Below are 144,179 nucleotides of genomic sequence, written 5' to 3' on the forward strand. Positions count from 1 at the left end.
AACAGCAAAAACACACTATAACACTTGTGTCACTTATATGAGGAATAAGTAGTGCCTCCTATAACTTGGGAACTGCTTCAAGGAAGAGGGCCACCAGTGAGGTGAATGAAACACCAAATTGATAGCCTTTGAGTCTGTAAAAGATTCTGACAGTACAGCAACTGTGAAATATCTCAGGAGAATATTCACAATATTTTCATGGGTTGATCAAGAGGTAAGCACAAATGACCAGTCTTTTATCCAAGTCATAATGAATATTTCTGGGAGAAGAATTAGGACAAAACAAAGCTGATTATAGTTAAAATCACCAAAGTAAAATGTGCTCTAATCTAAACATTGTTGGAGGAATTAATATTTTGTGACAAAAATATAGGCTTGTAAAATTAGACTTGGTAAAATAATGGCCACAAAAGTAAATTCACAATGGTAGAAGCTATAGTTGGTTTAAAAAAAAAAAAGATATCAACATGAAGCATTTTTTGCAGTAAAATTTCTATGCAAAAATGGAACCCAATAAAAATAATTTCAATAAAATAAAAATGGAACAAACTAGCAACAGCTTAACAGCATAACTCTACCTTCTAGAAAATTTAAGTAAGAAAGTAAATGGGCTTAATAGAGATTTCTCCAGAAATAAAGCATCAGAATTTATGAACGGTGATAAAAATTTTTCCGAAGATTTATATTTGATCACAGATAGTGGGGGATAGGATTTAAGTTCCAATCTGGGACCTAAGACTAAAGGTTTTTCCACCAATGCCTCTACCACCTTTAAAAAAATGAAGGTATAAAGTGAGATCACAGCAGCTGATTTTGGACAAAATGAGATACTGTTTCATTATTTAATCCAATAAGATAATGTTAAATATTTTAAATGAGGTAAGATCCAAGTTAATCTCATTAAACATTTCTTGGAAAAGTTACAACATTCTACGGAAGTAGGAGGAAGGAATGTATTGTTTATATTTTACTCCCAATATCTCAATCAGAACAGGGCATATGTGTATAATCTAAAACATGTTGCATTATTAACAAGTTTTTAAGCAAGGCTGTGTAAAGTCCAGGAGTCCCTTCTTGCCCTGTGTGGGTCCAGGGCTCTCTGTTCTCTTTTTTCAATTATCCAATGCTGCTGGCTTGTTTTATATCTTTTAAAAATTCCTCAATTTCTGGCACACTGATGGCAACTTTCAAATATGTGTAATTCTTCTGTTATTTTAATAGGGTTTTGGGAAGGAGCATGAATTAGATCCATCAACTTGTACTATAAACATTAGGCAGATAATAGCTTGATTAAATGGTGATTACAGGAAAATAAAGATCTACTATAAACATTTAAAAGAAGCAAACTCATATGAAAGAAATTCATCACTGAAGTATGACTAACAGCAGAGGAATGAAATTAACTCCAAGCTATTAGGAAATGTACAACAGAAGACTTTAGCAGATAATAGTACATAATCAGGAAGAAATTTTAATTCCTTAAGAAATTTGGGATTAAAACGAGTGTCACCAAGAAACCATTGCATTCTGTGCCTCTCACAAAGCAGGCACTTAGTGATTATTTATTAACGGAATGGATAACAGTCAGAAATACTCTGGGATCTAGTCCAAGCTCAAACATCAAATTCCGTCATGAAATCTGATTTATAAAACTAGAAGCTGTCTAAAAGCTAGAGCTCATCTAACCCAAACGCCTTTTCAATAGGACCACAACTTGCAGCTCGAGCTATCTCTTATTTTGAGTCCTTCAACATCTCTTTTTAAATTTTCAGTATCTCACTCGTTTTACATGAAATCTGATAACAATGTTCTATTACGGGTGAATCTGCGGTTAACCTTGATGCTGGAAAGTAACAGTTTATGTTGGATGAGTAGTGAATGCTGATTAATTTTTCTGGAACCATCAAAGGAAAGACTAAACCTTGCTTCCTCCCACCCCCCACCCCCAGGGCCATTTATTTTTTTTCCCAGAAAATAAATGATTACGGGGACTTCCCAGGTGGCACAGTGGTTAAGAATTCACCTGCCAACACAAGGGACACGGGTTTGATCCCTGGGCAGGAAAGATCCCGCATGCCGTGGAGCAACTAGGCCCGTGGGCCACAACTACTGAGCCCAAGTGCCACAACTATCGAACCTCACACACCTAGAGCCTGCGCTCCCCAACAGAAGCCACCACACTGAGAACTGGCAGACCACAAGGAAGAGTAGCTCCTGCTCCTCGCAGCTAGAGCCGCAGCGACGAAGACCCAATAAATAAATAAATAAATAAATTTATAAAAAAAGAAAATGAATGACTACAACTTTTGCAGAGAGGGTCTTTGTAGCTTCCAGAAGGCTTCCTTCAAACTTTACGTACAAAGAACCTGGGGATCTTGTTAAACTCATTACGAATAGACGGGTCTGAGAGGGTCCCGAGAGAACAATTCTGGTAGCCCTCAGGGACACTGCCGGTCGGAACACCACGCTTTGCGTAGCAAAGGTATAAACTCTGAACCATCTTGGGTCACCTAATCCTCCTCCTTAACCCTAGAAATTTGATCCAAGTGTGCTTGTTATTTTGTAACGAAAGAAACTTTCCACAGAACTTCAGGCGTGTTCACTTCCCTCGCTTTCCAATGGGAAAAAAATCGCGGCTCCACCTTCCACCCTACGACGTCCTAAGACTGCTTAGGGGACCGAAGCAGGCGTCTGTGAATCCAGGCCAGGTCACCGCAGCGCCTCCCGGCCACGGGTAGGAGCCAGCGCCGAAGACCCCTGGGATGCCCGACAGCCCTCGGCCGCGGCCGCGGGCCTTTTCCACAAACGCGCGAGCCCGCCTCCCGCGCGCGGCCGCCCATTGGCCCGGGCGGCGCCGGGCGTGACGTCAGGCCCCGCCCCGCCGCTTCTCCGGCCCCGCCCCGCGGAGTGGCCCGGCGGTTTGGTCTGGAGCAGCTGAAACCGGTTTGAGCGGAGCCTCTTCCTGCTGCCCGCACGGAGGCCAGCCGCCTGGGGGAGCGCTGGCGAGGCGCGGCGACGGGCGCCCGGCACTTCGGCCCGCGGCACCGGCTCCCGGGCGCGGCGTCGGCGGCGGCGCGGACCCGCGTACCCGGCAGGTGAGGCGGGAGGCCGGGGGCGCCGGGCGCTGGGTGCGGGCCCGTGGCGGCCGCTCACGTGGGGGCCGAGCTGTCAGGGCGGCCGGGCCAGGGGCCGCGGCGGGGAGGCAGGGGCAGGGTCCCCAGCCTGGGCGGGCTCTGCCCGTCGGGCATACAGCGGCCTGGACGTTGGCTCCGGGTAGCACACGTTTATTGCATTCATCGTCTGCTGCCCGCGGTTCCGCTGGGCTGCTGGTGCTTAGTTCCTCTCCCCAAATGTAGCGTTTTCGATACGCCAGCATGCAAGAGCACAGGACCACCTTGAGCTTTGGAAGAACCAAGTTAAGGAGCCAGGAAACGTAAATGCAGAAGAATTCGCTAACCACCACTCTCTGGCTTTATCCATACTTAATTCATAGTGTGTTGACAGCTCATTTTCTGAAATTGCCTAACCAGGTAGTCTAGAGCGTGCTTGTATAATTCAGTTATTCCAAGAAACCGAAGTGCTTTCCTCTCTTAGGAAAAGGTTCCAGGAATAGACATCAGGGCCCTTGATACAATTTTAAGACAGCTGCCCCTTCTTCTAAAGCTCTACTTTTTCCGCAGCTCTTCCAATTATCTTGATAACGTATGGAAGAAAGCCTCCATCAGTTAGATGCTTCATTGGCCCCCTCTTATCCCATGAATTCAGTCACGAATCGTAGAGAAGTCTTTCACCGTTGAGGCAGCTGTCTATGGTATGTAACACATAGAGGAACTGGTAGAACCAAGCAGGATGTTTGGACGTGATGTTTTTTTCATAGTCTTGTTTTGCCCTTCCTATTTCTGCCCAGTTCCTATCCACTACCTCCCGCCTTTCATGTGTCTTGTTACATTTCTGACAGTTGAGACTTAGCTAAGAAATAAATAAGCTATCAGTCCCTTTTCCAATTCCTAACATTCTGGATACAATTAACACAAGACAAAACAAACCGGTAAAACTGCACATGATTCACTCGGTTCTCGACTTTACTGGGGAGAACCAATATTCTAGACAAATAAGATTAGGAAAGTTGGACGCAAATAATGACCACAAAGGAAATCTCAGTAGCAGAGGGAGTAAAATTTGATATGTACAAAGAGTAAGTTGATGAATCAAATCTTTGTGTATAACTTGACCAGGAAAAAATAAATGAAATGCATATGAAAGTAATATCAAGATAAAGTGACATGGAAAAAAATTGGCATAGTTTTATGGCATTGTTTAGAAAGGTGATTAAAGAATTAACCGGCTTAAGGAAATCTCCAGGACTGCTTTCTTAATAAAAATCCATTCATGTCTGTGTACATTTGATCAAAATATTGGCTGAAAATATACTGGGGTCAGAATAGCGGGGTCATAATGATCCTCCCCTAGGATGCCCCAGGATGAGCAGAAATCAACAGAGGAAAATACAGGCAATTTGTGCATTTCTTTCCTATAGCCAGTTATGAGGATCAGAGCTGTCGGAGCCTAGGAGAGAGCAAGGAGAATTGGAAACAGCTTTTTTTCTTTGAAGAAGTATTTGAAGGAAAACAGTGAAATGTTTTTTTGGCTAGAAAAAAACACATTTTAGCTGAATATGTTTGTGATTTAAGTTTAGCTCTAAACTAAATGTTCCTGTACCTTTGTTTGCTTAAATCTCCCTTTTGTTCCCCAAGCTAACAAACCAGTAAAGGAATGTATTGGGATAGTTTATATGACAGAAAGAATAGAGTAAAACTTATTTTGCCAGGTAGTGTAAACTCTGAAATATTGTTAAAATGTAAATTACAATGTCATTTTGCAAAATATGTGAGTCCTTAAAAAAGTGTTAAAGTAGTGTTAAATGCTACTCAAAGTCTCAAATGAGAATGCTATTTAATACTTATCTTCAAAAAGCACAAAATGGAGATTATGTTTAAAAACAAAACTAAACCAAAAACCTGTCTCAAGAAGCATAGTTTGTATGTGAGGTTATAGGTGAGTTGGTTAAATCACATGTGCAGTCAGCTTATGAAGGTAAAAATGACTAGCATTTTTCATCTTATTCTTGTTGTGTGTATTTCTAGAAGACCTCCCTCGTCCAAGTTGAGATTTTCTTTGCTTGTTTGGAAGAAGAAGAAGTGTTGGTTGTGTAAATTTTCATTCCACAGCAGCACAGTATTTTGCTTTGGTGGCAGCAGTGTGTCAAAATTGTGTGCTTCAATCCTGCACCAGAATTTTGGCCTCTGTCCACGGTCAAGTAAACTGCTGTAGGAGCAGCTCTGCAGGCTCTTATTTGGTATGATATTAAATTTGGGCAGTGGGGGGAATGGAAATTAAACATATTATATGACTTTTGGCAATCCAAGTTGGAGACAATGCTTTGTGGACACCTGGGGAGGTTGGGGGAGTGGGGTGGGGGTGGTAATTTTGTGCTTGTTTATGTAGCTTTGGTATAGTGTCTACTGTATACTGTAGCTGTTTCCAGTCAAGTTACTGTAGCCACTTTTACAAGCAACCTTAAGAATGAGAGGCTCAGTTTTAATTAATTTCCTTTTCATTAAATGTACATGTTTTTCCTATTTAACTCAGTAGAAATTGAGATAATTTTGTACTAGGTGTTGATTTCAATACATAGGAATAACTACATCTGATTTCTAAAATTGGTTAAAATAGTTACTTAAAATTGGTCAACAAATAATTGAGTACCAACTTTTGATTATGTAGATGAGATTGTTCTCAGTAACTGTGGCAGTGAACGCTGGGTGAAAGTACAGGTTATGTGTTGAAATTGAGGTTAGCAATTTGCTGGATGATGGGGCTTTTTGCTGTGTCTCAAAATTAATTCAGTAACTTAAAAAGCCAAGCTTTTTTAAAAGCTAGCCTTAAGGTTTATTCTTGATATGATTGATATAGGTAAATTAAGTGTAAGGTATAGATAAATTAAATGCAAGATATAGATAAATTAAATGGAAGATTGCAATACTTTAGTGAATCATTTTATTAGGAAAGGAAATAGTCCTACTATTATCTTAGGGTTATACTCAGATTCATATCAAATGTCATGTTGAAAGACAACTATTAAGTTATTTGGGTTATATAGGTTAATGGTGTGGTAACAATCTAGAGCTAATTTTAGATTTAGAACATTCTTTGGCTGTGCTAGAACTGGATGTATATGCTTTAAATAGATCATGTTTACTCTTAGACACAAAATAGATTAAGGTATCAAGGACAGCTTTTTTCCTCCAGTGTGGAATTTTGGGTTTTCTAACAGAAATGGTAGAGTTGCCAAATGTGAAATTCTTTAGCCAAGTGACTTGAAACCACATTGACTGGTGGTCTTACTTAGTATATATAATGTATTTACATTTTACAATTGATGTAGGTCGGATGATGCATAGTTTATAGCTAACATTGGCCTGGACTCTTGATCCTCATTGTACCCCGCTGTGGTTAGATATTAGAGATTCCTCATCCTCAGCCCTCTGGATATTTGGAGCTGGACAGTTATTTGTGGAGAGCTGTTCTGTGCATTGTATGGTGTTGAGCGGCAGTCCTGGCTTCTACCCACTAGATGCCAGGAGCATCACCCATAGTTGTGGCAACCAAAAATGTCTCCTGACATCGCCAGGTATCCCTTAGAGGACACAGCTGCCTCCAGTGGCAACTGCTGCTCCAGGTCTATCTGTCTTGATTTGGAAGTGTGGTTAACTGTGGGTGTAAGTGTTCATTAAATGACCATTGTAGAGCTGTGCACGTGGTCAGAGAGAGGGGAAGGGAGCATAGCAAAATGGAAGAATAAATAGCTAGGAAAGATAGTTTAGGATTTTTTTTTTTTAAATAAAATATTGTGTAGATGCAGGTAAACAATTTAAGCTAGTAAACTAATGGAAATGACATAAAAACATGACTGGAATTATTTTAGGAACATTGACAGATTGGGGGTACAAAAGTTTTTTTGGAGGTGTTGGAGAAGTTGCGAAAAGATGTGGCCTTGTGCGAATTATGTGTTCTTTTTACATTTAAATTCTATAGATTGCGTGAGAATTGATGGACATTAAATTTTTTTTTTTTAACTTTCTATCTTGGGACTTCCCTGGTGGTTCATTGGTTAGGTTAGGACTCTGTGCTTCCACTGCAAGGGACGCGGGTTTCATCCCTGGTTGGGAAGTTCCTGCATGGCGGTTGGTGAGGCCATAAATAAATAAATAAATAAATAAAAATTTTTAAAAATCCTATCTTTTCTTAAGTGCTTAATTAAAGGATGGTAAGGTGAATAGGTAGGTTAGGCTGGGAAAAACAGCAAAGAAATGGAAAGTAAGCTGAGAGAAAATGTGGATCAGGAGTAAAGGGCCTCCAAGACGTAAAGGTTTAGATTTCTGTAGGTAATGGAAGTGATTCCAGGCCAGGGACATGAGGAATATTCTAATTGACATAAAATGTATTGTTGGGAAGTGACTGAGAAGCCAAAATATAATTAGGAGACTTAGGGTTTTTAATGAAGTTTAAACTTAGAAAGAAAAGCATGTATGTGAGAGCAATTAAAATTTATAGGTTAGGGACTTCCCTGGTGGCGCAGTGGTTAAATTAAGAATCTGCCTGTCGATGCAGGGGACATGGGTTCAGTCTCTGGTCCAGGAAGATCCAACATGCCAAGGAGCAACTAAGCCCTTGAGTCACAACTACTGAGCCTCTGCTCTAGAGCCTACAAGCCACAACTATTGAGCCTGCATGCCTTGACCCTGTGCTCCACAACATGAGAAGCCACAATGAGAAGCCCCTGCTCACCGTGACTAGAGAAAACTCATGTACAGCAATGAAGACCCAGTGCAGCCAATAAATAAATAAATAAAGTAAAAAAAAAAATCTACAGTTTGGTACTATTGGTTTGGCCAAAAAGTTCATTCGGTTAATGAATACATTGTTCAATAAAATTCTTGGTGAAAATGAAAAATGTATTATTTTAACTTAAAGCTGAACTGGCTGGCCAACCCAATAGGTTTCAGAGTTGAGACCAAATTCAAGTCTACAGAACTAGAGTCATGATGGTCCTACGATTAATAGAGAGAAACTTGAAAAGAGTGATTTTTCTCGGGGGTGGGGTTTTTGTTACTGTTTTTTTTTAAGCCATCAGTTAGGTCACTCAAAAGCAGATTCTCAGACTTGTTCGAGAACATAACTAGTTTGTTTCAGTGGGTGGTACTTAAGTTCTTTGGTTGTTTTCTTGTTATTAAAATTGGAACCTTCTTAACTAAAGTAGAAATGCTATCTTGAGCCAAGCTTTTTTCTGTCTGTAGTTGTTGTTGGTGTGTATGTTTGTGTGTTTCTCTCCACTACAAACATGAACCTGGTCAGGAAAGATAGGCTGAGTTCAGAACAGCTGCTTATTAGAAGAAAAGGTATGTGACAAGATAATCTTGAATTCTTAAAAAAAGTTTGGATACAACCTGTTTTGCAAATTTTTCTGGTCCATGCATTCTTCCAGAATAGGTTTGTAACACTAGGCCCTAAAATTTGCTAGGTACTTCCTAAATAATTCAGTCTCTATATATAAGGTCTCTGAAATCTTTGGCTTGCAGTTGAGATTCATTTTTGTTTTTGTGCTTTTAACTTATTTCTTCGTGGTAGCTATCTAGAGCTGGTATTCATGTATTATAAATGACATCTTTTTCTTTCTAGCACGACATCCTAAAATAAATTCATCAGAATGACACCTTCTCAGGTTACCTTTGAAATAAGCGGAACTCTTTTACCAGGTATTGTAAAGCTTTACTTTTAACCATTTTAAAAAAACTTAAATGAGCATTTTCTTATCTGGATTATATTAAAAATAGAGTTGTTACTAGAGTGGGCCTAATTATTAGATGAAAGTATCTTTAGGACATGCCTGGATAACAGAAATGTGCTTGGAGCATAGTAAACTCAAGGAAAAAAAGAATTCCCAAATAGTAAGTGTCTTTTTCTCATGTTTTCCGGGAAAGCTGTGAATTTTGCAAAGGGCAAAGATAATTGAGCTATGATTTTTTTTTTTTTTTGGCTACACCAAACAGCTTGTGGGATCTCAGTTCCTGAACCAGGGACTGAACCTGGGTCCTTGATAGTGCAAGCATGGAGTCCTAACCATTGGACCACCAGGGAATTCTCTGAGTTATGATTTTAAAGTCACATGAAAATGAGGGAAATTTTTTTAGTGTGAGAAGTTGGTGAAATATTTGGCTAAGATAAATTTGTTCCTTACTTGTACATCTATTTTTTTAAGCTTCATTGTATTTTTTGCTGTCTACTAAAGCAGTGTGAAATAATTTTAGTGTAAAACAGTATCATACCTTGGGACTTCTCTGGTGGTCCAGTGGTTAAGACTCCGACTCCATGCTTCCACTGCAGGGGACACAGGTTCGATCCCTGGTTGGGGAACTAAGATCCCACATGCTGCACAGTGTAGCCCAATAAAAACAAAAAAACAACAGTATCACACCTAGTTTATATACTTCCTTGTTTAATACACTCTGGCTATACTGGCCAGTTCCTCATATCTGTTGCATTCCTTTCCTCCTCTGGGGCTTCCTCAAATCATTTCCTTTGTTTAGATCTGTGCCCCCTCCCACCACCCCCCTAACTTTCCTTATCCCAGCTTCACACGTTCAGCTAGGTTAAATTAAGGTCCCTGTGAAATTCAAGGGATGTTTTCTGTAGTACCTCTTACCAATTTTGTGGAATTATTTGAGTAATTTTGCTTGTGGACAGATTGTAAGCGCCATGAAAAAAAATGTGACTGTGTCTTATTCATGCTGAATTCCTGTACCTAGCACAGTGCCTGGCTCAGAGCAAGGGTAGATATGTGTTCAAAGAGTGAGTGAATGATTCATTCTGTGTATGAAGCATCTTTGATCCAGCAGCAGCACCTGACAGTGTGTATTTGTCCAAGTTCAGATTCTTAGCCAGGATGGTCTTACACAGCACCACCTCTGGGCAAGATTCTGCAGATTGAAGATTGCTAGTCATTTGAGGGGGTTGAGTCCCTTGAGTCCAGTGCTCACCTCTCGTCCAGTGTGTAACCACCTCTCTCCTGTCTCGAGAAGATTGCAGACCTATATCATACTTTTGCGCATAGGCAGTTTAAGCTAGAAGGAGCTGGCCATGTCAGGCAAATGGGATGACCACAGAATTAGCCACCAAAGGGTCAGTTTGACAAGGTGGAACTTCTTAAGGACTAGAGGGAAGATAGTGGTGGATGTGACTGTAGAAGAGTCTGTAGGTGGGAAGGAAAGGAGGTAGAGGGACAGGGAAGGGATGTTGGGGTGGAATCTCACCTCCCCTCCAAATCTTGTGTCACCTTGATTTCCTCCCCAAAGCAAGGAGGAAGTGTTCTCTGCTGAATGTGGAGAGAGTGCAGAGAGGGGTGAAGTAAGAGGGAACAAGTAAAAACAATATGTGGGGGTGCTGTTTGCAAATTCCTTTCGTTAGCATTCAAGTTTCTATTATCTTTTATAAATGAAAGCCAATTAAAGAAAGAGGTCTGTTCTAGTAAAAAGTTTCCTTTTTTTCTCAGAGAAGTCTTATTCAAAGGCTATCAGCAGAAAGACAGTGACATTGCAGGAGGGAATTGGTAAAATGCAGGAGCACTTATATATAAGAAAGTAACCACAGATTATCCAAGTTTTACTTCTTCCATGTGGGATACATGTTCTTTCCAGAGCAGAGAGTAGCTGCTGTTTTGTGTGGGGGTAAGAAATAACTGACTCCATGAAAAACTTTAATGAGACTGCCCTTTATAAAGGGCATATAACAGGCCTGAGTCAGTGGTTTGATGGTAATCTGTACTTTGAGCTAGGAGCCATTGTATATGCTATACTTATGCAGAGCAACATACATATGTGAGTTTAGGAATAAATGTTTGTGCCTTGTATTTAGCAATAGTGTTTATCTTTTTTTTTTTTTTGTTTTTTTTTTAAATTAGAGAAGGTGCTGGTAACCTACGTTAATTGCCAGAAAAAATCTGGTTACTTTAAAGGATTGGTGAATATTTTCACATGAAATCTTTGTACATAACCATTGTGTGCTTTAATAGACGTGTTTAGAACCCTGAAAACTCCTGAATGACTACCACACTTAGGATTTTAGTTAAGACAGTCCAAGCATACAAAATGCTCGTGCAGGTGGCTAAAACCAACTATAACCCTAGTCTTACGAGAGCAGTGCCCAAAGCTTGGAAGCCAGGCTGCCCTCAGAGTGTGGAGGAGTTTGTCCTGAAATTTGTTCATTTGGTCTCAGTTCGTTGTCTTTTTCTTTATGAGTTTTAGTTATAGTAATTCAGAGTGTGTTGATAAATAAGTTAAAGATTTCTGCATACTTATATTCAAGAAGTTGGAGACTTTTGCTAAGTATATGAAACAGCAAATATAGGTGATAGCTATATGTTGGTTTATGTGTTGGTGAAAAGTGTCCAGATAAGTGTGATAGTCTTCTTTTAGTAGGGAAAATGAGATTTTTGATGAGCTTTTCACGAGCTTTGGTTTTGAGGATTTTTTTTTTTTTTTGGTGGTTGTTGCTGCATTGCTCATGCTCCACTGATAATTTTCTTCATCTTTAGCTTCTTGATAGTTACTGTTTGAGTTCCTGGAAAATACTATTTCTCTAGGTTACTTATATGCTTTCAGTGTTTGCCCCTTTAAATTGGAAGCTGCCTTGAAGGCAGGGACTGCCGTGTGATCTCATCTGGTCTTCTTGGTTCTCATTATTGGCTCAGTAAGTAGTTGAAAATGAAGAAAAGTCTGTCCCTGTACATCCTTCCTTTTCTCTGCCTTTGGTTCTGTAGAGGTGGGTCAGGTTAATTATGCAGGTGCTAGTGTGTGTGGCACCTGGATCCAAACCCGTTTCCAGTGAAGCTCTTCCATCTCTGCATCCCATTAAACTAGTACAGCTTCCTAAAACTAAAATGAGATGTTGCTGCTTAACCCACTATAACTCATTATGTTTCTTTAGGAGAAGTTTTTGCAATATGTGGAAGCTGTGATGCTTTGGGAAACTGGAATCCTCAAAATGCTGTGGCTCTTATTCCAGAGAATGAGACAGGTGAAAGGTAAGCACGGACATGTTGTATTACCAAGTAATTGTGACATTCGGATTATAAACAAGGGGGTTTCTGAGATACTTTGGTATGTTTTTCTTCTTTTAATTTTTATCAAACTTTCACATATGCATAAAGAGTGAAATTATTTTACAGAGTTTGCTGTGAAAAGACAAGTTCCTTTGTTTCTCAATTTCCACCTCTCAAACAGTCATTTTCAACTTTTGGCTTTTGGTACTTAATACATACCATATTTCTAAACAGGCTTATATTGTTATTTCTTACTTTAAAAAACTTTTGTAGAGTTTTTTTTTAAATTTATTTATTTATGTATTTGGTTGTGCTGGGTCTTAGTTGCGGCTTATGGGCTCCTTATTTTTGGCATGCGAACTCTTAGTTGCAGCATGCATGTGGGATCCAGCTCCCTGACCAGGGATCAAACCCAGGCCCCCTGCCTTGGGAGCGCAGTCTTAACCACTGCACCACGTAAGAAGTCCCATCAGTACATATTCTTGATAAAAGAGCTAATCTTTGCTATAGCCTATGAAATAATTTTCTTGAGACATATGTACTATTAAAAGTAGCAGAGAGTGGAACACACCCTTAGAAATTTTAGCTAATGTAATGAAATGAGTCCTCTACTGACATTAAATACAGCACTAAACTTAGCATGGGTGTGTTGGAGTGGGGAAAGGAAGGTCTGGGTGCCACTTTCAGTTCTGCAGTTAACTGTGACCTTGGGCAGATCTCATCTCTCTAAGCCTTGGTTCCCTCATCTTCATGGTGAGGGGTTCGGATAGAATCAGTGATGTCAGCAAAGGTGGTCCTTCTCCATATGCAGGTATTTTGAAGTGTTATGGATTGTCCAGGTGTGTGGGGGGGGTAAAGGAGAGATGAGGGCGTTCTAAATAGTATATAAATACATGCAGTGCCCCAGGGGGAAACATCAGATTAGGTGATTATTAAGCAGTGCTGCTAAAAATGTGACTTGTGGACCCCGTGCTAGACAAAAAGCACTTTTTATCAGTGCATATTGTGAGAAATACGAAAACTGAGAGCGTGCATTTAGAATTGTTTATGGCAGTTGGCCATTGCTGGGACCCCATGCATGTCATGGACACGTCTCATTGGACTGGGGACATCACAGACCAGAAGTACTGGTTGCGGGATGCGTAGGGGCAACACAGACAAGTGAGCAGAAGCTGCTCCTTCACAGCCATGGTGAAGTCCAGAGAGATCTCGATGAGAGTAAAACAGTGCCGCACCAAACAGAACACAGGCACAGAACACCCCTTTCTCTAGCTGTTGTTAGTGTGATGCGCTTTCTCAGCCAGTGCTCTTCTGTTTTTATAAGTTAAGCTCTGTTGACAAATGATACTGGGATCACAGACAGACGAGATGTTTATTCTCTTCAAGTGGCTATCTTTTCCTTGGTTTGTGAATTAGTCACTCCTGTTGGAAGGGAAACCTCATGTCTTTCTGACCTTGTTTACCTCTGCTCTGAACTCTTGAGCCCTGTTGCCTGTCTTAAGTCTGATTCCAGCCAGCTTGGTCAAAGTGATGTGAACAGAATGGGAACAGTTAGCTTTAGGGAAGCAGCCATTTGACATTGCTGTATGATGAGATGTAATTGATTCATACATGGCAAATAAACAGTGCTTCACAGAGAGTAAGGAAGTAGGTGACACAGAGGATACAAAAGGTGAACAAATCTGTTTGCCTATAGACAACAGTCTTGTGGTTTTTTGTTTGTTTGTTTTATGGCTGAGCCATGCAGCATGCAGGATCTTAGTTCCCTGACCAGGGATCAGACCTGTGCCCCGTGAAGGTAGAAGCCCAGAGTCCTAACCACTGGACCTTCAGGGGATTCCCCAGTCTCCTGTTTTAGAATTGCGCTTCTTTGGAATTTCAATTCAGAATCAGGCAGGTGCATTAAACCTTCTCACAGTCCCTCTTTCCTGGTTTTTCTTGAGTTTCATCAGGTTATGTTCATTCTTCTTATTTATTTATTTATTTATTTGGTTGAGTCGGGTCTTAGTTGCAGCCTGTGGGATCTAGTTCCCTGACCAGGGAATGAACCTGGGCCCCCTGCATTGGGAGCATGGCGTCTTAACTACTGTGCCACCAGGGATGTCCCAGGTTATGTTCATCCTTGATGTCACTGAACAGTTCTGGTTCGTTTTTAACTTTGCTATATTTGCTTAGAGAAGTGAAGTAAAAAAGATTTATTGCTCTCACTATCTTATCTTCTCAATTAGTGGTTCTTAACTAGGGAAGCTCATTGGAATCAGTTTAAAAAATGATTTAAAAAGCTCTTTAAATGATTTAAAGCACTTCAAAAAGGGGCTTTAAAAAAAGTGCACATGCCTAGACCCTACTCTTGGAAGATTGATAAATAGTGCACGAGAGAGGGGCCCCAGCACATTTTTAAAGCTTCCCACTAATCCTGCTGTGCACATCTGGGGCTAGTTTCATATACTCTGGCTGGTTTTATGGATGAGATAATACTGGAAATTAGCCATGTTTTTTGGTAGTGGAGATGGGAAAAAAATTCCACCTCCAAGTTAGTAGAATCTGCCTGGAGCCATGTGTTGAAAAGCATCCTGAGGCCTATCAGGGAGAAGTAGTTTCTTTGGAATTTCAATTCAAAATCAGGCAGGTGCACTAAACCTTCTCATGGCCCCTCTTTCCTTCCTTTTCAGTAGGAAAAAGTAGTCAGGGCACAGGGGCGAAACACTTAGGCTGGCCTTGCTGTGCAGCAGTGTTTCTCAGCCAGTCTTATGCATCCAGTTTATCAAACTCCACGTCACCACGCTCCACCCCAGACCTATGAAGCCAGTCTCCCAGGGTGGAGCCAGGGCATGGGCATTTTATTACACCAGGTTAATCTGATTGTTGAAGCCAGGACCAGGAGCGACAGCTGGTTGTGGATGTTCTGTTGGAGACCAGAGCTGAGTGGTTTGAGGATAACACCCTACATCTGTCTTGGCAGAGCCAGGTGGGGAGCGGTGCCAGCCATCTGGTGACCTGGAGGAACACTTGGTGCTGCCCTTTAGTCACTGAACTACTCGTGCTGAATTAATGTTTGGGTAATGGGCTATGACACCGGCTCTCAAAGTGTTCATCCTCAGAATCCCCTGGGGGCTTGTTAAATTACAGAGTGCTTGGGCCCTCTCCCAGAGTTTCTAATGCAGTAGGTCTAGATGTGGCCTGAGATTTTGCATTTGTAACAAGCTCCCAGGTGATACTGATGGTCCTGGGACCACAATTTGAATACCATTTTGACCTATGATGGGAAGCTAAAAATCAGTTATAATCATGAATTGTAGTGAATTCTTCATTGTTGAGTCCAAGCTTTAGAATTAGCATTAGAATACATTAGAATAGTGTAGTTCAGAGGAAGACACTGAGCTGAAACAAGTAAGATACAGACACTGATTGCTTAGCTAGGGGAATAGCCAGAGGCTGAGCAGGACATAACAAGGGACAGTTGGGAACAGGCATGTAAGTCAGTGGCCTCGGCCTCAGGGCCTCTTAGCAGCCCTGCCACATCCCTGGCCAAGTAGAAGGTGAGAGGAGGCTCAGAGGTCTGCACTGTCGCCTTTCCTGTTTGGAACACGTCCTCTCCTGGTCCTTTGTGTGGCTCATCATTTAGGTCTCAGCCCACACAGCTCTTCCTCATTGAGGTCTCCCTCCAAAACTTCCTGTCACCTCAGAAGGGTCAGGTGGCCCTTCCTACGTATGCCGTCTGCTTATTTATTGGTCTGTCCACATACGCAGGCAGTCTCCTTGAAGATGGGCCTCTTTCTGCCTTGTTCATCACTGTTGTTCCCAGTACCTGTTTCAGATTGGGCCTGGAGTAAAATTTTGTGTAGGAATAAATAAATGGTATTGATCACAGACCTTACTTGAGGGGTTTTATGAATGAATGAAGCCGTATGCATTTTAGTTTGATACTTTAATTCTTTTTTTCTCACAGCATGTTATGGAAAGCAGCCATTGTACTTAGTAGAGGAGTGTCAGTACAGTACCGCTACTTCAAGGGATGCTTCTTAGAACCAAAGGTATGTTTTCTTTATCTAGTTTCCAGTTTCTTTAGAGGACTTCTTTCAAAAGCAGCTAACTTAAGTTTGGAAACATTAAAAGTAAAATGAGTTTGTTTTGATCAAATAACGAAAAAAGAACTCTAGTAATAATATTTTAGTACCAAAAGAAAAGAAGTAACCTCTTTAGAGGCAAACAAGTGTGTGCAGTGGAATTTTTAAAAGACTAATAGTAAGTATGCTCTGCAGTATTCTTATCATGAAACTGGTTTTAATGATAAATGTTCTTGACAGGTATGCATTTTCTGTAACTTTTGTAAACTAGTCAGTAACCAGTAGTAAGGGTTTTTCTTTTTGTTTCATTTTTCTTTGATTTGTCTGTGGTATAAATATATTTAGAGGCGTATATAGCCAGTTTTAAATGAATAACTGTTTCAAAAAATTATTTCACCACAGCCATCTCTTAGTGGCTGCATTAATTCCTGTCCAAACTGAAGTCATTCCCTTTAGATGTTTTTCAGTAATGGTGTTGATAGACCAGGATCTTTTCTGAAGGCCTTTGGAGTATCAATTAGATCTAAATCTGCTTGCTCACAATGATTTATTATTTTGGGATCATTTTCATATTTAGAAAAGAAAGAAAGTTGATTGTTATTTTCAAGATACTTATTCACTGAAAGGATTCCTTCCTTCAGATTTTTATCTTTGAGCACACTTTGGGCTGCATGTGAACGAGGGCTTAGGCAGGAGTCCAGGAAGCAAAACATGGATTAGATCTTTTTAAAAATTTATTTCCCTTTGCGGACCTTGAGTATTTGTTACACGTAAAAAAAAAAAAAAAAAAAAAAAAAAAGCAAGCAGCCACTGTTACCTCAGTCTCTTAGCCACCATTATAAAAAAGAAAAAAAAAAAAACAAACTGACAAACCCACTTCAGCTGTCTTTTGCACCTATTACGTTTCTTATTCCAAGAATATATTGTGAATATACTCAGTAATTAAAATTAAATTACATTATAGTTGATCATTATGTCGGCCCATCTTGACAATAGTCTCACTTTAATAACTAAGGAAAAGATCATTTATTTGGCATAGGGGTTGTGCATTGTGGCAAAGTTCCTTAGCATAAAGTGAACATTTGTGCATAGATATGTAGATCATAGCGCTCACAACTCTGAAAGCTTATTTGAGGATCCTGGTATGTGAAATTTGTAACGTGAAATTAACCAAATTTTACTTAAGGGGGCATTTGGACAAGAAAAATCATATAATGAGTCTTTTGGGCGTAGTTTCCTAAAGTAAAACTATTGTCAACACAGGTCAAATTAAGTCAACCTACAATGTTTTCTCTTTTCATTGAAAGTGTAACCAAAAGCAGCAAATTAGTCCAAAATGCCTTTTTCAAAAAATTGGCATGAAGTCTGCTTACAGTAAGAAACAAGTTTTTCCCCTTGTAATACTTGCAAAAGTTTACAGTATGTGTTGGTGAGTGTGTTTCTTTAAGTAGGTGCTCTGTATCGTGTACACATGTACCGTGTGATGCAGGGGCTGCCATGGTAAGTATGTTTTTCATGGAATAGAGTAAATAGCCATATAAAATCCCATGCATATGGCTAGAGGGTTTTTTTTCCCCTATATGCCAGCTTAAAGTGACACTTGTTTTTTTAAAAGTTGGTGGCGCTTTTTAAATGAATCAATTTTTAATAGAAGTAATTAGAAACTTTGTCTCAATTGTGCATTGTCAAATGATAGAACTAATGTACAAGGAGTCTTAAATTATGAAATGATGTAAATTGTTGGAGTATGTATTTTACGAATATAAAGAATGATTGGAAAGCAAAATAATTATGAAAGCATTGAAAAACTGAAATGGGTAATGAGGTTAATTTTACTGGGTCAGAGTTTTAGGTAGGTTATCCAAGCAGTCGTAGAACCTAAGCTAAAAATCTTGTGATCCTGTCACTTGACCTTCAGAATTCAGTCAGCTTCATCTGTAAAATGAGGGGTTTGAACTATGGATTTCTTAGATCCCTTTCATTGCTAAAATTTTTCTGTAAATAAAATTTCACCATTCACAGTTTCTCTTCCATAATTTGCTCTTTCTGGCATAGTCCTTTTAGTTTAGAAGTTAAGAGTCTTGAAGTCCTTTTTCTCTTAATTTTTCACAGCTATGTTCTTTGTAGAATTAGAATAAGGTGTTAATATATTGAATTTTAAAATAATTTTACAGGTGACAAATATCTTATTTAAACATAGCAAACAAAGGTAGTAGATATTCCTGGAATGGAAACATTGCTGTGCTTCTGCAGATAACCCATTCACCAAAGATAGTTTTGAAATTAACACATAATTTAAGCATTTTTAATCCATGTCCATCCCTTTTATTTGTGGCTGGACTTAGGGATTGTTGTCTCATACTGAGATGTTAGCCACTTTTTAATTTTTGTCTTTGAAATTTTTCATTCATTTCAGTGAAATAGCTCTACTTTTCACTAACATTTGCTTTTAATTTTTACAGGTGTTAACGTTCACTCATAATTAGATTCATTACAAACTTTTACCTTGTTCTTAATCACCCTTGGTTTTTGTTTAGATCCTTTAACAAAAGGATCAGTCGTCTGATAGGCAGACAGTTTATTTTCAGAATAGCCTGGGTTGTCATTTTGTACAATGATTTCTTTTTTTTTTTTTGTACAATGATTTCTTAATAAAATTCTTCTGGATGATAAATACCCTCAGTGGTTAACTTTGAATTTGAACCATCTCAGAGATATATGTTGGCCTAGCCTTCTTCACTTTACTTACTCCTAGGTAACTGGTTTTTCTTACTGGTCTTCTTAAAAATAGTGATTTTTAAATAACTATGGGTCTGGCCTCTGTCATAGATAAAAATTCTTCAGAGCCCCTTTCATATGGGCATTTTCCCCCCATTTTTTTCAAAATTGTGGAAAGAAAACAGTGAAAATTTTCAACTTTACATTTAACAGTTTTTATAATATTTGAAAGCAGTGATATTACATGATAGTGATAATTTTGGTTGGTGGTTTGTTAAAAACAAAAACCCCAGTCTACCTGTTGTGTAATCTTGTTTCTTTTTCTCAGTGCTTGATGTAGCTGAGTGATGTTAATAACTGTTTAAGAAAGCAGTCATTATGACTTCCTTGCAGAAAGTTTTTTTTTTTGTATTTTTAACATGCACGTTTGAGAAACATTCCAGTAATCATCTGATTTAAATACATGCTAAAATGTGAAATAACTCTACCAGTACTGTCAATAGAGTACTGTCTTGGACTGATAGTTACATTTTTCTCCAAAGAGCCAACTTCCACTTGACTCCAAAGTGCTTAGAATTGTGGCAGCCTTTTACAGAATGGAATTCTTGTTTTCTTTCTAAGATGTTGAAGAATGACTTATTACATTTAGCATATTAAAAAGGATTGCATGTTTTGGAATTGTGACTGAGATCTTTAATTTCCCAATGCTCAGATGGTGTTTTCATTTGTTTCAGAGAACATCAGTAAGCTAAAATTTAAGATTATCTTCTAAAGTCTAATAAAGTAGTCATAACAATTTTGGAAATTCAGTGTGTTTTAAAACTTACTTCATGTGTCAGTATTAGCACATTTTACGTACCAATCATGAATTTGTAGTATGAACGCTACATCTGTTGAATTGGCCCTTCGGACAGCTCCTCAAGACTCCATTCTGTTCAAGGCTAGTTTGCTTTATGCTGTAATGAGTGGGTTTATTACTAAAATAGATAGGGATGGAATTTTAAAAGTTGCTACTAAAATACATTCCCTCTCAAATGTTTAATCCACAGGGCTATTCTTACATGATTAAGTATAGATACTACAGTCAACACTTTGCGAAATTCCCCTGATACCTTGAATTAAAACAAAAACAAAGTCTCCCTTTTCTTCTACCCACTTTTAATCCCTGCTGATATATACTGTTGTGTTCATGGCACCCTTTCAAGTCACATTGGATTAGTAACTTTTACAAGAATATGGATCTACACCATTTTTGTAGCAAAGAGATTTTTTTCTTTTTTTTCTTTGAGAGGGGTGCAGGGGACATGGGAGGGGTGGAAGAAGGGAATAGGTTAGTTATTTCTGGCTGCCCATTATTGCTAAGAAATATTCCTATTTATAATGTATACATTTGCATCTTTTGAGGATGAGAAATTTTAATGTGTGAAAACAAATTCAGAAAAGTGACAGCAAAACATTGTAGTAAAAAACATCTAGCAGATGCAGGATCAAATGCTTCTCACTTTTTAGAGTAATTCACCGTATTTTAAGATGAACACTTTCACATTTGCATTTTTAAAAATGTCTGCACAGTTTATTGTCAATTCACAAGTGAACCCTTATAACAAAGGTGTATTCAGCGTGAGAAAGTGAGTTCCTGTATTATCCCAGGATTAAGGAATTGAATGTATATCTAATGCAATTTTAGTTTTCAAACTTCAAAAGTTTAAAAGTTTTAAAAAAGATTTTAACCTCTGGTTATTTTCAGTGGCAGAATGATCTCTTGCTTAGTTTGTTACATACTTATTTGTTATCATTTGGCACATTTATTATCAAGTAAAATCAATATTGAAATCCTATAAAATGTTATACAAGAGTATTTAATGCCATCTACAGAAGTAATATAGAGAAGCTTATATGTTCCAGACTTGAGTATATATAATATATGCCTAGAAAAGGGTTTGAAGATATGTGAAAACATTGATAGTGATTATCCCTAAGTGGTGTGATAATGGGTGATTTTTGTTTCTTTTTGCTTCTCTGTATTTTACTAAATAGCTTCAGAAAAAGAAAAAAAACCCTGTAAGGTTATAGTTTGAAATTTTGCTTTTAAAATATGTATTTAAGGGTTCTATTTTGGTGCATAACTTTAATTAGTCAAGTTTTTTGTTTTTTTCTTAAATATGGAAGGGAAATTAGGAAGTACTTCAAGCCTCAGTCCTTTGGGAGCATACAAGGGGATCTTTGTGGTAGCTTATTCTTGCTTTTAAATTGCTGTAGACATTATCAACAATACATAAAGCTTTATTTTCTATTTTAGTAAGAGAACTTGATAACAGAAGACGGTATTAAAAATTTTCGTACTGTATGAATTTATAAATTTTAAGGCATAAAGAGTAAAACTGGATATTCATTCCCCTTTAATCAAACATGTTCTTCACATTTACCCACGCATGTGTCCTTTCCTAAAGGAGAGAGCTTCCTGTGCTCCTTAGAAACACTAGTTACTATAATATGAGAATCTGATAGTCTTCCTCTTACCTACTTACTAGTTAAATATATGTAATGAAGAATTTTATTATGCCCTCTAGCTCCTTGAGTAACTTGTGATAATTGATCTTGAGGTATTTTTTCTTACAGTTTCTACTATCAGAGAGTTTAGGCTTTTTCTAAACACTTGGAAGAATTACTTCAGAGGAGATACTTCTTCCAGTGATACTTCTTTGACTGCTGACATACCAAACGAAGTATATTTGGTGTTAACTTTAACTTAGGACAGAATATCAGTTAAACATTAAATTGAGTATTGTAGGCAGATTTAAGAATGGGTTTAAAATGGGTTTATGTGCCAGTTCATCTCATTTTTCTTTGTTTACTGCCTCACCCTCATTTTCTTCCAGCATTCATCATATCTTGTGACCTGGTACATTCCTTGACTTTTGGCATATAATATTGATATTAAGATGAATCTCTTGGTTTCATACTTAGTATAAGACTTAGGCCACAAACATCTAATGGCATCATGGGTAGAAAATAAGATAAAAGAAATTATTGCAGACGTTTAACTTTTAAATTGCAGACTATCGGTGGTCCATGTCAAGTCATAGTTCACAAGTGGGAGACTCATCTACAACCACGATCAATAACCCCTTTAGGTATGGGCATTAACTGCATCTGTTTGAGGCATATGCATAAAGTTACTAATATGCTGCACAATGGCTTAGTGGGATTTAATAAATATTTATTTTAAAGTTTAAGGTCAATGCATTGTCAGTTCTACAAGTTTCACTTAGCATATCATGGGTCTTTCAAAACTAAACAGTTCTTAATTGCCTTTCTTCATAAACTATTAGAAATGCTTGCCTAGTTATTTTTAATTTCTTAAATTAGAGGAGTTTATTATGGAATATACATATACATTTGGAGTAGTTACAAAAGTTTATAAAATGGCATTTTTTTAACTGAGTGTCCATCTGTGGCTTTGATATTACTTGCTCAGAGAACTTAGAGAACATTTGAGGAAAGAATTAATCCAAAACGATGATTCTTACATTTTTAACTTTGAATAGTAATAGAATAAGTTATTCTACTTATTATGTGTTTTTTTTTTTAAACTAGTAAATACTTGAATAAACTTATATGAATGAATTCAGATTTCCTGGTTGTAGCAGACATTTCCCCCCAATACCCTGCTGGCTATGTTAAGTTGCTATTCAGATAATTTCGTTTGTTTGTTTAAATGTTATTCAGTTTTCTTCTGCCTGAGATGGCATTTCTCTTCATACAAGTATTTTTGAATTTCCTTTTCCATACTGAGATTAAAATTTGAAGTTCTCTTCACATACATTAAATTACCTACTTGGTTTCATCTATAAATTGACAGTGCTGAAAAATCTTTTAGTTTCTAGAGAAAATTAGAATTTAAAGATTAAAAAAATGGCTTGCTAGTTACTAGCTTAGATTAGAAAGTAGTGAGAAATTCTGCTTTACTCTATAGCAAGGGCACATCTCATTTAAACAGGTATCTCATTCCATCCTCTTTATGGGATTTTCTTTTTGTATGTACATTTTTGTAATACATTTTTGATAGTATATTTAGAATTTTTATGATAGTGTACTTTAGAATTATAATAGTGCCATACTGACGTTGCAAATTATTAGGAATTGAATGTTTTAAAAATTGCATTTTGAAGTATTTTGCAGTTAAATATATTTTCTTATTTTGAGAAGTAGGATGATTTTGTTCCTGGTCTTTTTAATAAATTTATTTTATACTTTTGGAAAATATAACTTCTGAACTTAAGAGCTGCGTGAAATATACCAGAGAATCTTTATTGGGAACTATCACACTTATTTTGACAAATATTTCAGGTTTATGTTGAAAGTAAACTGGGAAAAGAGGTTGTAGGGAAGATAATTAGCATTTTACTCTGGGTGGGGCTTAACAGCTTTTCCCATTTAGTTGAAATTTCTGTTAGAAGGCAATGTGTCAACACTTATTTTTTGGTAGTTCCTCACAGCTGTATATGTACAGGTAAGTTTACATTGTTTGAAAAGCTTTTAGCTGGCTATAGAGAATAGTTGGGGTTTAAGGAGCATTATATTTTAGGTAAGTTCAGGTTACGCACTATGTAAGAATAAGCATTTTAATTGTGCCAAGACCTTTGGTTTGAAAAATCAACCAGGAGATATTGTCCAGCAGCTTGTCAGTCTCATATATTGGTTGGTATAAATGTTTGTCCCAGTGCCTCTAGAGCACCTCTCTGAGGAGTTTTCTTTCTCTTCCTTATAAAATTGTGAATAATCACCATGAATGTAAGAACTATTACTGTTTGATAGCCTCCTTAAAAGGGATTTCTTTATTGAGGGCTACAATAAATATGCTTATTCACTTTGGGCTGCTTTTAAATTTTAAATTAGTATTTTAAAAAATCCTTAAGGGTGGTAATTTCTTAATTGTTCATTCTGTATATACATCATGAATGTAAACTAGGTTTTCTATTTTCCTTCAATTTTAGAAAGTGAAATTATTATTGACGATGGACAATTTGGAATCCACAGTAAGTGAGACTGAGTTTTGAAAATCTTTATTCACGTGGTTGAGATGCTGCTTTACATTTCATTAGAAATAGCAATAGGAAATATGACAGCGTATGATATTGAAAATAGAGACTAGGTCCAAAAAACAAATGCATTCTGTTAAATAATAGTTTCCAGTACAATTCTTTCTTTTCTTTCTTTTTTTCTTCTGGCCATGCCATGTAGCTTGCAGGATCTTAGTTCCCAAACCAGGGGGATTGAACCCGTGCCCCCTGCAGTGGAAGCGCAGAGTGCTAACCACTGGACCACCAGGGAATGCCCTCCAATATAATTCTTAGGCTTTAAAATTTTATCTTTTTGGTTTTATTTGGCTGGTGACTTTAGGTATATGAATTAATGTAATTAATTGAAAAGTAAAGTATTACACTTAACTGTTACTATGTCATCAGTTAAAGTGTGAAATGTTACTCATTACTCATAAGCTACATTTGTTACTCATAAGCTACATTTGTGCATTTTCTGTTTGTGTGTGCACTTATAGTAAAATCAAGGTTAAGCAGAATGTTCTAGTAATTCTGGCTGAGTATTTAAACAATTTACAGTGGAATATAAAGTCCTTTTCCTTCTGAAAATGTTATGCATTCATACACTTTCTGTATCAGTAAATACTGTATCGTAAGGATTCAAGCTTTTTCTTCAGTGACTGGAATTCTCACGTGTATCAAAATTATCATGCTAAACTGCATTTTTAGTTTAGATACTATACTGTAGGAGTCAAAAGGTGTAAAGGGGGGGTGGGCTGAATGTGTGCTTGCATTGACTGTGAACTAGAGGTATTGCTTATAACCAGCTTGCATTTCCTGTTGAGTATAGGAAGGAGTAGGGCCTGAATGTTTCGGTTTTGGTTTTACTAGGTACATACGTTTATCCACTTTAGAAATGTACATGCTTTTGCAGTATTTGGACAGGAATTTAACTTATTTTTCTTGATTTTGTTTGGGATTATTTTATATTACCTCATAAGGTAATCTAATATATTTGAATAGGTTTGGTGTTTTAGAGTCTTCTTTATTTACACAAAATTTATGCTACATGTTTTGGAGAGCCTTTTTTTTTTTTTTAAGATTTTTTTCTTGTTTATTTATTTGGCTGTGTTGGGTCTTTGTTGCTGCACATGGGCTTTCTCTAGTTGTGGCGAGCGGGGGCTGCTCTTTGTTTTGGTCCGCAGTCTTCTCATTGCTGTGACTTCTCTTGCTGCAGAGCTCGGGCTCTAGACACGCGGGCTTCAGTAATTGTGGCATGAGGGCTCAGTAGTTGTGGCACATGGGCTTAGTAGCTCCATGGCATGTGGGATCTTCCTGGAGCAGGGATCAAACCCGTGTCCCCTGCATTGGCAGGCGGATTCTTAACCACTGTGCCACCAGGGAAACCCTGGAGAGCTTTTCTTAATGGAGGAGCTGTCTCATTTCTTCAGCTGTAGTGCATGCATGACGTTCTGTCCTATTATGTCAGTTACTACGCATGGTTAGAAGTGCATGGTGTTTCTTTTGTCATTTGTTGTCGTCCTTATCTTTCTAAATTCAGCTTTGGTTGGCTTTCATGATGGAAAGCCATTTCTCCAACTCTGTCCATTTCTGAAAACAGTGTAAAATAAAATTAAGAGATGGTAGTGGTTTCTCTTCATGTGTAAAATTTGATAGTTATGAAATCATACCTAAGGGTAAAACTTTTTTTGATTTTTTTTTTTTTCTCTTTTTTAAAGTCCCGTTGAAGAACTAAGGTCCAAAACAATTTCAGCTCCCTGGTATTTATGAAAATGTTATTACCTTTGTTAGTAAGAAACTTCAAGTTAAACAGTGCTAACAGTGTTATCACAGTTGTGCAGTTTATGTATGGTGGAATATATAAATGGAAAATACCTTTGTTTTGTTCTTACCTCCTCATATCTCTATTGCCAGCACTAGGGAAATAACTAATTTCTGCTGAACATTTCATGTGAAGCTTTGTTTTCTTTTTTTAATATATGGCATTTAAATTTGTTTATATATTTATGGCTGTGTTAGGTCTTAGTTGGGGCACTCAGGATCTTCCTTGAGGCATGTGGGATCTTTCGTTGCTGCAGGAGGGCTCTTCACACTGTGGTGTGTGAGTTTTCTCTTCTCTAGTTGCCGTGGGCGAGCTCCAGAGCATGTGGGCTCTGTAGTTTGCAGCAGGCAGGCTCTCTAGTATAGTAGTGGTGCTTGGGCCTAGTTGCCCCTTGGCATGTGGGATCTTAGTTCCCTGACCAGGGGTGGAACCTGCATCCCCTGCATTGGAAGGCAGATTCTTTACCACTGGACCACCAGGGAAGTCCTTTCATGTGAAGCTTTGGAAGCACAATAGTGATCGCCAGTGGAACAGCTGCTAGGTCAGAAGCCATCTTGGAATATGTATTCTTTCTAAGATAGATTTGTATAACATCGGTAATATATTCAATTAGAGTATTTTAATTTACTTTAGTTGTTAAAGTTTGGTAGTTGTTAATGTTCATTTAACTTTTCTCTCCTACTTCATATAAAAGTTCTTTTTCAATGACAAATTTAAGACTGCTTATATATTTGCTTTGAAGAGAAATACCAGTGATAAATAACCTGAGTTTATTAAACTGTGCATGTGGACTGGAATTGTCAATGTATATTGTACTTATTGGATTGTTTTTTAAAATGTGTCTATTAATTACTGTTCTTCATCTCTACTTTGCCAGATGGTGTTGAGACTCTGGATTCTGGATGGCTGACCTGTCAGACTGAAATCAGATTGCGTTTGCATTATTCTGAGAAGCCTCCTGTTTCAATAACCAAGAAAAAATTAAAAACATCTAGATTTAGGTATGACCATGTGTATTTGTTACTTAGACTGTTTGTTTTCACTAGTGCTGTAGATTTCTGATCCATCTGGTTATAGCCTTTAAGTGTATAAACTAAGAAAATAACATGCTTACAGATAATGTCACATTTTCTGATAAAGACAGGGTCTCATGAGAGTGAACCGCTTCTCTGCCTGAAGATTGCTACAGTTAAATGTATTTATGTTAGTCTTACTCTCCAAATTGGAAACCAGAAAATTTTGTTTTTACTTAGATAAGTGATTTCCAGGCTTATGTATGTTTGTAGTTTCTACCATTTAAAATTTCTTAACGTAGCCATAAATATTTTGTTTTCAAATTGACATAACGAAATGATTTTGTGCTAAATGAGGGGAGAATGGCATAAACAGAGAAAAATGATTGTTGGAAATACACTTCAGTGTCCTAAATTTTCCTGTGGCTTGAAAATGAAAAACTTTTTTGTTAAGGTTAGGTCGCAGTTAATAGCAGTTCCAGGTTATTTTAATCTTAATTTAAGAAGATTTAGATGTCAAGCTTTGTATAAGTAACTAAATAGTAAGTAACTGATTTTTTCTGTGATGTCACCATGTAAATCTTTTTTTTTTTTTTTTTTTTTTTGCATAGTTGTGGCACACGGGCTTAGTTGCTCCATGGCATGTGGAATCTTCCCAGGGCAGGGCTCGAACCCATGTACCCTGCATTGGCAGGCAGATTCTTTACCACTGCACCACCTAGGAAGTCCACCATGTAAATCTTTGAACTGATTTCTCAATGACTGAGGCAGCCCTATCATTTGAAATTTTGTAACTTTGGGACTGAGTCTTCTAAGTCTTCACAGTGTAATGCAACTTTTTCTGACAAAATGTCAGGCAGGGCTGGATTAAAAGGGCCATTTTCAGTAACTGAAGTAAGTAATAATAATACTTATCTTCATAATAAAATTGATAATGATGTTACTGTTTGTAAATCCATAAATATTTTACAGTAACTGCCAAAAATATTGTAGTACTTGCCTATCCCAGTCATAAAATACATAAGGGCAAGGGTGGGTAACACTTGAGTCCTTTCCATTGGCTGTTCTGTGAGTAAAGGGTTTGGGTGTATCTTGTCTCTGTACCTTAGCTGTTCTAGGCCTCTGCTTTGCTTCCGAAAAACCTAGGTAATTGGACCACGTGGCTCTGCAAGATCCATTTGTTTGCAAAGGTCCTCTATCCAGTTAGTCAATAATAATTGAATATTTTATTTACGTGTTAAAAGAAAAAATAAATTGTGTTAACAGCTGTAAAATGTTTTATTAGCATAAGACCTTGAAATAAAGATAGCAGTAGAAGATAAAGCCTTGGTTCGTTGGGCTTATTAGGATTTTTTTTTTTAACTGTAGTTAAGAAATTAATAGCAGAATTCCCTGGTGCTCCAGTGCAGAGAGCACGGGTTCGACCCTTGGCTGGGGAACTAAGATTCTGCATGCTGCTGTGTGGGCAAAAAAAATTAATAGATGCTTATTGGAGCTCTGATAGGATTGCACATGCACACTGAGTCTTGTGCTGTCCTTGTTTATATAGAGATTGAGGGTTTATGTATATTATTGTGTTGCTTAGGTTTAAATTGGAAAATTTTTATAACCATACTTAGTTGGGCTCTACAAATTAAGTAACTGATTCCTACTGAAATAATTGTGCATAGCTAGAAATTGGTGTTTGTTTTGACCATCTTTTTACCCCCAAGTTCATATTATTGGTAGGTTACTCCTTCATTGGCTGGAAAATAAATTTATCTGCAAGTTTATCTGGACTTTTTAAAACTTAGCAACAGCATTTGCATTTTAAATAAAACACTGGACATGATGTTTTTATCTCATTACCACCACATTTTAAACACAAGTTTCTCTTTCACTTGATTCCACCAGAACTTGGAAAGTAATAATTACTTTATTATTTTATGATAGATCATAACATTTATGTAGCTATTTGAGGAAAACCTTTAATATAAATGAACTAAATTCTTTCATAGATCCCTTTAAGCTTCATTTTTTGGCCGGCGGCGGGGGTGGGTGGTTAGGTGCACATTGCTATTTGTAGATTAGCCTTTTTTTTTTTTTTCCTGGGCTGAGGCAGGATCCTAGTTCCCTGACCAGGGATTGAACCCCTGCCCCCTGTGTTGGGAGCGGTGAGTCTTAACTACTGGATCACCAGCAAAGTACCTAGAATAGCCTTTTTTTTTTTTTTTTTGGTGTGGTCGAGTTGGGTCTTCATTGCTATGTGTATGCTTTTCTCTAGTTGCGGCTAGTGGGGGCTACTCTTCAGTGTAGTGCTCGGGCTTCTCAGTGTGGTGGCTTCTCTTGTTGCAGAGCATGGGCTTTAGGCACACAGGCTTCAGTAGTTGCAGTACACAAAGGGCTCAGTAGTTGTGTCTCACCAGCTCTAGAGCACAGGCTCAGTAGTTGTGGCGCACAGGCTTAGTTGCTCCTCAGCATGTGGGATCTTCCTGGACCAGGGATCAAACTCGTGTCCCCTGCATTGGCAGGCAGATTCTTAACCACTGCGGCACCAGGAAAGCCCCTAGAATAGCCATTTTTAATCTTCCATGCCTTCCTTGCCTATTCATTGTCCACGTGTGGTCACTTCATATGTCCTGGTAGAGAAAGTTCATTCCTTCAGGCTCACCAGCAAAATCAGTTGTTCAGAACTATTTCTAAGAGTTTGGAGCAAAGAGATGAGATGATCGTTTTTGTTTGGATTATTAAAATGGTGCTACTTTTGATTTTTTTTTTGGTATGATTACAGATCATTATTACTAATTGAATAGTCTGTGTTCATGCTTCTCTGGGAGACGTCAGACAATGTGCCTATGAGACAAGTCTGCAGTTGTTGGAGGCTGCAGGACATTCAGAGAGAGCAGGCCTCGCCGGTGCAGTTTTATTACTTGAATTGTTAAATGGATCTCATTTAAATCTAAAATGAAAAGTTTTCTGAGCTCAACTATATTCTATACAGTAACATTGCTTCTACATCACTGGTATTGAAGTTGTTTAAACTGTGTACATTTCAGTTGGTGCAAGAAATAATCTAGAATTGAGTTGACTTTTTGGCATTACAAGTGGTCTGTGGAACTAATCACTTCTCATTGGGAGTAAACTAATCTTTGTGACCCAATGGCTTGGGTAACTTGTCTTTTGTTTTCATTGCTTTGGGGTCTATAAGAGTTTTAGACTCTTGGTTTATTTTTTTTATTAATCGGTTTTATTAAAGTTACATACATATAATATACCCACATAAAAACTATGAATACATGCAAATATATATTTAATACAATAGTTTTCTTTAATAATAACGTACAGTTCATAAAGTACCTGGACTCACTGGTGAGGAGAAGAAAGGGGAAATTTAAAAATTTATAACCTCCAACTAACAGTCTTTTAATGCACAATAACAAAATATGGTTCAAATTTGTACTTGTTTTATACATATATATTTGTAAAACTTCTCATAAGAAATTGAGATAGCCAATTATAAATGGATAAGAGTAAGTGCCCCTTTAGATTCATTTTAAAAAACCCAAAGAATTAATGAAAACAGTCTTAGGCATAACGAGCATTTATCTCATTTTAATACTTTGCAGATGTGTGGAGATAAAAACATCACTATTTTATAAAGTATAACTAATATAGTATGTGTAGTCTTTGTGTAATATTTTTATTTGAGGGTTTAGCATATACAGGGAGCATTTTTATTTTTTTATTTTTTATTTATTTTTGGCTGCATTGGGTTTTTGCTGTGCGCAGGCTTTCTCTAGCTGTGGTGAGTGGGGGCTACTCTTCATTGCAGTACACGGGCTTCTCATTCCGGTGGCTTCTCTTGTTGCAGAGCATGGGCTCTAGGGCACGCGTAGTTGTGGCCCACAGGCTCTAGAGTGTAGGCTCAGTAGTTGTGGCTCTCGGGTTTAGTTGCTCCACGGCATGTGGGATCTTCCCAGACCAGGAATTGAACCTGTGTCCTCTGTGTTGGCAGGCGGATTTTAACCACTGTGCCACCCGCGAAGTCTCAGGGAGCATTTTTCAATTTAGCATTTATGTAACATCTGTATGGAGTTTCCTTTTTTTTCACCTTGTGTATTTCATTATTTTTCCCTTTTATATAGGGTAAAGCTGACGCTAGAGGGTCTGGAGGAAGATGACGATGATAGGTTATCTCCCACTGTTCTTCACAAAATGTCCAATAGCCTGGAGATATCCTTAATCAGTGACAACGAATTCAAGTGCAGGCATTCACAGCCGGAGTGTGGGTATGGCTTACAGCCTGATCGTTGGACAGAGTACAGTATACAGACAATGGAACCAGATAACCTGGAACTAATATTTGATTTTTTTGAGGTGAGTATATTTCCCTGAGGGGGTGAGAGACAGTGCAGGCAAGAGCTTATTTTTACATGTGTTTTGATTTTTATTATAGTTTAATTTGTGTAAATGCATGAGTCATACAACTTTTTAGATGTTTACTCCTCTATAAATGTTAGCAGATTTTAAAAACTCTGAGTTGACAGATTCATGTACTATTAAGAATATAATTGAGAACTTCAGAATTGATATTTTAAATCAAGACCAGACGTGTTGATGTCTGTGTTTATTCTAAATATAAACGAAGGGACTTCCCTGGTGGCGCAGTGGTTAAGAATCTGCCCGCCAATGTGATGGGCCACGGAGCAAGTAAGCCTGTGTGCCACAACTACTGAGTCTGCACTGTAGAGCCCACATGCCTAGAGCCCGTGCTCCACAACAAGAGAAGCCACCGCAATGAGAAGCCCGCACACTGTGGCTAGAGAAAGCCCACATACAGCAACGAATACCCAATGCAGCCAAAAATAAATAAATAAATTTATTAAAAAAAATATGTACATATAAATGAATTGTATCCAGAGGAGCTTCCAAGGATAGAGGGAAGGGCAGGCTGTGTAACTCGTGGTGGCAGACTGATGTAACTGGCATGATCGAGTCCTTTTCGTGACTGAAGTCTGTGGTTTATTGAAGCATTTTATAAGAATTCATTGTAACAGTGGACTCATTTTGCAACTTTGCTTGATATTATAAATGTGTAAGAAAAAAATAGTTGCTATGAAAATTGTGCCAGATTATTCAGAATCTGTGCTGCCAACTTTCCAGAGCTGCTTGTGGCACTTTACACTGAAGCTGTCCAGCTTATGGGCTGTGCAGCTGCTTCTCATGAATAACGTTGGGTCCTCCCGTGAGGTCCTGGCTCTTCGGTATTTCCACTCATTTCCACTAGATTAGAGTTTAAATCTTTGAGGGTCAGGTAGGAAATGTTCCTTACCCAACAGTAGCAACTAGCTACTGTTTCTTAAAATAGCAAAATTCAGGCTGGATTAGAACCCACTAAGTAACGCTTATAACCTTATAATATAAATTAGTTATAACTGTAAAATTAGATCTTGCCTAATTAATAAGATCTGTGAGACTTTTATTATAAAAATATGAAGTTTTGGTTGAACGTTTCCTTGTTCTTCTCGTACCTACCCTTTAATAATCTCTTGAACAGCCTAACTTCCCTTTCATTTGGTTAGCAGTTTGGGACATACAAATTTATTCATAGACTAGGTGGATAAAGTACGCTGTATAATCTCAAATTGAGTATTTGGTGTCCTGTCCCTCTGTGTCATTTGAGTAGATTCATTTTTAAAGAATAAAATATACATTAAAAGTCACTGCAGGTGTATCTTAGTCTTGAAATGTAAAAGTACTCAGAAACTTTCAGTCGGAGCTTTATATTCGTGTGATACATGTTAGCAGACCAGAAGTGCGAATCAACGGTTATGATTAATAAAGTAACACATAAATTCTTAAATGTACTCTGTACTAAATATCTTTATGTACTAAAAGAAGGCATGTTACTCATTACAGCAAAGCTGTCTAAGTTACCTGAGTGTAAATTTGGTTGTATTTCTCATTGATCTTCCTCCATAGATTCTGAGTTGATTTTAATGGTGTCTTTTGATCTTTAAATGGGAAATATTGAAGTACAAGACTCTGGGTTGTTCTTAACCTCGCTTTTCAGGAAGACCTCAGTGAACACGTGGTTCAGGGTGATGCTCTTCCTGGGCACGTGGGCACAGCGTGCCTCCTGTCATCCACCATTGCAGAGAGTGGGAAGAGTGCCGGAGTCCTCACTCTCCCCATCATGAGCAGAAATTCCAGGAAAACAATAGGCAAAGTGAGAGGTAAGTCTGCGGATGCAGGGTGACCCTTACAAATAAGCAAAGGTTAGGTTAGGATTTTGGTTAGTTTCACATTGGGCTTTTGAGAATGGTAAAGAATTAAATTAATAAGCTGTTTTAGAATATTAACAAATACAGTAACAATAGGGACATCTAATTTTCTGGAAGCTTTACTTTGAATGCATTTCGACTTGATTTCTTCCTGTTTGATCAATTGATAAGGCTGGTTTGAGTGGTATTTAAGTGTAATTGAGCTTGTCATAGCCCTTTTAATTGTCTTTATTTCTTTCCTTTCCCCCTTTTTTCCTACGAAAGTTGACTATATAATTATTAAGCCGTTACCAGGATATAATTGTGACATGAAATCTTCATTTTCCAAGTATTGGAAGCCAAGAATACCATTGGATGTTGGACATCGGGGTGCAGGGAATTCTACAACAACTGCTCAGTAGGTTGAATATTTGAGTAGTACTAGCAATTGGTAGCTCATGCTTGATAAGGTTAAATAGGTTTGAGCAACTAAAGGTCAAGTGATCCTTTTAATTATTACCCTGGAATTTAAATGTAACTTGGTAATTGGGGTTTCCAGTTCAAATTAATTGCAGTCTAACTCTCTGGTAAGTTTCTGGTCAGTCTTTTTAGTGTTCTACTGAATTGATGAGAGAGAGATTAAAACTAGAAATCCAGGAGAGGCGAGCTTGCTGCAGTCAGCCTGATGACCTCAGCGTGTCTTTGTTGTAGTCCCGACTTTTGGCATGCTGTTCTCTCAGGGTCTTAGTTTCCTCACCTGTTCTCAATACTGTTTCCGTACTTTCACCCTGTTGGTGTGCCCGCCTTTTTCCACCCTCCCCTGGTCAGCCAGTATCAAGTCACCTGAGGCTTCAGTGCAGGAAGCAGGTTTCTCCACTACTTGATGCCCATTGCAAAGGGTTGTTTCCCTGAACTGGTCCCTCACTTGGGGAGGTATGGGGGTGGTATAGGAGATGTCTGTATTCAGCTTGTAAAGACCTGTCATTGTTAGAGCTTGATTTATGGAACGAATACACATACCAACCAAGTGATGCTCACAGTCTTATTTTGGGGATGGCAAAGTTAGCCTCAACATAAAGACTAAGCACTGTGTCCATTGTTGAAAATATAGTTGACTTCTTTACTAAATTTATCTTTTCTATAGTATTAGTAACTATATTTCTATACATTTCTTTCAGGCTTGCTAAAGTTCAAGAAAATACTATTGCTTCTCTAAGAAATGCTGCTAGTCATGTAAGTAAACCTCTCTTTCTTTAAATAACTTTGGACTGGTTGTCCAAAGGTAGGAAAGCAGAGAAATGTAGGTGTGGGGAGCCTCCTCTGGTCTGCATTAATAGGTTAAAAGGGAGACTATTTATGCTTCTTCTAATTATATTTCTAAGTGAAGATAAAGTATTTCTAGGAGTTTTTATTTAGATTCATGGTGAAGACTGGAGTTAAAACAATGGAATCTTAAGCATCCTCTTAAAATTAATTAATTTGAGGTGTAGTTGATGTATATTATAAATTACAGGTATACAATATAATGATTCACAGTTTTTAAAGAATATTCTCCATTTATAGTTATTATAAAACACTTGCTGTATTTCCTGTGTTGTACAGTATATCCTTGTAGCTTATTTTAAACCTAATTGTTTGTACCACTTAATTCCCTACCCCTTTATTGCCCCTCCTCCTCCCGCCTTCCCTTTCCCCACTGGTAACCTCTAATTGGTTCTCTATATCTATGAGTGTTTCTTTTTTGTTATATTCACTAATTGTTGTATTCTTTAGACTCCATATAAGTGATGTCGTGCAGTATTTGTCTTTCTCTGTCTGACTTATTTCACTTAGCATAATACCTTCTAAGTCCAAATGTTACAAATGGCAAAATTCCATTTTTTTTTTATGGTTGAGCAGTATTCCATTGTGTATATATACACACACACATACACCACATCTTCTTTATCCATTCACTTAGGTTGCTTCCATGTCTTGGCAGTTGTAAATAATGCTGCTATGAGCATTGAGATACATATATTTTTTCAAGTTATTGTTTTTCGGCTATATACCTAGGAGTGGAATTGGTGGGTCATATGGTAGTTCTCTTTAGTGTTTTGAAAAACCTCCATACTGTCCTCCACAGTCACTATACCAATTTACATTCCCACCAACAGTCCAGGAGGGCTCCCTTTTCTTCACATCCTCGCCAACATTTGTTATTTGTATTCTTCTCGATGGTAGCTATTTTGACAGGTGTGAGGTGATAACTCATTGTGTTTTTGATTTGCATTTCCCTAATGAATAGTTTCACGTGCCTGTTGGCCATCTGCATTTCCTCTTTGGAAAAATGTGTATGCAGTTCTTAAGCCTGTTCTTTAATTGGGTAGTTTGTTTTTTTGATGTTGAGTTGTGTGAGTTTTTTATATATGTTGGATATTAACTCCTCATCAGTCATATCACTTGCAAATATTTTCTCCTATTCAGTAGGTTGTCTTTTCATTTTGTTGATGGTCTGCTTTGCTGTGCAAAAGCATTTAAGTTTAATTAGATCCCATTTGTTTATTTTTTAAGCATCCTTTTTTTTTTTTGAGATAACATTTTAAGTATTTGAGGCATGAAAAATGTCCCCCGTTAAGCACTGCATTTCATCAATTGAATTACTGTGTTCATTTAGATACTCACTTGGAAATAACGTTTATAGAAGGATTTGATAGTGATTTTATGTACTACTTTTAAAGCCTGTCAGTTTACATCCTGTATACCAACTTGATTACGTTGAATTTCTCAACTCCTTTTATATAATTATTCAGTTAGTCTTTTCTATTTTTAGCTTTTAGTTTTTTCAGCACCTGAAACTTGACATTTTCAGTCAAGAACCTGCGTATTTCCTCCTCCCTTCTCCCTCCCCATTCCACTGTACCTCAAGTTAAGCCTCATGTTCTCAAGTTAAACTAAGGGGAAAATGGAGGAACATCTTATTTTATTTCAGTTTTTTCCATTGTCCTCCACATGCCTTAAACTTAACCTTTTTAAAAATAGTTCAGCAAATAAACTTGATTTGTCAGATGTTTAACTTTATCACTTATATAAGCAAACATCTATTCTAAGATACTTTTTGCATATTTTAATATCTCTAAAATTGGGATAGTTTTACAACTGTTTTAGCTTGTCATGGTTTAATTGGCATGTTTTTTTCTTCCTCTTAGTGGTGTGTAAAATAATGATTCATTTTGTATTTCATGACATCTTAGATTGATATTGTAATTATTTATTTTCATGTTTAAAAATGTTAATAGTTGGAACCAGTTTTAGTCCATTGTAGCTAAATAATCTAAACATGGTTTTATTAGCTGTCAGCACATTTAGATCCCTGATAAAGAACTCTCAGGGTCTGTGCTTTTTGAGAGGATTTCATTAAGCGCTTTTCTTCTGTTGAAACCCTTTGTGCTCTTATGGATATTATGTTAGTTGTGAAAGGTTGGTTTGGTTTAATGTTGAAGACATCTTTGAAGAGGTTTTGGTTATTATTGGCTTATTTCTTAAAGCTTGCTCACACATGAATTTTTTTTTTTTTTAATTTTTGGCTGTACTGCGCTGCATTAGGGATTAGTTCCCCAACCAGGGATTGAATCCATGCCCCCTGCCGTGGAAGCGTGGAGTCTTAACCACTGGACCACCGGGGAAGTCTCTTACACGTGAATTTTTAAGATCAAGTTTTATCTCAGTAAATTTATCTTCCTAAGGGATGGTGATCATGTGAAATCAAACTTTTAGACTTGAAAGCTGTAATTTCTTATGTTTAATCATTATAACTATTTAGGGGACATAGGGTTTGTTCTCTTTGGTAAAAATGATTTGTGTTATTGTCTTGTTGACAACAGAAGGAACTAAGCTTATTTCCTGCTTCAGAAGTCATTGGGGAAGTAGGCATCTTTGGTTCTAGTCTCTGATCTGTGTGTACTAACAAGTTGAGCATCTTCCTTGACCTGTAGCTAGGGTGAGGCGTGGAAACGCGTCCATCCATTCTTACACAGCACTTCTCTGGGCCATACACACATTACTGAATCCTCACACCTTTTATCCTTTGGTCCCAGATGGCTTTCTTTTAATGAATGCACAAATTTGTCTGTTGGTTTATGTTCTCAGCCTTTATTTGGGTAAATTCATATGTCACGATGGATCTGACTTAAGTCTAATTTGTGTCCACCTTTCTTCTGCGTAGGCTTCTATTAGGACATGTGGCACATGTGTCATTCTTGTTGCCCATTTCTGCATTGTCTGTCTTTTCAGCAGAAGTTGTAGTTTTCTCTTTAATCTGATTATTGAGGTTTTATTAAGATAGGTTGTAAAGTGTGCTGCTCAAGTGCAACAAGGAGCAGAAAACCTCAACGTTTTCACCTCGCTGTTGAGGTTTTGCTGTCCAGCTGAGGTTGCAGGTGCAACGAGGTGCAGGGTAGCCATGTTCCAGGCTCCTTTTAGGTGCCACTTCTGCTAATAGCAGTAACAGAGGTGACACTGCTGGAGGCTCTCCTCTACCACAGAAAGGCCCTGGGGTGTTTTCAAGTGGGATCAGTACCCATTTTTTTTGCCAGGAAAGATGCTGTGCTATTATAAAAGAGAAATTATAATTGTTCTAAGAAGAAGTTACCTTTTAGAAAAAGCTTGAAGTATAGCATTAAATAATTCATGAGGAAGTTTTGCATGTACAGGTCTGTAATTTTATACTGAACAATAAATTTCTTATGTTATTTTAGTTTTAGATATATTGTGGGCCAGATAATATTTTTCAAATACTTGTTTATTCTATTTCTGCCAGGGTGCAGCCTTTGTAGAATTTGATGTACATCTTTCAAAAGATTTTGTGCCTGTGGTGTATCATGATCTGACCTGTTGTTTGACTATGAAAAAGGTATGTATAAATTCCTTTATTTTGAACTCTTACACTTAGGTAAAAGATTTAGAAACTAGGAAGTTTTGTATATACACACTTTGCCATTTTATATGAGGGACTTGAGCAGCTGTGGATTTGGGGTCTCTGAGGGGTCCTGGGGCCCATCCCCTGAGATACTGATGGGTAACTGCATATATAATTATTTACTTATTTAATAGTTGGTTAGTTCTCTCTCAAGCTCCTTCCTACAGCATCAAGAGAGGGAGGAGACAGGAATATTAATTTTCTAGAGTATTTTCTCTGTATTGCTGAATTTGCTTTATTAATATTATTTAACAAAAAGGACATTCCTGGTGGTTTCTGTATCCCTTTGCCACTGTCCCTCTGTTGAGGTAGGAAAGGAAGCTATCGGAGTGTTTGTTTCCTAGGCTCCCTTCTATTTCTGCTTCAAGCCTTTTCTCAAGTGAATAGGCTTATATGATTTGACTAACGTGGGAGAGCCACAGTGAAAAATAAAATTGGAAAAGTGCTTTGCAGCCAGATCGTTGAAAGCCTCGGGGGTTTAGACTTAGGAGCTAGGGAGACTGAAAGACTTTTGAACCAAGTAGGGTAATGTTCAGAACTAAACTTCCAGGTGAGTATTTTAGTACCTGGTGTAAGGACAAATTAAGAGGACAGAGACTAGAGGCAAGGGGAGTGGAAATATGGGCCAGAACTTAAGACATGCCTGAGCTGGAGCAGCGACAGTGAGAATGGAAAGAGGGTGTGATAGAGGGAGAGTCCAGGAGGAGACTTGAAAATGCATTTAATTTCTTTAAAATTATAATTACTATTGTGCAGACATAATTGTAATAATTATATAGTATATGGACTTCAGTATACAAATTAACCAAGTGATTTCTCAGGGGCTTGAACTAGGAGAGTTCATTTGACATTTTCTTTAAAACTGTGTTGGGTATCATTTTCCATTGAGTTGATCTAAAGTTAAGGCTGGGAAAACTGAACAGCTACATGTAGAAGAATGAAATTAGAACATTCTCTAACACCATATACAAGAGGAAGCTCAGACAAAGACCTAAATGTAAGACTGGATAAACTTTTTTTTTAATTAAAGCTTTTTTTTAATTAAAAACTTTTTTAGATTAAAACTATTTTAATATAAAACTTTTTAATTTTTAAAAATTTTTGTATTTATTATTAAGTACATTGGGTCTTCGTTGCATGGGCTTTCTGTAGTTGCGGAGAGTGGGGGCTACTCTTTGTTGGGGTGCATGGGCTTCTCATTGCAGTGGCTTCTCTTGTTGGGGAGCATGGGCTCTAGGCATGTGGGCTCAGTAGTTGTGGCTCTCAGGCTATAGAGTGCAGGCTCAGTAGTTGTGGGGCATGGGCTTAGTTGCTCTGCTGCATGTAGGATCTTCCCAGACCAGGGCTCAAACCCATGTCCCCTGCATTGGCAGGCACATTCTTAGCCACTGGACCACCAGGGAAGCCCTATAAAACTTTTAAAGGAAAACATACATAGGCAGAATACTATTTGACATAAATGGCAGCAATATTTTTTTGAATCTGTCTCCAGAGAAGGTAATGGAAATAAAAACAAAAATAAACAAATGAGACCTAATTAAACTTTAAAGCTTTTGCACAACAAAGTAAACCATAAACAAAACAAAAAGACAACCTACTGACTTGGAGAAAATACTTGCAAATGATGCTACCAACAAGGGATTAATTTCCAAAATAGACAAAGAGCTCATATAGCTTAATATCAAAAAAAAAAAAGGCAATCAAGAAGTGAGCAGAAGAACTAAATAGACATTTCTCCAAAGAAGACATAGAGATGGTCAACAGGAACATGAGAAGATGCTTAGTATCTCTAATTGTTAGAGAAAATGCAGATCAGAACTACAATGAGGTATCACCTCACACCAATCAGAATGGCGATCATCAAAAAGTTTACAAATAGTAAATACTGGAAAGGGTGTGGAGAAAAGGGAACCCTCCTACACTGTTGATGGGAATGTAAAGTGGTATAGCCACTATGGAGAACAGTATGGAGGTTCCTCAAAAAACTAAAAAATTGAATTACTATATGATCCTGCAATCCCACTCCTGGGTTTTCCAGAGAAAACTATACTTTGAAAAAATACATGCACCCCAGTATTCATTGCAGCACTATTCACAATAGCCAAGATATGGAAGCAACCTAAATGTCCATCAACAGATGAATGGATACAGGTGAATGTGTAAAGAGATATACACATACAATGGAATACTACTCAGCCATAAAAAAGAAAAACATAGCGCCATTTACAGCAGCATGAATGGACCTAGAGATTATAATACTAAGTGAAGTAAGTCAGAAAAAGACATGCCATGTGATATTACTTATATGTAGAATCTAAACTGTGACACAATTGAACTTATTTACAAAACAGAAACAGACTCAAACTTAGAAAACAAAGTTATGGTTACCAAAGGGGAAAAGGGGTGGTTGAGGTATAAATTAGGAGGTTAGGATTAGCAGATACAAACTACTATATATAAAATAGTCGAACAACAAGGTCCTACTCTACAGCACAGGGAACAATATCCAATATCTTATAATCACCTGTAATGGAAAAGAATCTGAAAAAGATATGTATTTGTTTATACACACACACATATCTGTAAAATATATGCACACCTGAAAATATCAGCACACCTGAAAATATCAGCACACCTGAAACTAACACAACATTGTAAATTAAGTATACTTCAAGATAAATAAAGTTTGGTTTGCTAACATGTACTAGACACTGCATGATGTGCTATGCAAGGCACCCATGACAAGGCACCTGGCTCTGACTGCTGGTGTATTCTAATTAGTCATAGCAGTTTGGATTATTACCATTTATAGAAAAGGACCCTTCCCTTTCTGTGAAATGGTATTAGGGAAAGGAAGGAAGGAGGGAAGGAAGGAGATGTGCCTATTTATTTATATTTATTGTTTAAATTTATTTTTTGGGGGGCCATGCCACGTGGCTTGTGGGATCTTAGTTCCCCGACCACGGATTCAGCCTGGACCCTTGGCAGTGAGACCACTGAGTCCTAACCACTGGACCTCCAGCGAATTCCTGAGATGAACCAATTTGAATGACAGAAGTAGAATTACTTAATAGAATGGGGGCAGGTTGTTTTTGCTGTGGGGAAATTCAAAACAAAGTGAAACGAGAAGCAGTGGAGTGGTGAAGGAACTCACTAACCAAGATTGAGATTAATGACTCTAGCTATAGTTTCTAAACATCCATGAGGGTTAATTGAAGAGTATAACTGATCTCCGGTTTTCACCAGACTTTGTCTTGCTCTTAAATTGAACTTGGTTGAGTTAATGTTGGAATGAAAGCAGTGAATTATCTGTTTTTTTAGTATTAATTTTTTTGTTTTGTTTTGATGGCTTTGTTGGTGCTTCGTTGCTGTGTGTGGCTTTCGCTAGTTGTGGTGAGCAGGGGCTGCTCTTTGTTGTGGTGTGTGGGCTTCTCAGCGTGGTGGCTTCTCTTGTTGTGGAGCATGGGCTAGAGGTGCACGGGCTTCAGTAGTTGCGGCACGCAGGCTCTAGGATGAAGCTCAGTAGCTGTGGCGCATGGGCTTAGTTGTTCCTCGGCATGTAGGATCTTCCTGGACCAGGGCTTGAACACGTGTCCCCTGCATTGGCAGGCGGATTCTTAACCACTGCACCACCAGGGAAGTCCCAGTATTAATTTTTAAGTTGGTATTTTCCTTCTAGAACCAATTTGTGTTCATTTATAAAATTATAAGTAGTTCAGTAGATTATGAAATGAAAAGTAAAGCAAATATACTCCAGAAAAAAAAAAAAGAAGCTTTAACAATAAGTACATTACTGAAATGCACATGGAACGTTCTCCAGGATAGATCACATCCTGGGTCACAAATCAAGCCTTGGTAAATTTAAGCACATTGAAATCATATCAAGCGTCTTTTCTGACCACAATGCTATGAGATTAGAAATCAATTACAGGAAAAAAAATGTAAAAAATGCAAACATATGGAGGCTAAACAGTGCGCTACTAAATAATCAAGAGATCACTGAAGAAATCAAAGAGGAAATAAAAAGAATACATGGAAACAAATGACAACAAAAACTTGACAACCCAAAACCTATAGAATGCAGCAAAAGGCAGTTCTAAGAGGCAAGTTTATAGCAATTCAGTCTCATCTCAAGAAACAAGAAAAATCTCAAACAATCTAACCTTACACCTAACGCAGCTAGAGAAAGAAGACCAAAGAAAACCCAAGCTCAGTAGAAGTTATTTTAAAGATCAGAGCAGAAATAAATGAAATAGAAATGAAGAAAACAGTAGCAAAGACCAGTAAAACTAAAAGTTGGTTCTTTGAGAAGATAAACAATTGATAAACCTTTAGCCAGACTCAAGAAAAAAGGGAGAGGACACAAATCAATAAAATTAGAAATGAACCAGGAGAAATTACAACTGACACTGCATAAATACAGAGGATTATAAGAGACTACTACAAGCAACTATATGCCAATAAAATGGACAGTCTCAAAGAAATGGACAGATTCTTGGAAAGGTACAATTTTCCAAGACTGAACCAGGAATAATTAGAAAATATAAACAGGACCTATCACAAAGTAATGAAATTGAAACTGTCATTGAAAATCTTCCAACAAACGTCCAGGACCAGATGGCTTTACAGGTGAATTATATCAAACATTTAGAGAAGTACTAACACCTATCCTTAAACTCTTCTAAAAAATTGCAGAGGGAGGAACACTCCCAAATTCATTCTACGAGGCCACCATCACCCTGATACCAAAAGCAGACAAAGATATCATAAAAAAAGAAAATTACAGACCGATATCACTGATGAACATAGTTGCAAAAATCCTTACAGAATCTAACAACACATTAAAAATATCATACACTGTGATCAAGTGGGATTTATCCCAGGGATGCAAGGATTCTTCAGTATATGCAAATCAAATCAATCAATGTGATATACCATATTAACAAATTAAGGAATAAAAACGATATGATAATCTCAATAATTGGAGAAAATGCTTTTGAGAAAATTCAACACCGATTGATGATAAAAACTCTCCAGAAAATGGGCATAGAGGGAACCTACCTCAACATCGTAAAGGCCATATACGACAAACCCACAGCAAACATCATTCTCAGTGGTGAAAAACTGAAAGCATTTCCACTAAGGTCAGGAATTAGGATGTCCATTCTCGCCACTCTTATTCAGCATAGTTTTGGAAGTCCTAGCCACGACAATCAGAGAAAAAAAAAGGAATACAAATTAGAAAAGAAGTAAAACTGTCACTTTGCAGATGACATGATACTATACTAGGAAATCCTAAAGATGCCACCAGAAAACTACTAGAACTAATCAGTGAATTTGGTAGGGTTGCAGGATACAAACTGCACAGAAATCTCTTGCATTCCTATACACTAACAACAAAAGAGCAGAAAGAGAAATTAAGGAAACAATCCCATTTACCATCACAATAAAAATAATAAAATAGCTAGGAGTAAACCTACCTAAGGAGGCAAAAGACCTGTACTCAGAAAATTATAAAAAACTGATGAAAGAAGTCAAAGATAACATAAACAGGTGGAGAAATATACCATGTTCTTGGATTGGAGGAATCAATATTGTGAAATGACTCTACTACCCAAAGTAATCTACAGATTGAATGCAATCCCTGTCAATTTACCAAGGGCATTTTTCACAGAAGTAGAACAAAAAATGTTACAATTTGTATGGAAACAAAAGACACTGAATAGCCAAAGCAATCTTGAGAAAGAAAAAAGGAGCTGGAGGAATCAGGCTCCCTGAATTCAGGCTATACTACAAGCTACAGTATTCAAGACAGTGTGGTACTGGGACAAAAACAGAAACATAGATCAGTGAAACAGGATAGAAAGCCCAGAGATAAACCCACACCCATGGTCACCTAATCTATCACAAAGGAGGCAAGAACATACAATGGAAAAAAGACAGTTTATTCAGTAAGTGGTGCTGGGAAAACTAAACAGCAACATATAAAAGAATGAAATTAGAACACTCCCTAACACCATACACAAAAATAAACTCAAAATGAATTAAAGACCTAAATATTAGACCAGACACTATGAAACTCTTAGAGGAAAACAGGCAGAACTCTCTATGATACAAACCGCAGCAAGACCATTTTTGAGCCACCTCCTAGAGTAATGAAAATAAAAAGGAAAATAAACAAGTGGGACCTAATTAAACTTAAAAGCTTTTGCACAGCAAAGGAAATCATAAACAAGACAAAAAGACAACTCTAAGAATGGGAGAGAATGTTGCAAACAAAGCAACAGAGATTTAATCTCCACAATATACAAACTGCTCATGCAGCTTAACATCAAAAAAACAAACTAACCAGTCAAAAAATGGGTGGACGACCTAAATAGACATCTCTCCAAGGAGGACATACAGATGGCCAAAGGGCACATGAAAGGATGTTCAACATCACTAATTATTAGAGAAATGCAAATCAAAACTACAATGAGGTGTAACCTCACACTGGTCAGAATGGCCATTATCAAAAAATCTACAAACAGTAAATGCTGGAGAGGCTGTGGAAAAAAGGGAAAGCTCTTGCACTGTTGGTGGGAATGTAAATTGATACAGCTACTGTGGAGAACAGTATGGAGGTTGCTTTAAAAACTAAAAATAGAGTTACCATATGACCCGGCAATCCCACTCCTGGGCATATACCCTGAGAAAACCATAATTCAAAAGGACACATATACCCCAGTGTTCACTGCAGTACTGTTTACGGTAGCCAGGACAGGGAAACAACCTAAATGTCCAATGATAGATGAATGGATAAAGAAGATGTGGTACATATATACAATGGAATATTAGCCATAAAAAGGAATGAAATCAAGTCATCTCTAGAGATATGGATGGACTAAGAGTCTGTCATACAGAGTGAAGTAAGCCAGAAAGAGAAAAACATTTTATATTAATGCATATATGTGGAATCTAGAAAAATGGTACAGATGAACCTATTTGCAGGGCAGGAATAGAGACGTAGAGAACGGAAATGTGGACATGGGGCGGGAGGGGGACAAATTGGGAGATTAGGATTGGCATCTATATATGTTGTAAAATAGATAGCTAGTGGAACATGCTGTAAAGCACACAAGCTCAGCTCGCTGCTCTGACTACCTACGTGGGTGGGATGGGGGGTGGTGGGAGGGAGGTCCAAGAGGAAGGGGATATAGGTATACGTATAGCTGATTCACTCCATTATACAGCAGAAACTAACACAACATTGTAAAGCAGTTATACTCCAATAAAAAAATAAGATCCCTATTTAATAATTTTAAGGAACCACTTTAAAAATAAATTAATATCACAAAGGTATTTAATACTGCTCCTCCAAACTTCAGTTCTTTAGCAAGTTTAATGCAGTTTTTCTATAAGAGGAGTTTTTCTATGGAGGAAAATTTATGATAATGTGGGTCTGTCTGGTACTAAATCCTAGGAGAGACCTCTTTATAATATGGCTTTTCCTTGCATCATTGTGTTTTGGAAGTGGACCACCAGGCCAGCACTATAGTGACATATCTGTGTATATACACGTTGATTTTCTCAAGCAATAGAGCTGGCTTTTCCTCAAAAATCAAAACAGTTTTTCTGTGGATCAGTTTTCGTGTGAAGAATCCTTTCCAAATCACTTGCCAGTCTCTCTCCATGAAACCACCACTGGTTAGTGGAATCCTAGGGCGCCTGGTGGAGTGGGGCACAGTGGGAAGTCCCTCAGCCTCTGTTCTTTGAATAAGCAGGTCTTTTCTAAGGGGCACTGCTGGTGGATTGATCCTTGGCAGTGACTCTCCTCAAAAACATGTCTTACAAGAGCAGGTGGTTCTTCCAAGCAGAATGGGTGCCTTTCAGAGCCCTGTTTGTTTAGTTTCTTGATTATATGATGTATGTTAAAACCAGTCCAAGGCCCATTAATATAATTTTCATGCATGTTAATTCTGACAAAACACACTAGGCAGGAACTGTGTAATAAATGAGATAAATAATGTTGATGGAGCAGTGAAATAAAATAAACTTTTGCTATTTAAGAAAACAAAACAATTTTTAAGTTGGTATTTTCCTTATAAAACCAATTTATGTTCATTTATAAAATTGTAAGTAGTTCAGAAGATTATGAAATGAAATTACTTTTTCTCCTTGGTTGTACTCCCTTCTCTTAATAGTTTCTTGTGTATCCTTCCAGAAAAACTTTATACATATATGTAGTCTCATACCATATGTACATGAATGAATATAAATGTAATAGATTTTAATATGTTCGTTGGATTCATGATTTATTTGTGGTACATTAACTCAGTTCCTTAAGATAGAAATGCCTAAACAGTGTGATATTTGATATGATATTAAAATTAATAAAACAGATTTGCTCATTGGGAAAACGTTCATAATAGAGTTCCTACTACTTACAGTTAATCAGACAGTTTTTTCATGACCATTGATTTGTGTGGGTATTTTTAACCAAACTTCAATTTAAAAGGTTTAGAAAAGTTTAGAAACTTATTGACAGAAACTAGTCCTTACTTAGATCCTGCATTCCTGCTGATTTCCTAGTCATGCAGCACAGATATATATCAAATAAAATGTTTACAGCATGATAGGAAATAGGGGAAATGACTGACTTGTGGCTTGGTTCTCAGTGCTACAGCTTCTTCCCAGCTGTTTTTTTTTCTTCCAGGCATTCCTACTTACATTAAAAACAAAAGCCAGAATTTAAGAGCTGGGAGGTGGTGTTAGGTAGGAAGGGCTCCCCTACATGGGCTCACTGTGGCCACCAAACTGTTATTCTCCTCAGTAAGTTGAGATATTAGGCCTGTCTAGTGTAAACATTCAGTAATAACTTGGGGCCCCATTTTCTCTTTTTTAGAAATTTGATGCTGATCCAGTTGAATTATTTGAAATTCCAGTAAAAGAATTAACCTTTGACCAACTCCAGTTGTTAAAGGTAGTAATAATAGTGTAAAATGTAAATTATCTTTTAGTTTTAGGACTATTTGTACTTGTCTGTATATGGTAACGTTCTTTGTGCATGGGGATGACTATATATACAGCATGTGTTGAGTCTGTGCTTTGGTTTTCTGTTCTATTAGGAAGAAGGGTTTGTGCTCGTCCATCTGTCTTCTTTAACAGTTTCCATGGGCCCCATCGGTTTTTGCTTTTGTGAAGGAGATGAGCTATAAGTCTTTATAGGCCACAGGGGCCAGCCATAATCTTCGGTTGTCTCTGGTCTGCTTTAGCTTTTCATATGTGGCCTTCTGTGCTATTGTTGATTGTTATAACTATGTGCTAAGATACCTCTCTGTTTTACTATGTAATTTTACATGATCCCTCTTCTTATTCTCCTTAGATGTCTATATAAGTGGTTGATTGAGTATAAAGTTTCCTAACCTAATAATTTTCATATTCTCTCCTACTTGGGTATTTGACCATGATCTTATGTGTATGTGTGTAAATATAAAATATACACAGTGGTAAGTGCCTATTCTTATTTAACTGATTCTACGTTGTAAAATTTTTTCGAACTTGCTGGATAGCTCTATTAACCATATCTTCAGAAACTAAGGCCTTTTTTTGTGATTGTATTTTGTGTGTGTTTGTGTGTTTTCTAGCTCACCCATGTGACTGCACTAAAATCTAAAGACCTGAAAGGTATGTACCAATATGAAAACATTGTTTTCATTTCATAATTAGCATTATGAATTTCCTTATCCATTTTAACATACTCTTTGTGACCTTAATGAATATAATACTGCGTTATATAAATGTAATTTTATAGACATGAAGGCTTTATATATATTAATTGTCAAATGCATACATGTCATGTATAGTAAGCATGATTTTTCACTTTTATGTGCTTAGTCTGATCAAAAATTCTTTATAATTTTGTAGCTGTCAATCTTTCCAGACATTCTTTTTTTAAAAAAAAGTTAATTGATTAATTTGGTTGCACTGGGTCTTAGTTGTGGCAGGTGGGCTCCTTAGTTGTGACATGTGAACTCTTAGCTGTGGCATGTATGTGGGATCTAGTTCCCCGACCAGGGATCAAACCCCAGGCCTTCCCCACCAGGGAAGTCCCTCTTTCCAGACATTCTTAAACATTACTTAAACATCAAGTATAGAATCTGGCTCCAGAGCCAGGAGTTTGAAACCAGCTCTAGCATTTACCAGCTGTGACCTCAGTTACTTTATTTAACCACTTTGTGCCTCAAGTTCCTCAAAGCTTGTCCTGCCTACAAAATCCCTTTGTAATTCAACTTTACTTTCTAGTGTGTCCCTTTTTTAACCCTTTATTTTTATATATGTCCTGTCTCCCACCAGGATGTAAACCTCTCAAGGGTGGGGGAAATGTTTTTATATTCCCTGAGACATTTACAGTACTCTGGTACTCATTAGATATTTATCTGCAGTTAGGATAACAGGATAGTTGGTATGCCTTTATGAAGAAATTGTGATGTGCCAAAGACTGTAGAGATTATCCCCAGAACATAAGTATGACTTTACAAGCTTGTAAATAGTTCATAACTATTAATAGTAAAATCAATTTTACCTTGAAATTATTTGACTGGGAAGTTTTACATGATTTAGTTTTTGAATTTATAATGCAGAAGGTTGGGTTTTTTGTTGTCATTTTTGTTTGGTGGGGGGGGATTTTATTTTTTTATCTTGATTTAAAAACTTGTGTGCCTTGACACAATTGATTTTGGATTAAATGGTAACAAAGACACAATGGTACCTATAGATTCTTTTAATTTCTAACTTGATATTTCAAATAGAAGTATTAGCAAGATTACACAGCCCTTAATTCCATTGAGAAATAACAAATCACTGCTTGTGATTTGTTTTTTAAAAGTATATTACAATTTTTATAAAAAATAATCACTGTTGCAGTCATAAACTATGATGTTAACTAGTCTTCGTAAAGGATGCTTGTTTTGAAAATGGGGGTTTTAATGGTTAAAATTAATAAATACATGAGCCTTCAAAAAGAGTATATTTGAAAGGATTTCATAACTACTTCATCTTTTTTCTTGCCTGAAGAATTTAGGAAAAGGTCTTAGTGATAAAATGGCATTTATCTACTGAGTTTTTGTAATTTAAAATTTCAGAATCTGTGGTTGAGGAGGAAAATTCCTTTTCTGAAAATCAACCATTTCCTTCTCTTAAGATGGTAAGTTCCTTAGGAAAACTAGGGCAAGGCTATCATTAATTCTGTTATATCTGAATATTTTGGTCTTTTAAATGGGCACTAAAAAGGCTGTGTAAAAGACAGTATTAATGTAAACTTATGTTTGATGCTTTTTAGATTAGATACATTCTTGTGAATTGTGCCTATGGTACTCTTTTTTTTTTTTAATGAGAAACTTATTTGTTCAAATGAATAAAATCCCTACCTCAATGGGTTAATTTGGTAAGAACAGGAAATTCACATATTTCTGTATATAAACAGGAAGGAAAGGGCACAGAAAAGGAGGTTGGGGGCGGGGTGGTGTGATGACAGGAGAGGCATTTTTACAATATTTAAGGCTGGTCCTTAGCTTTCAGAGAGAAATTTCCCCAACCAAAGAAAATAAGTACCCTGGTTACTTAAAATGAGATACAGATTTCAAGTATTCATTCTGAAAAAGTGTAATAATAACTGGCATGAAGATTTAAAAACTAGACACAATTCATAGGGGGATTCCTTTGGCAGCGTCAGGCAAGCCTCCATGGATGCCAGATAGCGTCTTTGAAGATATCTCAGATACCAGGCTGCGTCTCCTTTTGTTCTTGCTGGCTCCATTTCCTAATTATTTCTCTTCTCCGCTGTCTTTTCCTGGTGATGTGTCAGGTACAATAGATTACTTAGGCAAAAATAGGTAATTTCAGTTCATCATAATTATTCACCCTCCAAAAAGGATGCTACAAGAGAGCCCCTAAAATAGACCTTGTCTTAGTGCATTTAGATCATGATTTGTATAAATTTTCAGATATTTGTAAAGCCCAGCTAAGTCATTCCTTCTAGTCCAAAATTCTAAAATCATTTGGTTCTTAGAAATTTCATGATTTCTAAACTTGAGATTTCATAGAACTGTAAAACATGTTTTTAAAAAATTGTTTATCAAAGGTTTGACTACTTTCACTTAGCCAGATAAGTTAAACACACATTTATTCAATTCACTTGCCATCACTATAATTTAATCAGAAAGTTTAAAACCAAAGGCCAAATGCAATTTCAATATAAAGCAGAATCTTTCTGCAAGCTGGATGTATTCCAATCTCAACACTAATATACACTGTTTTCCTTATTTTTCTGATTTTGCATTAGTCCAGTAAAAATGTGGCAGCTGCGTTAAATAAGTAAGGCTAAACGTGTCAGAGAACAAAGTCAAAATGCTCCACAGGAGGTTGAGTACGTGTTTTAGGTACTGTACTTCTCATGCCACTGGTTGGTGTAGACCCGGGGCTAAATGCCAGGTCACCAGAGTCCCAGGCTATGTTCTCACTCTGTTAGTATTCTTTTATTTGCTATTATAAAATTAAATACCAGATATATTATACATGTTAAGTAATTTCTAAACTTTGAAATAAATTGTTCCAAATTCATTTTGCCCTGAGCATGCTTAAGTATTTGTCCGACTAAACAAGTCAGTATTTGTTTGACTAAACAAACCAGCTGCTTGTAAGTTAATAACCAAGTGGGCCTATCTAGTTATGCTGCCCAAGTGGTGTTATTGCAAAGTGTCTAGATAATCTAGATAAGTTGACACTATATTACTTGTTAATTTATGTAGATATAGACTTATTTATGAGCCTCTTTAATTTGGTGATAATGTCTTTCCAGGGGGTTATCACTATGGTATTAGTTAAGCATGACCACCTTCACAACAAGCTAGGAGTCATAGTTTTTCATATAACCATATCTTAGTAAAGAAGATTGACATACCTGAATGCAATTCAGAAAACACGACAAATGTCTTTTTAAATTCATGAGGCTGCCTGTCTTATTACTGCTCACTTTAGCTGTGCAGTAGTGATGGTGAAAAGGATTTTAGATTAGGATCATCTTTGTGGTTAGTAGTGATCAATTATCACAGTAGCCTTTGCTGTTTAATTTCTTTTGACTTTCTTATTCAACTTAATCATCAACCAGATTGTCAGTTTGAGTACAAGAAAAGATAGTGGTTTTTGCTGAAGGCACAAAACACTTTATCTTTGCTAGTGATATGTTTTCTTACAGTTTGCTTTTTGTAATAAATCTGTTTCTCTTTTTTCCTTCTTATTCTACCATTCATCTCACCAAAAATGAAAAAATTTACCACCGACAAACACAACTCTAGGTTTTAGAGTCTTTGCCAGAAGATGTAGGGTTTAACATAGAAATAAAATGGATCTGCCAGCAAAGGGTAAGTCATTTTCCATGTGACACAGTCTTTGTTCCTTCTTCCCCCGTTTCTTTAAATGCATTCATTCTTATCTCTTCGTTTTATTGGAATAAGTGAAACTGAGGTCTTATTGTGGCTTCTTCCAGCAAGCACAGTGCTCTTTCGACCTTTTAAATAAAGCATATCTTACACTAATATTTGAGTTCTTAAAAGTCGTGATGAATGTATTATGGAGAAATTTCAGTTTACATGTGTCTCATGCACATTAATGTGGACAGTTTCTGGGCACACTTATAAAACGAACAGTGAGAACTCTGGCCAGTCAGAACTTTATAACTCTGATGAGTTGTCATTTTTTTTTTTTTAATCCCCATCTCAATATATACCTTAAATAATTGCCTAAGCAGTTTTCTGATAAGTGGCAGTAGCTAGTAATAATTAATCAGGAAAAGAGATTTCTGCAGACATGTTTTTAAATCACTCTGAAATTTAGTCATTCTTTTGTTCAATAATTATTTATTGAAAAGCTGCTGTGGGCCATTTTCTGAGTTCTGTGCTTAAGCAGTGAAGAAAACAAAATAAAACCTTCCTTCCTGGAACTTGATAGTCTTCTAGTGGAGGAAACAGCTAACTCCTGACTATGTCAGATGGGAGTTAGGTGTAAATGGGTAGGCCGCGTTGTAAGACAGCTGGTTGGGGTGGGGGACACTGGGCGTAGTTAACCCAGACATCGTGGCGGGGCAGTCCTGGTATTTGTTCTGGTCAGAGTAATCTGTGGGTGCCCTTCAAGCACGTCTTCTATGTAGCTGTTTATGATAAGCCTGTCTTGGCTAACATGTAACATATAAGTGCTCACCATGGTTTTCCTCGTAGTTCTCAGAGCTTTTAGAATTACTGTAATAACTAATACTTAAAATTTTTAATATTTGAATATCAACAGGGCTCTTGGTATCTTAGCTATATTAGAAAATTATTTTCATTATTTATTGAGGGTACTTGATAGGCCTAAGACTCACAGAATGAGATTCTTAATTGGTAATTCTTAATTACCAAGGTTTTTGGGGTAGTGAGTTAGCAAATGAAGAGGAGTCTTTTTGTCCACTTATAGCTTATGAAGATGATATAAAAATAATTTAGTCATGATAGATTTCAAATTTCCAGAGTTTTAGTTTTTATTTTGTTAACCTTATTAAAGCAAAAGTCTATTGATGTTATAATTTCTTTGTATGTAAGTGTCTCTATACCTAATTATAGAGACAGGCCTTTGCTTTCCTCATATGTGAAATAAGAGTTGGACTAGATGTTCTCAAAAATTTTTCCTAGCACTGTGATTTTAGGGTATTTAATGACTTTTGTTTTCCTATTTTTCCATATAGGATGGAATGTGGGATGGTAACTTATCAACATATTTTGACATGAATCTGTTTTTGGATATAATTTTAAAAACTGTCTTAGAAAATTCTGGGAAGAGGAGGATAGTATTTTCTTCATTTGATGCAGATATTTGCACAATGTGAGTAATTCAATTTTTTTCTCCTATACGCTTAGATTGTAGCTAGGACTTAGGGTACAGAGATTGTAGTTGGAGATAGGGAAGCTGCCAGACTTCACTCTTGATTTGTCTTCTCAGTTCCATAGTATATTTTCTCTACTGGGAGGCCCTCCACACCCGCTGGGTCACAGCACCTCATGCCCTATGTTTCATTTTACAGACGTAGAATATACTCCTTAGCAAAATTGTAAGCCCTCCCGGGCTTTCTGTTTTTTTGGTTTTTGTTTTTGTTATTTTTTTCTTTCTTTTTTTTCATTTTATAACCACAGTTTAGGTTTCTTTTTTTTTTTTTTTTTTTGTATTTATTTATTTATTTATTTATTTATGGCCACTTTGGGTCTTCGTTGCTGTGTGAGGGCTTTTCTCTAACTGGTGAGTGGGGGCTACTCTTCGTTGCAGTGCACAGACTTCTCACTGCAGTGGCTTCTCTTGTCACGGAGCACTGGCTCTAGTGGATTTCAGTAGTTGTGGCCCAAAGGCTTAGTTGCTCTGCAGCATGTGGGTTCTACCTGGACCAGGGCCTGAACCCTTGTCCCCTGCATTGGCAGGCGGATTCTTAACCACTGCACCACCAAGGAAGTCCAGGTTTATGTCTTTTTTAAGAACTTTTATTGAGATACATTCTGATTAGTAATGTATACATGGCAATCCCAATCTCCCAATTCATCCTACCCCCAAACCACCCCAACCCCCACCCCCACCCCCACCCCCCACCCCCTGCCCCTGCTTTCCCCACTTAGTGTGTCCATACGTTTGTTCTCTGCAGCTGTGTCTCTATTTCTACCTTGCAGACTGCTGCCAGGGCTTTCTTTTTGCCCATTTCTGAGAATATTTTAACTCTCATATAGAATAATTTAAATTTTTCTTTTTTTAACTGAAAGGCAATACATGTAGTTATATCTCAGTAATGAGTATGTTTTAAAATTTTCGTTTTATATTTTTAGCATTTTCTGAAATTTCTAAAACAATATGTTATGGTTATCTCCCCAATGAAAAGTATTTTTTAAATTGTCTTTTTTAGGGTTCGGCAAAAGCAGAACAAATATCCCATATTGTTTTTGACTCAGGGGAAATCTGATATTTACCCTGAACTCATGGACCTCAGATCTCGGACAACCCCCATCGCAATGAGCTTTGCACAGTTTGAAAATCTGCTGGTAAGCTATGTTTGAATAGTTTAATATTTATATTTAAAAAATATTTTAGAGCTCAAGTAAATAAAGTTATATATTAATTTCACATCTGATTGGTTAGTTTTGAGCAGATAGCTCTACTTAAAATGAACATATTAAATCTCCGACTGAAAAGCAGTTAAATGACCACCACCAACAAAAGTTTTCTTGTAGGCCTAGGTTAAATAAGTTTTATAGTTTAGTTTTCTGGGTGGGTTTTATGAATCATCTAAAATGGTTAGATTGTAAGCTTGTTTAATCACATAAATTGTAAGAAAAACATTCTAACATTTTCATTCCCTGTCCATTCTACTTTGCAGAACCCTAATCTAGAGTATGCCATTTAGAATTTCTGGTTAATAAGTTACTTTTTCATGAGTAACCTGCCTTTCCTCTTGTAGGGCATAAATGCACACACCGAAGACCTGCTCAGAAACCCGTCCTACATTCAGGAGGCGAAGGCGAAGGGGCTCGTCATATTCTGCTGGGGCGACGACACCAACGACCCCGAGAACAGGAAGAAGCTCAAGGAGTTTGGGGTCAACGGCCTCATTTATGACAGGTATTTGTTCTCGTGAAAAACTTCATGGATTGCTAGAAGAAAAGTAGTAGACTTATCTTAGCATGTGTTTGCCAGTGGAATTTCTCAAACTTTGGGGTATACACGGTCCCTTGGAAGCCTGTTAAGAACTCAGATGCGCTGGCCCAGAGGTGCTGAGTCGTCTTGGGGGTGGAGGTGCTGGCTGCCAGAGACCTCTTCCCTGTCTGCACCAGCTTTCCTGGTGACCTCATCCAGCTCTGTGGCTTTTCATAGCTTTCTATATCCCCCAATATTTGTATCTCCAGCTCAGGCCTTCCCCTGCCCTCTGAACTTCTATACCCATCTATCAACACCTCTTTTTCCTATAAACATCCTGGTTTCAGTATAAATGACAACTTTCTTTCCAGTTTCTTAGGCTAAATCCTTAGAGTCTTTTATGATTCTGTTTTTTATCTCATACCCAATCCGGTCAGACAAAATCAAATCATGTTGATTCTCTCTTTATATCCTCAATCCATCCACCTTTACTGTTGTCACTCTCCACTAAGCCCCATCATTTCTCAGGTCAGTTGTGGAAGCAGCGTGCTCCCTGGGACTGCCTCCACTCATGCAGCCCACTGTCTGTTGTCAGCACGGGGAGTGGGGGACTGAAAACTGAAAGTCAGATCATGGTACTGCATAACCCTCCACCCTCCTTTTTCTGTGACTCCTAGTGTAAAATCCCAGATCCTTACAAGGCCCTACACGAGGTGATCTCTGCCCCCACCCCCAGTTGGTCTCCTCCTTTTTGCTACTGATAAAGATTTCAGGAAAGACTAAGATGTCGCCTTCTTAGTAGGGCCTTCACGAACATCCTGATTCAAATGAAAACCTCTGCTCACAGTGCGCTTCATGACTTTTCTCCATAGCGTTTACCACCATCTGATGTATCCATATACATACTGTATTTTATTTATTTTCTACCCAACCTGCTTTTCCACCCCAGCCCCACCCTCAACACACCCGCACAAGCGTAAGCTCCATGAGGGCAAGGCTTTGCCTGTTTTGTTCGCTGCTATATTGCCAGAGGTTAGAACAATACAGCTAGAAGCTCAGATATTTGTTAAACTGTTCTTTTCTTTTTAAAAAAACTCTCTGGGTTTTAAGATGTAAGTCTGAGCTCTCTGAGAGATGAAGAGCTTGCTTAGTGTAAAGAAATTTTGGGCTAGAGGGCGTGTCATTTACCCTGCTGAGGGGCCCAGTGGGCTTGCTAATACCTGAGGAGCATCATACAGACAGCAAGTGGTGAAGTTGTTCCCAGACCTGCTTTAAAAATACAGTCATTGGATTTAGTTCATATTACTGTTGGTTCTATAAAAGTTATAGCGCTTTCTTAATGAAGTTTTTCCCCACCCCCCACTATTTTGTCTGAATTAGTCTTTAAACTGCAACCTGGGTAATGCCTGTCTTAAGTGGTATGATTCATAGCTCCTTTTAATAGACCTTTCCAACTAATTAAAGGAAAATTAAAATTTTTAAATTAAAATTTGATGGAAATGCTTTATTTAACAGATTTGGGGGAATATTTCTTTGAGGAGGAGGAAGAATGATTGCAAATATTTTCAGGCAAGGAAAGTGTATTATGAGATTATACCACCTATGGCTGTTGTGGGATGTACAAATTTTCGTCAGATCCTTCATCTAGAGGGATCTGACTTTGTTGTAGCCAAAAACTGACCTTGCAGGGTGAACAGGAAGATACTATGTGATATAAAAGGCCCTAAGGAAAGTGAGTTCCTGGCTTAGGGTCAACAAGAATAATTTTGAAGAGGAAGCACTGGGATGGATTTGGGCGGGTTGGTGGTTAAATTTGCATTGACACGATTTGTGTGATTTGTGCGTTAGGCAGAGGTGCTGGAGGTGCCAGGGCAGTGCTGTGCTAAGTGTGTGGAGGGTGTCCGGGAGGCCGCCACTGGGCTCCCCTCAGGCCTAGTGAGAGGAGAGGTGGACCGTGTTACAGTCAAGTCAGTCTTTATTACCCTTGAAAGTTTCTTCTTTTTTTAATTTTAGTCAAAGAACTACATGTGTGTGATAATCAGCCACGCTTACTTATATGAACTGCATGTGTGTGTTGTGTGTGTGTGTGGGGTGTGTGTGTGTGTGTGTGTGTGTGTGTGTGTGTGTGTGTGTGTGTACTTCAAATAACTCTGCAAGACTAATGGTAAAAGCTAAGGGTCCCAGGAGTTCCCTGATGGTCTGTGGTTAGGACTCGGCACTTTCACTGCCAAGGGCCTGAGTCAATCCCTGGTTGGGAAACTAAGACCCTGCAAGCCATGTGGTGCGGCAAACAAACAAACAAACAAATGAAAACAAACTAGCAGGGCCTTAATACCAGTGGTCCCCAACCTTTTTGCACCAGGGACTGGTTTTTGGAAGACAGTTTTTCCACGGGGCAGGCATGGGGTTGTTCAGGCGGCGACGCGTGATGGGGGGCAGCAAATGAAGCTTTGTTCACCTGCTAACAGGCTTGGGACTGGTAGTGGTCCGTGGCCCGGGGCTGGGGACCCCTTCCTTGTACCCATCCCTTTTATTGTCTCTAGCTGAATTCCTGTGCCATATTTTTTTTTAACTGTTTCTTGTGGTACTTAAGGTACTTATGCTATTATTTTTTCATTATCAAATTTAGACATGAAGGTTTGAATGATTCAGAGCCTTTGTTTCATTTTACATGAGGGAGAATTGTGATGTGCTTTAGTTTATCAAAAACTAATTTATTCTTTTACAAAGGCATTAACACAGATTTTGCATATAATCATGGTTTTGTGATATGTATCTCATATAAGCTGCTAGCTTGATTTGCTGATATTTGGAATTTCTGCATTTAGAATAATGAGTAAGATGGCCTTTAATTTACTTTTATCAAATGGTTGTTGTCTAATGTTGGCATGAGGGTAATACTTGCTTCATAAATTGAGCAATGTCTGCTCAAATGATTTTAAAAAATTCAGTGACTGACACCCGCATTTAAAGAACATTATTCTTAGATTTAAACTCCCTTGTGTTCTCCTGATTCTATTCCCCTACCTCCTTTCTCAGATATGACTGATTAGCAAGTAATTACTCTCTTTTAAAAGTTTTTAAATTCTTATTTCCATAAACTAAACAATATAACATTGTTTCTCGTGACTTTAAGCTTTATGCTTACTCTTTTCCTACTTGTTATATTCTTAAAATCAATCCATTTGTTGCAAAATCCACTGATTTTGTGACCCACTAGGTCTCTAGCTCAGCACAATAAGGCACCTGTCCATGGGTCAGGGCCTGGACATACGGCAGGGAATTGGCACATGGAAGGGGCTTGTGCTCATAGGTGCCCCTACCAGCTCCCAGGAGTAGGCCAGCCATGATAGACCTGTTAGGTAGAGTGGAAACTGAATGCACGCGTGTTAAATGGCTCAGGGCACTTGGTCCATAGGTTTCAAAGCTGGTAGGATGGGCAACAGCCCTCAGTGTGCCTGCCCACCCACACAGGCTCCTCTGGGGCATATTGCTTGACTTCTTTGGGCACAGCTGCCATGCTGAGTGAGTCTTGAGTCAGAACTTGTGTCTCCTGTAGTCCAGATCTCTCTCTCTCCTTTCTCTCTCGCTCACTCGCACGTGCTCTCTCTCTTGCTTCTCCGTTGTTTTATGTGACACATCCTTCAGTATCTTCTTGAGAAAGGAGGATGGAGAGTAATCGTTTTTGAGGTCTTGCACATCTGGAGTGTGGTGGCCAGGCATAAAATTCCATGTTAGGAATCATTTTCCGTTAGACTTCAAAAGCATTTCTCCATCATCTGCACAATTCCATTGTGCTGTTAAGGAATGTGAAACCATATTGATTCCTACTCCCTCATGTGTGATTTCTTTGTTTCTTCTCTGGAATTTTGGAAAGTCTTCTCTTTTGTCACCAGTGTTCTAAAGGTTCATAGAGGAGTCTTGTGGGTCTGGTTTCACCCATTGTGCTGGACACTTGGCATCCCTTTTAGTCTGTTAATACATGTCCTTGAAGATGTGGAATATTTAGTGAATTGTTTCTTTCATTTTTATTTCTTCCACTTTTCTGAGGTTTTGTTTTGTTTTTCTTTATAGAAATCCTTTTGTTTGTATATTATACACTCTTGGACCAGACTTAAAATTCTTATATTTTCTCCTATTTTCTTTTTTTTTTTTAATGTTTATTTTTTTTTATTGGCTACGCTGGGTCTTCGTTGCTATGCACGGGCTTTCTGTAGTCATGGAGAGCAGGGGTTGCTCTTCGTTGTGGTGCACGGGCTTCTCATTGTGGTGGCTTCTCTTGTTGTGGAGCACAGGCTCTAGGCACGCGGTCTTCAGTAGTTGCAGTACGAGGGCTTCAGTAGTTGTGGCTCATGGGCTCTAGAGCACAGGCTCAGTAGTTGTGGTGCACGGACTTAGTTGCTCCGAGGCATGTGAGATCTTCCCGGCCCAGGGATCAAACCTGTGTCCTCTGCATTGGCAGGTGGATTCTTAACCACTGGGCCACCAGGGAAGTCCCTGGGGCTACTTTTAATTCACCCTTTTCATTCTTTCAGCTACTGGCTTGTGGCTTGGACTTTTCCTGTTCTGCTAACTGAAACACTTTGTTATTCCTTGTCCATCTGTTTTCCAAGCTTCCAAAATGCTGTTGCTGTGTCTCTTTGGTTTTTCTCATATTCAGTGAATTTTCTTTTAATACCTTTATTTTATTTTTAACAGAATATAGGGAATGAATTTAGATGCTTCTCTTCAGTCTCATACCTTGACTGAGACGTCACTTTTCATCTTCCTATGTATGTCTTTAACAGAGTCTTTGTGTTAAAATAGTCAAATGCTTAATAGAATCAATACTTTAAAAAAATCTTAAGACATTCTTCCCCACTGTGATGTCATAAAGAGTTAGTGCCTCACATAAATTGTCTGGCTTTCACATTTAAGCATGAAAGACCTTCCTTTATCTGCTGATGGGCAATGCTAGTGCTGCCATTGTCACTTGGGGCTTATTCTGGACTCTCAACTCGAGGTACATCTGCGAGTACCACATAGCTTTAGGATAATCTTCACACTGGTGAGCACTCCTTTATTTTATTTTATTTGTTTTGTTTTGTTTTGTTTTGTTTCTGTTTCCCTTTCCCTTTCCCTTTGCATCCCCGTGGAAAAATTGTCTCCCATGAAACCGGTCCCTAATGACAGAAAGGTTGGGGACCACTGATATAAGGGACTGCTAGGGTGTTTTTTTAAATTTTTATTTTGGCTGCACCGCATGACATGCAGGATCTTAGTTCCTTGACGAGGGATGAAACCTGTGCTCCCTTGCAGTGGAAGCTTGGAGTCTTAACCACTAGACCACCAAGGGAAGTCCCAAGTAGTCTTTTCATCTTGATTTTAGTGCTTTGAAGTTAGAACTGGATGTGAATTCCAACTCTACCTTGTAGTAACTTCCTGTAGTAACTTCCCATCTGTCAAATAAGGCATTGATGATTACTTAACCTGGGGAGAAGATACTTAACAATCATTAGTAAGCTACAGATTTCATTTTCTGATTCAGTTTATAATCAGCTCTTTTGCTTCAGGGGCACAAAAGGCAGTGCTGCTCTTCTGGATTATTGGAAAGACTGGGAGAAGAGAAATATTTTTAAATGTAACTGATGCTTATATCTTTTCAAGAAAAAATAAAAATTAAAGGACTCTGTAGTAAAGGTGCTCTAGGCGTTCTGTAAACAAATTCTCCTGAAAAGGTTAAGTCAGGTCCTAAGTAAACCATAAAATTACCGTATTTTGTGCTGTGTGTTTGTTTCATCATAGGATATATGATTGGATGCCTGAACAGCCAAATATATTCCAAGTGGAGCAGTTGGAACGCCTGAAGCAAGAATTGCCAGAGCTTAAGAGCTGTTTGTGTCCCACTGTTAGCCGCTTTGTCCCCTCGTCTTTGTGTGGGGAGCCCGACATCCATGTGGATGCCAACGGCATCGACAATATGGGGAGTGCTTAGTGTTCATTGGGTGGAGGCCACTTGGGGTAGCACCGCTGTTCTGGGCAATCACTTTTCATCACTGAGCATTGTGTATCTATGCCTTTTAGGTTGTCAGTCCAATGAAGCAATAATGAAGTATTTTAATATTTCACCACAGTTCTTGCTAGAATTTCAAGTATGCTATTTAAATCACTTGGCCAGGTATAATTACCAGTCAGTCTCTTTACAATGAGAAAATTTATTGGTTGGTAAATATTTTAAACTAAATATGTTAAGTGTATAATGTTAAATATTCATTGAAAACATAGCACTTTGAAATTAACTATATAAAGATCTCATATTTACACTTCTTACAGGTCTTTACTATTTAGCACTTGAGGAACGTGACTATGCATAATTATACCTGACCACGGGAAAAATAAGTACCTCAAATGCATGCATTTGCACTGGTGATTCCAACTGCACAAACCCGTGTGCCATCTGTGTGTATGTGTATTTTTCACATGAATTGACACACACACCATTTTCATTCAGTATGAACCTTGAGGCTGCTGTCGTTTTCCCACTTAACCAAACCAATGCCTGTGTAAATAACCTAGAGGTGATCCTTGAGAACTTGTTTCATAAATCTTTCAAAAGGTGTTTTGCATAAATACTAAAATTTCAAAAAGTTGTAGGGTAACTTAATGTATAAAATATTAGAAGTGTGGATTGCAGGCTTAGTACAATAGATGACAATGTGTAAATTCTATGGAATGCATGCTTTTGGTCTTAAGCATGAGATTGTACACGTTTACTATGAGTCCTTGCATCTGTGGTGCTAGGTGAGTGTGAGAAGGTGTCAAGGACTGCAAAATATTTTGTTGCCTATAAAAAGAAAAAAAAAAGCCCGTTTGTAGGCATTTTAAACATGCTTAAGTGTCTCACTACCTATTACACACCGTTGCATTTTGGGTTTGTTCTTTGTGTGTTTTACAGTAGTTAAATCTCTGTGCAAAAATAATAAATGTCCTGAATTCTCATATTGATTCTTTATTGATTAATGAATATCATGCTTGTAATTTATTTAGAAATGTAGAAGATTCTGTTAAATGTATATGCATGTTAGGATTATACAAAGGTTTCTTTCATTAGCAGATTGTTTTGGCATAACTGTAACTTATGAATGAATGTTAAATAAAATACACACATTTATTTTCTTCATTATAAAATGAAATTTCAGAAAGGTGTTACTTGCGTAGAATTGCTTCTGTATTATTATTACGAGAAATTGGAATTTAGTGTCTGCCACGAAAGGATGGCTTATTTGCATGTACCTTATCCTGCATGTTCCTCACTGGGCAGTTTATTCATGTGTTGATGTGATTTGGTAGCAGCTGAGAACCTAAAACTTGGATTATATATTGTGTCTGTTTATTTTTTTAAGCAAAGCAGTGCAGTTTTGGTTAGATCTTAATTGTATGAAGATAGGCTTTAAAATCCTATGGTATTGTGTTTTTAACACTGATATTTAATGGAAAATAATTTGGGAAATGGAGTCTTCTGTGGGGGTTTTATATACTTTTCTCATGTTGGAAGAGATTTTCCAACACTTGGTGTGGAAATTCACTTGACGTGAATTAGGCATTTTTAGAAAACCCTGAAAAAGAATTACTTTTCTTGATCTGCAGACCTGATACAGTACAATGACCATTACCTTACGGTCACTTGATTAGCCATATTTGTATTTCTAGTCCTGTTTGTTTGCTCCTCCCTTGTGCCTTTCCAGTTCCAGCTCCCTTTTGAAGACCTGCAGATCATGAGAGGCAAGAAGAGGAGCAGAAAAGGAAGTGATACGGGGGTCAGTTTCCTGAACAGTGTAATTTGCTGAGAAGAGCTTACAGCTATCACTTATGACAAGGACGGAACCTCACTGCTCACTTTCTTTCCTGTCTCTTCCTGACCTTATAAACACCAGGGTTAGTAGATGATTAACTCATAGCAAGCAGTGGCTCTGTTTTCATAGGACTAAGTCCTGGCTCCCATGTCACTAGCTATTGCCCGTACGCTCTGCTCCAGCTACACGGCACTTGTGCTGGGCCCTCGCCACACCGTGTTCCTGCACTCCTCCCTTTCTGTAGCCGTGTGCCCTCTGCCTGGGAGCCTTCTCTTCCACTTCACCCTGCCAGACTCGCTTCTCCTCAAGCCATTCATCGACCTCTCTCCGCTGTGCCCTTGCCAGGACTTAAGAAGGGATGCCTCCACCTTTTTGACTCCATGGTCGAGTGTTCATTCCTTGATCCTGCCGTGCATCATAGTACATGCTAGGTAGACACAGGTGATGTCTCACGAGGCTGCAGGCTCTTCAAGGGCAGGGACCTTATCTTATAAATCTTTATTTCCATGGTGCATGGAACATAGTGGAAAATAAACATTGGAATCTGGGGGATAACGTAATTTGTATCAAATGTCCTTTTGAATTAAGAGATTTAGTTATGTTTACGAAGAATGTAAAGTTTGAATTGGTTTACATTTTGGCAGTTGGAACAGTTTATTGATGTCAGTTTTAAATGTAGAGGTGTAATGTTCAATTATTTTATATTTTCTGGAAGTCGAGTGAAATGTTTGATAAAATGTTGCCATTGTTCTTTGATATTTTCCACTCTCCGGAATTATGTACTGTAACTGACTGGTTGTAAATGTGGGGGCCACAGCTCAGCCCTGTGTCGGTGGTGCCTGAGGGGTGCCACCGCCACCCGTTTACCTCACTCCCATTGCCCCTCGTCACAGCCGTCTTCTCCCCTGCGAAGCCCGCACTTAGGCCTACCTCAGCACCGCTTTCCATGTCTTCCTTCTGCGTTCAGCTCAGGTGCCACCTCCTCCAAAAATCATTCCTCAGCTTTTGATCAGAATCATGATGCAAACAAGTACAGACAGCCTCTAAATCTCACTACTTTATTTTTCAGCTGGGGTAATAAACCCAGACAAGTTAACTGGCTTACCAGGTTGGGACTAGAACTGGGCTCTGTGACTCCTAACCCCGTGTTCTTAAACGACGCTGCCTTCTCACGTTCTGTGGCATTTGTTAGCATATGCTTTCTTGTAGTCCCACTTTTTATCTTTTTATGTGCCTGTTATACTTCCCGAATAAGATTGTAAGCCCCGTAAGGGCAAGGAATTTGCATTTCTGGCACTACCGTAGTATTCTATTCTTAGTTATAAACTAGATAAATAAATGGTGGTGACTGCAATCCCAGCTTCCTCACTCAGATTGTTTCACAGTATACATTTCCTTGTGGTGTGCGTGGCCATGTTGTCTGGAGTGTGTGTGCTCACATGTGCGTGCATGTGTGTGTATGTTGGCCTGTTTACACACAGAGTTCTTACTCCACCCCAATTGCTTGGGGACACATAGTTAAGGGGTTACCACAGCCAATTTTCTAGTCCGTGCTGGATGGGGCCAGTCATGGGAATAAGAGGCAGGTAAGGTACAGTTTTCCCCCAGGCCTTACCCCTTTCTAGGGCAGTGTACCTACATCCTGCAGCTGGTAGCCCTTAGGTGAAACAGGCACTGCCTTGGATAGGACTTGCGTGACCTGTGGGGTGCGCTGTTTCATGAGTCCTGAGGGATCATCATTGTCCTTTGGGGCTTGACTCTCTTCACACCTTGACTGCATTTTGTTTTCCACATTGTCACTGGTTTGGTACTCTAGGTTGACAGTGGAGTACTCTTAATTTAGATCTGGATGCGAGTGATTTACTCCTTTATGTTTTAGGTTTGGATCACGTGCTTGTGGGGTAGAGAGCAAAGTATGCGTATTAGAAATACTGCATTATTCATGAGTAAAAACTTATGTAATCTCAGTGGGTTTATATGATTTGAGAAATGGTTATGAAATGTTTAAAAAGAAAGCACATGATTAAGATCACACAAATATGTGTTGGAGGTAAGGAGGAGAGCTCATGGATTGGAACAAAGACTTCGTGAGGCTCTCAAGCCCTTGCAGAGTGGGGTGGGGGTCAGGAGCTGTGAAGTAGTTTGGGGCACAGCCTTTCTAAACTCAGAGGCCAGAGGAGTAGTGTGTTCAGAGAGGATCAAGGAGCCATCCCAACAATGGTAAGGGTTTGGGATGTCAGAGGCTTTGCATCCTTGTAGGAGATAAAAGATCATTGATAATTTTTAAAGGCAGATGACATGAAGATGAAATGGGTATTTTAATAATGAAGAAAGTAATATTAGTACAGGAATAATAATAAAAGGAGAAGTACAGAGATTAATTTGTCTAGTCCTCTACCGAGTTGATCCTCAGAAAACAAATGCATATGGGTGGGTGAACTTCTGAAACTTACTTGCAAAGCCAAATCATAATTTCACAGGAAGAAAACTAAAACCTAGTAAAAGTTCCATGGCCTCCCATGATTTCACATGCATCTCTCTGCAGCCCTGAATTCTCTAAGCTCAGATTCGCACCTCCAGCTGTCAGTTCACATCTCCACTTGGAGGTCGAATGGGCATCTCACATTTAATGCACCTCAGCAAAGCTTTTCCTCTCCTTTCACCAAGCCTGCTCCCATCCCACCTCCAGTGTGTATCTCAGTAAGTGGCACCTAGGAGTCTTCCATGATTTTCCTCTTACTAAAGCCTTGTGAATAGTGTAACTTTTTACTATGATATGTGATAGGTCAGTGGCCCATTTACCCTTTTTCAGTTTTAAGAAAATTCACATATTTTGTTTGTTTAATAACACGAGAATCACCTTTTCAAGCCAACGAAGTCCCCTTGAGATTTTGATCAGTGTTGAATAGATTTTCTAGATTAATATGTGGGAAGGATCAACATTTTAAAAAAAATATGGCATCTTCTAAATATTTAGAGCACATATGTGTCTCCATTCAGAATTTTTATGTTCTCTTGTAAAGTGATTTTTACATTTAGGTTTTGTTTACTTTTTAAAGTTATTTTAAACACTATTTCTTTCCTTAATGCACTCTTCACCAATAATAAGCAGTTAATTTTTGTTTATCTTATCTAACTACTTTGCAGAATTCAGTTAGTCAAAATAGGTGTCAAATCTCTGGGATTTTCTAAATAGATAAATAAATTTTATCTGCAAATTCATTTTTCTGATTTTACATGACAGGTCTTTATCTTGGCTTGTGTCATTAGCTAGTAACAGTTGTAGGCATCCCTGCAGGAAATAAGTATGACTGCTGAAGTTTCTGGCAGATGACTTTTATCACATTAAGAAATTTTCCTTTTCTTCTCAGTTTGCTAAAGGAACTCTTCCTCCCCCTTGCCCCACAAGGGATATGTTTTGAATTTATCCAGTGACTTTTTGAAGATTTAGAATATAATTCTAGTTTTTATTTTGTGAATTCTAATGTAGTGAATGATGCTAATATATTTTCTGAATTTGGATTACCCTTCAGTAACTGGTTTAAACCTATTTATTAATGTTCTTCTGATTTGCTAATTTGTTTAGGATTTATTATCTACACTTGTAAATGGATTGACAGTTTTCTTATGCTATTATGTCTAGTTTAAGAGACTGCGTTAGCCTTATAAAATGAGTCTAGTAGCTCCTCAGGTTTTTCTGTCTTGTCAAACAGTTTATATGTTGTGAGAATCATCTGTTTTTATTGAAGCTTTAGATAAACTCTCCTGTAAAACTATGTGCATATTTTCAAGTGTTTTTTACTGCCCTTACAGTTTCTTTAGTTATTGCCTGTTCATTACAGCTCTTAAATTTAGTTTTAAAAGTTCTACCTAATTTTGATTTATTTGTACCTTCTCTTGCTTCTTGAGTTGAATCTACCTCAATATTAAATAGATGGAATAATAGAACTGACCTTCGAGAAATATAGTTTTAATGGAAGTGGAACAAGAACTTTAATTTTAAAATAAGAAAGAGAAATATATACTCCTAAGAGCTGATGTTTCTATAAAAATGGAACTACGTACCATGTATTGTATATACTATATAAAGTGTAAATATTTTTTAGTTTCTAACTAGTCTGCTTGAACTGAATTTCCTTACAGTCATTAAAACATAACCAAAAACAAATATTTGTTGAGGGCTTGGGTAGGAGAATAAAGTAGCTTCTGTTTTCAGTGTGCTCATAAGTTAGTTGAGGTAATATATTTTTAAAAGTGCAAAATTGTAGTAGTTGTCCAAGAGAGCAATAGAAGGAAGGTCTACAAGCTGTATCCTGATGCTCATTCAATGACATAGATCCGTCCTGCCGTCTCCACTTTACCTGGAGTGGCTCTGCTCCAACATAACTTGTTTCTTTCAGTGGAGACATGATTTGAAGATGAGGTTCCTTGGTTAAAGGTATTTACAACGTCTATTATACATTTAAGTTGAGGGGTGTGTATGTTGCATCTTGGGTGATTTCCTCAGTGTTGTCTTCCAATTTGTTCACCCTTTCACTATATCTAGCTTACTCTGTTAGTTGCATTTTAAATATTAAGCCATGTTTTTCATTTCCAAGATTTCTAATTGATTCTTTATGTCTGTCTGATTTTATTTCATTCTCTTCCATTTTTATTAAGTAATTTAGAGTTCTTTTTTTTTATCTCTTTGAGCATTTTCAATCTCGATTATTTTATCCTTTTCCAGCTTTTCTAGAATGAACTCTTGTTCACGTTTTGATTTTATTGGCTCTTTCTTAGTATTGAGTTTCCTTGTGTGTTTTGGAGTTTTGGGATGCAAGATCGTGTTTTTGTTTCTTTCCTTCTTGCAGTCTCTCTGGTGGTATTTTTTTTTTCCATTTTATTTATTTATTATTTTTTTTGAGGTACACCAGGTTCAATTATGTTTTTATACGCATATCCCCATATTCCCTCCCTCCCTCGACTCCCCCCACCCTCCCCGTCCCAGTCCTCTAAGGCATCATCCATCCTCGAGTTGCACTCCCTTTGTTATACAGCAACTTCCCACTGGCTATTTTACAGTTGGTAGTATATATATGTCTATGCTACCCTCTCACTTCGTCTCAGCTTCTCCTTCACCCCCCACTCCCCAAAACCTCGAGTTCTCCAGTCCATTCTCTGCATCTGCGTCCTTGTTCTTGTCTTGTCACTGAGTTCATCTGTACCATTTTTAGATTCCGTATGTATGAGTTAGCATACAATATTTGTATTTCTCTTTCTGACTTACTTCACTCTGTATGACAGACTCTGGGTCTATCCACCTCATTACATATAGCTCCATCTCATTCCTTTTTATAGCTGGGTATTTTCCATGGTATATATATGCCACATCTTTTTTATCCATTCATTTGTTGATGGGCATTTAGGTTGCTTCCATGTCCTGGCTATTGTAAATAGTGCTGCAATAAACATTATGGTACATGTTTCTTTTGGGATTATGGTTTTCTTTGGGTATATGCCCAGTAGTGGGATTACTGGATCATATGGTAGTTCTATTTGTACTTTTTTAAGGAACCTCCAAACTGTTTTCCATAGTGGCTGTACCAACTTACATTCCCACCAACAGTGCAGGAGAGTTCCCTTTTCTCCACACCCTCTCCAACATTTGTTGTTTCCAGATTTTGTGATGATGGCCGTTCTGATCGGTGTGAGGTGATACCTCATTGTGGCTTTGACTTGCATTTCTCTGATGATTAGTGATGTTGAGCATCTTTTCATGTGTTTGTTGGCCATCTGTATGTCTTCTTTGGAGAAATGTCTATTTAGGTCTTCCGCCCATTTGTGGATTGGGTTATTTGCTTTTTTGGTATGAAGCTGCATGAGCTGCTTGTATATTTTGGAGGTTAATCCTTTGTCCATTGTTTCATAGGCAACTATTTTTTCCCATTCTGAGGGTCCAGCATCATTTAAAAAGGCCACTTGGCATCTGGTCTTTGTTGCTGCAGGGAGAAGGCTTCTCACAAGGGCCTGCTGAAGAGCTGGGCTAAAATTGGGGGCGAGGGCTTCACTGCCTTTGGGGAGCTGGCCATGTGTCCTGGGCCCTGGGAGGCCACACTGGGAGATGTGAAGAGCTGGAAGGGGCGATGTGCTGCCCCAGCTGCCTTCTGCTCCGAGGGAGCTGCAGAGTCAGCCTGGGACCCAGTAAGTCGCTCCATGACTCTGCAATCCCCAATGAACGACCTCCCTTCTGGGGAGCAGAGAGGGTGGTGCTCTGCAGCTGTGAGAGGTCCCCCTCCCAGCTGGGCATGTGGTCCCCCAAGAGAAACAAGCAGGCTCTGGGGAGGTGGCTGGGTTGGAGGGAACTGACAGGCTGCTTCTCTTCACCTACTTTGCCTGAACCCCTGATTGCCTGTGTCTAGGCTGCAGGCAGTTAGAGGCCACACGGGGCAGGGGAAGCAGTTCTATTTGGATTCTCTTAAAACACGACAGGAGGGGGTGGGGAGGTAAGATGTTTAGGATAAACTTAAAGGGACACTTTCCTGCCACTTATACCTGGAGGACTATCTCCAGATCCTGATTCCACCAAGAAGACATTGTTTACCCATTCATCTCTTTATTCCACAAACCTTTACTGAGTTCTTAAAATGTGCCAGCCCCACAGAGTAAACAACTTTCATCTATATTTTAAGGGTCCTTGACCATCAGAACAGTGTAAAGTTGAGGTGCCTTAGGGGTAGTGGGGGCCCTTTCCCTTTCATGAGATGTGATGCTTCACCAACTGCCTTTTTTGAATGAGATGACCTTCAGAGCTATCACTGAACTTTGAGTGTTTGTTGTAAACGCCTGTTGGCTTTATCCTGACCTCATAATCTAGGCAACTTCTTCCATGCTGTCACAACAAGTTCTGGGCTTCCCTCCAAAGTTGGGTGAGCAGTGGGAGGCAGTGAGGAAGGAACTTATCAGTCTGGGGCCAATGACTTCCTAGATGGTCTGGTGGCATCACCCATGGCCGTACTTCAGGCCTCACTAATGACCCAGCCCTGTGCTGAGTCACCTCTGGGACGTCCCAGTCCTGGATGCTGGCCTCTCATGGGCCACAGCCCCGCAGCCTCTGCCTAACTCCACATTCTACCCATCTTTTCAAGCCGAACCTGCCATCCCTCCATCAGTGGGCCTGTCATGGCTCCGTCAGTTATGTGCAACTGGCACTGTGATGGCCTGGTGCCATATAGAGATGTGGATCATTTGATATGCAAAAGACAGCAGATGTGCTCTGAGTCCTGAGCATTCTCAGAACAAAATGTTTCAATACCACTTCATCATGTTAAATACACAAAGCATTGAACTTTCCATTTGTTAGATTGAACTTTCAGCTGGTATATGCACAGTAGGTAATTTCACTCCACCTTTGAGTCTCACTCCACCCCACCCTGCCTCCCCTCCTCTTCCCCAGCCTCCGTGGTGCCCCACATCCCTGAGTCTCACCCAACAGTGAGCCCACTCCTGCCCTGGGCCTCCACTCCCAGCTGGAGCTCTAGTCCATCCCTGTCCCTCCGGCTCCTCCCACTGCTCCCTGTCCCTGAGTTCCACTTCATCTCTGACCCTCAGAGATGGAGGAAGAGTCAGAAGTGGATCACGGCAAGTGGGAATTGTTCTTTGGATGTTGGATGTCAAAATGCCCGTTCCAGAAACTGCCTCAATTAAGCCATCCACTCTGGCTAGGGGAAGCAGTGTTCGGAAAGGAATGGGGAAAGAAAGTGCCTGAACCAAAACTGGATTTTTCCAAGGGCCAACCTGAACTTCCTCAATGTTCTGCCTTCTCCCCCTTTCCCTCTGTGTCTGCCTATGTGGCAATGAAGCAGCTATGTTAAGAGGAAAAACAAAACAAAAAGCCAAGCATGAGATCTGGGCATGTAGAGAGCTGCAGAGGCCTTAACAGAAAGGGCCTATATAAACTCACAGAGTAAGAGTTCCAAGGTATCTTGCCAAGTGAAGAGGTGAGATGAAGACCAGATTCTAATGACCACAACTGTTAGCTAAAGGAAAGGCCCAGATACTTCCTAAGGAACAGCCAGTACCAGGAAAGGCTGTAGAATGTCACATGAGTCACCCCAGACCAGCAGAAAATAGATGTTAACAGGTATAGGGCAGGGCTGAAAGCAGAGGCACATGGGACACCTTGTTATGCCCCAAGAAAGGAAGGTATCAAAGGATGGAATGAAGTCAAAGAACACACAAGCCAATATGAAGGGACTTTCACTTGCCTTAGCAGTTTTAGCACCAAAATAGATAATAGACTGAACATATCATAATGATACAAGAACAAAATGAAAAAAACAAAAACCCTGCATTTGCCACAACTAGAAGTTTCCAGGGAACAACTCAATTCTCTGATAATTGATAAATAAAGGGACAGAATCAAGCATTTATCCTTGACTAGATCAGCGTTATTTCAGGAAAACCAAGTAGTTAATAAGGAAATTTTTTCCCTTATAGAATAATTCCAGCTAATAGAAACAAAAGGAATGATAGAATTAGAAAGCATGAATGAAGCAATGAGTCTGGGCAGGGATCTTCAAGAGATGCTAAAAGCACAATGTGCAAGTTCATAGGAAGCTTTATAGTGGAGGGATGAGGCCAGTACCACCTGCACCTGGTGAGCAGCTCTGGCTTTACCAGAAGCAGCCAGGAGCTGCGATCTGCCCCTGAGGGATTGCCATAGCAGGTGCATAATACCTCCTATGTATTCCTCTTGCCTAAAAAGTTGAATCTGAATCTGAGTAAGGCTCTACACCTGACTTCTGGTGTAAGGGAAATACAGGTAACAGGAGGGAACCGTGGGACACAGATGACACCAAGGGAGGCAAAAAATCAAACTCAGAGCAAGGAACATTCTGGAAGGCATTTGATCCAACCTCTTGAAGGAATCAAAAAGAGAGATAAGATTGCCATGGACTACGAGGGACTTAAGAGACGTACAACCAAATGCAGTGTAGGAATTCTTTAATCCTTGATTCCAACAACCCAACTACAAAGACACCTTTGATAATCAGGGGAATGAATGTTGACAGGTATGAGATGATATTAAAGAAGTTATTATTAACTTTATTGAATGTTTAATGGCATGTGTTTTTCTTTTTTTAAATATTGTTATCAGTTAGAGAAGCATGCCAGAGTAGTTACAAGAGAAATGACATTGTATCTTGGATTTTATTTAAAACAATTCAGGACAAATAGAAGGGGGGAATGGATAAAACAATACCGGCAAATGTTGATAATTGTGATGATTGTTGTAGCTGAATGATGGGTATATATGGAATCAATTTACTACTCTGTCTCCTTTTGTAGGTGTTCTTTTCTGTAACAAGAAGCTAGACGAGAAGGCAGAAAAGTGGTAAGGACTCTGGTTCTGATTCTGTCACCACCGGTTTTAAGCTTCAGTCTCCTTATCAGCAAATCGATTAATCAAAATGACAAGCTTGCAGTCTGACCTCTGTGGTTCATTATCCTCTCTTCGACTTGGAAGGCACTTCTAAAATGCCTTCCCAGTTATGTCCAGGAGGGGAGGCATCCACAACACAGGTTGTGTGGGAGGTGGGAGGCTCCGGAGGAAGGTGGAATGCAGAACCAACCCGGGGTTAGACGGTGATAATCCAGAGTCTGTGTTTTGATTCAGGTAACCGAGGGGTCACCAAAGGGAAGAGGAGTATCAGGGTCACCTGATGTAATGTCCTGCTTTTCTGCTTCTCTGCGTTTTTCCCTCCCTCCCTTTCTCTCTCTGTCTCTCTGTCTCCTCTCTCTCTCTCTCTCTCTCTCTCTGTGTCTTGTATGCTCTTGGTTAAATACTCTGCAGAAAGCTATATGCTAAAGGTCTGGACAGGAGAACTGCTTATTTACCAGTTGGCCTAATGCAGAGGGAATGGCTTGCTTCAGCTGGGGTGATGTGGCTGGTTCAGTTCAAAAGGCTCTTACCCAACATTTTATTTTTTGTAACAAAAGTTTAATTATGTAGGGAAATATTTGAGAGCAGGGTGAGCAACAGGTAGAAAATTCTTGATGAGCGATGGTGATAGGTTCTCTGTGTTATGAAATGTAGAGACACCAATCTGGCCTGGACCCTGTACTCTCTATCTGTGGGCAGGTGTTCATGGTAATATAAGATTGACTGTCAATAGGAAGATACATCAGGGGCAAAATCACCCTAAAAATGAATTTGGTGTTATTTATACCATAGTTATTCAGCAAACCATTGGGAAATAACTGGATTGATCTAGAATATTTTGACCTCAGAATTCACATTCCATAGCTTTAAATACCATCTGATGCTGAAGACTCTCAGATTGACATACCACTTCTTCCCTATAGTGAGAACATTTAAGACCAAGTCTCCTGGCAACTTTCACGTATGTAATCCAGTGTTGTTAACTTTGATCACAGTGCTGTTCATTAGATGCATTTCACATTTTCAACTAAAAAAAAGAGGGGTTTCTGACTTCCTGTTTACATTCCACCAAACCAAATCTTGTTTCCCTTTCCCCGCTAAGTCTGTGCCTGAGTCAGGAGGGTGAGTATGAACTGCTAAGCCTGGCAGGGCAGTGGGAGGCAGGATTCCTCACAGGCGTTCTCTACGTAGATGAGGTGTATGTGCCTCCCATAGACCTCACCGGTTTCCCTCCTACTTGCCGCCCACCTCTCTTTTCAGCCGTTCACCATCATATTACTTGAGTGCTATTTAGTATCAGGTATCTTGATGCCCCCCACCCATGGCCATAAATAGGAACTGAGAAAAGCCAACTTTCAAAAAGTTAAAAAAAAGTCATAACTGTCCATGTCAAGCCATCTCACCTGCCCCTGACCAACACCAAACTCTCCATGTGGCTGGAGAGTGCCGGGAAAGTCAGCTGCATGTGCTGGCCTGCAGTCTGCCCCTTTTGTGAATCACTGGCCAGCTGATGGCATTTTAGATACCAATGTAATCTAGTCCTTCAATTATTGATGTGGGAAAAAAAGCCCATCAAGTGCCCATGTAAAGTATCGTTTATGAATCTTTTTCTTGATATTAAGCTGCTAGTTACTATCCTCACTACCCCAAGCTAATGGCTATACTCAATTGGTGTTAGATTGAACATATTAGTTTCAAAATATTCTCTTGTTCCTTCTTCCAGGTTTGAGATATAATTGACATACAGAACTGTAGAAGTTTAAGGTGTACATCATAATGATTTGACTTACCTACACCATGAAATGATGACCACACTAAGTTTGGTGAATATAGATCATCTCATATAGATACAAAATAAAAGAAAAAGAAAGAAAATTGTTTCTCCTTGTGTCAAGAATTGCTAGGTTTTATCCTCTTAACAGCTTTCATATATAACACACAGCAGTGTTAATTGTATTAGTCATGTTGTACATTACATCCCCAGTACTTATTTATCTTATAACTGGAAGTTTGTACCTTTTGGTTGCGTTCATTCAGTTCCCACCCAGTCACCCTCCACCTCTAGTAACCACAAATCTGATCTCTTTTACTTTAAATTTGCTTGTTTGCTTTTTGAAGTGTAATTGACTTACAACACTATGTTAACTTTCAGGTGCACAACACAATGTTTTGTATTTCTATACATTACAAAATGATCAGCATGATAAGTTTAGTTACCATCTGTCACCATACAAAGATATTACATTATCGTTCAGTATATTCTCCATGCTGTGCATTTCAGGCTCATGGCTCACTGATTTTGTAACTGGAAGTTAGTACTCTTAATTTCCCTCACCCATTTTCATGCATCCTCTTATCCACCACCTGTCTGGCAACCACCTGCATCTTCTCTGTATCTATGACTCTGGACTCTGTTTCTATTTTGTTATGTTTGTTCATTTGTTTTGTTTTGTTTTTTTAGATTCCACATATACGTGAAATCATACAGTAGCTGTCTTTCTTTGTCTGATTTGTTTCACTTAGCATAATACCCTCTAGGTCCACCCAAGTCTCAATGGCATGACTCATTCTTTTTTCTGGTTGAGTGATATTCCATTTTGTGTATGTGTGTGTGTGTGTGTGTGTGTGTGTGTGTGTGTGTGTGTGTGTGTGTGTGTGCGTGCGAGCATGCATGTGTGTGTAACAGAGAGAGAGAGAGGGAGACATCTTTATTCATTCATTTATTGATGGACGCAGGTTGTTTCTATTTTTTGGCTATTGTGAATAACACTGTGATGAAAATAGGGGTGCATATATCTTTTTGAATTAGTGTTCTTGTTTTCTTCAGAAAAATACCCAGAAGTGGAATTACTGGATTGTTTAGTAGTTATATTTTTAGTTTTTTGAGGAAGTTCTATACAGTTTTCCACAGTAGCTGCACCAATTTACATTCCCAACAACAGAGCATGAGGGTAACATTTTCTCCACGTCCTCACCAACACTTGGTATTTGTTGTCTGTTTGATAATAGCCATTATAGTGGGTGTAAGATGATATCTCATTGTGGTTTTCATTTGCATTTCTCTGATGATTAGTGATGTTGAGCATCTTTTTGTGTGCCTGTTGGCAATCGACATGTCCTCTTTGGGGAAATGTCTACTCAGATCTTCTGCCCATTTTTTAATTGGGTTTGATTTTTTGCTGTTGAGTTGTATGAGTTTTTTGTATATTTTAAATATTAACCCCTTATCAGATATATCCTTTGCAAATATCTTCTCGCATTCAGTAGGTGGCCTTTTTGTTTTGTTGATAGTTTCCTTTGCTATGTAAAAGCTTTCAGTTTGATGCAGTCCCATTTGTTTATTTTTACTTTTGTTTCCCTTGCCTGAGGAGACATATGAAAAAAATTATTGCTAAGGCCATTGTCAAAGCATCACTGCTTATGTTTTCTTCTAAGAGTTTTATGGTTTCAGGTCTTACATTTAAGTCCTAAATCCATTTTGAGTTTATTTTTGTGTATGATGTGAGAAAGTAGCCCAGTTTGATTCTTTTACATGTAGCTGTCCAGTTTTCCCAACACCATTTATTGAAGAGGCTTTTTCCCAGTGTATATGTTTACCTTTTTGTCATAATCAATTTACCATGTAAATGTGGATTCATTTACAGTTTCTTTATTCTGTTCCATTGATCTATGTCTATTTTTGTGCCAGTACCATACTGTTTTGATTACTGTAGCTTTGTAGTATAGTTTGAAATCCAAGAGTATGATACCATCAACTTTGTTCTTCTTTCTCAAGATTATTTTGGCTATTTGGGGTCATTCGTATTTCCATACAAATTTTAGAATTATTTGTTCTAGTCCTGTGAAAAATGCCATTGGTATTTTGATAGGGATTGCCAAAATATTTTTGATGGAAGAGAAAGAACACCCCTTCAGATAAGAGTATTGGTCCTAGACTTCAGCCATCATGAAGCAGTAAAACTTAGACATGAGCGCCACCTGGAGGAGTCCTTGTGTACTGGGGGAGTGTTGGAGGTTGGCGGGATTAAGAGTGCACTGCAGTCTTTACTAGCTCTGTTCCATTACCAAGATTCCTAGTGGCTCTAATCCTCACTTTTCCATCTGTAAAATGAGGATAACAATTGCTGCACCAGATGGCTGCAGTAAATTTTAATGCAAAATGCATATAGGGCACTGCAATATGCCCAGCATCCAGCTAAATTCTCAATAAATTATGAGATGCAGGGACAGTGTTTGGCACAGCCAGCCTCTAGCCATGAACCCAAGCAGGAAACCTGTACTGAACAAATCCTTTTAAATGGGCAGAAGACCAAAATAAACATTTCTCCAAAGAAGACATACAGATGGCCAACAGGCACATGAAACAGTGCTCAACATCACTAATTATAAGAGAAATGCAAATCAAAACTGCAATGAGGTATTACCTCACACAGGTCTACGAATAATAAATGCTGGAGAGGGTATGGAGAAAAGGAACACCCTGCTACACTGTTGGTGGGATGTAAATTGATACAGCCACTATAGAGAACAGTTTTTAGTTTCTTTAAAAAAAAAAAAAAAACTAAAGATAGAACTACCATATGATCCAACAATCCCACTCCTGGGCATATATCCTGACAAAACTCTAATTCAAAAAGATACATGCACCTCATCTTCATTGCAGCACTATTTACAACAGCCAAGACATGGAAGTCCATCGACAGATGAAAGGATAAAGAAGATGTGGTAGATATATACACAATGGAATACTACTCAGCCATAAAAAGGAATGAAATAATGCCATTTGCAGCAACATGGATGGACCTAGAGATTATCGTACTACGTGAAGTAAGTCAGAGAGAGACAAACATCATATGATATCTCTTATAAGTGGAATCTTAAAAAAAAGATACAAATGAACTTATTTACAAAACTGAAATAGGCCTACATACATAGAAAACAAATTTATGGTTACCAAAGGGGAAGAGGAGGGGAAGGGGTAAACTAGGAATTTGGGATTAACATATACACACTCCTATATATAAAGTAGATGACCAGCAGGACCTACTGCACAGCACAGGGAACTATACTCAATATTTTATAATAACCTATAAGGGAAAATAATCTGAAAAAGAATAGATACATATATATGTATAACTGAATCAATGTGCTGAACACCTGAAACTAACACAACATTGTAAATCAACTATACTTCAACAAAAAAAATCCTTTTATCCAGTATCATTAATTTCTAGCTTCAGGTGCAAGAAGCATACTTTTCACCAAAAGGTGAAGGATTCCTACTACAGTATCTCTGGTCATCCTTTGAATTTATGTATCTACCTCAAAATTCATGTTTTCAACACATTATCATAAAAACATAGTTCATCATAAACCTTTAAGTGCAGAGTTTTCCAGGACGGGTGGGTGTATAACCAGAGGACAGTTTAAAGTTCTTGGGTGAAGCAGTGTTAAATGCTGCGTGCGTATGCTGCCATCTTGTGGTAATTTGAGGAACACGTCTCTGATGTACTCCGGCGCTGTTCGCTCACTTGGTGAGGTCTAACCTTTGTGATCATTACATACTGCATACTACATACATGTGCATCTTATATAAACACCCATAAATCCACTCACAAAAATTGTGTTCCACAAAGTGGGTCACTTTGCCCACGAAGTTATTCACAGCTTGTTCTAAATGTAGGAGAACAGATGACATGGCACATCTCTGCCAAAGTAGGAAAAACACATGCCTCCCTCCCCCCACCCCCATAGGCCTAGGAGGCTGCCCTATTGAATGTATGTTTCCTAAGTGCTTTGGACTAAAGTAGATCTGGGAACTCTAAGGCCTTAGAGATGCAGTTCAATATTTATCAGCTATAGACTGAACTATTCGGTTCTGCCAGCCTCTCATCACTGTTCTTTCCCAGCCTCTCAACAAGCCCCGTAACTCTGCCCCAATCATGTACTCATCCTCTGGAAATTCACAAACAGTCCAGGTCTCAACTTCTGCAGCACCTGCCTCAAAGTTCTCTGGACATTCATCCACTGAAGGGCATCTGGATTGTGCTATTGTGTTGGGGCTATTATGAATGAAGCGCACAGGTTTTTGTGTAAACGTTAAGTTCTTATTTCTTTTGGGTACCATAGCTTTGTAGTAAAGTCTGAAGTCAGGGAGCATGAATCTCCAGCTTTCTTCTTTTTTCTCAAGATTGCTTTGGCTATTCAGGGTCTTTTGTGGTTCCATATAGACTTTGGGTTTATTTACTTTAGTTCTGTGAAAAATGTCATGGGTATTTTGATAGGGGTTACATTAAACCTGTAGATTTCTTTGGGTAGTATGGTCATTTTAACAATATTAATTCTTCCAATCCATGAACACTGGATATATTTCCATTTTTTTTTTTGTATCATCTTCAACTTCCTTCATCAATGTTTTATAGTTTTCAGAGTATAGGTTTTTCACCTCCCTGGTTAAGTTTATTTCTAGGTATTTTATTCTTTTTGATGTGATTTTAAATGAAATTGTTTTCTTGCTTTCTCTTTCTGATAGTTCATTACTTGTGTATAGAAAAGCAAAAGATTTCTGTATATTAATCTTATATCCCGTGGCTTTACTGAATTCATTTATTAGTTCTAATAGTTTTTTGGTTTACAGACTTTAGGATTTTATACATATAGTTTCATGTTATCTGCAAATAGTGACAGTTTTACTTCTTCCCTTCCAATTTGGATGCCTTTTATTTCTTTTTCTTGTCTAATTGCTGGCGAGGAATTCCAACACTATGTTAAACAGAAGTGGCTAGAGTGAGTATCCTTGTCTTGTTCCTAACTTTGAAGGAAAAGCTTTCACCTCTTCACATTGAGTATGATGTCGGCTGTGGGCTTGTCATATATAATCTTCATTATGTTGAAATATATTCCCTCTATACCCACTTTGATGAGAGTTTTTATCATGAATGGATGTTGAATTTTTTAATGTTTTTTATGCATCTATTGAGATGATCATGTGATTTTATCCTTACTTTTATCAATGTTATGGATCACGTTGATTGATTTGCAGATATTGAACAGTTCTTGCATTCCTGGAATAAATGCTACTTGATCGTGGTATACAATCCTTTCAATATATTGTTGGATTTGGTTTGTTAGTATTTTGTTGAGGATTTTTGCATCTATATTCGTCAGAGATATTGGCCTGTAATCCACCCCCCTTTTTTTGTAGTGTCTTTGTCTGGTTTTTATATCAGGGTAATGGTGGCCTCATAGAATGAATTTGGGAGTGTTCCCTCCTCTTCAGGTTTTTTTTTTTTTTGGAATAGTTTGAGAAGGATAGGCATTATCTCTTCTTTGTTTGGTAGACTTTTCCTGTGAAGCCTTTCAGTCCAGGACTTTAGTTTGCTGGCAGTTTTGTTATTATTATTACTAATTCAATTTCACTACTGGTGATCAGTCTCTTCAGATTGTCTGTTTCTTTCAGTTCAGTCTGGGAAGAGTGTATGTTTCTAGAGATTTATCCATTTCTTCTAGATTGTCCAATTTGTTGGTATATAATTGTTTGTAATATTCTTTTGTGATTTTTTTCTTTCCCTATGATGTTGGTTGTAATTTCTCCTCTTTCATTTCTTATTTTATTTTGGTCCTCTCTCTCTTTTTTTCTTTTCTTTCTCTTCTTTTTTTTTCTCTTCTTTTCTTTCTCTTCTTTCCTTTCTTTCTTTCCTTTCTTTCTTTCTTTTTCTTTCTTTCTTTCTTCTTTCTCTCTTTCTTTCTTTCTTTCCCTTCCTTCCTTCCTTCCTTCCTTCCTTCCTTCCTTCCTTCCTTCCTTCCTTCCTTTCTTTCTTTCTTTCTTTCTTTCTTTCTTTCTTTCTTTCTTTCTTTCTTTCTTTCTTTCTTTCTTTCTTTCTTTCTTTTTCTTTCAATATAATGCTTCATGAATTTGCATGTCATCCTTATGCTGGAGCCACGCTAATCTCTGTATCATTCCAATTTTAGTATATGTGCTGCCAAAGTAAGCACTCTCTCTCTCTTTGTTTTTCTTAATTAGCCTGACTAAAATTGTTTATCTTTCCAGAAGACCAGCTCTTTGTTTCATTGATCTTTTCTTTCTTTCTTTTTTTTTTTTTTGTTCTCTATATTATTTATTTCCTCTCTGTTCTTTATTATTTCCTCCCTGCTCTTTATTATTTCCTCCCTTCTGCTGATTTTGGACTTTGTTCTTTTTTTTTTTTTTCCTCTAATTTCTTTAGGTGGTAGTTTAGGTCATTTATTTCAGATTTTACTCTTTTCTTGAGGTAGGCCTGTATCACTATAAACTTCCCTCTTAAAACTTTTTTTGCTGCATCCCATAGATTTTGGAGAGTTGTGCTTTTATTTTCATTTGTCTTGGGGTATTTTCTGATTTCCTCTTTGATTTCCTCATTGACCCATTGTTTTTTTTGTTTTTGGGGTTTTTTCAGTAGCATGTTGTTTAGTCTCCATGTGTTTATGTTTTCCTCATTTTTCTTCTTGTAATTGATTTCCAGTTGTGGTTCCCTTGTGGTTGGAACAACTGCTTGATATAAAGCTGCTTGATATAATTTCTATCCCCTTAAAGTTATTGACACTTATTTTGTAACCTAGCATGTGATCTATGCTGGAGAATGAGCCACATGCATTTGAAAAGAATGTGTATTCTGCTCTTTTCAATGGAATATTCTGTAGATATCTATTAAGTTCAACTGGTCTGATGTGTTATTTAAGACAGCTGTTTCCTTATTGATTTCTGTCTGGATGGTCTGTCCATTGATGTAAGTGGGGTGTTAAAGTCTCCTATTATTATTGTATTATTGTCAATTTCTCCCTTTACGTCTGTTAATATTTGCTTTATATATTTAGGTGCTCCTCTATTAGGTGCATATATGTTAATAAATGTTATATCCTCTTCTTGATTGATTTTTCAGTCATTATATAATGTCCTTCTTTGTCTTTTGTTGTGTTTTAAAGTCTACTTTGTCTGATATGAGTATTGCTACCTTAGCTTTCTTGTCATTTTCATTTTCATTTCTCTAATGATTAGTGATGTTGAGCATCTTTTTATGTGTCTGTTGGCCATGTGTATATCTTCTTTGGAAAAATGTCTATTCAGGTCTTTTGACCACTTTTAAATTGGGTTGTTTGTTTTTTGGATGTTGACTTGTATGAGCTGTTCATATATTTCTGAATATTAACTCTTTATTGGTCATATCATTAGCAAATAGTTTCTTCCATTTTGTAGGTCGTCTGTTTTGTCAGTGGTTTCCTTTGCAGTGCAAATGCTTTAAACTCTAATTAGGTCCCATTTGTTTATTTTTGCTTTTGTTTCCTTTGCTTTAGGAGACAGATCCAAAAATATATTGCTATTAGTTATGTCAAAGAGTGTTCTGCTTTTTTCTTCTAGGAATTTTATGATTTTCAATTTTAAGTTTAGGTCTTTAATCTGAGTTTATTTTTGTATATGGTGTTAGAGAATGTTCTAATTTCATTCTTTTACATGTTGCCATTCAGTTTTCCCAGGACCACTTATTGAAGATATTGTCTTTTCTCCATTGTATATTCTTGCCTCCTTTGTTACAGATAATTGGTCATAAGTGTGTGGGTTTATTTCTGGGCTCTCTATTCTGTTCCATTGATCTAAGTGTCTATTTTTGTGCCAGTACTGGGTCTTGTTTTTTTAAATTGGTCAGTCACCCTACACCTTTTGATTGGAGCATTTAGTCCATTGACATTTAAAGGAATTATTGATAGGTATGACCTTATTGTCATTTTGTCACTTGTTTTATGGTTGTTTTCATAGTTATTTTCTGTTCTTTTCTTCTTTTCATTTTTTCCATGTAGTTTGATGAGTTTAGTGCTATGCTTGTGTTCCCCTCTCTCTTGGTTTTGTGTATCTATTGTAGGTTGTTGATTTGTAGTTATCCTGGGTTCATATATGTTGACTATATCTACTTGTTTCTAACTGATAATCATTTAAGTTCAAACACATTCTAAAAGATTTACATTTTTAATCCACTTCCTCATGTTTTGTGTTTTTAATGTCATATCTTACTTCTTCATGTTTATCCCTTAACTGTTTATTGTAGTTATAGTTGATTTTACAATTTTTATTGTTTAATCTTTGTACTAGCTTATTTAAGTGGATGATCCACAGCCTTTACTATATAGTTGCCTGTACTAGTAGAATTTTTCATTTCCTATAAATTCTTACTTCTTGTAGCCTTTTCTTTTCCACTTAGGGTCAGTTTAGTATTTTTTTTAATAAATTTATTTATTTATTTAATTTATTGGCTGCCTTGGGTCTTCGTTGCTGCTCATGGGCTTTCTCTAGTTGCTGAGAGCAGGAGCTACTCTTCATTGCAGTACGCAGGCATGGGCTCTAGGCACATGGGCTTCAGTAGTTGTGGTGCACAGGCTCAGTAGTTGTGGCTCATGGGCTTAGTTGCTCCATGGCATGTGGGATCTTCTGGGACCAGGGCATGAACCTGTGTCCCCTGCATTAGCAGGTGGATTCTTAACCACTGGGCCAGGGAAGCCCAGGGTCAGTTTAGTATTGACAAACTATTTTAGTTTTTGCTTGTCTGAGGAATTCTTTATCTCCCTTTGAATTCTGAATTATAATCTTTCTGGGTAGGGTATCCTAAATTGTAGGTTTTTCCCTATGGCACTTAAAATATATCATGCCATTCCTTTCTGGCTACAAAGTTTCTGCAGAAAAATCAGCTGATAGCCTTATGGGAGTTCCTTTGTGTGCAAGTCTTTGTTTTTCTCTTGTTGCCTTTAGAATTCTCTGTCTTTAACTTTTGCTATTTTAACTATTTTATGTGGACCTCCTGGGTTCATCTTTTTTGGGACACTCTGTGCTTCCTGTACCAGGGTATCTGTTTCTTCAGGTTCAGGAAATTTTCAGCCATAATTTTATCAAATAGATTTTTGACCCCTTTCTCTCATCTCCTTCGGGGACCCCCTATAATGTGAATGTTAGTATGCTTGATTTTGTCCTGGAGGTCCCTTAAACTGTTCTCATTTTTAAAATTTGTTTTTCTTCTTGTTCTGATTGGATGATTTCCAGTATTCTATATCCCAGATCACTTATGTATTCTTCTGTATTACCTAGTCTGCTGTTAATTCTTTTTACTGTGTTTTTCATTTAAGTTATTTTATTCTTCAGCTCTGACTGGTTCTTTTTATATTTTCTAGTCCTTTGTTAAAATTTTCACTGTGGTCATCTGTTCTTTTCTCAAGTTAAGTTAGCATTCTTATTACTAACACTTTGAACTCTTTATCTGGTAAATAATTTATCTCTGTATCATCAGTTATTTTTTCAGTTTTTCCCCCTTATTCTTTCACTTGAAACAAATACCTCCATGTTCTCATTCTGTGTAACTTTCTCTGTCTCTATAAAATTAGGTGAAACAGTTACCTGTTTTGGTCTTGAAGGGGTGTCTTTGAGTGGGAGTGTCCATATGTAGTCTACAAGTGCTCAGTGGCTTTGGTGAGAGCTTGATGTGAAGTGAGCATGGGTCACATCTTCTCCCAGGGTGTGTTGGCAGCTACCACCTTGGTGGGAGGTGGGGCTGGAGAGGGGGGAGCTAGAGCCAGAGCCAGGTGTGAGCTAGGGCTTCTCCTATGCTCAGTGGCATCACCACCCTATTGGGGGCAGGGTAGGTTCCAAGGTATTGGAGCAGAAGCTCTGAGGGTCAGGTTTGAGCTAGTTCAATTCCGTCTAAGTGTACACTCTTCCCTCTTACAACAATAGCATCTTTGCCCAAGACGGGAGCAGGGCTGGAGCCAAAGGGGCAAGAATGTGTGCCCAGTGTGCATTGGGAGGGTCCAGGCATTCTAGTCAGAGCTTGGGACAGCTCCCTCTCCACCACTTCTGTGAGCACCAGCAGCAGCACCTTGTTGCATTCAGATGCAGTCCCAGCTCTGTCCCCTCCAGTCCTGGCTCTGTCGCCCCAAACTGAGTACTTTCCTCAGCAACAGCAGCCTTCACCCTAGCAGGTGCTCGTCACGGGCTGGGGGTACACTGGGGTGGAGGCAGGGAACCAGCTAAAGCATGGGTAGTTTCATCTGTCTCCTTGGAGTAAGCAAGCAGGTGCATGTACTTCATGGGCAAAGTCTAGATTTCTTACAGCCCTCCTCTAAGTCCCACTGGTTTTAACCCAGCTAAGGGGACTCATATTCTGTGTGTTGAACCCCAGGGCTGGGATTCCCAATATACGGTTCTAAATACTGGGGAGGATGTATAATCCCCCTCCTCTTCTGTGTCTGCTGCTTGGGGCTCAGGTCTCGACCTGATCACTTTTCCTCCCTTCCTACCCAACTCTGTGTGGGAGCCTTGGTTGGAGAAGACCCTTTCTGTCAGTCTCTAGTTTGTTTTCAGTGAGTATTGCTCCACATGTAGAGGTATTCTTGATGTGTTCATGGGGAGGTGAGCTCAACCTCCTCCTACTCCACCATCTTGATCTCTTCCTGTCACTATTTTTTATTTTAGCTATTTTGATAAGTATATACTGAGATTTAATTTGCATTTCCCTAATGTTTCATAATGTTGAACATCTTCTCATATGTCAATTTGCCATCTGTATAACCCCTTCAGAGCCCCTTCAGTGCCCCTTCAGTCTTCTGTCCATTTTGTCATTGGTTTGGGTTTTTTCCCAAACTATCAAGGTTTTTTAAAAAAATATTATTTATTTATTTCTGGCTGCGTTGGGTCTTTGTTGCTGTGTGCGGGGTTTCTCTAGTTGCAGCAAGCAGGGGCTACTCTTCGTTGCAGTGCTTGGGCTTCTTAGTGCAGTGGCTTCGCTTGTTGTGGAGCATGGGCTCTAGGAACATAGACTTAAGTAGTTGTGGCTTATGGACTCTAGAGAGCAAGCTCAGTGGTTGTGGCACGTGGGCTTAGTTGCTCTGCAGCATGTGGGATTTTCCTGGACCAGGGATCAAACCCATGTCCCTTGCATTGGCAGGCAGATTTTTAACCACTGCACCACCAAGGAAGTCCCTCAAGCTATTGAGTTTTAAGTGTTATTTATACACTCTAGATATGTCATTTTTTTCAGATATATCATTTGCAAATATTTTCTCCCTGTCTAGAGATGCTCATCCTCTTTAAAAGATATCTTGCAAAGGAAAAGTTTTTAGTTATGATGAAGTTAAACTTATTATTTTTGCCTTTTATTTATCAGGATTTTGGTATAAAATAACAACTCTTTTCTAGCCCAAGATCATAAATATTTTCTCTTGTGTGTTTTTTTTTTTTCCTGAAAGGTTTATAGTTTTGCATTTTAAAGTTCATGATCTATTTCAAGTTAATTGTTGTATAAGGTATGAGAATTGGGTCAAGGTTTATTCTTTGGCTACGTGTGTCCAGTTGTTCCATCACCTTTTCTTGAAAAGGCTATCTTTCCTCTATTGAATTGCTTTGGCACCTTTGTCAAAAACGTATTCACTATACTTGTGTGGGGCTAATTCTGGGTTTTCTATTCTGTTCCTTTGACCTATATCTTTATCCCTCTGTCAATATCACACAGTCTTAATGATAGCTATATAATAAGCCTTGAAATCAGACTGATTCCTCCCCCTGTATTCTTATTTTTCAAATTGTTTTAACTATCATAGTTCCTTTGCCTTTCAGTATAAATTTTGTAATAGTATTTTCTAAATCTACAAAAATTCCTACTGGGGTTTTTACTAAACCTGTATACTAATTTAAGGATAACTGACCTCTTTTCCTTATTGGGTCTTCAATCCATGAACATAGTATATTCCACCATTTATTTAGACCTCTTTAGATTTCTTTCATCTGTGTTCTGTAGTTTTCAGCATATAAGTTTTTTTACTAGTTATGCTACATTTGCATATAAGTATATTTTTTTAAGTAATTGTAAATGGTACTGTATTTTTAAATTTAATGTCCATGTATTTGTTTTTTGTTTGTTTTTTAAAAATTTATTTATTTATTTATTTTACTTATTGGCTGCGTTGGGTCTTTGTTGCTGCACACAGGCTTTCTCTAGTTGCTGAAAGCGGTGCACAGGTTCCTCATTGTTGTGGCTTTTCTTGTTGCAGAGCACAGGCTCTAGGCACATGGGCTTCAATAGTTGTGGCACACAGACTCAATAGTTGTGGCTCGCAGGCTCTAGAGCACAGGCTCAATAGTTGTGGTGCATGGGCTTAGTTGCTCTATGTCATGTGGGATCTTCCCAGAGCAGGGATTGAACCCATGTCCCCTGCATTGGCAGACAGATTTTTAACCACTGTGCCATCTAGGAAGTCCCTCCATATATTTGTTGATAGTGTAGGTTGATCTTGTATGCTGAACTCACTTATTAGTTCTAGGAGTCTTTTTGTTGTTGTTTTTGCATTCTTTGGGATTTTCTAGGTCGAACATCATGTCATCCACAAAGAGGACCTGTTTATTTTGCTAAGAAATTTCTGATATACTTAATGTGATTTTTTTCTTTAGCCTGCTAATATGGTGGATTGCACTGTATACTTGGTTTTCAAATAGTGAATCAGTCTTTCATTCCTGGAACCAGGCCTACTTGTTCATGATATATAATTCTTCCTCTATTTTGCTGAATTCTATTTGTCAATATTTTGTTAAGAATTTTTGCATCTATATTCATAAGAAATATTGGTCCATAGTTTTCTTTTTCTTTTTCTTCCTTTTCTTTTCTCCTTCCTTTCTTCCTTCCTTCCTTCCTTCCTTTCTTTCTTTCTTTCTTTCTTTCTTTCTTTCTTTCTTTCTTTCTTTCTTTCTTTCTTTCTTTCTTTCTTTCTTTCTTTCGTACTGTTTTGGTATGAGGGTAATACTGACTTCATACAATGAATCGGGAAATGCTCACTCTTCTTATTCTATTTTTGGAAGAGATTTTGTAGAGTTAATTTTAATTCTTCTTTAAATGTTTTCTAGAATTCTCCAGTGAAGCCATCTGGGTTGGAGATTTCTTTTTCAGGAGGTTAATTATAAATTCAATGTCCTTAATAGCTATGTGGCTATTCAAATTATCTATTTCATTCAGGTGAGTTGTGGTAGTTTGTGCTTTTGTAGTAGTAGTTGTTAAATTTATGTGTGTAGGGTTGTTTATAGTATTTTGTTATTATCTTTGGATGTCTGCACATTCTGTAGTGATGTGATGGGGCAGGGCAAGCACATGGCTGTTAGTGAGTGACCAGTAGTGGTCCCACTCAGCCATTGGCTGGAATTATAGTGGGCCCCTCCCCCTCCCCTTCCCCTTCTTCTGTTTAAAAGGAGCCCAAATTCAGACTGAGGGAAGATGGTTTTTTTAAGACAGTAGTCTGCCATCTTCTCAGTCTGCTGGCTTTCTGACTGAAGTTATTCCTTCCCCGACAACCTGTCTCTCAATTTATTGGCCCGTCATGTGGTGAGCAGAGCAAGTGTGTTAACATTGATATCTTCTGTTTCACTCCAATATTAGTAATTTTTATCTTATAGTTTCTAAGAACTATTATCAGAGAGATATTAGTAGTCATTTTTTCCCTTTGTCACCCTTGCTAGAGGTCTCAATTTTACCAATCTTGTCAAAGAACAAAGTTTTTGCTCCATTGATCTTCTCTGTTTTTATGTTTGCAATTTCATTGATTTCTGTTTTTTATTATTTCCTTCTTTGTGCTAGCTTTGGGTTTGTTTTGCTCTTATTTTCCTAGGTTCTTGAGGGAGTGATTAGGTAATTGATTTGACATATTTCCTTTTCTCTAATGTATGCATTTAGTGCTATAAATTCCCCTCTTAGCACTACTTTAACCATGCCCCATAAAAATGTTATCATTTTTATTTATTTCACTCTATTTAAAAAAATTTCCTCAAGACTTCCTTTTTGATCCATGGATTATTCAGAATGTGTGCTTTAGTTTCCAAGTGCTTTGGAGATTTTCTTATTATTTTTTACGAATTTCTACTTTGATTGCTGGGCAAATGGTCTTTTATTTCCTTCTGTGACCTCCTGGCCAATCCTAGCTCCCCTCCTGGTGTGTGGGTAGATGCCACAATTGGGACCTCTGTGACATCACTGCCCCTTCCCCAGTTACTTTATTCTGAGAATTGCCTCTCAACCTGCCCCAACCCAACTCCTAGTCTCAGAGGTATCCATCCAACAACAGTGCTTCCTTTTTCTAGCTCCTGTTTCCATCTCACCCCATTCCACCCCCATCTGTCCAGAGAGAAGTTGATCACACAACACAAATTTGCACAAGAAAAATATAACTGAGGTGCAAAGAGGATAATATTGCCACAGGTTGATAGCCCAGATGTGCAGATGCAATGAGCAGGAACTCTCTCCAGGAGAGTGCCAAGCCTTGAGGACTAGGACAAGGAAAGGTGAGACACTGAAGCCTGGGGCTCTGGGCCTAGGGATCAAGATGACAGGGACAGGGAGCACAGGAAATCAGGGTCTTGGCAACTTTGAGGAACATGGGTGAGGTTTGACTGAGGGAGCCCAGATGTTCCTGGGTCTTTGATGGCCAGCACTATGAATAGCCTGAGGAAGATACACTGGGAGAGGTGGAGGTGGGGGTGAGGTGCTCTGTCTTTGGAAGACCTTGGTGCTGATGGGGTAGTCCTAGAAGGGACCAGGCAGGTAGGGTGGTGGGTGTTCTGGCTGTGTGAACAGAGGTCTGAGACTCCTCTTGCAGGAAACACCATCAGTGAGTCAGCACTGGGTGGTGGCCAGGAAAGAGGCTCCTTTCTTTTTTTTTTTTTGATCATGCTGTCTGGCTTGTGGGATCTTAGTTGCCCCACTGGGGCTCGAACCCAAGCCCTTGGCAGTGAAAGTGAGAAGCCCTAACCACTGGACCACCAGGGAATTCCCAAAGGCTCCTTCCTATTATTTTCTATTTTTTACATCAAACTTATTCATTCAACATAGGTTGAACAAATAACTTCTAAGAAGTTTTATTTCAGGAAATAGCCAATTCCTCCCCTGGCCTGTCCCCATTGCCTGCCCCCTTAGAAAGCCATTTTCTCCTGTGTGAGCTGAGCCACAAAGATCTTCTCTCATATTCCCTCCCTCTCCCCATGCCCCAGCTCTGCTAGCTCTAGTTCAAGGCATCCTGCTGTCTCCAGTCTGCTGTGTGAGCATTTAGATCTCACAATTGCTACATTGCCACGTGTTCTAACATCTTGGGTCATAGTATCTCTACTTTAAAGCAGTGTTTTTCTGGTGAGTGTTTTAAATAAGCCTTGCTTTACCTTTTCTTTCCACTTCTTTTTGTAGTTTTTTATATTTCTCCCTAGCTCTTTCTTACTTATTTTTGAATGAGGTTAAGTTTTTCCCAAGTTGGTTTTCAGCAGGAAGTCTGTCCAGAGTAGGACTGAGGGCTGTGGCCCAGGTTCCCAAATTATTAGAAGCTAAGGTTTTTGTGCATGGGTGTTTTTCTCTATTTTAAGAAATGAAATGCAGCACCTAACATGAAAAAAATAAATTATATACGTGAGGCAAAAAGAGAACTAATCACAGAAGCTATCCCTTCTAATCATGTAGCTATCCCTCAGCTCTGGAAACAGACCCCATGTTAATCCTGCAGCCCCCAGGCACCCACCATGAGTCACATCCTCGGAAACCACTATCTGCAAGTTTATGGTTCTCAGTCGATTGGCTTTCTTTGCACTTTGGTCTCAGTTCTACCTCGTTTTCTGCTCTGTACCGTGTGTGTGGCTTCCTTGCACCTGGCAGCACAGAGCAGTGGTTTGTATGTTTTTGCGTCTGTGAAGTATTCCAGTGCAATGTCTCTACCACAATTTATTTCTCCACTCTTCTGCTAATGTACACTTAGATTGTTTTCAGTGTTGCTTCTTTGAACAAGATTTACCTGTCTTCTGGGACATGCATGAAAAGTGTTATCTAGTAGTGGAATTGCAGGGCCAAATTTCACCTTAAGCTTCGTTGGATAAAGCCAAACTCTTCTCCAGACCCAGTGTAAATGAGTTCCTTCTATTCAACTTCCTGGCAAATACATTAATTTTTGCATTAATGTTAACCCTGCACTTTTCATCCAGCTGACAGTGATGGGTAGATGGAAGGCTGTTCACAGGAAGAAGTCTCCCCTTCCTCCTTCATCAAAATGTTTTTAGCCATAGTAGTTTTCACCACCCGAATAGCCAAAACAATCTTGAGAAAGAAGAACAAATACAAATACATTTATACATTGATGTTTTCCCTCCCTCTTAAGTGTAAGTTCCAGGAGAGAGGGACTTTCTCTGCCTTTTTCTTCAGAGTTTAGAAGAGTGTAAGGCACATAGTCGGTACTCAGTAAATACTTGTTAAATGATTGAATAAATACATGAAATAAACCAAATTATTAAGGTGAAAACACTAAAATATGCAAAACCTTAAAATTACACGGATGCTTGTGAAGAGACAACATCACAAAGGAGTGTGCATAATTACCTAGCAAGTGTTTGGTTTCCCTCTCTCGTCTGGGCTACATTCTCTGCTTAGTGCTCTTTTCTGGCCATGGATTGATAGTGTTTGGCCATCTGATTTTTTTCATCCCTCTCTACCCACTTTTCATTCCCTGTTCCATTCACAGCCAAATTTCTCGAGAAGACAGCAACACACTTTGAGCAGCTTTAGTCCAATCCTATCTGATCTCAGAACCACCACTCCATCCCAAACCTGGTCTCCCATCCTGGTTTGACCCTTCCCCTGTGGACGGGACCCTGGGTCAGCTACCCTCTCCTTCCTGACCCCCTTTTGCCCCAGGCCTCCGTGGCACCACATTCCCACAGTCCAGCTTTAACACATGGCTTTCCCACCACTGCCTCTGGTCCCTCAACGTCTTTGTTTAGTATCCTGGAAGGAGAGCCTGGGTGCAGCACACAGGAGCATGTGCCTCACTGGGGGCACCCAGGAGAAACTGTAGGAAGCAAGGAGGGGGGCTCCCTGCTTGTGGGTGTGGTGAAAGCTAGCTTCTGCCTGGTCCTGGGGTGCTGTGGACTGTGAATGGTATAGTGTGTCCTGTCTCCAGACTTGCGTCCCCATCACCCAGGCAGGCATTTGCCTCAGGCCGGGAGGAGGTGGCTGGCACAACTCCCTGGTCTGGCAGAAAGGAAGATTCAAGGGTGATCCCTCAGAGGATGGAGGAGGGGGAATCTGCAAAGACAAGCCCTGTTAGTCCCGGGGGTTGACATGCTGACCAAAACTGATAAACAGGACCCTGGGGGGTTCTGGGAGGGCACCACTGAATCTCTCTCTCTCTTTTTTTTTAAGCTCCTTATTGGAATATAATTGCTTTACACTCTTGTACCAGCTTATCAGATGCACCAAAGTGAATCAGCAGTATTTATACACATATCCCCATATTCCCTCCCTCCCACAACTCCACCCCACCCTCCCCGTCCTGTCCCTCCAAGACATCACCGAATCATCGAGTTGATCTCCCTTTGTTATACAGCAACTTCCTACTAGCTATCTATTTTACACTTGGTAGTCTACTCTCTCACTTTATCCCAGCTACCCCTTCGTCCCCCGGCCCACCAACCCTGTGTCCTCCAATCCATTCTCTGCATGTGCATCCTTATTCTTGTCCCGTCACTGGGTTCATCAGTACCATTTTTTCCCTCTTTTCTTGTATATTCCATATATTTGAGTTAGCATACAATATTTGTTTTCTCTTTCTGGCTTCCTTCACTCTGTATGACAGACTCTAGCTCTATCCCCCTCAATACATATAGCTCCATTTCATTCCTTTTTATAGCTGAATAATACTCCATTGTATATATATGCCACATCTTCTTTATCCATTTATTTGTTGATGGGCATTTGGGTTGCTTCCATGTCCTGGCTATTGTAAATAGTGCGGCAATGAACATTACAATACATGTTTCTTTTTGGATTATGATTTTCTCTGGGTATATGCCCAGTAGTGGGATTATTGGATCATATGGTAGTTCTATTTGTAGTTTTTTAAGGAACCTCCAAACTGTTTTCCATAGTGGCTGTACCAACTTACATTCCCACCAACAGTGCAGGAGAGTTCCCTTTTCTCCACACCCTCTCCAACATTTGTTGTTTCCAGATTTTGTGATGATGGCCATTCTGATTGGTGTGAGGTGATACCTCATTGTGGCTTTGACTTGCATTTCTCTAGTGATTAGTGATGTTGAACATCTTTTCATGTGTTTGTTGGCAATCTGTATGTCTTCTTTGGAGAAATGTCTATTTAGGTCTTCTGCCCACTTGTGGATTGGGTTATTTGCCTTTTTTGGTATTAAGCTGCATGAGCTGCTTGTATATTTTGGAGATTAATCCTTTCTCAGTTGCTTTGTTGGTGAGTACTTTTTCCCATTCTGAGGGTTGTCTTGTCTTGTTTATGGTTTCTTTCACTGTGCAAAAGCTTTTAAGTTTCATGAGGTCCCATTTGTTTATTCTTGATTTTATTTCCATGATTCTAGGAGGTGGGTCCAAAAGGATCTTGCTTTGATGGATGTCATAGAGTGTTCTGCCTGTGTTTTCCTCTAGGAGTTTTATAGTGTCTGGCCTTACATTTAGGTCTTTCATCCACTTTGAGTTTATTTTTGTTTATGGTGTTAGGAAGTGTTCTAATTTCATTCTTTTATATGTAGCTGTCCAATTTTCCCAGCACCACTTACTGAAGAGACTGTCTTTATTCCATTATATATTCTTGCCTCCTTTGTCAAAGATAAGGTGCCCAAATGTGCTTGGGCTTACCTCTGAGTTCTCTATTCTGTTCCATTGATCTTCCTTTCTATTTTTGTGCCAGTACCATACTGTCTTGATCACTATGGCCTTGTAGTATAGTTTGAAGTCAGGAAGCCTGATTCCACCAACTCCATCTTTCCTTCTCAAGATTGCTTTGGCTATTCAGGGTCTTTTGCATTTCCAAACAAATCATAAGATTTCTTGCTCTAGTTCTGTGAACAATGCCATTGGTAATTTGATTGGGATTGCATTGAATCTGTAAATTGCTTTGGGTAGTACAGTCATTTTCACAATGTTGATTCTTCCAATCCAAGAACATGGTATGTCTCTCCATCTGTTTGTATCATCTTTGATTTCTTTCATCAGTGTCTTATAATTTTCTGCATACAGATCTTTTGCCTTCCTAGGCAGGTTTATTCCTAGGTATTTTATTCTTTTCTTTGCAATGGTAAACAGGAGAGTTTCCTTAATTTCCCTTTCTCCTTTTTCATTGTTAGTGTATAGGAATGCAGGAGATTTCTGCACATTAATTTTGTATCCTGTTACTTTACTAAATTCATCAATTAGTGCTGGCAGTTTTCTGGTAGAGTCTTTAGGGTTTTCTATATATAATATCATGTCATCTGCAAAGAGTGACAATTTTACTTGTTGTTTTCCAATTTGGATTCCTTTTATTTCATTTTCTTCTCTCATTGCTGTGGCTAAAACTTCCAAAACTATGTTGAATAGTAATGGTGAGAGTGGACACCCTTGTCTTGTTCCTGTTCTCAGAGGGAATTCTTTTAGTTTTTCACCATTTTGAATGAAGTTGGCTTTTGGTTTCTCATATATGGCTTTTATTATGTTGAGGTAGGTTTCCTCTATGCCCATTTTCTGGAGAGTTTTTATCATAAATGGATGTTGAATTTTGTCAAAAGCTTTTTCTGCATCTATTGAGATTATCATATGGTTCTTATCCTTCAATTTGTTGATATGATGTATCACATTGATTTGCATATATTGAAGAATCCTTGCATCCCAGGGATAAACGCCACTTGATCATGGTCTATGATCTTTTTAATGTGTTGTTAGATTCTGTTAGCTGGTATTTTTTTGAGGATTGTTGTGTCTATATTCATCAGGGATATTGGCCTGTAATTTTCTTTTTTGTGACATCTTTGCCTGGTTTTGGTATCAGGGTGATGGTGGCCTCGTAAAATGAGTTTAGGAGTGTTCCTCCTCCTGCTATATTTTGGAAGAGTTTGAGAAGGATAGGTGTTAGCTCTTCTCTTAATGTTAGATAGAATTCGCCTGTGAAGCCATCTGGCCCTGGGCTTTTGTTTGTTGGTAGATTTTTAATCACAGTCTCAATTTCTGTACTTGTGATTAGTCTGTTCATATTTTTGATTTCTTCCTGGTTCAGTCTTGGAAGATTGTAGTTTTCTAAGAATTTATCTATTTCTTCCAGGTTATCCAATTTATTGGCATATGGTTGCTTGCAGTAGTCTCTCATGACTTTTTGAATTTCTGTGGTGTCAGTTTTTACTTCTCCTTTTTCATTTCTAATTCTGTTGATTTGCATCTTCTCCCTTTTTTTCCTGATGAGTCTGGCTAATGGTTTATCAATTTTCTTTATCTTCTCAAAGAACCAGCTTTTAGTTTCATTGAATCTTTGCTATGTTTCCTTCCTTTCTTTTTTATTTATTTCTGCTCTGATTTTTATGATTTCTTTCCTTCTGCTCACTTTGGGTTTTCTTTGTTATTCTTGCTCTAATTGTTTTAGGTGTAAGGTTAGGTTGTTTATTCGATATTTTTCTTGTTTCTTGAGGTAGGACTGTATTCCTATAAACTTCCCTCCTAGAACTGCTTTTGCTGCATCCCATAGGTTTTGGGTTATTGTGTTTTCATTGCCATTTGTTTCTAGATATTTTTTTATTTCTTCTTTGATTTCCTCAGTGATTTCTTGGTTGTTTAATAGCATATTGTTTAGCCTCCATGTCTTTGTATTTTTCACAGTTTTTTTTCCCGTAATTGATATCTAGTCTCATGGCATTGTGGTCAGAGAAGATGCTTGATATGATTTCAATTTTCTTAAATTTACCAGTGCTTGATTTGTGACCCAAGATGTGATCTATCCTGGAGAATGTTGCTTGTGCACTTGAAAAGAAAGTGTATTCTGTCATTTTGGGGTTGAATGTCCTATAAATATCAATTAAGTTGAGATGGTCTAATGTGTCATTTAAAGCTTGTGTGTCCTTATTTATTTTCTGTTTGGATGATCTGTCCATTGATGTAAGTGGGGTGTTCAAGTCTCCTACTATTATTGTGTTACTGTTGATTTCCCCTTTTATGGCTGTTAGCATTTGCCTTATGTATTGAGGTGCTCCTATGTTGGGGGCATAGATATTTACAATTGTTATATGTTCTTCTTGGATGGATCCCTTGATCATTATGTAGTGTCCTTCCTTGTCTCTTGTAATAGTCTTTACTTTAAAGTCTAATTTGTCTGATATGAGTATTGCTACTCTGGCTTTCTTTTGACTTCCATTTGCATGAAATATCTTTTTCCATCCCTTTACTTTCAGTCTATATGTATCCCTTGGTCTGAAGTGGGTTTCTTGTGGACAGCATATAGAAGGGTTTTTGTTTTTGTATCCATTCAGCCAGTCTGTGTCTTTTGGGTGGAGCATTTAAGGTGATTATTGACATGTGTGTTCCTATTACCATTTTCTTAATTGTTTTGGGTTTGTTTTTTGTAGGGCTTTTCCTTCTCTTGTGTTTCCTACTTAGAAAAGTTCCTTTAGCACTTGTTGTAAGGCTGGTTTGGTGGTGCTGAATTCTCTTAACTTTTGCTTGCCTGTGAAGCCTTTGATTTTTCCATCAAATCTGAATGAGATTCTTGCTGGGTAGAGTATTCTTGGCTGTAGGTTTTTCTCTCTCAGGACTTTCAGTATATCCTGCCATTCCCTGCTGGCCTGCAGAGTTTCTGCAGGGCAATCAGCTGTTCTCCTTATGGGTTTTCCCTTATATGGTATTTGTTGCTTTTCTCTTGCTGCTTTTAATATTTTTCCTTTGTGTTTAATTTTCATTAGTTTGATTAATATGTGTCTTGGTGTATTTCTCCTTGGGTTTATTCTGTATGGGACTCTCTGTACTTCTTGAACTTGATTAATTATTTCCTTTCCCATGTTGGGGAAGTTTTCCACTATAACCTCTTCAAATATTTTCTCAGACCCTTTCTTTTTTTTTTCTTCTTCTTCTGGGATGCTTATGATTCGAATGTTGGTGTGCTTAATGTTGTCACCAAGGTCTCTGAGACTGTCTTCCATTCTTTTTTTTCTTTTTTCTTTTTCCTGCTCTGTGGCAGTTATTTCCCCCATTCTGTCTTCCAACTCACTTATTTGTTCTTCTGCCTCACTTATTCTGCTGTTTATACCATCTAGAGTATTTTTAATTTTGATTATTTTCTTGTCCATTACTCTTTGTTTGCTCTTTAGTTCTTCTGAGTCCTTATTAACTATTTCTTGTATTTTCTCTATTTTGTTGTTGAGATTTTGGATCATCTTTACTATCATTACTCTGAATTCTTTTTCAGGCAATTTTCCTATTTCCTTTTCCTTTATTTGGTTTTGTGGGTTTTTTTTTTTTCCTACTCCGTTGCCTGCCTGTTGTTTCTTTGTTTTCTCATTTTGTCTAATTTATAGGACTTGCTGTCTCTTTTCCCTATGCTGCCTAGTAGTAATTCCTCATTTCTGCCCTCTGCCCCCTGTTGTTGGGTTTATGCAGTGTCTTGAGTAGGCTTCCTGGTGGGGGGTTTTGGTGCCTGCTTTCTGGTGAGTGGCTCTGTGTCTTTTCTCTCTGATGAGCAGGGCCATGTCAGGATGTGTGTTTTGGGGTATATTTGAGGTTAATATAGCTTTAGGTAGTCTGTGTGCTGATGGGAGGGTTTGTGTTCCTGTCTTGTTTGTAGTTTGGTGTGAGGTGTCTAGCACTGGCAGTTGCTGACAGCTGGACGAAGCCTAGTCTTAGACTCTGATACAAGGCTCTGTGAGAGTTCCATGCAGTTAATCTTCCCTGTGTCTCAGGACTCCCTAGTAGTCTAGCATCCTGGATTCAGTGCTGCCTCCCCAGAGCCTCCTACTTGACCTCTGATGGAGTAGTCCAGACTTCAGAGGTTGCTTGTCCTGGCAATAAAGAGATTTAAAGAAGACTTCCAAGCCCCAGACTAATGGCAGAGTGTTGGGTCAAACAAATACTAAATCAAGGAAACACATACATGTATAAGACACACAAATACTGAATCCAATAGAACATAAGTCACTAGAAAGACCTGACAGAGGAACCCCAGTATGCAATCAGGCAATCAAAGAGAAAACCAACAGAAATTCAAAACCAAAACAGAACACAACAAAAACAAACAAACAAACAAAACAAAACAAACAAACAAAAAACACCACACACACACAAACAGAAATTCAGGGATATTTTGAAAGCTAGGATCAAATATAAGAAAGTGCAAGAGTACCACCAGACAGACTGAAGATTCTCAGAATGAAATCAGACAATTATACTTAGAACTAAGATAAAGACAAAACTTAATAATAAGTACCAAAGCAGTGTACCATCTGGAGAATAAAGCAAGGAAACAGAGCAGACTGATAATATTGCTTATAAGTATATTAAGATAAAATAAGCTAAAAAAGGATAGAAGACAGGGCAACAGAAGAGCATAGTGTGACTGGAAATATGAAAAGAAAAAGAAAAAAATAGAAATGTATAAAAGATAGAGATGAAAAGAAGATAGGAGAGATACAGTCAGCACTACAAAAAACTTAGCTAGAAATAGAAATATATAAAAAGGCCAAACATAAAAATAGAATAAAAAATGTTATAAAACGTGTAGATTCCTTAGGACTAAGATTGTAACTAATAAAATGAAGCAAAACAAAACAAAACAAACTAGAACTGACCCCAGAATAGACCAGATCAATAGAATTAATACTAATATTTCTGTTTCCTTGGTGTCGTAGCTGTAAGTGTCCTTCTACCCACCTTGGGCTTTTTGTATTATTCTGCGACCAGCAGAGCTTCCTTTATTGTTCGTCTGTAAGCGCTGGTGTGTGGGGAGAGAGAGGGTACAATAGTGGCTCCTCCCCCTGTGAGTGAGTGAGCAGTGGCACCCTGGCTGGGTCACAGCGGCTTGGGTGGCTCAGGCTGTGAGAGCAACTCCAACCGCGGCTCCTCCCCCCTGCTATAACTGCTGGTGTGCCCCACCTGGGTCACAGTGACTCAGTCAGCCATGGTGGTGCTTGTTGCTGGGGGACGCCGGTAGCTCAGGTGTAAACAGAATGTCTCCAGAGCTGGGCCACTCTGCGGGCTTTTGGCTCTCAGCTGCAGGCACTCTAGGCCAGCCCCACCCAGGGGCCTTTGTTATCTCTGAGTGCATTAGCTAGGCCCACAAGGGTCCTACCTTTGTCCGTTGCAGGTGTTGAGAGAGAGGCTACACCCACAGCTCCTCCGCCCTGCTTGTGAGTCAACAGTATCCAGCCACCACTGTGGCCGCACAGCTCTCCACGGTAGGCTCTCTCTGCTGTGGATTTCTTCCCTCCTGTCCTCTCAGTCCATCTCCCCACTGCCAACAATGTTTCTAACCCTGGACCAGTCCTCTGGTTCCCACATTCCAGCTCCCAGACCCCCTGTTCAGCTGTGAATCGACGTCTCAGTCCAGACATGCTGAGCCGTGGTGCGGACCCTCAATGTGAGATCTTCGCTTGGTCGTCAAATACAAACCTCACATTTTTCAGTTTATCCTTCGTCAAGTTACTAGATATCAATGGCCATGAGTTTTCTCATTGCAAAAATGAGACCCATAGCGCCACGTACATCATAGGGTTACAGGGACAAATTAGGAATGCTTGTAACATACTTACAAAGGCAGATAATAAATGCTTATGTCAGTCTGGGTCTGATCAGACAGAAAGCACAGAGTGATTTAAATACGGGAAGTTTAATATAGAAACGCCCCTTATTAATAAAGGAAGAGAATAATTAAGCTATGATAAATGATAAGATGAAAGAAAGCTCTATAGGGTAGAGCTGAGGGCCAGTCCCCAAGGAAGGACACACCCACACCACTGACCAGTTCTGCTGCGGCCGGAACCAGCCTGAAAAGCCCCTTCCTCCTGCAGGGCTCATCCAGCACCCTCTACTAACACTGCACCTAACTACACTAACTACCCTAACTACACTACACCCTCTACACATAGCACTGTGCTTCCTGTAAGAGAACTGCTGAAAGGAATCCCACCCTCTACCACACAGCCGGTGTGGAAGTGTGAATTAGGAACCGAGAGGAAATATGTTGATAACGGGCACAAGGCTCAGGAACTATTCACTTTCTAATGTGGGGTTTTAATTTTAAGGGGAAGGACAATATCTTATTCTGTATCTCTGCCAACGAATGGTGGCTGCCTTCTTATTACCACTCCTGGCCCACACCGAGCACTGGCCCAAAGCTTTCAGGTACTCAAGAACCTGATGGGTGAGCAGCAACAAGGACGAGCTCAAACCCATCACAGCTATGGCAACGATGCAAAGGGAGTCAGAAGCCCCCTCAGACACAACTGAGTAGGCAAAGACGTGAAACTTTAAGGTCACAAGGCAAGAAGGGTCCACAAACCCAGAGTTTCCAGAATGTTCCAGCTGTGGCCAACAAGCCACCTCCTACTCTTACTCTTGTGGGGCCTTTAGGTGGATGGACAGGCCTCTGACCTGGCCCAGAGTGTCCTCATTATTTTGTAGAGCAAATGACATTCAAAATATTTTATTAGCTCTGATGACAGCCCATTTAGTATTTAGTTATGCAATTATCATTTTTTTACTGGTGTTTATTTGAAATATCACCCTTCATTCACCTATGATTTATTTAGAAAATATTTGATTACCTCCCACCCATAAGCTACCATGCTTGGAGCTATGGGTATAGCAATAAATTAAGGTAGACAACAGACTTGCCCTTGATTCCTGGTAAGCAACAGAGATTTTCCCTTCTTGAAAAGAATTGGCTTCTTTCACCTTAACACATGCACTTATAAAGAATAAATCATCATTGACCCATCAGCAAATACTCAGTGGGGACTTGTGCAACATTCAGTGCTGCTGGAAGATGTTTTGTTCTTGTCCTTAAGGGTTCACAACCATCCTGAGAAGGACAGAAAAGGAGGAAATGTTCTCAGTAGTCACATATAATTTTTTTTTAATTCTGAGACTAGAAAAGATGAGGTCGCTAAAGAAATTAATATTTTTCCAAGACATGACTACAAGCCTAATTTATGTCTAAAATAATGACACAAACATATGCTGAGAGTCTGGGATATGCTCTACTCTGTGCTAAGAAGAGAGAAACCAGTCTAAGCCAGGCGCTGTAGAGAGGGGAACCGGAGAGAAAGACCATTACTGTGCCTCCTGGCACTTCTTTACCTCTTGTCCTTGAAATTAAAGTTCCTGAACTATTCACAGGTGAGAGGACCTTATAACAAGCTTCTTTCATGTCTTGAGTTGAAATACAGTGACTTTAATGTAAAACCATCCTTTTTATTAAGTTTCATAGCGTTAAATAGAGCAAACCCCGCTTATGTGTGCTTCTACTAAATTTGATGTTTTCAGTATCGGAAGTATTTTCTCAATTTGAAATAAATGAAGTGCTATGAAATAAAACTTATTCAGAAATAATAACAGGAAAGACTTATTCATGTCTTTCCCATACTGGAGAGAGAGAAAAACTCAGTCTTCTAGTATCAGCCTAAACAGACAGCGGCTTAGAGCAGTGATGTGACTACAGGGCAAACCTCACAGAGACTGAAAGAATGCAAATTACAGCCAGACCTTGCAGAGTGGAAAAATGAGAACCACAAACAATCTGAACCCCCTCCTTTTTTTCTCCTTATTCTAAAGGAAGAATTTCATACTTTTCAATAAAATAAAGCAAGTCAACCATTCCAACTAGCCAAGGTTGAGATGTATCTTATCAGTGTCCTAACATAAGGAATATCAATTCCTAAGAAAATCAGCAATATAAGTGAAAATTAGTCTCCTTTAATCTGCTATGAAATGGTACACACACCAACAACTGAGGTAAGTGTCAGATTGTGATCAATAAATTGTTGTAAAAAGACCAATGCAGTAATCACGCATGCACCTAAGGGTTCACAGAACAAGGGGTTCTCCCTTCACCCCCTAGAGAGAGAGCATCATATAGGCAGGGGCTTTCATCTGTCAAGCATACACACCAAAAAATGCAGGGCACTGGAGCTTACAGGCTCTTTGGTGGGGCTAATGGCTGATTCTGGTAGGGCTCACGCCAGTGAGCACTTCCCAAAACCTCTCCCGCAGTGCCCCTGTGTCCTCGGTGAGCCACAGCTTACCCCCACCTCTGCAGGCAACCCTCCAACACCAGCAGATAGGTCTAGTTCAGTCTCCTATGGGGTCACTACTCCTGTCCCCTGGGTCCTGTTGAGCACACTTTTTTGTGTGCCCTCCAAGAGTGGAGTCCCCATTTCCACCAGTCCTGTGGAGGTCCTGCAATCAAATCTGGCTGGCTTTCAAAGTCTGATTCTCTGGGGATTCCTCCTTCCATTGCTGGACCACCAGGTTAGGAAGCCTGACATGGGGCTCACAACCCTGACTTTAGTGGGTGGACTTCTGCTGTATAACTATTCTTCAGCTTGTGAGCCTGTGACTTCAGGCTATACTACAAAGCTACAGTGATCAACACAGTATGGTACTGGCACAAACACAGAAATATAGATCAATGGAACAGGATAGAAAGCCCAGAGATAAACTACGGTCAACTACTCCATGACAAAGGAGGCAAGGATATACAATGGAGAAAAGGCAGCCCCTTCAGTAAGTGGTGCTGGGAAAACTGGACAGCTACATGTAAAAGAATGAAATTAGAACACTCTTTAACACCATACACAAAAATAAACTCAAAATGGATGAAAGACCTAAATATAAGGCCAGATACTATAAAACTCCTAGAGGAAAACATAGGAAGAACACTCTTCGACATAAACAGCAGCAAGATCGGGACTTCCTAGGTGGCACAGTGGTTAAGAATCCACCTGCCAATGCAGGGGACATAGGTTCGATCCCTGCTCCAGGAAGATCCCACATGCCACGGAGCAGCTAAGCCTGTGTGCCACAACTACCGAAGCTCGCTCGCCTACAGCCCGTGCTCTGCAACAGGAGAGGCCACTGCAATGAGAAGCCCACACACCACAATGAAGAGTAGCCCCTGCTTGCTAGAGAAAGCCCATGTACAGCAACAAAAACCCAACACAGCCAATAATAAATAAATAAATAAATAAATAAATAAATAAGCAAATAAATTTATATTAAAAAAAACAGCAAGATCTTTTTTGATCCACCCCCTAGAGTAATGGAAATAAAAACAAAAATAAATGGGTCCTAATGAAACTTCAAAGCTTCTGCACAGCAAAGGAAACTGTAAGCAAGATGAAAAAGCAACCCTCAGAAAGGGAGAAAATATTTGCAAACAAATCAACAGACAAAGGATTAATCTCCAAAATATATAAACAGTTCATCCAGCTCAATATCAAAAAAACAAACAACCCAATCAAAAAATGGGCAGAAGACCTAAATAGGCATTTCTCCAAGAAGACATACGCATGGCCAAGAGGCACATGAAAAGCTGCTCAACATCACTAATTGTTAGAGAAATGCAAATCAAAACTACAATGAGGTATCACCTCACACCAGTTAGAATGGGCATCATCAGAAAATCTGCAAACAGTAAATGCTGGAGAGGGTGTGGAGAAAAGGGAATGCTCTTGCACTGTTGGTGGGAATGTAAATTGATAGAGCCACTATGGAGAACAGTATGGAGGTTCCTTGCAAAATCTACAAATAGAGTTACCATATGACCCAGCAATCCCACTTCTGGGCATGTACCCAGAGAACACCATCATTCAAAAAGACACATGCACTCCCATGTTCATTGCAGCACTATTTACAATAGCCAGGACATGGAAGCAACCTAAATGTCCATCAACAGATGAATGGATAAAAAAGATGTGGTACATATATACAATGGAATATTACTCAGCTGTAAAAAGCAATGAAACTGGGACATTTTTAGAGACATGGATGGACTTAGAGACTGTCACACAGAGTAAAGTGAGTCAGAAAAAGAAAAACAAGTATCGTATATTAACACATATATGTGGAATATAGAGAAATGGTACAAATCAACCAGTTTGCAAGGCAGAAATAGAGAGACAGATGTAGAGAACAAACATATGGACACCAAGTGGGGAAAGCAGGGAGGGTTGGTGGGGAATGAATTGGGAGATTGGGATACCAAATTGTATACTCTAAATATATGCAGTTTATTGTATGTTAACTGTATCTCAATAGAAGTTCTTAAAAAGGAATGGAAAGAGATTCACTAGGAAAATGCTAATAAAAAGGTGGATATAACAGTTTTATACTAAAAAAAAAATGGAGGGCAATGGAGCCCTGCGGTTATGGGACAGATCCCGGGAGTGGAGGCATTAGAGTCAGAACAGCAACTGGGGGCTCTGAGTTCTGGGGTTTCACAGCTTGGGAGCAAAGCAGCTGTGCCCAGGGGAACCAAGTTTATGCTGGGAAAGAAGAATATAGGCTTGGTGTGGAGAATCCTGATGTCCCCGTGGTCTGGGCACACAGAGCTCCAACTGGCTGGAAGAAAGACGGGGAGCTAGAAGGTTGTCAGAGAACAGCGCAGACACCTGGATCAGTGTGGGGTCTCCCAGGCATGGAGGCCCAAACACTGCTGCAGGGATAGTGCCAAGGGGACTCAAACATGGGGAGGGGGTAGGAAAGGTGCGTTTTATCATTTTATTATCATATATGGCAGTTTTACATTCACTTGGTATTGAGCATCTAATAGCTCTTTAAGAAGAACTCTTTCTACTCTGCCAGCTCCCAAGAGAAACCCTTTTCAACAATTTGAGCTGTCCCAACCCCAAACCCCAAACTTCACGAATTCTTTTATTTTATGCTGCTGTGCTCATGTCTCTTCCCTGAGTGCTTGTATTTGTACTTTTGCCTCTTGTGCATAGACATGATTTATTCATTAAATTTTTTAATCTGAAATTTTTGTTCAATTTTTGTAACTTGCTTTGTGGACTCACTTTTCTGTTGAGTTTTCTTTCTAAGCCATTTTTTTTTTAATTTGGTAATTTTGATTAAATCTTTGGGTCATTCCTTTCTGATAACTCATCGTCTCTACATCTCTTTTTAAGAATTCATATTGATAACTGTCCATGGCTATGTCCCAGGCTCTTATATATCTTCTTACAATTCTCATAAAAACTACAAGTTTTTACATGTAGTTATTCCTCATTTTAAATAAAATATCTATTATAAATGAGAGGTTATATAAAATTTATATGTAATGTATGCAGTGTACTAATAAAGTAAATACCAGTGTACCCATCTCAACAACAGTACCATTTTTTTTTTGAGGTCTTCTCTGTGCCACCAACAATTATATCTCCCCGTTCACCGTAAGGGTAATCACTATCCTGAATTTTGTTTAGTGATCATTTGCTTTTCTTTATAGATTTTTTTAACAATTGTTTGTATGCTCAAAAAATTTATTAAATAGTTTTACATGTTCTTCAAAATATTTGTATTTTTACACTATGTGTCTGTTCCAGTTAACCATGACCAAGTGGTATAACTAACAATCCCAAAATTCAGTAGCATACAGCTATCAGCAATTCTGTCTTGTTATACCTCCTGGGGTTGGTTGGGTTTGACGGAGCCAGGTGCAGCTGGTTCGCAGTTTGGGTCCAGACCTGCTCCATGAGTCTCCCATTCTCCTAGGAAGGACCAGGGTCTTTCTGAAGCCTGCTCTTCACCAGGCAAAAGGCAGGAGCACAAGAGAGCAAGCCCCACCAGGCAAACACTTTTAGCATTAGCTTATGTCTTGCCCACCTACATCCCAGTGGCCAAAGCAATCACAAGACTTAGCTTGAAATTCAGAGGTGAGGAATTCCTCTCTGCCCACCACGAGGCATCAGGAAAGGTGCAGATCTGTAACACAGCAGCAGGAGATCACAAATGGAGGCTATAACTCAATCTACCACAATGACACAATTAGGTTATATAATTCCATCTAGGAACATGTAGCTGTACTTTTCAGGTAGTGCTCAGTTAAGATGTACAATGAAGATTACTTCATTGTAATGATTGTAATGATGCTTCCATGATGCTCTTTATGGATATTTGAGGTTTATTAACACACTCATTGCTGCTTTGAGTGCTTGTACATGTCTCCTGGGGCAGGTGTGTGAGAATTGCTCAATATTAAGCCACCGTATAGCAAAATTACCAAAAACTTTGAAATAAAGCAAAAAAGATGATTGTATGACTTTTAAGTAGCATTCTAAGAGCATTTTTGTTAAGCATCCTGGAGATCATCTAACTTTTTCAGGGATGCAACTTCGTTGACTTATTAATAATTAATTTTATGGTGAACTTTTATAACTTAGTACAGGTAGAGGTGAACTTGTAGGAAAATGGTAAGTTGTGTTGATTTTTGTATTTGGTCAAGATGATAATCCTGAAGGTTGCAGTTTTATTGTCCTTTGGAACAATAACATTTTGTATTCTATTAAGCAATTTTTCTTCTACATACATCCCAGTTTCACATAGCCTCATTAAATTAGTTTTGTCACTCTTCTGCTTTCTTCATTAAGGAATTTTAAATAACACTTTGACATATGCTCACCATCTATTTATATGAGAAGAGTTTTTTTTTTCCCCTACTGAAGCCTTTTATTCTGAATTTGTTCATGCTTAAGGAAAACAGCTTTGCCCATAACTCATTGTGCCCTGGACTTATGACACCAACTTGTAATTGGCTAATTAGGATCGAAGAGAACTGAATTCTTCTTTGGTCTATTCAGTTGATAAATGGCACTGAATTGATTTCTTTGATATAATCTTTAACAAGAACTCATAAGTCACATTAATTATGCCCCAAGAGATGAGGGACCAGTGGTAATTCATGTGGGCACATCTGAAAAGATCTGTCAGCTTTCTGTCCTGCTCTAGCCAGATTTTTTGGAAAACCTTGGGGAAAGATTGAAGTTTCCCACCAATCTGAGACTGCACGCGAGGTTTTACAACATTCACTGGGAAAAACAAGATTCCCAACATGGCATCCCACAGATGTCCACAGATAAAATCATTTTAAGAACCAACAACAAAGACTGTCCTTTATTATGGTATGTTTATGGTAATTGCATGGAGATAGTAATTTCAAGAAGTTTCTGCTTCAAAGGACTCAGACCCTCATCCAATATAACAAAAATTTATACAACATTTAATGTATAAAAGCTCCTTTCGGTTAAGGGACAATACTAGGAAACTCATTAATTTAATGACACCAGAAGTGTTTGTCTCAGAAAAGTTTGCCAAATCCATTTCTTGGCTCTCTCATTGGTAAGAAAATCCCCTCTGATACTCAGCACAAGATGAGTGTATTTCTACATCAGATGCTGAAGCCTAGATTCCGGGTCCAAGCTGATGGTGGCCACTGGTCCTCGGGGCTTCAAATTCTGCTCCTGCTGCTGCGTAGCCTCTTCCTGGGCTGGGTTACTGCTGCCGCCCCAGCCGTAAAACTGCACTGTTCATTGCTGTTCTTCCGCATTCAAAACCTCCTAGGAGGACAGCTGCCAGGAGCCCAGTGCGCCGCTCCACGTCCTGCCATGTACGTCCCCTCGGGTCACCATCCACTGTCACCGCGCAATGATTACCCACAAATAGTCCTCCAGGGCCCGGGACCCTGGAGATTCCGCCTTGTGGGGGGCAAGGACTTCAAGCAGCCTCTCGCCATTTCCTGGAAGCAAGGCTGCTATAGCTAATTCTGTGGGGGAAATGCCAGCAATATGACGCACTAGGAACCTCAGAACAAAACCAGGGGTTGCACACACAACGACTCTCGCAGTAGCCAGATCTGAACAGAAAATCTGGTCTCCTCTGGTGACAGAGGAAGGGAACTTCAGCCATACAAGATGGATTTAGCCTCTGAACCTACACATAGGAGGCACCCAAAGACAGGAGCGCCATGCCCTGTACTGCCTCACCTGCCCCAGCTCTGCCTCCAGGTTCATCACAAACCAGCACAACAGCCCAGCAGCCTCGACTCCTCTGGAAACAGCTCCAGCTTTAACAATGCCTTGGAGTCAAAGACGGCAGCCAGCCGGCAGGAGATTAACGGCAGAGCCTGGGATCATTCCCAGCTTCCAGGCGGACTCGCCATCGACAAAGATTCTGAAGTGTACAAGATGCTCCAGGAGAAACAGGAGTTAAATGAGCCTCCAAACCAGTCCACTTCGTTCCTCGTTTTGCAGGAAATCCTGTGTCTCAGGAGAAGGGGATCCCAACCAACCCTCAGGACTCAGCTGTGTCGAGGCTCCAGTCACAAGAGCGGCTGCGTAAGCTGGAAATGCCAGAAGTTGCCTGTGTTTGTGAAGCTGCAGGACCATCACCACCACCCTGAGTGTTACATGTGCACCGACTGTGGCACCAAGCTGAAACAGAAAGGCCATTTCTTTGTGGAGATCAGATCTACTGTGAAGAGCATGCCCAGGTGCAGGTCGCTCCATCCAAGGGCTCCTACCACATGATCACTACGCTCCCCAAGTGCTCTGGCAGCTCTGCACCCACACTGTTCTCCAGCCAGCACCTGCTGCGTCCTGTCCTCTGAAAGCTCTGGCCTCTCTTTTCTGGAAAGTTGTCACTTACTTTGGTTTTATCCCTGCTCATTAAAAAAGTCGAGACCCCCTTTGCTAGCTGCCTCACACTGGCTGTGTGTTGCCCACTTTTATAATCAAAGGGAGATGGTTTTGTTCGGTGTCCGCTTGCCAGAGTCACTGTGTCTCCTCTTCACCTCCATTCATCTCTGCTGCAAGTGGACATCAGCCAAATTTGAACCAAACTGAATTTAATATGTCTGACAATGATTTCATTTTTACTCTATAAATTAACAGACTTCAAAAACAAACAACCCACCCCAAAAAAAACACACAAAAAACCCCCAAACCTCCAAGCAAGCCAATGTGCCTCGTCCTGTGCTCATCTGTTGGTGATCAGTCGCGGGCAACCCTTCACTCGTCTGCAGCACTGGGACGGATGCTGCTCTGGGTCCAATACCCTGCAGTGGGTCTGCCGTCCAGTTCTCTCAGGGTTGTTCACTCCCAGCGGTGAGCCAGGGAAAAGGGGTCCCGGCCTTCAAGGACCTCAGGCTCCCGAGATGGTAGCAGCCCTGCTGGACAAAGGTGTATGTGGTCCTTGAGCCTCAGTCACATGGCCCCAAGACTCTGACACCGGGCCATGGAGCCTGCCTTGAGGCCCACGTGGACACAGCCATCGGCTGCCCACCCAACCCCCTTGCTTCCCAAGAACGTTGTTCAGAGATTAGAAAGGCTCTGGCTCCTTTGCCCTCGCCACCTGCTGACAGGCCTAGAAGGACACACCACCCACCTCCAAGATACCTACAGTGAAGAGAAATGCTGTTTAACAGGACCAAGAAGGCCAAAAAAAAAAAAGAGAGAGAGAGAAAGGACATTGCTGAATTCATTTCGGAAAAGCATGGGCACCAAGCCTCGATAAATACTCTCTAATTCCAAGTCATTTCAGCACCTTGAAAGCCTGATATGTGCTTGTAAATTTGTCGTGATGCTTGTGGTCTTCAAGCAATGTTTGAACTCTTTCCAGTGGAGTGAGAATTGCTTCTGTTGAGCCTGCAAGTATTGCTGCCAGGCTTCAGGTTACAAACTCTGGGGAACAGAGAAGGCAAGATAAATCCTTATAGAGACCAAACATAAGTGCCAGTGTAGCTGTCTTTTGCATTAATAGGGGAAGGATTCTGGGATACACGTTTCCAAATCCATCCCTCCTCAACTGAAGTACCGCCCCCCCAGGTTTTGATTCCAGCAGCTGTCATGGGAAAGAGGCCCATTGGAATGGGAAATGCGGTTGCTACATTGTTGAAAGCTCAAGGCAGCCACACAAGTAATGCTTCATTTGAGCAGCATTTGCAATATGAGGTGATATATCTCGTTTTGAAGACCATAGGATTGGTGGCCTCTTTTCATGAGCTTCTGAATTTATGTTGCTTAAGATCCTTCTTCTTCAAGATGGATTTATTTTTTAACCCATTACCGCAGGCACTGGACTCCACACCTGATAGCAGCCTGCCCACTGGTAGGGCAGCCCAGGAGCCCTGTAGCCAACACTGGCAACGAGAATCATGGATGTGTGTGTGTGTGTGTGTGTGTGCGCGCGTGTGTGCGCGCGTGCTTTTTTGGCCATGCAGCATGGCTTGTGGGCTCTTAGTTCCACAAACAGGGATCAAACCCTGGCCCCAGCAGTGAAAGTGCTGAGTCCTAACCACTGGAAACCAGGGAATTCCCCAGAATGATGTTTTTAAACACCTTGAGAATGCCACTTTGCAGTACCTGTGCCTGACACTGCCACCTGGTATACTCTGTTTGAAAGACAGTCATTGCTTGTTATTGGGTTCTAGTGGACACTGAAAAGCTAAAAAAAGTAACAGCAGGTAGTACTACACCCTGACATCTCTATCCTGAGATGGGTCAGAAATAAGAACACCAACAAAGTGGGTATTGCCCAACAAGCCTGCATTACTCGTGGAAGTGGTGTATTCAGGAAATTAAACCAGGCGCTAATGACATCTTACAGCTACTTGAAAGAGTGCCCACTCATTGGCCAAACATGGCTATCTCACATGCAGGGTCTGTGCCAGCCCCTCCAGCTTCTTCTGGGCTTTGGTACAACCCAGTTTACTGAGGCTCCTTGGGCCTGGTTCACAGACAGATGGGCTATGTTAAAGGATGATGGGGTATACCCAAATAAAACTGCTTAAAACTCTGCCTGGTAAAGGGAACTCTGCTCAATGGGGGGAGCTGCAGACGGTGATGCTTGCCTGGAAACCCCCACCCCCACCCCCACCAATGCACCTTGTCATATTTTCATTGACTCTGAGGCAATGACCATGTGGTGGAACAACTAGATGAAAAAGTCTCACCTTCTGTGGGGACAAACCTTATGGCAACAAGACCCAGCCTCCCGTCTGTGACCTGTGTGGATGCCAAAGAGAAAGGACCCTTCAATGATGAACATCCTTGGAATCCACAAGCTTGTCAGACCTGTACTTCCAGTTAGCAGGTGCCTCTAAAGGATGGAATGGGCCCCCTGAGAGGAGAAGCTGACCAAAATCACTAACAGCAGGCTCAGCTCTCAGGGAGCATGCCCTTCACAAGACACTTTGAGGTGTAAATGCAGCAAGTCCTGGAAACAGCACCTCCTATTTACATAGAATGTCAGTCAGGTTGGCGGATGGAGGAGGCCCAGACTGCCAGTAAGATGCCCAAACCGCATAGTTAACCCTTCTTGCTCTACCTCCCGTGCTTACCTCTGGGAACCTGGGCTACTGGAATTTCAGGCTAGCAAAAAAGAGCCGGGGGTGGGTGACTCTAATCTGGTGCTGCTTTTCCTACCTGGCTACACTTGTTGAACTGAGGCAATTATGCCCATGATGCTGATCAGGAACAAGAGGTGGAAATATTCCACCACAGCTCCTAAGGCGGTCCCGTTGTGACCACACGTCAGGAGGTGAGAGACATTTTCTAGGACAGTACGAAGTGTGTAGACTGCTGAGCCACATCAAGATGAGTCTGAGTTTATGGTGTGGTTAAGACACGGGAAGAGTTCTTCAAGCGTGATGGAGTGATGGATGCAGGGACCCATCCTTCTGATTACCTGGCTGTGGGAAGGATGGCTGACAGGAAGAAGACTCTATAGAGCCTTGGATGTCAGGGTGGAAGGGAGGTACATAATCTCACTCTGAGCTATTTGTCCGCAGGGAATTTGGCCAATTTAACCCAGATTGCCACCGCTACCCTCAAATATGCTAGCCAATGTTGAATCTTCATCAGAAAACTTCCAATAGCTACTGACACCAGAAAGGAATAGCCTCCACTTGAAACAACAGAACGAAATTGACTTTGTGGACACTGATATTATTGGCAGACTTTTTTTGTACATTTCTCATTGACTACTGATTCTTCTAAATTCTATAGCATGAGTGTACTGATGTGTCTTGGGCAACACTGGAAAAGAGGGCTATGCTAGTGTGAGTAAGTTAACCATGTCATAAACCCAGGTGCAGCATGAGGTGTTGGCAACCTGCCCCCTCTTGCCCCCCCCCACCCCCCGCCACAACACACACACCACAGTACCTGGCCAGCAGGAAGTCCGCGGCAATGTGATTGTCCATTATCCATTACTTAGAGCATGTGATGGGATGGGCTTTGCTACCAAGAATTCCTGTTGAATGTGTAAAAGGCCAAAGTGTATGGACATGTAGGGGCATGACTCCACCTGGGCACCCTGGCAACCTTGCATATATCAATATAAGCCTCACAGGCAAAGGCTTGAAGTGCAGGTACTCTAACTTCTGCCAGAATACCTTGTGGTCCCTGGAACACAAGAGCATGGAAGGTCTGAGAGAGCTGCTCTGGGTCATTTCCTACTCACTTCCCTATGTTCCCTGAAGGTTGCCACTGCCTCTGGGGTTCTGAGGAGGTTCGAGGCTTCCTGTCGCATCCACCACCACCCCTCAGAAGAGAGCTGCAGAATACGAAATGGCTTAGCTGCTGTCTAGAATTGGCTCCTCAGCGGTGGGGATCCCCCAGCCTGTGCCTTGCCTTTTTTGGTGTGTATGCTTGACAGATGAAAGCCCCTTCAACTTCCCCTCCCTACTAACAAGTCAGACAGCATCACTCAGGGAACTCCATAGATTAATGCCACAGTCCAAGACTTGAAAGAAGCAGGGATGGTGATATCTATCACATTTAAACTTACCAGTTTGGCCTGTACAGAACTCAAATGAATTTTGGAGATTGACTGTGGGTTATCATTAACTGAGGCAGCAACTCTAGTTGTGACTACAAACTTAGATTTAAAACTTTTACTGGAGGGACTTCCCTGGTGGTCCAGTGGCTAAGACTCTGTGCTCCTAATGCAGGGGGCCCAGGTTTGATCCCTGGTCAGGGAAGCAGATCCCACATGCTGCAACTAAAGATCTCACAGGCCACAATGAAGATCCCACATGCCACAGCTAAAACCCAGCACGACAGCCAAATAAATACTTTAAAAAATAAGAAATTTTTACTGGAGCAAATCAGCATGCCCCCTGGAACTTGATACGTAGCTCCTAACACAGCTAATGCCTTTTTGTTTTTCATCTCATCTTGCAGGGACCACTAGAAAAATTGCTTTTACCTATCAGGGGTCACAGCATATCTTCACAGCACCGTGTGGCTAGTTCTGTTCTTTTCTCTGCCATATTATAGTCTATAGAGATATTGACTTGACATTCCACAAAACGTAACACTGGTCCACTGTATTAAAATGATGAGCAGGAAGAACTTTAGATGCCTTTATTAAGACACATGTGAACCACATTATGGGAGATACAGCAAATGAAAATCCAGGGACTTGCCACCTGAGTGTAGTTTCCAGGGGTTCAGTAGTCTGTGGCAGGTAGAGATATCATCCAAGGCAAAAGAGCAGGTTCCACACCTTGTACCACCTAGCATGAACAAAGGTACATAATTCTCAGTAGACCTTTCTGGAATTGATAGGCAACATATATCACATGTGAGTGAACTGTCTCGACCCATCTACAGAGTTGCTCATGAAGAGGCCAGTTTCAAGTTAGACCAGAGAAAGTTGAGGTTCTGTGGTACGTCCAGGCTGTAGTACCAGCTGCTCTACAACCTGGTGCTTATGCTCCAGCAGGTCCAATGACACTCAAAGTGTGGCAAATAGAGCTGATGTTTGGAGCTTCTCACAAGCATGAACAAGAGGACAGCAGCTTGATTTATGGGCTTGTGTAAGAAAATATCCTCTTCTGGAGATAACTGCTCTCTTTTTGAGAGTAGCTTCTGGTTTGCTACTGGGCCTTGGTAGATTCTGAACTCCTAACTCCAGAACATCAGGGAAATCTGTGGCCTGAACGTCCCATCATGAACACACCTGGCCGTAAGTTTGAGCACGTGCAGCAGCAAGTAAATGCCATCAAAAGTGAATGGCATATAAGAGATCAAGTTTAAGTTGGGAAAATATGAGTAGTTGCATGAGCAGGTGGCTCAGACTCCTTTGACATGAACTCTTGTTGCATTGTCTGCTCTCTTTCACTCCATGCCTATGGCCTCATGAAGTGTTCCTTGTGACTGAGGAAAGCACTTGAGACTGGTCTACATCTGGGTCTGCACAATTAGCTGGTAATACACAAAAGTGCCCAGCTGTTAGCCCTGCAGGTGTGACCCTGAAGCACAAAGGATTTGCCTTCCTTGCCTGTAATGCTTCTGCCAGCAACACCACCTGTAGACTCACAGGATGCCTTATGCACTTTCATGGTAATTTACCCATTGTTGTATCTGATCAAGGAGCTCAAGTCACAGCAAAAAATGTTCAGCAATGCACTCATGCCCATGGCATTAACTCTTCTTATCGCACACCCCATCACCTGTAAGTGTCTGGCCTAACTGAAAGGTGGAATGGCTTAGATTCAGTGTAGTATCTGTTGAGAGAGGATGGGCTCTGTTTAACAGTTTCAATAGTATATACTTTGTGTCAGAGACAATTATATGGTGTGATCTCCCCATGGCCAGAGTATATTGCTCTGTGAGTGAGGAATAGAGTTGGATGTGGCTCCTGTGACAGTTACATCCCGTAACCCATTTGCAGAGTTTTTGCATTTGGTCCCAGCAGCTTAGAGTTATGCTAGTTTAGAGGGTTAGCCCTTGAGGGATTAATACTGGAGGACATAGCAATTATGAGACTTCTATCTGAATATTTTACCCTCTCTGTTCCATTGAACCAACAAAAAGTGATTACTGTCCAGTGTAATCGATCCTGAGGGGAAGGGGGGTTGCTGCTACCCCAGTGAGGGCAAGGAGGGCTGTGTTAGGAACCCAGGGGAGTCTCTGGAGTGCCTCTTTGTGCTTCTGTTCTCAGTTGTAAAGGTTAAAGGAAAACCACTGCAACTAAAAGGTGGCAGGATTGAGGATGCAGACCCTTTGGGAACACAGTTTTGGATCACTGCACTCGACACAGCGCTGAGACTAATTGAGGCTCTGAGTGAGAGCAGGGCAAGTATAGAACAAGTAGTGAAAGAAGGAAGCTACAGAGTGTAATCAGGACAAATTATAGGAACAAGTATGACAATAGCTTTGCATATTTTTTCTTTGCTTGTCATATGTATGTGTTGATAGTATATATTTATCATTTTGCTCTTTTCTCTCCTACCACTGTTTTACAAATATACAAATTATTGGCATCTAATTTTTTTCCTTTTTTAAATTTTTAATTAAATTTTTTTTTATTTTATGTTGGAGTATAGTTGATTAACAACATTTTGTTAGTTTCAGGTGTACAGCAGAGTGATTCAGTTATATACATGTGTCTATTCTTTTTCAAATTCCTTTCCCACTTAGGTTATCACGGAGAGTTGAGCAGAGTTCCCTGTGCTATTCAGTAGTTCCTTTTGGTTATGTATTTTATTTATTTTTTTTAATTTTATTTATTTATTTATTATTTTTGGGGGGGTACACCAAGTTCAATCATCTGTTTTTATACACATATCCCCGTATTCCCTCCCTCCCTCATCTCCCCCCCCACCCTCCCTCGAGTCCCCCCCACCCTCCCCGTCCCACTCCTCTAAGGCATCTTCCATCCTCGAGTTGAACTCCCTTTGTTATACAACAACTTCCCACTGGCTATCTATTTTACAGTTGGTAGTATATATCTGTCTGTGCTACCCTCTCACTTCGTCTCAGCTTCCCCTTCACCCCCCTCCCCCTCCCAAACCTTGAGTTCTCCAGTCCATTCTCTGCATCTGCGTCCTTGTTCTTGTCACTGAGTTCATCAGTACCATTTTTAGTTTCCGTATATGTGAGTTAGCATACAATATTTGTCTTTCTCTTTCTGATTTACTTCACTCTGTATGACAGACTCTAGGTCTATCCACCTCATGACATATAGCTCCATCTCATCCCTTTTTATAGCTGAGTAATATTCCATTGTATATATATGCCACATCTTCTTTATCCATTCATTTGTTGATGGGCATTTAGGTTGCTTCCATGTCCTGGCTATTGTAAATAGTGCTGCAATAAACATTATGGTACAAGTTTCTTTTGGGATTATGGTTTTCTTTGGGTATGTGCCCAGTAGTGGGATTACTGGATCATATGGTAGTTCTATTTGTAGTTTTTTAAGGAACCTCCAAATTGTTTTCCACAGTGGCTGTACCAACTTACATTCCCACCAACAGTGCAGGAGAGTTCCCTTTTCTCCACACCCTCTCCAACATTTGTTGTTTCCAGATTTTGTGATGATGGCCGTTCTGATCGGTGTGAGGTGATACCTCATTGTGGCTTTGACTTGCATTTCTCTGATGATGAGTGATGTTGAGCATCTTGGTTATGTATTTTAAATATAGCAGTGTGTACATGCCAATCCCAAACTCCCAATATATCCCCCCCCCCCCACCATTTTTCTCCCCTGGTAACCATAAGTTCATTCCTTATGGCTATGAGTCCATTTCTGTTTTGTAAATAAGTTTGTATCTTTTTTTTTTAAGATTCTGCATATAAGCAATATCATCTTTATCTGACTTACTTCACTTAATATGATAATCTCCAGGTCCATCCATGTTGTGGCAAATGACATTATTTCATTCTTTTTATGGGTCAGTAATATTCCATTGTATATATGTACCACATCTTTATCCATTGATCTGTCAGTGGACATTTAGGTTGTTTCCATGTCCTGGCTATTGCAAACAACGCTGTAATGAACATTGGGATGCATGGATCTTTTCAAACAATGTTTTTCTCCAGATATATGCCAAGGAGTGGGATTACTGCATCATATGGTAGCTCTATTTTTAGTTTCTTAAGGAATCTCCATACTGTTCTCCATAGTGGCTGCACCAATTTACATTCCCACCAAAAGTGTAGGAAGGTTCCCTTTTCTCCACACCCTTTCCAGCATTTATTGTTTGTAGACTTTTTGATGATGGCCTTTCTGACTGGTGTGAGGTGACATCTCATTGCAGTTTTGATTAGCATTTCTCTAACAATTAGCTATGCTGAGCATCTTTTCATGTGCCTGTTGGCCATCTGAATGTCTTCTTTGGAAAAACGTTTATTTAGGTCTTCTGCTCAGTTTTTAATTTTTTTTTCTTTTTGATATTGAGCTGTTTGTAAATTTTGGAGATTAATCCCTTGTTGCATGGTTTGAAAAATATTTTCTCCCATTCTGTGGATTGTCTTTTCATTTTGTTTATGGTTTCCTTTGCTGTGCAAAAGATTTTGAGTTTAATTAGGCCCCATTTGTTTTTATGTTCATTACTCTAGGAAACAGATCAAAAAAGATATGGCTGCAATTTACGTCAGAGTGTTCTGCGTATATTTTTCTCTAAGAGTTTTATAGTATCCAGTCTTACATTTAGGTCTTTAATCCATTTTGAGTTTATTTTTGTGCATGGTGTTAAAGAATGTTCTAATTTCATTTTTTTTACATGCAGCTGTCCAGTTTTCCCAGCACCATTTATTGAAGAGACTGTCTTGCATCCATTGCATAGTCTTGCCTCCTTTATCATAGATTAGTTGACCATAGGTGTGTGGGTTTATTTCTGGGCTTTCTATCCTGTTCCATTAATCTATATTTCTGTTTTTGTGCTAGTACCATACTGTTTTGATGACTGTAGCTTTGTAGTATAGTCTGATTCTACCAGCTCTGTTTTTTCTTTCTCAAGATTGCTTTGGCTTGAAATTTAAATTTATGACTTAGTCTTCAGGTAACAGAATATTCTGTGGAACCATGATGAATTCTGAAGAATAATTAATGTAGTCAGCAGTATATATAGTGACTGTTGGAACTGTGCATTTCCTTATTTTGGAGAGAGCGTGAAATGTCTCCAGATATACAGAAGAAAGCTGTATTTTGTTTGGTGGAAATATACATTTGTTACATTGTTTTATGTAAGCTCTAACATGTGTTGAAGGGTGCACATGGAAACTCAGCAGCCAAAAGGGTGGGTAAGTGTCGCTTTCCTTTCTCCTTGTAGCTGAATTTACTTTCTAAGGGGCAGAGTCTGCTTCAGACTTAATCCCTCACAGCAAATTTTGAGAAATATGTTCACCATGTTGACTCAAAATATTCAAATCATATACAAGCATACATTCAGAAATGCAGTTTTCTACCTGCTCGCTTGGCAGTGTGGAGGTTGGGTACGTGGGAAGAACACCAGAGACAGGAGAGAGCAGAGCAGGGAGGTCGAGTCAGAAGCAGCAGAGTCACCAACCACGATGTTCTTTTTACAAGTGGGACTCAGAGCCTCATGGTTGGGAGAACTGCCGAGGCTGTGCAGAGCCAAGAGAGAGCTGAGAAGGGAATGGCTGCAGAGATGAAGGGGACCAGGAAAGGGGGCCTTGACCACACAGTACCTCTCCTTGGAATGCTCTTCTCCCCACCCCCTTTAAAACATGCCATTTCATCTCCAAAGATCACATCTCTCCCAGGAAGGCTGCACTGATTTCAGTGGTCTGTGCCAGTCATCTTCTCTAGACTCCCTCCCTGTGTACTCACTCCTCTCCCACACTGTGGCCACACTCTCTCTCTGGTTAGAGCCAATTATTGTTTCCTTCTCTGGCTCATCCAGTGATCTGTGAGCTCCTAAAGGAAAGGAACAGAGTCTTGCCTTTGCCTTTTATCCTCAATATCAGGCATATAGGAAACCACACACGGGAGACAGGTCCATTTATATGTGTTTGGTTAGTGAATGACTTCAGAAGTGCAGAATGGGCATTTGATTGTACCTTTGCAGAGCAGTTCTTGGAGATTCCCCAGGTGGACACCAGTGATGGAAGTGAAGCTCTCCAGGCAGAAGAAGCCCATATGCCTACCATCCTGCCAAGTGAGGAGTGGTGGTGCAATCTTGGAAGCTGTCATGGGGCCAGGAGATGGAGTCATGCTTATGAGGCCTCTCTCCCAAACCACAGCAAACACTCTGCTAGAATTTGCGAAGAGTATGATCTTTGTGAGCTCTCATGGACTGAATTTAAGGAACGTGTGTCCTCTGAGCCCCATCTTCAAAGTGATGTTGTCATGAGACCATTCCTTTTTGCTCTGATAGGGTGCATTTCTCACCTGCACTGTGGTCCAGGACATTCAAGGAGCCATCTCCACCATGTTCCTCTCACTTTGAAGCAGCCCTGGTGAGCCCAGGCAGCCGCAAACACGCAGGGACAGATCAGTAGGAAAGTCAAAAGGGAACCTGGAGGCAGGGGGATTTTTAAGGAAACCTAAGAGCAGGACCCAAACAAGCAGAGATGCTGGAGGCGGGCAGGCCACAGATGGAGACGGGAAGAGGACACGGGATAGCTGGGCATCCTCCGCACAGTCCGTGCGTCGGGATCCCCTCGGCAGGTCTCATTCTCATGGTGAAGCCAGCCCCATGCTGCCGCCGACCGGTAGGGAGAGCAGCCGCTGAGTCTGCATCTACCGGGCTCGGAGGGGTCAGCCGGCGCCTGCCCTGAGCCCTACTGTGGAGACGGAGAGGGGAGGAAATTGGAGTTCTCCTTAGGGGAGGTGTGAAGGGGTTGAAGGGGTCGGGAGCGCCATCTCTCTGAGCCCGTCTCCGTGCTGGACGCAGGTGCTGGCAACCAGCCTCTGGTTTATCCCTCCCCCTCCATTGCCTTAGCCAATCACCGCTCCGCTGGGCGAGAAGTGTGTCACAATGGGACCCTTATGACATCCCTGCAGCCCAGCCTCCCATACCTGTGAAATGCCTCTAGTCCCCGCCCCAGAGGGACCCAACCAGTTATAATCCTTTCTTCTAGCTCTTGCCTCGCTCTCATCCCATCCCACCTCCCTCTGTCCAGGGTCAGGATATGTCAAGAGGTAAAGTTCAAACAAACCGGAACTCCCAGCACATCAGTGAAGTCAGTTCTCCTATTATCACCCTTCTGGGGAGGAGAACAAAGGCACAACGAGGTTAGTTAAACTTCCCCAAGAGCACACAGCCAGCGGGGGCCCAGCCAGCCTTGGAAGTCAGCATCTGATGAGCAGCACATAGAAAATGCAGGTTCTTCAGACTCCTTGCCCTGCCAGCTCTCTCCCCTGTTCTCACGGCTCAGACGAGGAGGAGGAAGAGGAGAAGGCTGAGGCCTGAGAGCACAGCAATGGGCCCAGCAGGACCAGCAGGGGCTGCATCCAGAATCCAGGTTTGTATCTGAGTCCAGGCCCTTTCCTGGTGGACGTGAGGGCTAAGGCCAGGGTGGCAGCAGAGAGGAGCCCTGCTGGCAGAAGTTTCCAGGGGAAGGCAGGAATGCAGAATCTCCCTGGGGTCGGCCCAGTCCTGTCCTGCCCCAGGAGGGAGGCAGTATCTGCCCCACCCCACCCCAACCCCAGCATGGGAGCCTGAACCTGAGACTGCAGGAGGGGCCCAGATCCCCCTTCTGGGATTAGGGAGCCGGCCATGCAGCCACCTTCAGCTGCCTCAGCATCCAAACTGGTCCAACACCTGGGAATTGCCAAAAGGAGAGCGTGAGAGGCCCGAGGGCTTCTGTGGTGTCTGCCGAGCCCCTGCTGGTTCCATCCATGGGTCTTTCCCTGCCTTCCTCATTTTCTGTTCAAAATGAGAGGCTAAGATGGACGGGGCAGGTAGTGGGGAGAGCAGATCTCAGGGCCAGCCCTGAGTTTCCTCTTCTCCCAGGCAGAGGGGCCAGCGTCACCAGCTCATGCAGGAGTCATCTGGGTCCAGCTGCTGGGACACCCCTCTCTCACGGTCCCTTGGAGTCTGACCACTTGGTGCATGCAGCACCATCGAGCACTGGGCAGAGCAGAAGCAGCAAGAACAGCTCTGTCACAGGGCTGCCTGCTGACCGTTACATCTGCAAATCCTTCCCTGCTGTCTGAGCATTAGGTTTTCCCGACATATGAGGAATCTAAAAGATGATATCACAACCAGCAGGTTAACAATAGTTTCATTTTGTTTCCACGACCCTGGTCCCCTAAGGGTCAGGAAAGCAGTGACCATATTTCCATTTTCTAAACTGCAGGGCCGGACTTCCTAGGTGGTGCAGTGCTTAAGAATCCACCTGCCAATGCTGGGGACATGGGTTCGAGCCCTGCTCTGGGAAGATTCCACATGCTGCAGAGCAACTAAGCCCGTGTGCCACAACTATTGAGCCCAAGTGCCACAACTATCAAAGCCCATACGCCTAGGGCCTGTGCTCCACAACAAGAGAAGCCACACAATGAGGAGCCTGTGCACCACAATGAAGAGTAGCCCCCGCTCTCAGCAACTAGAGAAAGTCCGTGTGCAGCAACAAAGACCCAATGCAGCCAATAAATAAAATAAATAAATAAATTAAAAAAAACAAAAAACAAATGATTTTCTCTAAACTGCAGGGCTCATGTCCAGGTGGGGGTTGGGGAGGCTTGCATCTTATGGCCACCTGGGATGGCAAAAATCAGGTATTTTACACGGGAAAACTGGTCCCTAGATGGCAGGAGTGGCCTTTCAGCAGATGTGGAGCTGACGCTCTGACCCAGTCTATGCAGAGCTGAGAGGTGCTGGGGGAGGGCACTGGTGCCCTGCCCTTGTCCCAGGGGAACAGGTCAGCATGTCAGCCACTCCAGTGGCCTCCTTCTTCTCCTGGGCTGCAGAGAGGAGGGCAGAGGTGTGTCTGAACGTGGCCGTGCCTCGGTGTGTCTGCTATGCGTGCACATGAGTGTGTGTGTGTCTGTGGTTTGTGGGCACATGCTCAGCGAACCTCCTCTTAGCTGAGTGCCCAGCTGATTCTCCTCATCAGCTCAGGAAACCATCCTCCTCGTGGGTCCCTAAGTTCTGTGGCCCTGGCCTGTGCCCGGCGTTGGCAGCGCCCGAGGGGCCTCCAGCCTGCCTGTGGCTGTTCTCCCTCCACTTGCTGTCTACCTGAAGACATTCCGCACAGCATCTTCCTGCAGAGGATGGAGGCCAGTAGCTCCATGTGCAGGGATGGCTCCGGCATCACCACAGAACAACAAGCGTCTGTCCTGCCCACAAGACACTCTCTGCCTGCTTCCTTCCTTTACATCATCTGCTGACACGCGTGGGGTGCTCCCCGGCGGCCCGGTGCTGCTCTAAGCCCGTTCCATTGCCCTAACTCCAGAGTCTCCACTCACTCCCAGGCAGAAACACCGTCATCACTCCCACTTTACAGATGAGGAAATGGAAGCACAGAGAGGCGACGTGAGTGACCCAGGCCAGGGGGTCCCTAATGAGGAGCTGGTGTTGGAAGCCAGCAGTCTGGCCCAGAGCTGACTTTGCAACATGTGCTCCCTTCCCCTCTGCGTGGACCATGGGAGCCATTCCAAGAGCTGGGCCAGCTCATTTGGGCCCTGTTTTCACCTCAGATCCATTGGGCGGCTGGGACGAGGGAACAAAGGCATCTAGGATGCAGACCTTGGCCCCAATGTCACCTTCATCTCCTTACCACATTTTCAGACCTAATTCTTAACCCAGAGATTCTGCATCCTGGCCTCTGTGGTCACGGGAGTTCCTGGAGTTGGAGGGAGGCATTTCCCCACAAAAGCCCAAGTGGGTCTGTTTTTCTTTCAATTGAAAGGAACGACCAAAGTGACCGTGGTTTTTATATCATGTGTCTTTGTCTGGTTCAAACAAACTGGAACGGGATGTCTGGCTGACAGCCAGGAGAGGAGCAGGAAGCAGCCCTGGGTGACCTGCCTGAGGGTCCACCCATCGTCTCACCAGACACCCGGGGCTGCGGTGACTCGGGATCTCAGGGGAGAGGCGGGTCCTCCTGGGCACCACGCCCCAGCCCTGAGGCCCCCCAGTGGATCAGCAGGAGGGTGTCCCAGCCCTGGGGACCCCTATGGGAGGATGAGCCTTGGCTGCTTAGAAAGGGACTGTCCTGAATGCACCCAAGGGAGGGGCTGTTCCTGGCATTTAAATCATTTACATATAAGGAAACAAAGGCACAAAGAGGTGACAGCACCTGCACAGGGTGGCCTTGTGGTCATGACAGAACTGGGATGTGGCCCAGGTGTACTCAGGTCCCTGCAACCCACTCTCCAAGGGGGGACAACAGGATGGGCACTTAAGGCTGAACTTGGGCTCAGCACCAGGGCTCCCACCTCAGTCAGGCCTTGGCTCTCATGGCACCTTCGCCTGTGCCCACCAGGAGGAATCTGGTAAAACCAAAATCAAGCTTCAGACCGTGATCTCCAACAGCAACCAGGGTGGGTGCTCTTCTCACTCCCCAGGGGCCCGGCCGCCCCCTCCTCACCCCAACAGCTCAGATACCAGGATCCTGCCCTCATCCCCATGCCCAGAACTCCTCCTCCCACTTCTTCCCAGGTCTCAGCCTGTCCCCAGGCTGCTCCGAAGGTGGCCTGCCCCTGTTCCGTTTACCGGAGGGAGTCCAGCCCTGGGAGATGGCCTGCTCTGGGAGGGGTGCTCATCCTGCCCCATCCCTGCTGTGTGCTCTCACCTCTTACCAGGCAGGTGGGGCCTCTCCTTCCTGGAAGCTCCTCCGCCTGCCCACATGCAGCCAGGTGTCTGCCCTTCTCTGGGCCTGGGGCAGCTCCCATTCTGCCCCTGCGCTGCCTGAACCTCCACCACCTCCCTGACCACAGACATTCCTCAATGGCACTCCTGATGGAGCCTAGATCAACAAATAGTCCTGAATCACTGAGGAGTCTGACAGAGGCTTTGCTGGTTTAACTGATTCTATCTCCAAGGAGCCAACTGCTGGATGATCCTGATTGGCTGAGCCGTGGGGCCAACTGACCAACCGAATGGCCAGCTGCTGCCGGTCAGTGTCACCTCCTGCCTGTCAGGTGCATGGACCCTCGGATCCTGGAGGGGCTGACAGACAGACGGACATCAGGCTGGAGAGGGCTGGATGGGGAACGCCTGGGGTCATCAGCAGCCTCAGCCAGGCTCTGGACCTAAGGCCCTTCCTAGCACAACTCTGCAGCTCCTGCAGTGCTCAGAATCAGATGTGCCTCTGCCAGGTTTCTTAATGTGTGGACCAATGCGCCCACAAAGTCCCTGGAAATACATGCTCCCTTGTGTGAGGAGAGGAGGCATTTGTCATTACCTAGTTCTCAAAGATGACCATTTTAGACCTTAAAGAAGTCAGTAGCCACCTCTCCATGGCAACCCATGAAGAAGGTCAGGAAGATGTCAGAATAAAAGCTCACCAAATTTCATTTTGTTCCCAGAAGCTCAAGGTGGCATGGAGGTACCTTAGGGGGATGCTGCCCTTGGGAAAGAGAAGGGTAAGATGAATTGTGCCCCCACCCCCATTCACATGTGGAAGCTCTGACTCTCGATGTTATGGTATTTGGAGAGCCTTTGGGAGGGGATTAAATTTAGATGAAGTCATGATGGTGGAAACCTCATGATGGAATTAATGCCTTTATAAGAAAAAGCTTCTTCTCTCTGTCTCCATCATATGAGTATACAATAAGAAGGAGGTGGTCATCTTCAAGCCAGGAAGAAATTCCTCACCAGAAACTGAACCATACTGAACCTTGACCTTAGATTTTCCAGCTTCTAGAACGGTGAGAAATAAAATTATACTGTTAAACCATTCAGTCTATGGTATTTTGTTATAACAGTGTGAGCAGATTAAAACACCTTTTACCCTATGTGCTGAAAATTAGCGACCTGCATCTCTTTCCCCCTAATAGCCTATAATTGTTATGTTGAGCAACCAATTAGTTTTGATCAGGCACTGTGGATTTCAGTAATTAATCGAAATAGATTTAAGGTGTTTTAAATAACTTGGGAGCATCTATTTTATTAATAATAGCTCTCCTTTGCTGAGGTTCTGGGTTAAGGATTTAGCAGGGATCATCTTAGTGTTTGCAATCACCTTATGAAGTGGTATACATATTTAACAGATGAGGAAACTGAGTTTCAGAGGTGAAGTGACTTTTCCCAAATAGACCCAGTTAGGGAGAACTAGAGCCAAGGTCAGATTCAAGACTGTGGGCTTCAAAGACCCTGCTATATTCTGCCTCTCTTTTTGCATAGAAACTAGATGCCAATTACAAACGATTACACATGAGTCCCTCCAAGGACAGAGACTGGTGCTCCTTACCAAACACGTTCTGTTTCAACTTTCTCCCAGCTCCCCACACCCACCTCAAATACTTCGGGTAAAGGGAGCCCACCTCTCCATTGAACTCCAGTTGAACTGGCCCTTAGTTCTTTTCTGATCTTGCTACAGCTGTGGCATTATTTATCCAGGAAGGTGTGAACCCAGGCTACAGCAGGAGAGTCAGTGGATATTTGTACACGGCCTGACAGGCTATACACATGGACACATACACAGCTCAGCCTGGGCAAAGGGCAGAGGGTTGCAGGCCTCAGTGGGTAATGCCCAAGGGCCGCACAAGCCTTGAGGATTTGTGGAATCCAGCGCAGTGCTCTCAAGCTTGGGTGTCATATTAACTATCACTTGCTTTGTAACAAATTATCTCAAACTTTGTGGTTTAAAACAACTGCCGTGTATTATCTCTCATAGTTTCTTGGGTCAGGAAGCCAAACCTGTCAGTCAGGGCACAACGGGGACAGTTTGCCTCTGCTCCACAATGTCTGAGGCCTCAGCCAGAAGGCTGGAAGGCTGGGGGCTGGGATCAGCTGAAGGCTCAGGCACTCATATGCCTGGCGGTTGACTCGGGCTGACACCTGAGCGGGGGGTCTTAGCTGGTACAGTCACACGGGGCCTCTCTGTGTAGTCTGGGCTTCCTCACAACAGGATGGCTGGGTTTCAAAAGTGAGCACAAGAGAGAGGGAGCACTCTCGAGACCAGAAAGCACAAGGCAGAAGCTGTATTCTCTTGATGAGCTAACCTTGGAAGTCACATAACATCAGTTCCACTGCACTTCACAGTGTGGAGAAACCACAAGACCTCATCCAGATTCAAGGAGAGGGAATCTAGACCTCCATCTTGTGAGGGAAAAGTGTCAGTCCCATCACAGGAAAAGCAGGTGGCCTGGAATAAAAGTATAGATGTGGCCATCTCCGGAAAATACTACCTGCCCCAGCTGTGTAGTGAATCCCCACGCAGGAGTGCAGGTCCCAGGCCCCAGCCCTAGACAGCCTGATTCAGTCAGCATGGGTCGGGGGTTGGGAACTGGTACTTTTACAGTGGGTTCTAATGTGGACGACCCTTAAGAGTCACTGCCATAGTGGTTGAGGACTTGGGCTCTGGAGTCAAATCCCAATTCGGGGACTTTCCTGGACAAGTCACTTCACCTTCATTTAGCCTCTCATCTGCAAAGTAGGCATCCTAATACCTACATCATAGGTTTATTTTAATTTTATTTTAATGATTAAAATAGCTACCAAATGTAACATAGATGGCTAGTGGGAAGCTGCTGCATAACACAAGCAGATCAGCTCGATGCTTGGTGATAACCTAGAGCGGTGGGATAGGGAGGGTGGCAGGGAGGCTCAAGAGGGAGGGGATACAGGGATATATGTATAAATACAGCTGATTCACTTTGTTGTACAGCGGAAACTGGCACAACCGTGTAAAGCAATTATACTCCAATAAAGAACTTAAAAAAAAAAAAAGACTGCATTACTATAAAAAAAAATAGCTTGTGGGGCTCTTTGGCGGGGCTAATGGTAGACTCCGGGAGGGCCCACGCCAATGAGCACTTCCCAGAACCCCTGCTGCCAGCGTCCTCATCATCGCCCCATGAGCCACAGCCCCCCGCCCTCCTCCACAGCAGCAGAGTGAAGGAGCCTCCCAGGAAGGAAGGAATTCTGGAAGATACGCCCAAGGATCCTGACAACAAGGCTTATGAAGTACCTTCTGAGGAAGGGCATCAGGACTACAGACCTGAAGCCTAAGAAACATCTTTGCTCCCAGTTTCCTGAGACCTGCTGACAGACGTTCCACGTTCCACCCTGTACAAGTGCCCAGTTCCAACGTGCCCAATCATGACATTTTCTCAAAGTTTGCACAGTGTGTTTTGAAGGCTTCCATCAGCAGTGCCTGGAGTATCCGTACCTGCCCCAGCTCAGCATTTCGGTGCTTCCCTCTCACTGAATATATGGTAGCAGGGTCTTTGTGTGCTGTGGATATTGTGGCTTCAAATCTGAAATGTAGAAACAAATTACAAACACCTAAGTGACTACCACTTATTTCTAAATCTTCATTATTTTTTTTTTGCTGATGTTGAAAAACTGTGAGTGATTTATTCTCACATAAGATTTTAAGATCTTTTAATGATTCTAAAAATGTTGATGTGAAATTTGTTAATATATACAATACTTAAACATGTGAGTATGAAACTATGCACCTATAAATATTAACTATAAAATGTTAGTTTTTGTGATGTGTTTTCTTAACTTGCGTTTGTATATAAATGGTGAAAATTAAAATAAGATGTTATCTCATTACAAAAAAAAATAGCTTGTATCTTTAAAGGGCTTATTGGAGTGCCTTGTATGTAGTAAGTGCTCAATAGATGGTGTTATTGTTGTTATCGTTGTTTTTAAATTATGAAAATAGACTGACCTGGAAATCAGAGCAAGAGAGTATAGAGTCCCCATTGAACTCTGCATCCATAACTGGAAGCCGGAAGAAATGCCAAGCTGCTTGGGTGACCGGGAGAGGGTGGCGTGGCTGCCAGAGGACCTCTGAACCAGTGAGGACACAGAGCTTGCTCACAGACCCTCAGCTGGCAGGTGGTGAATTCACATAAAGCCCTAGAGGCCTGGGACCCACATCTGTGTTCCATTGCTGGTCTCCTTCCCTCAAGCACCCAGCTGGCTTCAAGGTCATTCTCTCTCAGTGATGCCTATGGCTGGCTTCCTTACTCACCTGCGGGAGCAGAAAGTCTGAAAACAGCAGGCAGACACTGAGGGCCGAGGGGCAGCTCCTGTCTGGGGGAGGCTGGGGTGGGGTGGTGCCCACCAAGCAGGCACATGGGGCTCCTGACAAGGTACCAGGAGAGCTGGTGCCTTCTCACAGGAACCAGTGTGGAAGGGAAACATTTGTGGAATCTTTGCAAAAATACCTTCATCATGCCCCTCTCTGGGTCCTTAACCCCCGCTGGTTCCCCTGTGCCTTAAGAAAACCATCTGTAGGTCTCATAAAAGACAAATCCACCTAAGCCCTCCAGTCCAGGTAAAATGAGCCAAGTGCCCTCCTTTGAACTTGCCCCAAGCACTCCGGTCTTTGCTCCCAGCTTCTCCCCACCATCCTTCTCGCCTAGAGTCGGGAAGATTCTCCAAGAGTAACCGTGTCTGTGGGCCCGATTTGATCCACAGGAAAAGCCCTTTTTTTGGCTCCCTTACACGACTTTTCTGTCAGGCTGCCTCAGATTTTTCTGCTTTCCTTCAGCTCCTGTTCAAGAACCGCTTCCCCCTTCCTGATCCACACAGGGCCCAATCTGCACACAGGCTGTGCAGGATTCAGGAATCCCGCGTTCAGCGCCCAGTGGAGAACGCGAGGATGGGCGGGGGCGGAGGAAGCACAGGAGCAAGAAGGGCGAGAGAGGGGAGGGCCGCTGCGAGCCGCCCACATGTGCTCTCCTGGGAAGTGGACATTTTGGGCAGCCGTGATTTGGAGAGTTATTGGGTCTGGGTGAGTGAGGAGAGAGAGAAAGCGCGCAGGAGGGGAAACCCTGAGGAAGGGATTGGACACGCCCTGTCCCCGCCCCCATCAGAAATCCAGTTTCTCCTCGGAAACTCGGACCCCGGCTTCCCCAGAAAGACCTCCTGGATGTCTGCGGCTGACACGCGTTCCTGCTCGCCCCGCATCCCCAGCCCTCTGCCCGCCTGCTCGCGTCTTGGCCGCGGCCTCCGGGGTCTGACCTGCGTGCCCTTCTGGGCGGCAAGCACAGTGCCTTCTTCCGGGTTCCCCTAGCTCCGGTCACACAGAAAGAGTATCAGCTGGGACTCAGTGCAGGGCTGCAGTAAGAAGTAAATGTGCCTGGTACACAGGAGGCAGCGCAGCGCATTGGTGAGGGAGGAGGAGAGTCCCAAGAGGAGCCGCGAAAACACTCTGGCGGCAAAGGCTGTGCGCTCAGGGGGCGCCTGAAAACGGTTGCTGCCGGGCCGGCCGCCAGAGGGCGCTCCGGGCAAGGCGCTCTCGAGGCCGCTCTTCGGTCCTGTGGCTTCCTCCAGAGGCGGGGACTCCTCGTCCAGCGCAGCTTGCCGGGGTCTCAGAACACGTGGGGTTACAGCTTGCTGGCATTTCCCCCGGGGGAGCGGAGGCAACAAGATCACCAAATTGGTGACCTGCTGTTTGCTGGGTAAAGAGTAAGGACTGGAAAAAGGCAATTTGGTGAGTGCCAAGGCGCCATGCGCCCTTAGCCATCTCTCCAAGTGAGCCATGGAGGAACCCATCCTGTCCTCTGGCCTGCTTCACTACGTAAAATGACGGGGTTCCCGTTCCAGCCTGTGTTGGGATGTGGGCCTCTTACTACCCTCCTGGGCAGCGGCCGCGCAGTTCAGTCCACACGGAAGCCGGGTGCCCTGCTTTGTGCCTCTCCCGGGGAAGGACCCTCGTGGACCCCAGCGCTTACTGCAGTTGGAGCGGCTAACATCCTGGGCGGTCTCCACGTTCTTCCTGAGATGGCCCTCACACCAGAGGAGTGAGAGATTCAGGAAAGGGGAACCAGCCCGGGCACTGATCAGCAGTGAGCCTAAAATGGGTTTACAAAGTAGGAAACTTTGTACATGCTTTCAGAACACAAAACAATGGCACAGCATGTGTGACTCATGTTTTATCTCTGGGAGAGCAAGATGCAACGGAAGGAGGCACCACTCAGGATGGGGGCAGCCTTGGGAGAGACAAAAAAAGATGGGGGGTGGAGGGGAGAATGAGCTGTTTCTGAACATTTTACTTCATAAGAAACAGACAGATGGACAGACTCCAAGCGGCCATAGCAAAATGTCAACTCCAGTAACTGCTTCGTTCTTATGTTGTTTTCCGTAATCCTCTCTATTTTGACCCTTTCTTTTAATTAAAAAGGAAAAGTGATTATAAGTAATTTTTTTTTTTTTTTTGGCTGTGGGCTTAAGGGATCTCAGTTCCCCGACCACGACAGTGAAAGCGCTGCGTCCTAACCACTAGACCACCAGGGAACCCCCTAAAGTGATTTTTAAAATAACAGAGAGCCCACCAGCCCCTCAGAGCACATCTTGCTCTAGGGTAGTTTTTTCGGTAGCATGACTTTCCATAGATAGAGACACGTGTTCATAAAGTGTCTTAGGTTTCCCAGGTCCAGGTTAGGCAGAATAATCCTAAAGGAGGGAGGCATACTGTGGGGGGTGGAGGACCCGCTGAGTCCAAGCAGCCCTACCTGTGCCTCAAATCTATGAGGATCTGTCTTCCTCATTTGTAAAATGAGGATGAGGCCTGTCCTATCTACTTTATTAAGTTATAGTGTGCATTAGATGAGATATTTATGGAAACACCTTGAAAATAATGGTACAAGCAGGTAAAAAATAATTATTTACTTGTCGAGCAATGAATCCCAAGGTCTCTCTTATTGGTAATGTTTGCATCAACAACAACAAAGGAAGAAATGAAGAGAGGATGTATAAACGAGTATAAAGGGAAGGAATTATGAAGAAGAAAAACTTACTGATGAGAGCTCAGACCTCCAAGGAAATAGCTGCTCTTCCAAGATCCCGACTTGAGGGCTGATTTTCAAAATAATGGAAATTATATGTTGTGAAAAATGATCTCAGTGGTCATTATCATTAGAACTTAGAACAATATTTATAGATCTCACCACAGTAAATCAGTGGTTATTTCCCATGAAAGCTACAAGGCTTCAATTTTCAGAGTTTAACTAGTGAGCACTGAGACACCACCAAAGAAACACTTACTAGATATTAATATAGAATAAACCAGAAGAAAAAGAGAAATGCACCAAGCTGCTCCCTGCAGTGTTTCCATCTGCAGACCCTGGGGGATAGACATGGATTGGATGGTTTCTTGAGACTGGTTAAACCCAGCAGGTTGAAGACTTTCTGGTCAGGGACAGACCAGAAAGTCAGTTTCTATTCTAAAAACTTGGCACTACCTAGGGAAATCCAAACCTGTAGAGGGAAGCTTTGCAGGAGGACTGTCACTGGTATAAAAGAGTGCTCAGAGGTTCACCCACAGAGACTTTCTAATAGCTGATGCCAGAAGCAAAAAACTAAATATACAGTGGGCAGCAGTTAACTGGACCCATCCTCAGTTCCCCCATTTCTCTTGCTTTATACCATACCCAAGTACCTGGCTTCTCTGTCTCTGTCACAACATTCTTAATATAATCCACTTATCTGCTCCATGATATTGCAGGCTGAAGGTGATATTCCTTTCAGAAGGACCCCAACATTCAAAACGGCTGCTTGGGGAGGTCAGTACAATGAGGTACAGGGCTTTGCCACAGATAGACCTGAATTTGAGTGCTAACTTTTTTTTAAAAATAAATTTATTTAATTAATTTATTTATTTTGGGCTGTGTTGGGTCTTCATTGCTGCACATGGGCTTTCTCTAATTGTGGACAGTGGGGGCTACTCTTCACTGTGGTGCACAGGCTTTTCATTGCAGTGGCTTCTCTTGTTGTGGAGCACAGGCTCTAGGCGTGCAGGCTTCAGTAGCTGCAGCACACAGGCTCAGTAGTTGTGGCACACGGGCTTAGTTCCTCCGAGGCATGTGGGATCTTCCCAGATCGGGGCTCGAACCCGAGTCCCCTGCATTGGCAGGCGGATTCTTAACCACTGAGCCACCAGGGAGGTCTCTGAGTCCTAGCTTCTATATGTGGTGGTCACCCTCCATAACCACCCACAGTGGTCCCTGCCTCCTGATATTCGCAGCCTTGCTACTTCCCTCAAATCCAGTCAGGGCTGGCCCTGGCTGACCAATAGAATATGGTAGAAGTGATGGTATATGAATTCTGAGGCTAGGTCACAAAAGGCATTGCAACTTCCTCTTGGATTATTCTTTCTGGGGAAGCCAGCCACCACCCTGTGATGTCACTCAAGCCACTCTGTAGAGGGACACACATGGAGAAGAAGCAAAGCCTCCTGCATTGACCAGCATCAACTTGCCAGCTGTAAGTGAACCCCTTGGAAGTGGGGCCTCCAGCCCCAGGTGACATCTGACTGCAACGCTATGAGAGACCTTGAGTTTGAACCACCTGGCTGAGCTGTTTCTGAATTACTGACTGGCTCACTGAAACCACGAGAGATAATAAAAATCGTTGTTTTAAATCCTAAACTTGGGGGCAGTACATTATATAGCTCCATTAACAAGAATGGAACCTTTCTAAATATTGGGAGCATTCATTTGGGAGATGTCTGTACAGCTATATCAACTGTTAAAAAATTCAGCTATTTCTATGTTGCCTTGTAAAGAGCTCTGCACTTGAATTAATGTGATCTTGGATTATTAATTCCCCAAGGTCCTTTGCAAAGGCAAATCAAATCCTCTTCAGAGAAAAGTAATATTATCCTTGGCCTCAAATTAATTCAGTAAATATTTTACAAATACCATGTCCAGCATTCAGCCAAAGATAAACTGATACATGGTCAGAAGCTGAAATTTTTAGCTGCCGGAAGACATCCTTCCCCCAAGGCTCGTGATAGAAAAACTAAGCATTTATGATGGCAATGGATTCAGTGTATGGTGGGGAGGGAGAAACCAGAAGTTGGTAGAGGTATAAATGGGCCTAATGAGAGAGAAGAGAGGCTTCCATTGCTGGGACCGAGCTCTGGGAATAGCCAAGAGCAAAGCTCTCTCTGTGCTGTTCTCCAGAGCATAGCTGGGTCTCAAATGGGGTAGCCAGGGACCCCTAGGACCTAGGTTCTCCTTTATTTCACAAATCATACCTCCAACCCTGGCTAAAGAATGGCATAGTTGCCTCTTCAAGGTGGCCTGAACCAGGGACATATGAAAGGGGCCAAAGTGTTCAGAAGACCAGAGCATCCTTACCTGGATATTCCAGGCTACATGAAACCCAGAGACTCCTAGAAAACAGGGCTAAAGAGAATGTTCCTCCATCCAGGAGGGTAAAGACTTGGAACAGCTATATCAGAGTTAGGGAAAAAAACGATGGTAACTTTTGCATTAAATAATGTAAAATAAAATTAAATCTCACTATAAGACAGTAGCAAGATCTGCAACAAGTCTCTCGTTATATAGATGAGGAAATTAAGAACCAGGAGAACAGAAAGTGAGCCCTAGCCTGCTAACCCACACTGTGGGTGGCCCTTCCCTCTATCCTTCTTCCCAGGTGGATTTTGTCAAATTCCACTTCTGCCTTTCTCTCACTATATTGGTGCCCTGAATTTTACAGGCCAGCCGGCACTGCTTTCTCAACAAGCTATTATTGGCCCGCCCAAACTGAAAACCTCAATTTGACATCATTTCTAGTATCCCTTTACTTTTGTATTTCAACCTTAATTCCAACATCCACTGCTTTCTTCCAGGCAGGCATCCATGAAAGGTCTTTATTCTGACCCTGCAGTCTCATCGTGGCATATTGTTTTGAGCAGTACCATCCAGAATGTCTTATTTCTCTGCTGAGTTTTATATACTTACATATGCTGGCAACTGCACACTTCCTACTTTCACTTTATAAAGCAATTTTGATTAGTGATTCCCCAGTGGAGCAGATGATGTGATCAGAATTTGCCAAGGGCTCCCAACCCCATAAAGAGATAAGTTCTCTTTCCCTGAAGGTTTTCAAGGAAGGTCTCAGTGACCCTCTACCCAGTCTTGTGGATCAAGGAAGTTGGTTCAGATAAGTTTGAAGATCCCTTCCAGCACTAACCACTATAAATAAAATCTTTTGATTTCATATTATTTTAGAAGTACCTTACCAACTCCCCACCCCCCCCACCTCCTTTCACAGTGAGTTCCACTTCCTTCTTCTCTACATCTCCATGGCAACCTCTGTTGTGGTCTGGAGAGCCAGCTTTCAATCCCACCTCAACCTCCAACTAGCTGTGAAAACCTGAGCAAATTCATTAACTCCTCTGAACCTTAGTCTTTTCCTCTCTCCCTGTTTCAGGGAGTTACTGTGAGAAAGGGTGGTGATGAACACGGAGGAGCAGCCAGTGTCCAGCACAAAGTTCCTCAGTAAACAGAAGCCTCTGCAGCCTGGACACATTGTCATATGATCACTGATTCACACGTCCTCCTTTCCTTCAACCTCCTGGGAGGGCAGGGTCTGTGTCGTCTCTGTCTGTCCCCCAGCCCCTAGCCCAGAGCCTCATGACTAGTAGGTACTCTGTGAATTCATTACTCAAACATTGCTGAGGTAGAGAAACAGGTACTGTAGGTAGAGAGGGGCTCAGACAAGATTTAGACTCAAGGAGGTCTGAGATAAAAACACAGACAAATAAACGCTGAGTTCTTAGAACTGAGTTGTAATTTTTAGTTTCCCTTGACCTTGTAATACGACTGCTGCTGCTTTAGCATATGTCAAAATAATTGACCTAGACTGGCGAAAAGTCATAAAGTACGGAAGCACTTCAATTAAGGGATATTTTATGTTCCATGGGGTCTTTGAGAGCTTAGAGAGAAATAGAAGCAACAGCTAAATAATAGCAAGCATACTGCTGCAATTAAATGTGATTTACCAAAACTTAAGTATCACTTTCAGATAGTGTCAAATTAAAGCCTTTAAGAAGATTGCTGAACAAAGATGTTTTTCCTGTCTGAGTGAGAGGCTGGCACAGGAGGCCTCTAGAGGGAAGCCGCCAGGTGCTGTTTGATGTGCTCGGCCTGCTGGTGCCTAACATCTCCTCAGTGCTTTGAATTCTACACTGTCTGCAGAATCGCCACTTCATTAAAACTGCCTCAGAAATGGCTTTTTAAATGACGCAGGTAGCTGTCAATCCACGGTTCCCGCCTCGTCCGCATTTTAGAAATGCAAGAATATTATTTTCAAGAATACCTTTATTTAACCTCAAATTTCCAGTGTTTTCAGGCAAAATGCTGGTTAGTCAATAAAACCAGAGGGATGACATTATAAAATCGATATATTTAATGTATATCTTTATTTAAACTACCTTCTTGTTGACCTTCTTTTTGTTGCCATGATATATGCCCTAAATCCACAAAATAATTTTGTTTTAGGTTAGACAATGAGTAAGGCTATTGTCTTACCATTTGAGGTTCAGTAGGATTTGCGTAAGTGTGGGTTATAGGTATAGAGTGAGAAATGACAAGGTAGGAGAAATGTAGTTTAATTTGTAAATTAAAAATGCAATGTATATATACACAAATAAAGAGAGGATTGAGCCTGAGTTCAATAAATTAGCATAGTTTGTTCCAGGCTGGTGTCAAGGCTTCGTGTGGTTCAAGTGTCTAAAGTGTACTTCTCAGGAGAAAATAATGTGGAAAGTCAAAAACAGTGATGGAAAGGAAAAAATTTTCCTAGATGGTAGAGGCCAAGGTGAATTAACAGTTGCTAGATTGCATGGTACAATATTGGACAACCTTGAAAAAACTGGTTAAGAAAATATGTGGGCTATGGAAAATTTATTGATGACAATTTATATTAGATCTTTAATTTATATAAAATTTTAATCTGTTTCTATAACATTTTTTTCTAAGCAAGTGAAATGTGTGTCTATATGTGTGTATATACATATGTATTCATATATTTAATTATACAAAGTTCCTTTATTATTGATACAGTATCCCATTGTTTATTGGTTAAAAATTTACAATGTCCAAACTCACTAAAACAGGTGACCTAAGTAACCTTGGAAATGAATAGAGTCTGCAACATTAAAAGTGAAAGAAACTGTACACAAGCAGCGTCCTCCAGTGGTAGTTGTTTCCTGGGGGTACAGGGTAAAAATTCTGACACTGCTATACACATATATTGGAACTGAACAATTAAGAAAGTGGGTGGCAAATGGTGGGAGCCAGATTTCTCACTTTCAGAGTGAAAATTACAGGGAAGCAAGGGTGTCAGGAAGATAGAATGATTCATAGATACTTTTAGAGTTGGAGATATCAGTATGAACTCATGTTTAGCTTAATATAGGTACAGTCTCATATAGAAATATTTATAGATATGTGTATATATGCAGGTTAGTATAAACACATATATTTCCTTGTTCTGTGAGGTGAAAGTACCTAAGAGAAACAACACCCAGTAGCAGCTAGCACTCTCAGCTCCCAGATCTTGGTGTCTGTAGCCATTCTCCAATAAAGGAAATAGGGCTTCTTGGAGGAATGACTGAGGCAGGAATATACAAGATGAGTCTGGAGCATCCTGTAGTGCCTGAATGTAAAGAAGTGCTAAAAAACAAAACAAAATAAGAACAACAACAACAACGAATTGATGGGAGTATTTTGAAGGTTCATAGGAACCAACTGAAAGGTCTCCCAAATCAAAGCTGGAACAATGGAGCAACAAAATAACGTGCTATTGGATTGTAACCCAAAGTAACATAAGTACCCATGGGTCCATACTTATGTAAATAAATTATTGAATAAACAAATAAATGGGAGGGAAGAGGCGATGCAGAAGAATTCCACATAATTCTTCTTTGCCTCAGGAGGGAGCATAAATCCCCACTCCTCAAGTGTAGGCTGCACACAGTGACTTCCTTCCAAAGAACACAGCATGGAAGAAGGGGAACAGGGAGAGTAACTTTACAGTGACAAACACGGCCTCAGTCATGTGACCAAGGTCACCGTCAACAGTGAAAGGTCATGTTAATAGTATGTTTCCTTTAAATGATGTGTTGAAAATGGTACTTTACCTCTGTGTTTTTCCTCACAAAACCTATAACCCCAGTCTAATCATGAGAAAAACACCAGAAGAATTCCAGTGGAGAGGCAGCCTACAAAATGCTCTTGAAAACTGCCAGGGTCATCAAAAACAAGGAACATCTGAGAAAATGTCATAGCCAAGAGGAGCCTAAGGAGACATGATGACTAAATGTAATGTGGTGTCTTGGATGTGATTGTGGAACAGAAAAAGGATGTCACTAAGGAAATCTTAATAAAGCATGGGCCTTAGCTAACAATAATCACTGTTGGTTCATTCACTGTAAGAAACATATCATTGTAATGCAAGATGCTAGCCATAGAGGGAAACTGGGTACAGGGTACGTGGGAACTCTCTGTACTGTCTTCTCAGATGGCTCAGCTCTGGAAGTACCAGCCAAGGACCGACACAGCAGACAGTGGCTTCTATTTGCATCTTAATCAGAGTAGTGGATGTAGGATGATTGTGGGATGGCAGGAATCTGGTACAGTTCCACCCAAGGCAAACTTGAAACACAGCCTCCTTTGCTGTTCCCCCAAAGCTTTGGCTGCCCAAGCTCATTGGAGAGAGGGGTCAGGGCCCTTGGCAGGAGGGCAGGCACATTCTTGCATGGCTCAGAGGATGGCAACAAATTCTGGACCCCTCTATTCTAGCCAAGAGCTTGGTCATTTGGCTTATGGGCAGCCCAGAGACCAGCCCATGGACTGGGACAGTGGCCTTGCACAGGGGCCTCTTGTTTCCCTCAGGTCCCTGAATTGAGATGAGGAAGTGGCATGATGGAAGGTGGGTTTGGGGAGGTGGGGCTCAAATCCTAGCTCTGGGCCTTGACTGGTTACTTAACTTCCTTGAGCCTTTAATTCCCATCTGTAAAATGGGCATGATGTCCAGCTCACAGTGTTGCCTTAAAGAAAGTGTCTACCCTGCACTTACCCTGTCTACCCTCGGGCTACTCTAACAAAATACCATAAACTGGGCAGCTTATAAACAACAGCAATTTATTTTTCACAACTCTGGAGGCTGGAAGTCTGAGGCCAGGGTTCCCACAGCCTCAGTTCCTGGGAGAGGTGTCTTCTAGTTTGCAGGCTGCCAACTTCTCCATCCTCACATGGCAGAAATAGGGCAAGCTCGCTCTCTGGCCTGTGAAGGGCACTAATCCTGTTCATGAAGGCTCCACTCTCGTGACTTCATTAACTCCCAAAGGTCCACCTCAAAATACTATTGCATCGGGGGTTTGATTTCAACACATGAATTTGGTAGGGGGCGGGACACAAACATTCAGTCCATACACACCCTTTCCAGGGACTGGTGTTGTTGTGTTCAGAGGATGACGTCACTCACAGTGTCTGAAAAGCGGCATTTCATGCACGTAAAAGGGCTCCGTTCACAGGCCTCATTGTCCAGAGCTCTCACAAGTCATAAAATCATCAGCCCGTGCAGTAAAGACTACTGCGGACAGTCTTGACCACAGGCTGCTGTGAGCCGGGCTGTCCTGGAGACTCTGAGCCTCAGCTTCTTCACCCATTAGATGGGAATGAAGAAACCAGTCCTCAGGCAAGGGTGTCTGTGTGTTAATAAAACAGCAGAATGGTTGAATAACCAAGAACACACACCTGACTAGAAAAGGAAAGGTGGGAAGCAATGAGGGTGTAACCGCAGAACCAGCCCTAACTGGCCCTATCCTGTTTCTAACAAGATGCTGAGTTGTTCTTCAGGGACAACAGGACAAAACTGCAAGTCATGCAGCCCAAGTATGCAGAGGAGAAGAATCTGATCTCAAGTAACACCCGGAATCAAGTTCTCTCCCTCAAGGAGAAGAATCAAGATGGTGGAGTAGGAGGACATGCGCTCACTCCCTCTTGCAAGAGTACCGGAATTACAACTAACTACTGAACAATCATTGACAGAAAGACACTGGAACTCACCAAAAAAAAAAAAAAAAAAAAAAACCCACATCCAGAGACAAAGGAGAAGCTGCAATGAGATGGTAGGAGGGGCGCAATCACGTTAAAATCAAATCCCATAAATGCTGGGTGGGTGACCCACAAGCTGGAGAACAGTTATACTGCAGAAGTCCTGAGGGTTCTGAGCCCCATGTCAGGCTTCCTAACCTGGGGGTCCAGCAATGAGAGGAGGAATCCCCAGAGAATCAGACTTTGAAAGCCAGCAGAATTTGATTGCAGGACCTCCACAGGACTGGGGGAAATGGAGACTCAACTCTTGGAGGGCACACAAAAAAGTGTGCTCACCAGGACCCAGAGGGAAAGAGCAGTGACCCCATAGGAGACTCAACCAGACCTACTATCCCGTGTTGGAGGGTTGCCTGCAGAGGTGAGGGGCAGCTGTGGCTCACCAAGGAGACAGGGGCACTGGCAGCAGGGGTTCTGAGAAGTGTGCATTGGTGTGAGCCCTTCCAGAGTCCACCATTAGCTCCACCAAAGAGCCTGTAAGCTGCAGTGCGGGGTCGCCTCAGGCCAAACGACCACCAGGGTGGGAACACAGCCCCACCCATTGGCAGACAAGCAGATTAAAGTGTCACTGAGCTCCACCCACCAAATCGGATTAAGGTTTTACTGAGCTCCACCCACCCAGCCCAACCCACCATCAGTCCCTCCCATCAGGAAGCACCCACGAGCCTCCTAGTCAGCTTCCTCTACTAGAGGGCAGACAGCAGAATCAAGCAGTATCAGCATTATTTCATCTTGTGGAACTGAAACTCACAGCCACAGAAAGACAGAGAAAATGAAAAGGCAAAAGACTTTGTACCACATGAAGGGACAAGATAAAACCCCAGAAAAACAACTGAAGAAGAGATAGGAACCCTTCCAGAAAAAGAATTCAGAATAATGATGGTGAAGATGCTCCAGGACTTTGAAAAAAGATTGGATGTAAAGATCGAAAAGTTGCAAGAAAAGTTTACCAAAGACCTAGAAGAATTAAAGAGCAAACAAACAGAGATATGCAATACAATAACTGAAATGAAAAAAAACACTAGAAGGAACCAATAGCAGATTAACTGAGGCAGAAGGGCAAATAAGTGACCTGGAAGACAGAATGGTGATAATCACTGATGCAGAAAAGAATAAAGAAAAAAGAATGAAAAGAACTGAAGACAGCCTAAGAGACCTCTGGGACAATGTTAAATGCACCAACATTCACATTATAGGGGTCCCAGAAGGAGAAGAGAGAGAGAAAGGACCTGAGAAAATATTGGAAGAGATTATAGTTGAAAACTTCCCTAACATGGGAAAGGAAATAGCTACCCAAGCACAGGAAGTGCAGAGAGTACCAGGCAGGATAAACCCAAGGAGAAACATGCCAAGACATATATTAGTCAAGCTGACAAAAATTAAAGGCAGAGAAAAGTTATTAAAAGCAACAAGGGAAAAACAACAAATAACATACAAGGGAACTCCCATCAGGTTAACAGCTGATTTCTCAGCAGAAACTCTACAAGCCAGAAGGGAGTGGAACAATATATTTAAAATGATGACAGGGTAGAACCTACAACCAAGAATACTCTACCCAGCAAGGATCTCATTCAGATTCGAGGGAGAAATCAAAAGCTTTCCAGACAAGCAACAGCTAAGAGAATTCAGCACCACCAAACCAGCCCTACAACACATGCTAAAGGAACTTCTCTAAGCCGGAAATATAAGACAAGAAAAGGACCTACAGAAACAAAAACAAAACAATTAAGAAAATGGTAATAGGAACATACATATCGATAATTACCTTGAATGTAAATGGACTAAATGCCCCAACCAAAAGACACAGACTGGCTGAATGGATACAAAAACAAGACCCATATGTTTGCTGTCTCCAAGAGACCCACTTCAGACCTAGGGACACATACAGACTGAAAGTGAGGGGGTGGAAAAAGATATTCCATGCAAATGGAAATCAAAAGAAAGCTGGAGTAGCGATACTCATATCAGATAAAATAGACTTTAAAATAAAAAATGTTACAAGAGACAAGAAAGGACACTACATAAAGATTGAGGGATCCATCCAAGAAGAAGAGATAACAATTATAAATATATATGCACCCAATAAAGGAGCACCTCAATACATAAGGCAAATGCTAACAACTATGAAAGAGGAAATCGACAATAACACAATCATAGTGGGGGACATTAACACCCCACTTACACCAATGGACAGATCATCCAGACAGGAAATTAATAAGGAAACACAAGCTTTAAATGAAACAATAAATCAGCTGGATTTAATAGATATCTATAGGACATTACATCCAAAAACAGCAGATTACACATTCTTCTCAAGTGCACATGGAACATTCTCCAGGATAGATCACATTTTGGGTCATAAATCAAGCCTTGGTAAATTCAAGAAAATTGAAATCATATCAAGCATCTTTTCTGACCACAATTAGATTAGAATTGATTAGAAATCAATTACAGGGAAAAAACTGTAAAAAACACAAACACATGGAGGCTAAACAATATGCTACTAAATAACCAAGAGATCACTGAAGAAATCAAAGAGGAAATCAAAAAATACCTAGAGATAGATGACAATGAAAACACAATGATCCAAAACTTATGGGATGCAACATAAGCAATTCTAAGAGGGAAGTTTATAGCAATACAATCCTACCTCAAGAAACAAGAAACATCCCAAATAAACAATCTAACCTTACACCTCAAGAAACTAGAGAAAGAAGAGCAAATAAAATCCAGAGTTAGTAAATGGAGAGAAATCATAAAGATCAGAGCAGAAATAAATGAAATAGAGACAAAGAAAACAATAGCAAAAAGCAATAAAACTAAAAGCTGGTTCTTTGAGAAGATAAATAAAATTGATAAACCTCTAGCAAGACTTATCTAGAAAAAGAGGGAGAGGACTCACATTAATAAAATTAGAAATGAAGCAGGAGAAGTTGCAACAGATACCGCAGAAATAAAAAGCACCATAAGAGATTACTACAAGCAACTAGATGCCAATAAAATGGACAACTTGGATGAAATGGACAAATTCTTAGAGGTATTACCTTCCAAGACTGAATCAGGAAGACATAGAATATATGAACAGACCAATCATAAGTAATGAAATTGAAACTGTGATTAAAAATCTCCCAACAAACAAAAGTCCAGGACCAGATGGATTCATAGGTGAATTTTATCAAACATTTAGAGAAGAGCTAACACCCATCCTTCTCAAACTCTTCCAAAACATTGCAGAGGAAGGAACACTCCCAAACTCATTTTATGAGGACACCATCACCCTGATACCAAAACCAGACAAAGATACTACAAAAAAAGAAAATTACAGACCAATATCACTGATGACTATAGATGCAAAAATCCTCAACAAAATACTAGCCAACAGAATCCAATAACACATTAAAAGGATCATCCACCATAATCAAGTGGGGTTTATCCCTGGAATGCAAGAATTCTTCAATATAGGCAAATCAATAAATGTGATACACCATATTAACAAATTGAAGGATAAAAACCACATGATCATCTCAACAGATGCAGAAAAAGCTTTTGACAAAATTCATCATCCATTATGATAAAAACTCTCCAGAAGGTGGGCATAGAGGGAACCTACCTCAACATAATAAAGGCAATATATGACAAGCCCACAGCAAACATTATTCTCAATGGTGACAAACTGGAAGCATTCCCCCTAAGATAAAGAACAAGACAAGGATGTCCACTACTATTCAACATAGTTTTGGAAGTCCTTGCCACAACAATCAGAGAAGAAAAAGAAATAAAAGGAATCCAAATTGGAAAAGAAGAAGTAAAACTGTCACTGTTCGCAGATGACATACTATACATAGAAAATCCTAAAGATGCCACCAGAAAACTACCTGAGCTAATCAATGAATTTGGTAAAGTTGCAGGATACAAAATTAACACACAGAAATCTCTTGCATTCCTATACACTAACAACAAAAGAGCAGAAAGAGACATTAAGGAAACAATCCCATTCACCATTGCAACCAAAAGAATAAAATACCTAGGAATAAGCCTGCCTAAGGAGGCAAAAGACCTGTATGCAGAAAACTATAAGACACTGATGAAAGAAATCAAAGACGATACAAACGGAGGGACATAACATGTTCTTGGATTGGAAGAATCAACATTGTGAAAATGACTATCCTACCCAAAGCAATTTACAGATTCAATGCAATCCCTATCAAATTACCAAAGGCATTTTTCACAGAACTAGAACAAGAAATCTTACGAGGGCTTCCTAGGTGGCGCAGTGGTTAAGAATCCGCCTGACAATGCAGAGGTCACAGGTTCGATCCCAGCTCCAGGAAGATCCCACATGCCACGGAGCAACTAAGCCCGTGTGCCAAAAAAAAAAAAAAAAGAAATCTTACGATTTGTATGGAAACGCAAAAGACTCTGAATAGCCAAAACAATCTTGAGAAGGAAAGATGGAGTTGGTGGAATCAGGCTCCTGACTTCAGGCTATACTACAAGGCTACAGTGATCAAGACAGTATGGTACTGGCACAAAAACAGAAACATAGATCAACGGAACAGGATAGAAACCCAGAGATAAACTACGGTCAGCTAATCTATAACAAAGAGGCAAGGATATACAATGGAGAAAAGGCAGTCTCTTCGATAAGTGGTGCTGGGAAAACTGGACAGCTACATGTAGAAGAAGGAAATTAGAACACTCCCTAACACCATACACAAAAATAAGCTCAAAATGGATGAAAGACCTAAATATAAGGCCAGACACTATAAAACTCCTAGAGGGAAACATAGGAAGAACACTCTTCGACGTAAATAACAGCAAGATCTTTTTTGATCCACCCCCTAGAGTTATGGAAATAAAAACAAAAATAAATAAATGGGACTTAATGAAACTTCAAAGCTTCTGCACAGCAAAGGAAACTATAAGCAAGACAAAAAGACAGCCCTCAGAATGGGAGAAAATATTTGCAAATGAATCAACAGACAAAGGATTAATCTCCAAAATATATAAACAGTTCATCCAGCTCAATATCAAAACAGCAAGCAACCCAATCAAAAAATGGGCAGAAGACCTAAATCGGCATTTCTCCAAAGAAGACATACGCATGGCCAAGAGGCACATGAAAAGCTGCTCAACATCACTAATTGTTAGAGAAATGCAAATCAAAACTACAATGAGGTATCACCTCACACCAGTTAGAATGGGCATCATCAGAAAATCTGCAAACAGTAAATGCTGGAGAGGGTGTGGAGAAAAGGGAATGCTCTTGCACTGTTGGTGGGAATGTAAATTGATAGAGCCACTATGGAGAACAGTATGGAGGTTCCTTGCAAAACTGGAAATAGAACTACCATATGACCCAGCAATCCCACCACTGGGCGTATACCCAGAGAACACCATAACTCAAAAAGACACATGCACTTCAATGTTCATTGCAGCACTATTTACAATAGCCAGGACATGGAAGCAACCTAAATGTCCATCAACAGATGAATGGATAAAAAAGATGTGGTACATATATATAATGGAATATTACTCAGCTGTAAAAAGCAATGAAACTGGGACATTTGTAGAGACATGGATGGACCTAGAGACTGTCATACAGAGTGAAGTGAGTCAGAAAGAGAAAAACAAATATTGTATATAAACACATTTATGTGGAGTATAGAAAAATGGTACAAATCAACCGGTTTGCAAGGCAGAAATAGAGAGACAGATGTAGAGAACAAACATATGGACACCAAATGAGGAAAGTGGGGAGGGTTGAGGGGGAATGAATTGGGAGAGTGGGATACCAAATTGTACATTCTTAATATATGTAGTTTATTGTAAAAAAAAATAGAATTGGGACTTTCTAACATGGTTTTATTCCAATAAAGCATCTCCAGAAGATTTTTGAAAACAAAACACTGATTGGAATAGCAGCTGTTGTGCAGTTTATCTCCTTTTTACCCTCTTCTCACTTCATTGCTAATTTTCACAGCAAATTTTCCTTGTAACAGCTCTTATTTTTATGTCTGCAAATCCTAGAATTCTTTGTTTCCCCCTTGGTAAACCAAAGAAATATAATGTCAGGTCTAGCATAGGGTTAACATTACCTACTCCAGATCTCTTTAAAAGAAGTCTGTGTCAAAGGTCAGGCCTCAATACAGAAATAAATGGGATGCTGCCTGCTTACCTGTGGGGTGATTCCCAGAGATGCAGCCAGAAGGAGTTTCCAGAGCAAGGCAGCTTGCCTGCAAGGAAACCACATCTTTCTATCAATAAGTAAAGTATTTCTACTCACATCAGAGAGCTTACGCTACAAAGTGACACTTTTCTCTCTTTTGTCAAGAAATAAAAATTTTTTTAAAGCTCTTTATTGGAATGTATTTGCTTTACACTCTTGTGCCAGCTTTGGCTGTACACCAAAGTTAATCAGCTGTATTTATACACATATCCCCATATCCCCTCCCTCCCACGACTCCCTCCCACCCTCCCTATCCTGGCTCTCTAAGTCATCACCCATCATCAAGTTGATCTCTCTGTGTTATGTGGCAGCTTCCCACTAGCTATCTATTTTACATTTGGTAGTGTATCTATGTCAATGCTGCTCTCTCACTTCATCCCAGCTTCCCCTTTACCTCACCCCACCCTG

At 40.5% G+C, this 144,179-nt stretch overlaps 1 protein-coding gene, 1 non-coding gene and 3 pseudogenes across 6 annotated transcripts; 3 read left to right on the plus strand and 2 right to left on the minus strand.

The window, feature by feature from the left end:
• The first annotated feature begins 2,917 nt into the window (after positions 1–2,917).
• On the plus strand, positions 2,918–61,879 carry GPCPD1 (glycerophosphocholine phosphodiesterase 1). Of its 5 annotated transcripts, XM_057701385.1 has the most exons (22): positions 2,918–3,095; positions 3,681–3,811; positions 5,145–5,356; positions 8,740–8,816; positions 12,043–12,139; positions 16,107–16,191; positions 22,001–22,076; positions 23,940–23,981; positions 26,705–26,828; positions 30,965–31,196; positions 32,893–33,055; positions 33,368–33,500; positions 34,261–34,315; positions 37,881–37,973; positions 46,924–47,001; positions 47,666–47,705; positions 49,163–49,224; positions 51,374–51,439; positions 52,795–52,931; positions 53,992–54,127; positions 54,544–54,704; positions 60,504–61,879. In XM_057701385.1, the coding sequence occupies exons 4-22, from the start codon at positions 8,768–8,770 to the stop codon at positions 60,691–60,693; spliced, it is 2,019 nt and encodes a 672-aa protein (XP_057557368.1). In that variant the 5' UTR covers positions 2,918–3,095; positions 3,681–3,811; positions 5,145–5,356; positions 8,740–8,767; the 3' UTR covers positions 60,694–61,879. The 5 variants fall into 5 exon arrangements, with proteins under 5 accessions (XP_057557368.1, XP_057557370.1, XP_057557369.1 ...); XM_057701387.1 differs by lacking the exon at positions 5,145–5,356; XM_057701386.1 differs by lacking the exon at positions 3,681–3,811.
• A 17,989-nt stretch (positions 61,880–79,868) lies between these two features.
• LOC130834282 (U6 spliceosomal RNA) lies at positions 79,869–79,967 on the minus strand (annotated as a pseudogene).
• A 25,628-nt stretch (positions 79,968–105,595) lies between these two features.
• On the minus strand, positions 105,596–119,627 carry LOC130833983 (mitochondrial nicotinamide adenine dinucleotide transporter SLC25A51-like; annotated as a pseudogene).
• On the plus strand, positions 106,174–107,408 carry LOC130832988 (PDZ and LIM domain protein 1-like; annotated as a pseudogene).
• Positions 111,710–111,782, plus strand: TRNAR-CCU (transfer RNA arginine (anticodon CCU)). Its single transcript has one exon. It is a non-coding gene; the product is annotated as a tRNA-Arg (tRNA).
• Positions 119,628–144,179: the final 24,552 nt, after the last annotated feature.

The sequence above is a fragment of the Hippopotamus amphibius genome, chromosome 12 (assembly GCF_030028045.1).
Source record: "Hippopotamus amphibius kiboko isolate mHipAmp2 chromosome 12, mHipAmp2.hap2, whole genome shotgun sequence".
In the NCBI taxonomy this organism is placed as follows: domain Eukaryota; kingdom Metazoa; phylum Chordata; class Mammalia; order Artiodactyla; family Hippopotamidae; genus Hippopotamus; species Hippopotamus amphibius.

Coding starts and splice junctions, on each gene's coding strand:
- GPCPD1 (XM_057701385.1), top strand. CDS start 8,768: ATGACACCTTCTCAGGTTACCTTTGAAATAAGCGGAACTCTTTTACCA. Junction 37,974..46,923: donor GTTGTTTGACTATGAAAAAG/GTATGTATAAAT, acceptor TCTCTTTTTTAG/AAATTTGATGCTGATCCAGT. Junction 49,225..51,373: donor CATTTCCTTCTCTTAAGATG/GTAAGTTCCTTA, acceptor ACACAACTCTAG/GTTTTAGAGTCTTTGCCAGA.